This window comes from Pan troglodytes, chromosome 19 (assembly GCF_028858775.2).
Source record: "Pan troglodytes isolate AG18354 chromosome 19, NHGRI_mPanTro3-v2.0_pri, whole genome shotgun sequence".
Classification (NCBI taxonomy): domain Eukaryota; kingdom Metazoa; phylum Chordata; class Mammalia; order Primates; family Hominidae; genus Pan; species Pan troglodytes.
Genome location: NC_072417.2, coordinates 50,878,992 through 51,020,384, shown reverse-complemented (window position 1 = coordinate 51,020,384; position 141,393 = coordinate 50,878,992). Strand labels below are relative to the sequence as shown.

General features: G+C 50.0%; 4 protein-coding genes and 4 pseudogenes across 6 annotated transcripts; 1 reads left to right on the top strand and 7 right to left on the bottom strand.

The window, feature by feature from the left end:
* Positions 1 to 21,313: 21,313 nt before the first annotated feature.
* Positions 21,314 to 31,830, bottom strand: LOC112206089 (transportin-1-like). Its single transcript, XM_054671135.2, is given in 5 exon segments — positions 21,314 to 23,185; positions 23,187 to 23,618; positions 24,057 to 24,255; positions 31,055 to 31,161; positions 31,786 to 31,830. Coding segments are annotated over 5 exon segments (2,319 nt in total). The 3' UTR covers positions 21,314 to 21,649.
* A 1,557-nt stretch (positions 31,831 to 33,387) lies between these two features.
* On the bottom strand, positions 33,388 to 41,142 carry LOC129135394 (keratin, type I cytoskeletal 16-like; annotated as a pseudogene).
* A 189-nt stretch (positions 41,143 to 41,331) lies between these two features.
* On the bottom strand, positions 41,332 to 51,652 carry LOC100613312 (keratin, type I cytoskeletal 16-like; annotated as a pseudogene).
* Positions 51,653 to 52,180: 528 nt separating this feature from the next.
* LOC454470 (keratin, type I cytoskeletal 17-like) lies at positions 52,181 to 57,609 on the bottom strand. 2 transcript variants are annotated; one of them, XM_016932354.3, is made up of 9 exons: positions 56,822 to 57,368; positions 55,691 to 55,773; positions 55,106 to 55,259; positions 54,819 to 54,821; positions 54,337 to 54,498; positions 53,708 to 53,833; positions 53,401 to 53,621; positions 53,275 to 53,297; positions 52,181 to 52,427 (listed from the first exon to the last, which is right to left on the bottom strand). In XM_016932354.3, the coding sequence occupies exons 1-9, from the start codon at positions 57,251 to 57,253 to the stop codon at positions 52,333 to 52,335; spliced, it is 1,299 nt and encodes a 432-aa protein (XP_016787843.1). In that variant the 5' UTR covers positions 57,254 to 57,368; the 3' UTR covers positions 52,181 to 52,332. The 2 variants fall into 2 exon arrangements, with proteins under 2 accessions (XP_016787843.1, XP_016787842.1); XM_016932353.3 differs by lacking the exon at positions 54,819 to 54,821 and having other exon boundaries at positions 52,181 to 53,297; positions 56,822 to 57,609.
* Positions 57,610 to 59,083: 1,474 nt separating this feature from the next.
* LOC744756 (uncharacterized) lies at positions 59,084 to 74,954 on the bottom strand. Of its 2 annotated transcripts, none has more exons than XR_008540447.1 (6): positions 74,857 to 74,954; positions 63,191 to 63,877; positions 61,117 to 62,569; positions 60,634 to 60,870; positions 59,546 to 59,694; positions 59,084 to 59,387 (listed from the first exon to the last, which is right to left on the bottom strand). XR_008540447.1 is itself a non-coding variant. In XM_063799722.1 (6 exons), exons 2-3 carry the CDS (start codon positions 63,350 to 63,352, stop codon positions 62,488 to 62,490), a joined length of 354 nt encoding a protein of 117 aa, XP_063655792.1. In that variant the 5' UTR covers positions 63,353 to 63,877; positions 74,857 to 74,954; the 3' UTR covers positions 59,084 to 59,387; positions 59,546 to 59,694; positions 60,634 to 60,870; positions 61,117 to 62,487. The 2 variants fall into 2 exon arrangements, 1 of the variants encoding a protein (XP_063655792.1); XM_063799722.1 differs by having other exon boundaries at positions 61,117 to 62,679.
* LOC468179 (coactosin-like protein) lies at positions 65,408 to 65,782 on the top strand. The gene has a single exon (XM_054671029.1). It carries the CDS (start codon positions 65,408 to 65,410, stop codon positions 65,780 to 65,782), a length of 375 nt encoding a protein of 124 aa, XP_054527004.1.
* Positions 74,955 to 79,058: 4,104 nt separating the features above from the next.
* TBC1D27P (TBC1 domain family member 27, pseudogene) lies at positions 79,059 to 139,542 on the bottom strand (annotated as a pseudogene).
* Positions 92,353 to 105,138, bottom strand: LOC134808927 (uncharacterized; annotated as a pseudogene).
* Positions 139,543 to 141,393: the final 1,851 nt, after the last annotated feature.

The following is a 141,393-nucleotide window of genomic DNA, read 5'->3' as shown; positions in this document are numbered from 1 at the left end:
TCTGCCCACCTTGGCATCCCAAAATGCTGGGATTTACAGGCATGAACCACTGCACCTGCCTGCAATTAAAATTTTTAAAAATGTGGCCGGGCACGGTGGCTCATGCCTGTAATTCCAGCACTTTGGGAGGCCAAGGTGGGAGGATCACCTGAGGTCAGGAGTTCGAGACCAGCCTGGCCAACATGGTGAAACCCAGTCTCTACTAAAAGAACAAAAATTAGCCAGGCGTGGTAGTAGGTGCCTGTAATCCCAGCTACTCGGGAGGCTGAGGCAGGAGAATCGTTTGAACCCAGGAGGCAGAGGTTGCAGTGAGCTGAGATCACGCCATTGCACTCCAGCCTGGGCAACAAGAGTGAGACTTTGTCTCAAAAAAAAAAAATTTTTTTTTAATGTAAGTATGATGGTCTCTAGACTGAGAATCTACCACTGCCAGGTTTATTCTGCTCCCTGTCCCCCCACAGGGCCTTACCCTAGGCACTTCCTTCAGGGTGTTCAGGACAGGCTGGTCTCTCTGCTTGACAGGTGCTATGATTTGAATGTGGTTTGTGCCAACCAAAACTCATGTTGAAATTTACTTGCCAACATGATGGTGTTTGGAGGCAGGGTCTTTAAGAGGTGACTGGGTTATCAGGATGGATGAATGACTTCCTCTGGGTGAGTTATCGAGAGAATGGATTAGCTCTCCTGAGAGTAGGTGGTTATAAAGCAGGTCAGCCTATTTTGTTCTCTCTCTCTGGCACACGCTTGCTTGCCCTTCTGCTTCTCTGCCATGTTAGGACACAGGTCAAAGGCCCTCACCAGAAGCTGACCAGATGAGCTGCCCAATCTTGGACTTCCCAGCCTCTAGAACTGTGAACCAAAGTAAATCTCTTTTCTTTGTAAATTACCCAGCCTCAGGGTGCATTCCTAAGGTATATCAGATAACTCTGGGTGACAGGACTTAGGCAGAACCTCATTATCAGCCTCTCAAGCCTGAGTGAAATGTTTTCATTTTAGACATTCTAATAGTTGTGTAGTGGTGTCTCATGAATGGTTTTAATTTGCATTTCCTTAAAGAGTGATGATGTTGAACATCTATTCAGTTGGTTATTTATGCCTGTGTCTCTTCTTTTTTTGCATTGTCTGTTTCAACATGTTGCCCATTTATAAACTTAGATGGTTTTCTCATTATTTAGTTTTGAGAGTAATTTACATATTTTGGATGAGAGTACTTTTCTTTTTTTCTTTTTTTGTTAGTATTTAACAAGACTTGACAGATGCAAGCACTTTATCAGAAATCTGATTTTCAAAAATTTTCTCTCAGCCTGTGACTATCTTTTCATTTTTTCAACAGTGTCTTTCAAAAGCAGTCCTTAAATTTTTTTGAATGTGCCAAACACATTCATATTTATTTTCTTTTTTTAAAAGTAAATAATAAACAGCAGTTTATCAGTTTGTTAAACAAAACAAATGACAGATTGAGGTAAGTCTCCATCAGCCCAAAGTTTATTGAGTCCAAGGTTGAGGAAGTGCCCAGGAAATACACAAGGCACAGAAAGAGCCTGTGGCATGGATTCTCTGAAGAGGTTTTATAGAGATTTAGTGTTTATACATATCCTTAAAAAGGGGAAGGCATGGCCAGGCACGGTGGCTCAAGCCTGTAATCCCAGCATTTTGGGAGGCCGAGGCAGGCAGATCACCTGAGGTCTGGAGTTGGAGACCAGCCTGACCAACATGAAGAAACCCCGTCTCCACTAAAAATACAAAATTAGACGGGCGTCGTGGTGCATACCTATAATCCCAGCTACTTGGGAGGCTGAGGCAGGAGAATCGCTTGAACCCAGGAGGCGGAAGTTGCGGTAAGGCAAGATCACGGCATGGCACTCCAGCCTGGCCAACAAGAGCGAAACTCTATCTCAAAAAAAAAAGGGGGGGTGGGGAAGGCATGTAGGATGAGGGGCAGGTAGGTAGTGAGACAGGGAATAGTTATATTCTTGTGAGACTTTAGTTAGTGCCCAGTAGATCTGCATTTTACATAAGATGAGGTGAACTTCTGAAGGAAAAAAAGGGAGTAAAGGAAGAATTAATTGTGCAGGTGTCTCCGGGTAGGTGGAAGAATGATTAATCTCATCTTCGCTTTGTTCTGCACCTGGAAAGATAAGCTTGGAATCAACATTATCTGTGTAGAAAGGAACAGCATTGGTTTTAGGAGCTAGATTTAGATTGCAGACCTAAAGTTACAATCAACATGCCCTCATTTTATGGGCGGATATACATCTTGAAAGTTTCTGAGGCAGCAAAATATTTAAGCGTGACTGATTTGTGGGGCAAACATCTGGAGCTGCCTGAGGCCTTTTGCATCCTGTGGAGGTCTGGCTAATGCTTCATGCTTTCACACAAGGTTGTGAAGTAGCAGCTTTGCACTTGGCAAAAGCATGGCAGTGTTGTGTGGCACAAGCTCCAGGCTTAACTTTCTCTTTGGCATAAGGAGTTTGGGGATCCTGAGATTCTTTTTATTTTCCTTTATAAGTTTTACTTTTTTAAAACCTAAGCTTAACATTACATATTTAAACAACTGTCAAAACTTACTAAGTTGCCAGCCAGCATTCATGCACAACTAGAAAACATGCTTAATTTGTATTAAGCCACCAATAGATTACCATTAATATCTTTCAGTATTAAATACTGGGGAAAAAAGCAATTATTTCTGTGGAAGATTCATCCTGACAGTGTTATCTTACCAGCAGGCTGACACCACTTGCATCACATCTCAAGCAAAACTGAAAATCAGATACATTGGTAGTGTACAATGTTGTACACTACCAAAGAATCATAGCTGGATGGGTGCAGTGGCTTCCACCTGTATTCCAAGCACTTTGGGAGGCTGAGGCGGGAGGCTTCCGTGACAATTAAACTCTGCCTGTTGAAAAAAATAAACCGGGGATGGTGGCAAAGTCACGCCTGTAATCCCAACACTGTGAGAGGCCGATGCAGGAGGACTGATTGAGTCCAGGAGTTTGAGACCAGCCTGGGCAACATGGAGAAAACCATGTCTCTACAAAAAATACAAAAATTAGCTAGGCCCGGTGGTACATGCCTATAGTCCCAGCTACTCAGAAGGCCTAGGTGTGTGGGAAGATTGCTTGAGCCTGGGAGGTTGAGGCTGCAGTAAGCCAAGATCAAGCCACAGCCTGGGTGACGAAGCGAGACCCTGTCTCAAATAAATAAATAAATAAATAAATAAGTCACAGCTTACTTTGGATTATGTTTAATTAAGAAAAGCAAAGTGCATACAGAGATTTATTAAAGACAAAAAAAAGTCTTATTATGTGATCCAAAGAATAAATGCAAAAGTCCATGATAAATAGAAGTTCTAAACAATTGCTTACAAACAAATTTAGGTATAATTACAGTAAAAGTCAAGTTCATCTGAAATCACCAAAAAAAAGTTTCTGGTTGGGCACAGTGGCTCACCACCTGTAATCCCAGCATTTGGGGATTTCTTACAATAAAAGGCATACAGGTTGATTATTATCAAACTGTTCCTATTTTAAATGACATGATTGCCCCTATATAAAATTTTAAGGAATCTAAAAACAAAAAACAGCTTCTGAAACTAGTGAGTTTAGAAGCGCACAGCATGCAACATAAATATATGAAAACCGATTGTATTTCTATATAGTAATAAAAAACAAGTAGACACTAAAATTAAAACTGCTATGCTGTTTATAATCACTCAAAAAATTAAATACTTAGCTATAAATCTCACAAAACATGGACAGAACTCATAAGCTGAAACCTACACAGTGCTGAGGAGAACAAGTTGCTGCATCATCCTGCAGCCTGGAGGGGACAGCCTTGGCGGCCTGGCTGACTCTCAGGGCCCTGGGGCTTTCAGGGTGGAGCGTGAACAGGCCTCCGGGAAACATCTTCCATCAGCCAAACCCTCCTGCTGCCTTATTGAAGAAGTCCCTCTTCCAGCTCTTCTGCTCACGTCTCTGAATCTCTCCTTGGCAAAGGCTCACGTGGGCTCCAGCACCGGCGTCATGCAGAGGACAATGAAAGGCAGCCTGCATCTGGGGGTGACTCCCAGAGTCCGCCTGCACCCAGACCCACCCTTCCTGCATTGTGGCCCTGCCTGAGGCTGCTTTCCACCAGCGGGAATCAAAACTGATCTAGATGAGAACACGTATGTGGAGGGAGGAGGCTTGGCTAGAGAGGAGAAAGAGCAAGAACACTTTTATGAGGCAGAGAAGGGGCAGTGATGAGGATTAGGGTTGAGGGCTGCAGGCGGCCCCCCAGCTGGTCCCCAAGCCCAGGCCCCTCCCCACCCCTCCCTCTAGCCGAACTCTCATCAGCAGGACCAGGCAGCACAGGGCTTGGCCCAAAAAGAACAAATTGAAGTTATTCAGAGGGCTCAGGAAACCCCTCTTACAGGCATCAGCTGGTTTCCAGGAAAAGAGAGAGGTTAATAGCTGACCCCACCACTGCAGTGACTCTCTTTTGAGCCCTAAAGCAAATAGAAAAATGACTGGGGTAGGGAAGAAACATTTAGCATAGTGGTGCGCAGACTTTGGTAAGACAAGAATCTTCCAAGATTTGGGTGCTTGGGAGTAGGGCTAGAAATGTGCATTCTCTTTTTCTTTCTTTGAGACAGGGTCTCGGTCTGTTGCCCAGGCTGGAGTGCGGTGGCTCAATCATGGCTCACTGCAGCCTCGACCTCCCAGGCTCAAGTGATCCTCCCACCTCGGCCTCCCAAGTAGCTTGGACCAGTGACATGCACCACGCCCGGCTAATTTTTTACTTTTTTGTAGAGACAGAGTCTTGCTATGTTGCTCAGGCTGGTCTTAAACTCCTGGGATCAAGTGATCCTCCTACCTTGGCCTCTCAAAGTGCTGGGATTATAAGCGTGAGCCACCATGCCCAGCTGAAATCTGCATTTTCAACAACTTCTCACACAGATGTTGGTTTTGTGGGCCCTAAAGATTACAAATATAGGTGGCATCTTCAAGAAAAATAATTTTTCTTTTTTGTGTTTTTGTTTTTGTTTTTGAAACAGAGTCTCGCTCTGTCACCCAGGCTGGAGAGCAGTGGCATGATCTCTGCTTACTGCAGCCTCCACCTCCAGGACTCCCACCTCAGCCTCCTGAATAGCTGGTACTACAGGTGCATACCACCATGCCCAACTAATTTTTATATTTTTCGTAGAGACAGGGTTTCCTCTTGTTGTCCAGGCTGGTCTCGAACTTCTGGGCTCAAACGATCCTCCCACTTTGGCCTGCCAAAGGCTTGGATTACAGGCGGGAGCCACCGTGCCTGGCCAAAAAATACTATCTTACTTTACAAAACTAGATGAGCATCTGTGCGCATTGCTAGAGGGGCCCCACACAAGGGAAGGACCCTGCGGCCCAAGCCTCGTAGCCCTTCCCATGAGTCCACTTCTGAGCCAAGAGGATTTTAATTCAAGAAGAAAGAGCTTCCTTGAAGAAACACAGACCAGTGCTTTAGTCACAGCATTTACCGAGCACCTGCTGGGTGCCAGGCCCTGAGCTTGGCTGTGGGGACCACAGACCAAGAGGGCATTGACCTTTCCCACCGTACATCATTAGAGTTGGTGGTTATGAAAATTATTATATGCACTAACACGCTATGAAGGAAATGTAGTCAGTGTTCTGAGGGGAGAAAAGGGGGATGGCAGCTGAGTGAAACCAGGCAAGTTACTTTAGATCTCCAAGCCTCAGTTTCCTCATCTGTAAAATGGAGCTAATCACAGAACCTATTTCATAAGGTTGTTGTGAAGATTAAAAGAGCTAATGCTTGTGAGGCACGTAAGTCTATGCCCGGCACAGAGTGAGCACTTTACAAGTTATATCTGTGTTTTTGCATATCGGACCTGTGATTGGTGAGGCCAGGGTGGACTTCAGAGAGGGGGTGGGCCTTTGGTTTAGGACAGATGGTGCATTCCAAGGACCGCAGGGAGAAGGAGCAGAAGAGCACGCTCCTCTGTGTGTGTGCAGTTGTGTGTGCATGTGTGTGTGGTGTGTGTGTGTGTTTGTGCACATGTGTCCTCAGGGAGAGATGAGCAGCTCCTTGTGACTGAAGAGCAGACATCAAGAAGGAGGCACTTAGACACCAGGTGCTGGAGAAGCAGCAGGGTCCCAGTCTGGAGGCCTCGTGTTCCAGGCCAAAGAGCTTAGACACCGGGTGCTGGAGAAGCAGCAGGGGCCTGGTCTGGAGAAGCGGGCAGGGGACTGATCTGGAGGACCTCGTGTTCCAGCAAAGGAGCTCAGACTTTCCCCTGAGCAGCGCGAAGTGTCACTGAAGGGCTGTAAGCAGAGGAATAAGAAAGCAGGTTTTGTGTGTCATAAAAATACTCAGGTGGTAAAGAGGAGGAGGAATTGGAGGAGGTAAGCCAAACCACAGGAGGCCGTCTGGGAGGCAGTGCAGACACCCAGCTGAGACTCGCACTCAGCTCTGAGCCTGGGCAGTGGCAGTGGGACAGACAGGCCAAGTAACTGGCCATTTGTGTTATGAAAAGTGCTGTTTCACATCTTCCTATTACCCACAGTAAAGAACTGCAGCAGGGCTGGATAAGGCCATGGTACAATATTAACTTCACAGAGATAGCAGGTCATCTAATGTGAAACCACTCGCTGGCAGACACCTGGCCTCTCTGGCAACCATGTGTGCACCGTAATCCCATTTCGTTTTTTTTTAAGACAGAGTTTCACTCTTGTTGCCCAGGCTGGGGTGCAATGGCCCAGTCTCAGCTCACTGCAATCTCTGCCTCCCGGGTTCAAGTAATTCTCCTGCCTTAGCCTCCCAAGTAACTGGGATTGCAGGTGCCTGCCACCGCAGCCAGCTAATTTTTGTGTTGTTAGTAGAGGCAAGGTTTCACCATGTTGGTCAGGCTGGTCTTGAACTCCTGTCCTCAGGCAATCCACTCGCCTTGGGCTCCCAGAGTGCTGGGATTACAGGTGTGAGCCACCGCACCCGGCCCATGATCCCATATTCTGAGCACATACAATCAATTCTCATAGTGTGGTCCCATCTGCCCATTTCTCTGTGGGCAAGAGGTTCTGAAATACCCAATATAAAACACTGTGATGGGGCCAGGCACAGTGGCTCATGCCTGTAATCCCAGCATTTTGGGAAGCCGAGGTGGGCGGATCAGTTGAGCTCAGGAGTTTGAGGCCAGCCTGGGCAACATGGCAAAACCCCATCTCTACAAAAAATACAAAAATAAAAAATAAAACACTGTGATGGGAGTGGGAGTGAGTGTGGGACAGTCTAGTTGGCACCCATGTGGAGTTAATCAGACCCCATGGAGCTACTCAGATCAAAGTGATTTAAGCATTTTTTGTCTTCATGAACAAAGACAAATTCCAGAGGTACAGCCTAAACTTCAGACCCTCAAGTTTTGGCTGGAGTGAGTGAACCAGAACAGTGAGTCCCAATCTTTTGAGGGAAGCATAATTTATATAAAGTAAGGCCCGTGACAAGGTCAACATTAGAATGGGCTCATAGTGAAATAAGAGCGCTGTGAAACTTCCTGTGGAGTTACACAAATTACAAATCCACCAGGACTTTCCCCAGTGTCCAACTTCCAAAAATACTGTGTATAAAACAGTAACATAATTCAGAGAAAGTCATCCAAATTGCTCATGTCAACATGTTGCTTACTGAAATGACCATAAAAAAACAAATCCCACTGGGCGCTTTGACTCACACCTGCGATCCCAGCACTTTAGGAGGCAAGAGGATCATTTGAGCCCAGGAGTTCGAGACCAGCCTGGGCAACATGGTGAAACCCTGTCTCTATAAAAAATAAAAAATAAGCTGGGCGTGGTAGTGCATGCCTACAGGCCCAGCGAATCGGGAGCCTGAGGTGGGAGGATTGCTTGAACGTGGAAAGTCGAGACTGCAGTGAGCTGAGATTGTGTAGCTTGGGCAGCAAGCAAGACCCTGTTTCAAACAAACAAACAAACAAACAAAGAACAAATCCCATGCCTCTTTGAAAAATAAATGTTATTTTTTAAAATCAAGATTTGAAGACATATCTTTGCAGAAATGTTAGAACAGCAATCTAGGGTTAGTCAAAAGTATTAACAAAAAATTTGAAGTACAGATCAATTTAAAGAAGAATATTAAATAAATAGTTAGTGTTGATGGCACATGGACACAGGAATATCCAGAAATGTGGCATGTGGTTGGCTGAAATATTAGAAGCACCAGTTTAGTCATTCAGCCTCATTTCAGTTTTTAGATGGCGATTCTGAGGCACAGAGAGGGGAAGTGACTTTCTCAAGGGATCATTGTACAGTTGAGGATTACTTTTGGGAGCATTGAACAGAAAACCCCCAAATGTAGAGGCTTGAACAAGATAGAAGGGTTTGTTTTTCTCTCATATGAAAAAGGCTGGTGGTCAGCCATTCAGGCCTGGGGTGGCAGCCCCACTGTTCCTGGAGACTCAGCTCCTTGTATTTTCTCCTGAATCACCCTTAGTTTGTTACTTCATGAGCTAAAATGGCTGCTGGAGCATCAGCCATTGCATCCGTATTCCAGGCAACATGAAGGAGAACAAGGGGAAGGGGCAAAGGGCACTCCTCCTCTCAGACAAGTTAGCTGGCTCCCTCTAAGAAGGCTTCCTGGAGGTCCCACGCAATTCAACTTCACCCCATTTCCAGATCTTATTCACGTGGCTACTCATAACTGCAAGGGAAACTGAAAAGCAGTCTTATTAGGGATATTGTCACCCTAAACAAAATTGGGGTTCTGTTAGGGGCATATCCAGGTTTCATGGGTCCGGAAGCCTTTGCAATTTCTCCTTAAGAAAATGTACAAAATTGGCCCGGCATGGTGGCTCACACCTGTAATCCCAGCACTTTGGGAGGCTGAGGCCGGCAGATCATGAGGTCAGGAGGTCGAGACCATCCTGGCCAACACCGTGAAACCCCGTCTCTACTAAAAAAAAATACAAAAAATTAGCTGGGCATGGTGGCGGGCACCTGTAGTCCCAGCTACTTGGGAGGCTGAGGCAGGAGAATGGCGTGAACCTGGGAGGCGGAGCTTGTAGTGAGCCGAGATCACGCCACTGCACTCCAGCCTGGGCGACAGAGCAAGACAATGTCTCAAAAAAAAAAAAAAGAAAAAGAAAATGTACAAACTTGTGAATATAAAGCCAGGTACTGAAAAGTAAATATTTGTTTAGAAGAAACAAAGAAATCAAAACAGATTACAGATTTTTAAAAACTTGACAAATACCTCAAACATCTTAAAATCCAGAAAGGTGGCCAGGCGTGCTGGCTCATGCCTGTAATCTCAGCACTTTGGGAGGCCAAGGCGGGTGGGTCACCTGAGGTCAGGAGTTTGAGACCAGCCTGGCCAACATGGTGAACCCCGTCTCTACTAAAAATACAAAAATTAGCCGGGGGTGGTGGCAGGTGCCTGTAATCCCAGCTACTTGGGAGGCTGAGGCAGGAGAATCACTTGAACCTGGGAGGCGGAGGTTGCAGTGAGCCAAGATTGCATCATTGCACTCCAGCCTGGGCAACAAGAGCAAAACTCCATCTCAAAAAAAAAATTGCCTGATATTTCAATACTGTCCTACTTCTTCAGCATACTCTTTGATTGCTCCTTCAAATGATGAAGATTTAACTTTTTTTTTTTTTTGACAGAGTCTCACTTTGTCACCCAGGCAGTGGGCATGCAGTGGCATGATCTCGGCTCACTGCAACATCCGCCTCCCAGATTCAAGCAATTCACCTGCCTCAGCCTCCCAAATAGCTGGGGTTACAGGCACACACCACCATGCCTGGCTAATTTTTTTATTTTAATTTTATTAATTAATTTATTTATTTTGAGATGGAGTCTTGCTCTGTCCTGTCACCCAGACCAGAGTGCAGTGGTATGATCTTGGCTCACTGCAACATCTGCCTCCTGGGTGCAAGCAATTCTTCTGCCTCAGCCTCCCAAGTAGCTGGGACTACATGTGCCCACCATCATGGCCCGCTAATTTTTGTATTTTTAGTAGAGACGGGGTTTCACCATGTTGACCAGGCTGGTCTCAATCTCCTGACCTCAGGTGATCTGCTCCCCTCAGCCTCCCAAAGTGCTGGGATTACAGGAGTGAGCCACCGCACCTGGCCCTAGTTTTTGTATTTTTAATAGAGACAGGCTTTTACCATGTTGGCCAGGGTGGTATTGAACTCCTGGCCTCAAGTGATCTGTGTGCCTCGGCCTCCCAAAGTGCTGGGATTACAGGCATGAGCCACCGCACCTGGCCAGGGTTTAACATATTTTCTATAAAGAAAATAGAATGACCATTCTGTCTTTCCATTGATCTGTTTATTCTCCATTGCCCACGTACTTTGGGTGCCAGGCACCACGGGACACGTTCCTTCATGATGCTCCTTGGACCCTCCGGCCCTGCATCTTTGCATCTGGATCCAGGTGGGTTGGCGCAATTGGCAGAGGAGTGTTCTAGAAGCCATTCCTAACAGCTGGGAATAACTGAGTCATTCATGGAAGTGGCTGTGAACCACATAGACATGTCCTGCTAAACCTACAATAAATGTTGCCCAACTCAACTCCTTAGCAAGATCCCCAAAATGTACATGGCCTCTCCACCACCACCTGACTCAAGAGGAAGTGCGCTGGAGGGGAATTTGGAGTGGAAGAAGACGGTAGCATCAGTCCATTTAAAACATTTTAACTTTTGCAAATAATAAAGAACTCTGTGAGCATGTGAACACATTGCCCACGCAGAGAAGGGCCCTGAAGCTCAAGCTGTATTATCTCCTCGATGAACCTGCCTCTGGGTTCAGCTCCTAGACCAGCTGGGAAGGACAAATGATGAGCTGGCGGGTAGCGATGTTTGCCTCATGCAGGTCGCACCTGGTCTGGTTGCAGCTTCTGGCCCCAGCCCACGTTATTCTTGTCGCTGGCCCACCCTGGTGCTCTTCTTTCATCCTTCACACTGTGCGTTCAGAGAACAAAGCCCCCTTCATTCACTGTAAACCCTCCCCAGGAAAGAAACCAGTGTTTACCAGACACCAGATCGCTCTCTGCCTGGCACCTCTGATCAAGCTCCCAACAGCCCTTGCTGGGTTGTATAATGGACACATCTAAGAATCAGAGACATGCTCAGGGCCATGCATGTGTGGAGCAGTGGAACCAGGCTAAGGGCGATAATAGCAGCCTGGCTCCCAAATTTGTCGGCTCCCCCATACCCAGCAGCCCCTCCCTCTGTTTTGGACTTACCCAAAGTGATAGCTGAGGCAGTTGCCAGAGCAACCAGCCACCACAGTTAATCTGCTGAGCTGACACTCCCAGGGCTGATTATCTAGTTGGCGTTCTGGTTATTTACTGCTGCATAAACATTATTCTACAACTTAGTAGCTTAAAACAATGACAGGGTTTATTTGGCTTACAAATCTGCCAGTTGGGCAGGGCTAGGTGAAGAGAGCTCATCTCTGCTCCACTTGGCATGAGGTCAGGTGGCCCAGAGGCTGGGGCTGGAATATCCGAAGGCTTCTTAACTCACAGGTCTACCACTTAATATTGGCTCTTGGCTAAGATTTTAGCTGAGGCCATTGACTAGAACACCTGCAAGTGGCTTTTCCACATGGCTTGGGCTTCCCCACAATATGGTGGCTGGAGTCCCCGGGTGAGCATTCCCAGCGAGAGCCAGGTGGAACTTACATCCCTTTTATAACCTAGCCTCAGAAGCCATCCAGTGCCATTTCCACCACATTCTATTTGTTGAGGCAATCACATGAGCACCACCCAGGCTCAAGGGGAGGGGAAAGAGACCTCACCTCTAGACAGGAGGCAGCAAGAGGTTGAAAGAGCACCTGGGACCAGGAATATTTGGAAAATTCAATGCCTGCCACAGACAATAAGTAAGTGCTGGACTCCTCTGGGCACTGGGGTACAGAGAGAATTGGACATAGTCCCAGCCTTAAGCATCTCATATTCCAAAGGGTAAGATGGATATACAGCTGGGCTACATGGCTTCAAGGAGGAAGTGCACAGAGATTTTTTTTTTTTTTTTTTTTGAGACAGAGTCTGTCTCTGTCACCCAGGCTGGAGTGCAATGGCGCCATCTCAGCTCACTGCAAGATCCCCCTCCAGGGTTCAAGGATTCTCCTGCCTCAGCCTCCTGAGTAGCTGGGATTACAGGCACCCACCACCACACCCGGCTAATTTTTTGTATTTTTAGTACAGACAAGCTTTCACCATATTGGCCAGGTTGATCTCGAACTTCTGACCTCAGGTGATCCACCCACCTCGGCCTCCCAAAATGCTGGGATTACAGGTGTGAACCACCGTGCCCGGCCAAGATTTTTTGTTAAAGTTAGTATAGTTGGTTATGTGCTGGACATCATTCTAGGTGCCTTACAATTAACTTTATGTCAGTTTTATGAAGCAGGTACAAATAATAATCCCCATTCTACCTGGAAAGAAACAAAGGCACAGAGAGGTGAAGCAACTTGCCCACAGTCACACAGCGGCAAAGTGCCAGAGCCAGGACTCAGCCCGGGCAGTCCCGCAATGGATTCTGTGCTGCTCGCCATGGCACCACCCCACCTCTCTTCTCAGATGCCCCCTCATGGGATGGACCTACTTTCACGGACCTCAACGTCTTTGCAGGGAACATGGGCCTGAGTGACTGCACTCTGTCCCTAGGGAGTGAGGAGGGTTCTGCCAAGTGGTTTCATTTTGATCACTGTTTTCTGTGCCTCGGCGGTGGGAAGCCCAGAATGGCACAGCTCGGCTCCTAGTCCTATCAAGTCGCTCTCATCCAGGGCTGATTCCAGAGGGGTGGCAGGGAATGAGGGGTGGGGGTTGCTCTGCTGAACAGGAAGGAACACTGAGTCCATTCTCTTTTGTATCTGGGGATCCCCAGAGAAGAATGCAACATGGTATGAAAGAGTGGAATGCCAGCTTCTAGGGGAGCCCCAGTGTCCAACAAGGGCACACACTTTGGGAGTCAGCCAGGCCTGGCCCCAATTCCAAGCTCCTTCACTTCCAGGCGGGATGATCCTGTGCAGGCTACTTCACTGCAGTAACCCCCAGTTTTCCCTTCTGTACATGGGGGTGATATTTTCTCACATGACTTCCCTGATGTGAAATGAGAGAACACATGTAAAGCACCTAGCATGATCCTGCCACGTGGTAGGCAGTCAGTGACCATCTCTCCCTTTGGCCAGGCTTCCTGGCATGTGCCCAGACCTAGACCCTGTCCCCCAAGGAATCTGACCAACACACTGCAGTGTGGGCTTTCACCTCCCTTGTTTCTACACACTCTACCACTAGTGATGTCACCTAAGATTATTTTATTATTTTGGCAGCCATATCCCTCAGTGGTTCTCATCAACTAAAATCCTACAGTTCTTTCCACAGGTAGCAGCTGCTTCTCAGTGTCCTCCCAGCGGCCATCATAAATGACCTGGCTGCAGTGATAGTTGTGCTGTTACAGAAATATGGAAAATCCCAGGCCACCTCCTCCACACCTCAGGACCTGTTTCCTTCCACACTAAAGGCTTGCTCAATACCCCAACGAAGGAGAGATGGGTAAGATTCAGAACCCAGGCCTCCCGCACCCTCCCTCTGATGAGCCCTATTCCTGAGGCATATTGTCCAGCCATTTGCTCAAGGGAGAAAGATAGTAGATGCTCAGTTCCTACTTGGTGATGAGAAGGTGACTGAGAAGGATGTGTCTACTTCTTCAGTGCGGCTCTGCCTCCCAGCCTAGAAACTGACTGAAATAACAACCAACAATTTTAAAGGTGGGATGTGGGCGGGAAGTGGAAATCTACATTCACACTGGAAACTAGAGTGTTGTCACGGGCTGTCCACATGCTGCGAGCATTGAACGTGATGCATTGCCAGAGCTCACGTGGGCTGGAAAGAAGGCATCACCGGGTCACTGCAATCAATGCACAGCTTCCCTTCTGGGAATGGACTTAGTGATCCTGGAAGGGAGGTGCAGATCCTGGCTGGATGAGGGCAGCCATCAGGCTTTGAACATTCACTTTATGTGCTAAGTGCTTCACACACTTCATTGATTTGGTCATCACCACAAGCCTGCCAAGTAGCAAGATCCCACTTCCCTTATCAACAAGGAGACGGAGGTTCCAGGAGGTGCAGGAACCCGTAGCGGGGCTGAGGGCTGACTTGGTGTCCCCCATGGACTCAGGGGACTGGGGAAAGGGGAGTTAGTGTTTAATGGGAGTTCCATTTGGAGATGAAAAGGTTCTGGAGATGGATGGTGGTGATGGTTGCATAACAGCGTGAATGTACTTAATGCTAGTAATTTGTACATTTCCAAATGGTTTAAATGATAACTTTTGTATTCTGTACACTTTACCACATAAAAAAGGTGGGGGGAGGAAGGCAATCACTGCTAGGTTGCTGTGGTAACTCTGCAGGTGTATATAAAGGTATCAGGAAGAAAAAGCTAAAATACTCACTTACAGTCTCCCATTGTTTTGCTCCAGAATCCACACACCTGCTCTGTCTCTGCAATGTACATAATTAAAAGAATGCAGGTGCTCGGCCTGATTGAATTGAGCCTGCTTCCCCCTCAACTGCTATTATATTCCAGATGGGATAATGTGGTCAACCCAAAGTTCTGAGTCTGAAGCCTGCCCTCTTTGTGTTAAAAGTGAGATCAGACCCAGGCGTGGTGGTGTGCACTTGTAGTCCCAGCTGCTTGGGAGGCTGGGGCAGGAGGATCGCTTGAGCTTAGGAGTTCCACACAGTAGCATGCTATGATTATGTCTGTGAATAGCCACTGCAGTCCAGTCTGGGTGACAGAAACAGACCCGCATCTCTTAAAAAAAAAAAATGTGGCCAGACATGGTGGTTCACACCTGTAATCCCAGCACTTTGGGAGGCCGAGGTGGGTGGATCATGAGGTCGGGAGTTCAAGACCGACCTGGCCAACATAGTGAAACCCCGTCTCTACTAAAAATACAAAAATTAGCCAGACATGGTGGCAGGCACCTGTAATCCCATCTACTTGGGAGGCTGAGGTAGGAGAATCACTTGAACCCAGGAGGTGGAGGTCGCAGTGAGCCATTGCACTCCAGCCAGGGCAACAATGCGAGACTCTGTCTCAAAAAAAAAAAAAAAAACAATGCAATCAACACCGGTGGAGAGGAGGTACTGGCACCAACCTGAGCCTTTCTCTTTTAAAAAAATTATTTATTTATTTATTTATTTATTTCTTTAATTTATTTTACAGACAGGGTCACACTATGTTGCGCAGGCTGGTCTCAAACTCCTGGGCTCAAGCGATCCTCCAACCTCAGTGTCCCAAAATGCTGAGATTACAGGCTTGAGTCACCGCACCTGACCTAGCCTTTCTTCTTGAGGTCATCAGAAGGGTTGAAAGACACTTGAAAATAACATCCTCACTGTGTGTTGCCAGGGTATTTAATCCAGCATCTGTGAAGGTAAAGTGTTCTAGCAGACTAGCAGACAGGGTCCGGTTCTCACTGGGCAGCCCTGTTGAGGAGAGCAGGAACTGCAGGGGCTGGGGCTGTCCAATGACCAAGAGAAGAACAATTAGGCAGAGCGGACAGAGCTCAGAGCCCTGCCTGTGAGCATGTTGTTCCCCAAGTCCCCACCCCAACTCTTGTTGCTTTTCGCTGCACTGTTGGGGGAGACCCCCTTTCTACTGAAGCTCACTGACACCATGTCACACTCCCATCATGGACTCTGGGCCTTGGGGAGAGCCACCGTGGTCTGTGGCGGGTCAGAGCATGTAACTAGAGCACACAGCGTGTGGCAGCCGAAAGCTGGAGGGTGAACATACAGTTGACACTTCCTGATGCTGGGCGTAGCAGCTTGGAATCAGCTCCAGATGCCTCCCAGTGACAGTGGAGCTGTCAGAACCTGCAACTTGGTGGCCTGCAGCCAATTCCAGTCTGCAAACTTGTTTTGTTTGTAGATGACCTCAAGACATCAAGACCCTTCTGATGACCTCAAGAAGAAAGGCTAGGTCAGGTGCGGTGACTCAAGCCTGTAATCTCAGCATTTTGGGACACTGAGGTTGGAGGATCGCTTGAGCCCAGGAGTTTGAGACCAGCCTGCGCAACATAGTGTGACCCTGTCTGTAAAATAAATTAAAGAAATAAATAAATAAACTTATAAAGAATTTTTTTAGAGAACCTCCCTTTTATTAATTTATTTCTGAGATGGGGTTTCACTGTGTTGCCAAGGCTGGAGTGCAGTGGCGTGATCTCGGCTCACTGCAACCTATGCCTCCTGGATTCAAGTGATTCTCTTGCCTCAGCCTCCCAAGTAGCTGGGATTACAGCCACCCACCACCATGCCTGGCTAATTATTTTTGTATTTTTAGTAGAGACGGGTTTTCACCATGTTGGCCAGGCTGGTCTCGAACTCCTGATCTCAGGTGATCTGCCCGCCTGGACCTCCCAAAGGGCTGGGATTACAGGCGTGAGCCACCGCACCTGGCCTACTTTTTCTGTCTTTGAATGTCATAGACATTCAAAGGTTGCCAGTGAGAGGCTGGTGTGAAGTGACTCAACAGGACATCTCAAGCCACAGTTCCCGAAGGGATAGCAATGGTGCCGTGAGGGAGGGGTTGTGGTGTCTTCGTTTCTGTCAATGGGGGGGAATCTGCTCTCAGCCCCACACCAGTGGGGGAGCTTCCATCTCTACAAAAGGGAGTGGAATAAAAGAATATGCACATCCCAGAATGGCAGTCCCAGGAAAATTCCTGAGGAGAAGGCAGAAAAGGCCCAATGAGCAGGAAACAGGGAGAAACAGGAAGCTGCAGGGCAACCTCCCCAGAGAGAGGGTCCCACTCCTCTCCTGTCCCCTCCCCACCCATCTGGGCAGACCTCATCCCATCTCAGCATAAAGCTCCAACAGCTCTGACCACTCCTGCTCACCGTGACCCATTCTCCACACTGTAGCCACAGCGGTCTCTCCACCCACGAATGTCTAGTGCCTCCCTCTTCAACCTTCCAGACTCTGTCCTCCTTCACCATTGTGGATGGAAACCAGGCAGGGCCAGACAGGGCCAGCTGCATGGGCCTACGACCTGTGCAGTCACAGAGGGCCCCGGTGCTAAGGGCCCCACACTTGGTTTAATGCTCTGCTATAACTGCCTTGACATCCCTCATGACACATGACCAAGAGATCCACATTTCCATTTTCAGTGGGCTCTGCAAATTATGTAGCCACTTCTGGTACCCAGCCTCACCCACTGGGGATTCATCTTTAAGTCCAGGCTTCGAGGCTCAGGAATGTAAATGAAGTCACATTTCTGTTTACTAGCAAAATTACCAGACTTGAAACTCTCACCTCCTTAATCACAGTCTTCAGCCAGGCCGTATTCCTGAGGGTGTCTGGGCCTTCTGGGCCTCCCTTTTGGGAGCCAAGTCTGTTGCACAAACCTGCTGGCTTGGCAGTGTGCCTCAGCCATCCCAATGGTGCCAGGCTCTGGGCAGCAGACTCAGTGCAGTGCCCAGTCCTCCCCTTGAGCAGCTGGCATCCTACTGTGCCCAGGCCACCTGGCTGAGGTGGGCTCCAAGTTTCTCTGTAGATTTTCTCTCCTGATAGCTAAGGCCATCAGGCAAGGTCTGACAATTCTTTAGAAGGTTTAGAGAGAAGATTCTCATGTTTAGCTAACATGCGCTGAGCAGCTCCTACATGCAAGGCGCTGCTCTAAGCACTTTTAGCGCACATTCCAGGAACCTCACCATCACGCTATGAGGGAAGTACTGTTCATGACTGCTGCCTAGTTATTACAAGGAAACTGACGTTCAGGAAGATTAACTGCACCTCACTGGCCACTCCTTCTCATCTTCCTGCTGGGTTTACCTCACTGTCTAACCTCTAAGTGCAGAGGCCCTGGGCAGGCCTCGATTCTCTCCTCCTTTCAGTCCACCCTCTCACCCCTGTTGGTCTTCTGCAACCTCACTCAGCCACCTAATCTATCAAATGACTCTGAACTCCAGATTCCACCTGCCTCTCAGCATCTCTGCGTGGATTTCTAACAGACAAGCTCAAACTCCGTGCATCCAGAACAGAGCTCCTGATCCCCCATCCCCAACTTCCTGCTTCTGTAGGCTTCCCCCATCTTAGACACTTGCTTGACCAAAACCACTGGAATCATTCTTAATTCTTCTCTACCCGAAATCTAATTCATTACCAAATACTGTCAGCTAGACTTTAAAAATACATGCACACACACAAAATTATATGCAGATGCTCCTTGACTTATGATGGGGTTACATCCCAACAAACCCATCGTAGGCTGAAAATATCAGGTTAAAAATGCATCTAATACACAACCTATGAAACATCATAGCTTAGCCTAGCCTACTTTACACGTGTTCGGAACACATACATTAGCCTACAGTTGAGCAACATCATCTAACACGAAGCTTATTTTATAATAAAGTGGTGACTATCTTACATAATTTATGGAATAGTGTACTGAAAGTGAAAAACAGAATGGTTTTATGGGTACTTGGCATGATTTCTGCTGCATGTATATGGCTTTCATACCACAGTAAAGTCAAAAATTGTAGGTTGAACCATCGTAAATCAGGAAATGTCTGTATGTATAGCTCTATAGATAGATAGATCACAATAAAGTTGATAAATTAGACTTCTTCAAAATTCAAAACTTTTGCACTTCCAAAGACATCATTAAGAGAGTGAAAATAGGCTGGGTGTGGTGGCTCACACCTGTAATCCCAGCACTTTGGGAGCCTGAGGTGGGCAGATCTCTTAAGGCCAGGAATTTGAGACCAGCCATGGCCAACATGGCAAAACCCCATCTATACTAAAAATTCAAAAATTAGCCAGGCGTAGTGGCACACGCCTATAATCCCAGTTACTCCAGAGGGTGAGGCATGAGAATTGCTTGAACCCAGGAGGCTGAGGTTGCAGTGAGATGAGATCGTGCTACTGCACTCCAGCCTGGACGACAGAGCAATACTTTGTCTCAAATAAATTAATTTAAAAAAGAAGACTCCTAGGTGTCTGGCCTGGGCAGCAGGGTGGATGGTAGCACTGTTTACTGAGATGAAGATTAAAACAGGAGCAGATTGGCGGGTGGCTATAAGCCAGAGTTGAGTTTTTGATGTGAGATGCCTATCAGATGAAAGTGCCAAGGAGGCAGTTATATTCCCAAGTCTGTGCTTAGAGGGAGACCAAGCAGGAGAGAGGACGTGGGAGGGGCACATGAAGATGCTTTATACAGCCAGGAACATGGATGGTGTCACAGGAGACAGTGTAGACAGAGAAGAGATGAGGAAGCAGGACCACCCTCATCAGGACTGAGCCTGTGGGATTCCAGTTTCTCTTTATGAATATTTTCTTTCTCCTCTCCTCTCCTTTCTCTTTCTTTCTCTTTCTTTCTTTCTTTCCTTCCTTCCTTCCTTCCTTCCTTCCTTCCTTCTCTCTCTCTCTCTTTCTTTCTTTCTTCTTTCCTTCCTTCTTTTTTTTTGACAAGGTCTTGCTTGTTGCCCAAATTGGAGTGCAGTGGCAAGATCTCGGCTCACTGAAGCCTTGACTTCCCAGGCTCAAGCGATCCTCCCACCTCAGCCTCCCAAGTAGCTGGGACCACGGGTGCGTGGCACCAGGCCTGACTAATTTCTTATTTTTCGTAGAGATGGGGTCTTGCTATGTTGCCCAGGCTGCTCTCCAACTCCTAGATCCAAGTGATCTTCCCACCTTGGCCTCCAAAGTGCTAGGATTACAGGCGTGAGCCACTGTGCTGGGGCTTGTAAATGTTTATTGAGTGAATGAGACATTCTTCAGCCCTAAGTAAAGTTGATGGCCTCCTAAGGGATTAGATTAGAAGCTCCCACAGTCAGATGTGGGCAGAAGACAAGGAGGCAGCCTCATAGACTGAGAGGAGCTGCCAGTGAGGACAAAGAAAGCCTGCTGCACTGGGATGAACCCCACACTCCTTGGCAGAGCGTAGGCTACCCTGGGCCATCTGCCTGCCGCCTTCCTCTCCACTCTCATCTCTTCCTGCCATCCTTTTTTCCTTTTTGGGCCAATTTTAGTATTTTCCCTAATGCATTCTATTGCTTCAGACCTTCACACATGCTGTCCCCTCTCTAGGATTACAAAAGTCACATGAACTCATTATCAGTAAGTCTAACACAATGGAAACACACAACAGAGTAGAAGCTGGCCAGCACCCCTGCTCTCCATTAGTAAGCATTTGTGCTATGCGTTCGCAGATGTGTTTTCTGCGCATATTCTAATGCACTGTCTCTCACACACATGCATGCCAGATTTTCCTCCCTGCCTCCAAAATGGGAAATACCTCCTTTAATGCACGCTTTCTCCTCTTAATGCATTACGGACTCTTTCCACATATGTATGTGGACAGCACATACTTGCTTATGCTTATATTTCAGTACAAATGTACATACAGTACATTTCAGTACACAGAGAGGTGCCTTGTTCTTTAAGATACATCTTTAGAGTTTGGTTGTATGGATTAATCACAATATATTTAAACAACTGCATTAATGAAGCATCCCCCCCATCGCTTATTTTCTTTCTTTCTTTCTTTTTTTTAAAACAGGAGTCTTGCTCTGTTGCCCAGGCTGGAGTGCCATGGCATGATATCAACTCACTGTAACCTTCACCTCCCAGGTTCAAGTGATCCTCCCACCTAAGCCTCCCAAGTAGCTGGGATTACAGGTGCCCTCCACCATGCCTAGATTTTGTGTGTGTGTGCGTGTATTTTTTTAATAGAGATGTATTTTTTTCACCATGTTGGTCAGGCTGGTCTCAAACTCCTGACCTGAACTGATCCACCTGCCTTAGCCTCCCAAAGTGCTAGGATTACAGGTATGAGCCACTGTGCCCGGCCACACTTTCTTTCTTTTTCTTCTTTTTTTTCCCCCCTCTTCACATCCACTGTGGAGTTGTAACTGGAGACATATTTCCACCCACAAAGCCTCCAGATGTTAAAACGTTTCCCAACGTCAACTTAATACAGTGATGGCAACACCTCCCTCCCGCCCCTCCCAGTAGGGTTGAGATTATACTGTATTCCCTACTGGTTTACCCTTCCCCCCATGAAGGGTAGCATTTTCCCTGGGTGCAGAGGCTCCCTCATAGTCTCCAAGACTGAAGGACCCCTAATTTTGGGACTGCAGCTTAAGTGTATTACATTAAACACCATAAAAAGCTACAAGATGCTCTTTTAAGGGAAGAGGAAACTGGTCAGAGAAATGCCTCCCATTTTCATTGCCAATTTGATTTTTAAATCCATGAAGGATCTTACAGAACATGTCTCTGAGATAATCTTTTGGGTTAATCCATGATGCAACAGCATCACAAAAAAATATAAAATCTTGGATTATGCCATTGGGATTCACACTGATCATGGTGCAGATTCCACGGAATGCTGAATCCTTTTCTCATTGTGTCTTATGTTTCTCAGAGAGGTGCACCAGGGTCTCGTAAACTGCTGTAGCATGGGGGCCACCTCTTGAGGACAAACATAACCAAGACAACCAATTGTTACTGCTGTATTCTTTAACAACGTCTTTGGTGTGTTGGGTCTGTTAATGATTTCTACAAGCTGGTGCAACACCATAGGGATATAAGGCTGCATCTCTATACCCATTTGAATGGGGATTTCTCCAATTGCTCATGTGTCATTGTTGCAGACTGAAATGAATTCTGGAGTTAGGTTGGTTCCCAATATTGGCATGAAATCAGCTACACAAGGCTTAACATGCTGCAAGCAAGCTTTTGTGAGGTCACTTAACAGGGCAAAAGAACTCTGTTGAACTTCCGGCATTTTATCCTGCATGCACTGATATGTTAGTGTTAGGATGTTACTTCGGGCTACCAGTTGTTCAATATTGCCTCCAAGTCCTTCAGCCAGGCCACTCAGTAAATCAAGAGCCACTATCATAAAATCTTTATCTGGAGCTTCATATTGATCTGGTTGAGCATTGCTTAGCATGGCTTGTGCAAGAGTCTTCTGTACTAGGTTTACCCAATGCTGACACATAGGTTCACAGTATGGAAGGAAGCCAGACTGCAGCACTGTGGTAGCTGAAAATGGACACTCAGGTAAAGGGAAAAGATCTTTATCTTCATCCTTTAACATGTTCCGTTTCTGGATCAGTGGAGGCATTAGCATTTGAATATATTCTGGTTTGTTTAAATGATGTCCTACTGAATCTGCTAATGTCCCTCTGGCATTGTAAAGAATGAGCAGGTTCTTATGCTGGTATTTACTAAATGCAAAGACCAGGGTATCAAGTATATAAGCAAGGTAAGCAACAAGTTCTGTACAAGCCTCCTCTTCTAGGGTAGCAAAGGCACTGCAGGCAGCTTCTGGTACTCTCTTGTTGCTATCCAGGATGCGTTTTAGCAACTCTGTCATTAATGACTTCAGGTACGTGTCTGGTGGCTGGCTGACTACCCAGTGTGCATAGCGGCTAAGAGTCCAGCATGTTATGGAACGGACAAGAGCCTTTTTATCAGAGAGGCACTGAATAAGGTGAGGAATAAGCTCAGGCAAGCAAGGAATCATGCCCTGCATGCAACCTTCAGCAACTGTTCCTAAACCCAAGATGGCTAATTCTTTAACAACCCATTCATGATGAAAAAGTAATTCTTTCAAAAGGGGCAATATATATGGCAGCAGTTCATCATGATGCACATTTGCAAGAACATCTAGGGCGGCAACAGAACATTTCCTTAGATTCCAGTCAGAAATTGTATCATCATCATCAATTTCATTATCATCATCATCATCATCTTCCTCTTCAATTCCATCTTTATCATGCTGCTGAGCCACTGTCCTTGATCGGTGAAAACGTGGCCATATATCCTGTTCACTATCAGGAGTCATTTCATCTTCTTCAATGTCACCCTTAGGTAGGATAATATCTATATCTGAGTACTTCATGCCATTCACTAACACAGGAATCAACCTGGGAAGATGCCTTACGAATACATCTTTGCATACTTGCTGTTCAGCTAAAGTTAGCCAAAATTCACAGGCTTCTAAAGCCACATTTTCATCTTGATCTTGAGTCCTCTGTAGCATCTACTCAACTATATTACGCATGTGAGGGAGCAGGCGATCCACTCAAACTTCAAACAACATCACAAGTGCTCGGCACACATTTTTCCCTACCTCTGGCTCACCAGCCAATGCAAAGAGATTTCTCAATAAAAGAATCAATGTGCAACATCAGAGCTTGAGTCCTGATGATAAACTGATTGACACATACAACAGCGTGAGACCTTATTTTTGGACTACTGTGCTTGAAGAACTGTAAAAATTTGGGAATCCTGATGTTGAGAGGACAATCTAAAACATCACTATCTAAAATCTCAACAGAATCTTCACAAATCTTCTGAAGGGTGCCAAATGCTCCCTCACAGGTGGTGTAATCTTCAGAATCCAACAGGCTACAGAGTTTTGGTAAGAGGTCAGGCCAATTCTGCAATTCTCTCTTGGAGGCTATAGTTGTGATCAAAATACCAACAGTGGCTCTAATCAGAAGAGAGGAGTCACCAATATTATTTAAACATTCACTTTTAATGAAGTTTATTGCACCATTTGGGAAGTTCTGAAAGTGTGCTTTCACATTATTCTTTTTTTTTTTTTTTTTTTTTTTGAGATGGAGTCTCGCTCTGTCGCCCAGGCTGGAGTGCAGTGGCGCGATCTCGGCTCACTGCAAGCTCCGCCTCCCGGGTTCACGCCATTCTCCTGCCTCAGCCTCCCGAGTAGCTGGGACTACAGGCGCCCGCCACCACGCCCGGCTAATTTTTTGTATTTTTAGTAGAGACGGGGTTTCACCGTGTTAGCCAGGATGGTCTCGATCTCCTGACCTCGTGATCCGCCCGCCTCGGCCTCCCAAAGTGCTGGGATTACAGGCGTGAGCCACCGCGCCCGGCCTCACATTATTCTTCAAGATGAGACCACGCAATGATCTTGTGGGTTCAGATTTTAATTTTGTAAGAACAAAAATCAAGTAGTTGCTAAAGCCTGGATATTTATTAAGTTGTTCCAGTTTCTAGAATTGTTGCACAGTTCTCTGGATGGTGGTGTCTGGGGACTGGGACTCCTTCAATAGCTGCAGGATTTGCTGAAGCCCTTGCTTATCAGGTTTCCATTCATACTCCACCTTGGTTTGCTGGAGTGCCCCAAAGGAAGTCTCGGACAGTGAAACCCAGTGGAACTGCTCCTGGCAGCCCAGCCGCCGACGTCTGCTGCTGCTGCCACCACGGCTACAGAGCGCAAGGAGCCAGCCAGACTGAGTCCGATTTGATGTGTATCCTTGTTTGATGCCCAGGTTGGAAGCATGTCACAATGAGTCAACTAAGCAATAACTAGAATATTATTGATTCCAGAAAGCTTTCTCTTATTTTAACTCTGTATTTCAGAACTTCAAGGTCTATGAATAGTTACCCATCTATAAAATGAATTAAATTTAACTAAATCCTAGTATTGTGAAGAATTAGTTTTTCGCCATTTCTGTTTACTCTTATACTAACTGAAAGACTGTCTCACCACAATGCTTGATGTAAATGGTCTGATTGGTTAGTGACAACCTCATTAATTATTGCAGCTTGCAAAGGGATTGATTTTTAAATTTTTACTTATTAATTATATACGTGCTTATTTGTTTTCTCATTTACTTGCTTTCTTATTTATTTGCTTATTACTTACTTTCCTGTTGTTTTAAAAGAGGATTCTAATTAGATATTATCTAAGTGATTTTGCCAAGTTCTTACATTTTGTTGGTTTAAATTGCTTTAAGATATATGCTTGAAATCACGTTTATTCTCGAAATGTGTGCCACTTGCAGTGTGTGTGTGAAGGGAAATGAGTTATTTTTTAAAAAGAGAATTATTTAGATATGGTTTTAGTGATTCCTCAGCATGATAACTGGTGATGAAATGTAGCTTATTGTTTTCAGCTAGTTTACATTGGTCTTGAGACAAACAGAATTTTGTTTCTTAATTACAGGCTCTAGATGACTTTATAGAACACCTCAGGGCTGTTATCAAGTACTTACATACGAAGGATAACTCCATTTGATTATATATTTTATACCCCAAAGGAAAATAAGTTTAAATTTAATTTTAACCAGATGATGCCATCGGTACGGAGTCACTCTGTCGTTGTGTCCACACTGGCCAGGATGCATTTTAATGAATGGTGTTTGTTTATTCAGTCTTAGCCAAATGAGCAAGGACCTGGAGACTGGGCAATTTGAGAAGACGTTTAGGAACCACTGGCTTTTCTCTGTTGATGCCACTATGTAAACTAAGGCTGACAGTGGGTAGGGAATGTGTGTGGAATTCCTGTGTGATTCACTGTAACTGTGGTGTGCTGAATGCGTGCTTAAGCTAGTGTCAGCATTGTCTTCCTGTAAGTTAAAGATCCCTTCTGTGAGCAGGACTCCTGAGGACTCAGGAATGTTGTATTTTGAAATCTGCTTTAGAGGATATTTTAAGACTTTTAATAAAAGAAAGATGACTAATGTATAAGGGGACTTAAGGGGAAGAAAAACCCTTTCCTCTATAGGGTAGCATATTTGGGATTATAATTTTTGTTTTCTTTAGGTTGGTTTCATTTCAAGTGAATCCAGTAAACACTGTTTTCTTTGACAATATTGCTATAAAATTACCATAATATGAGGATATGTTATCAATCTCAAATATATAAAATGACCAATTTCAGTGAGCATTTATTTATCCTTTTAAGAAAACCTATTCTATTAAAATCCAATTTTGTGCAAAAAGTGGGAAATAAATGGAGGCATAAGTGTTTGCTTTATGAGACTATTTGATTCATGTAAATAGAAAATAGTTTTATTACATGTAAAATATGATTTAAATTGGTCAAAATGTCATTTCCAGAAAGCATACCTTTTAAGCCAGCACTCATTACACAGAACAAGGATTCTATCCGTGTGCCACAAACCACTTCAAATAATTTTCTTTATATGTAATGACATATAAAGAAATATATGTAATGACATGTTCCTTAGAGTCCATCTCAACTCCAATTCCTCAGGAACATTGTCTTTGAGTACAAATTATAATGAGTTTATTTTCTAACTAAAGTATAGTAGTTAGACTAGTTTATTAGCTAGTTTGGTTCTGACCTCTGTGGTTGAGAACAGATACAAGACAAATGCTATTATATCTTCAGATCTTATAGAAAGCAGATAGTGGAAATGATGAAGTGTACCTGGCTGGCTTTCTGACGATTTGTGTGAAATGCTTGGCTTTGTAATTTTACATTTCTTTCTAGTCTGATGGCTTGAGTTTATTTAGATAGAAATGTATTTCTACATGGCTATCTGATTTTTAAAATGCTGCTTCACAGTTGTATACTACTTAAGGTATGTAGCTTTATATTTAATCTAAGTTGGAATTGGGTTTTTGTTATTGTCATTTGGTACATTGGTCAACAGTTAATAAATGTTTAACTTTTTGTTTTGAGTTAATTATAGATTTGCATGCAGTTGTAAGAAATAATACAGAGAGGCCGGGTGTGGTGGCTTATGCATGTGATTCCAGTTACCTGGGAGGCTGAGGCGGGAGGATCCCTTGAAGCCCAGGAGTTCAAAGATGTAGTGAGCTGTGATGGTGCCACTGCACTCCAGCCTGGGTGACAGTGAGACCCCATCTCTACAAAGAAAAACAAAAAGAAATAATACAAAGAAATCTCACGTACGGGCCTACCAAATTTTATTGTGTTTGCTTTATTGCACTTTGCAGATATTATTTTTTTACAAACTGAAGGTTGGTGGCAACCCTGTGTCAAGCAAGTCTTGCGGTGCTGTTTTTCTAACAGTATATGCTCACTTTGTGTCTCTGTGTTCCATTTCGGTAACAGTTATTTTAGATGTTTTCATTATCTGTTATAGCGATCAGCGATCTTTGATGTTGCTATTGTAATTGTTTACAACCTCAGTGATATAAGAGGGTGAACTTATTAATCAATGTTGTGTATGTGTCTTTTTTTTTTTTTTTAAGACAGGGTCTGTCTCTGTCATCCAGGCTGGAGTGCAGTGGCATAGTCACAGCTCACTGCAACCTCCACCTTCCGGTGGAAGGTGCCATTTAAGACTTTCCTCCTAGAAACGAGAAGTCAGTGCCTGGCTTCAAAGCTTCAAAGGACAGCTGACTGTCTTCTTAGGGGCCAACATAGCTGGTGACTTTAAATTGAAGCCATTGTTTGTTTACCATCCCAGAAATGCTAGAGCCCTTAAGAATTATGTTCAATCTACTCTGCCTGTGCTCTGTACACTTAACAGCAAAGCCTGGAAGACATCTGTTTACAGCATGATTTGCTGAATATTTGAAGCCCACTGTGGAGACCTACTGCTCAGAAAAAAAAGAATTCTTTCAAAATATTATTTCTTTTTGACAACACACCTGGTTACTCAAGAGCTCTGATGGAGATGTACAAGGAGAGGAATGTTGTTTTCACGCCTGCCAACACAGCATGCATTGTGAAGCCCGTGGTTCAAGGAGTGATTTTGACTTTCAAGTCTTATTAGTTAAGAAATACATTTTGTAAGGCTAAAGCTGTCATAGATAGTGATTCTTCTGATGCATCTGTGCAAAGTAAATGGAAAGCGTTGTGGAAAGGAGTTACCATTCTAGATACCATTAAGAACATTCATGAGGAGGTCAGAATATCAACATTAACAGGAGTTTGGAAGAAATTGATTCCAACCACCCTGGATGACTTTGAGGGGTTCAAGCCTTCAGTGGAGAAAGTAACGGCAGATGTGGCAGAACTCGCAAGAAAACTAGAATTAGAAGTGCAGCCTGAAGATGTGACCGAATTGCAATAAGCTCATGAGAAAACGCGAACAGGTGAAGAGTTGATTTTAACAGATGAGCAAAGAAAGTGGTTTCTTGAGATGGATTCTACTGGTGAGGATGCTGTAAACATTGTTGAAATGACAACAAAGGATTCAGAAGAGGGTATAAACTTAGTTGATAAAGCAGCAAAGGGGTTTGAGAGGACTGACCCCAATTTTGAAAGAAACTACTGGAGGCAAAATGCTACCAAACAGCATCATATGGCACAGAGAAATCTCCTCTCTAGGCCCCAGTTGTTTCTAAGTGAAGAGAGTTTTAGAATCCATCTCATATATTTGTTGCGAGGATGAAGTTAAAACAAGTAGGATATTTAGGATAGGACATGGCTCATAACAAGCTCTCCATGAATATTAGCTATCATTATTCTTAACAAAATTACCAAATTAATAGATTGTCTGCTCTGCCCCTTTGCACTAAATTTAGTAGTTTATTTCATTTATTTTATCTTCATTAAGGCAGTTGGCACAAAATTAGTTTGTTAATCTGGGCAATAGAATTCTTTTTCTTTTCTTTTCTTTTCTTTTTTTTTCTTTTCTTTTTTGAGATGGAGTGTCTCTCTGTTGCCCATGCTGGAGTGCAGTGGCACCATCTCACCTTACTGCAACCTCCACCTCCTGGGTTCGAGAGATTCTCCTGCCTCAGCCTCCTGAGTAGCTGGGACTACAGGCACCCACCACCATGCCCAGCTAATTTTTCTATTTTTAGTAGAGAAGTGGTTTCACCGTGTTGGCCAGGATGGTCTTGATCACTTGAACTCAGGTGATCCACCTGCCTCGGCCTCCCAAAGTGCTGGGATTACAAGGCAAGAGCCACCACACCAGGCCAATGGGCATGTTTTTAACAGTTATTCTTCTAGCACTCATCATTTTATGTTTTCTCTCTTAGCATAAACAAGTTTCAGTCTTACTGATGTGTGTTAAACTATTCCCCCATTTATACTTCAGTTGGTTTATGGTTTTTAATAATGTAGATACACATGTAAGGAATATTTATATGTACATCACTTTTCACTTTTAAAACGTTGTGATAGGCCAGGCGCAGTGGCTCATGCCTATAATCCTAGCACTTTGGGAGACTGAGGCGGGCGCATTGCCTGAGCTAAGGAGTTCAAGACCAGCCTGGGCAACACAGTGAAACCCCGTCTCTACTAAAATATAAAAAAAATTAGCCACGCGTGGCGGCGTGCTCATGTAGTCCAGCTACTCAGGAGGCTGAGGCAAAAGAATTGCTTGAACCCAGGAGGCGGAGGTTGCAGTGAGCCAAGATCGCACCACCGTACTTCAGCCGGGGAGACAGAGTGAGACTCCGTTTTTGTTTTTGTTTTTTTTGAGAGGGAGTCTTGCTCTGTGGCCCCCGCTGGAGTGCAGTGGCGTGATCTCGGCTCACTGCAAGCTCTGCCTCTCTAGTTCACGCCATTCTCCTGCCTCAGCCTCCCGAGTAGCTGGGACTACAGGCGCCCGCCACCACACCCGGCTAATTTTTTGTATTTTTAGTAGAGATGGGGTTTCACCGTGTTAGCCAGGATGGTCTCGATCTCCTGACCTCGTGATCCACCCGCCTCACCTGCCAAAGTGCTGGGATTACAAGCGTGAGCCACCGCGCCCGGCCAACTCCTTCTCTTAAAAAAAAAAGCAAACAAAAAAAAACTGTGATAAGGTCAGGTGTGGTGGCTCACGCCTGTAATCCTAGCACTTTGGGAGGCTGAGGCAGCCGGATCACCTGAGTTCAGGAGTTTGAAACCAGCCTGGCCAACCGGTGAAACTGTCTCTACTAAGAAAAATACAAAAATCAGGGGCTGGGCTGATTTTTGAGACTCAGTCTCAAAAAAAAAAAAAAAAAAAAAAAGAAAGAAAGAAAGAAAAGAAAAAAAAGGAAGCAAGCTGGGTATGTGCGTTTAGCGGTGCTGTACCTTTTCAGCATTACAAATGAATAGAGATGAGTGGCAATAGTTACTTTGGTCCACAGATTTTTGGCATCTTAGCTAGTTTTGGATCTCTTCCACTAAAGGGATTGCCTGTTGAACGTTGTTAGGAATATAAGTACAGAAGGCAAACTGCCTGGGTTTGAATTTTGTTCTGTCCCTTGCACCCTGCCTGGGTTCAAATACTAGCTCTGCTTATTAAGTTCTTTTATGGTGATGATCTTTGAGCAAATGTCTTAGCTTCTGTTTTCCCAAGTAAATGGACACAATAGTTGCCACCTTGTGAAAGATTCATGTAATTGACCAGTGTTTACCAAGCAGCATCAGTATTCAGTTTCAGTTATTGGTGATTCTGCAGTTGGACTGTGAGGGGGTGTTGGGGTGGGGGTGGTGTGTGTGTGCAGCACTTAATTGCATGCGGAAAGGAAAAGATACTTTTTATAACCGAGAGGCAGCTTTTCTCTGCTTTTGTGTCAAAAGGGAAGAAGGGAGTTTGGAGAGGGAAACCAATTATCTTTAATACTAAGCTCTCTTCTTCAAAATCAGAGGTAGATAGAAGGTGTAATAATTTACAGAATTTCTAGACTGAAACAATCTGATTTTTTAAAATGTATTTTTATTTTTTCAGGTTGAGACTGAGCTACAGTTAATCTGTGGCGACGTGCTGGATGCACTGGACAAACACCTCATTCCAGTAGCTGACACTGGCAAGTCCAAGGTTTTCTATTAGGAAATGTAGGTTCTATACTAGAAAGGAAAATGTAAGATTAAAAGTTGGCCTTTTTAGAATCATGACTTTCTTCTATGTAGGTTTCCAACTTTTATTTAAAAATAATTGTTTAATGTTAGAAGGATAGTCAATGTTGGAATAAAAAGATGGTCAGGCTATTATAAAAATGCATTAGCTTTTGCTTTACCTATTTATATTCTTTTGCTTTCATGGGACCTATCTCATTCCCCTCCCCTAAACAGCCACACATTTCACAGTGCTGGCTGAATGTTTCATGTAGAAATTTTATTTTATGATTAATACACTTGTGCCATTTCTTGGAACCACTTGCTTGTTTAATTCTAGTCTATCAAGTGATAATTTTGTTGATATTAAAAGCTCCTCAGTTAATTTCTGTGGGATTTTTCGTTATATTTAATAAGGAAAATAATAGGAAATAGCTAAGAAAAAAAGAAACAAAGCCAATTATTCCTGAGCATGTTTAAAATTATTGAAGTACACTTGTTAATTTTTAGTATAGAACCTACATTTCATAATAGAAAACCTTGGACTTGCCAGTGTTAGCTGCTGGAATAAGGTGTTTGTCCAGTACATTCAGAATGTCGCCACAGATTAACTTTAGCTCAGTCTCAACCTGAAAAAATAAAAATGAATTTTAAAAAATTCAGATTGTTGAAGTCTAGCAATTCTGTAAGTTATTACACATTCTATGTACCTCTGATTTTGAGGAAGAGAGCTTAGTATTGAACAGAATTCCTTTCCCTCTCCAAACTCCCTTCCTCCCTTTTGACACAAAAGCAGAGAAAAGCTGCCTCTCGGTCATCAAAAGTATCTTTTCCTTTCTGCGTGCAATTAAGTGCTACACACACACACCACCCCCACCCCAACACCCCATCACAGTCCAACTGCAGAATCACCAATGACTGAAACTGAACACTGATGCTACTTGGTAAACACTGGTCAATTACATGAATCTTTCACAAGGTAGCAACTATTGTGTCCATTTACTTGGGAAAACAGAAGCTAAGACATTTGCTCAAAGATCATCACCATAAAAGAACTTAATAAGCAGAGCTAGGATTTGAACCCAGGCAGGGTGCAAGGGACAGAACAAAATTCAAACCCAGGCAGTTTGCCTTCAGTACTTATATTCCCCAAATGCAGGCCCTCCATTTGGGGAGTGGATGGAGTAGGAGAGAAGGGCTGCAAGGACCCAGATAGGCAGACAGAGGGACAGAGAGGGAACCAAAGACCCTACTTGCAAGGTGTCCCCAGAGGCAAAGGTATCGTCCACTGGGGACATGGGGACCTGGAGGCAGCACAAGGACAGCTTTGCTCTGGTCGTGGGAGCCCTCTTGCTTCCCACACCCTCAACTTACTCCCCATTGCTGTCTGTCATTGATCCCCAGGTGGGGCAAGTGAGGGACCTGAGTCAGCATGTGGCTGGCTGCTGGGAGAGGGAGCACCCGCTGAGTCACGGCTCCTCCCCTGGAGCCTCCATGAGCCATCTAGGCAGGTGTGCACTGCCCACTGGTGCAGGGCTGTGGGTACCTGCACCTGTCTGTCAACACTCTTTCTTTCTCATACAACGGGCACTTGCCACCACTCTGCCCAGCCAGACCCTATCAGACCACAGTGAGGGGATGGAGTGGGCCCGCATAGGTGCCTCCACCTGAGTCTAGGCACCCCAGGCTTGTGTCTGCTGGGACACACCTAGCAGGGAGGCTGAGAGCACCGGCTTCGGAGCCAGGCAGGTCATAGTGTAAAGCCGGATTCTTCCACTTATTTGGGGAAAGTTGCTTCCCCTCTCTGAACCTGTTTCCTCACTGTAAATTCAGATTCATCCTTTATTGAGCACCTACTATGTGCCAGGCATTGGGTTGAGTGCTGGGGATAAAGTAATGAGCAAGCCCTTATTTTGATGAGGTTGAGTGCTGGGGATAAGGTAATGAGCAAGCCCTTATTTTGATGAGGTTGAGTGCTGGGGATAAAGTAATGAGCAAGCCCTTATCTTGATGAACAGTTATGGGATAAAATAGACCTGCAAAAATAAACATGCAATTCACAACTGAGGTGAGCATGGTTGGTGGGGGAATGGAGAGCACATAATAAAGGGTGTGGCATGGTTGGGGGCATCAGTGACCTTCTCCCTGAGAAAGAGACACTTGAGTGAAGGGGGAGGAGAAGTGAGCCAGGAGAAGGAAAAAGGGGAGGGGCATACAGCATGTGCAAATGTCCTGAGGTGGAAACAAGCAAAGTGACTGCCAGGGCAGGAGTCCTGTGTGGCTAAAGGGCAGTGGGTTAAGTCAAGCAAAGGATTTTCGGTGGGAGCAGGGAGGAGGGGGCTGGAGTCAGGGCACAAGCCTGCCAGGCTCCCTTTGTGCAGGGCACGTCAAGGGGCCACACTGATTGTCTCTGCAGGCTCTCCATGCCTGCCTGGCTGTGGGGAGGGACCAGACTGTACCAAGGCTTATGGGCGGCGGCAGCCACAGCCCAGACTAGTGAGCTAATGAGTGGTTTGGATGTCTTGCCTGGTCCCGTTAGAGCCTCGCTCCTCCCCTGTGCTGGAAGGTAGGACACAAGGGCCCCAGCCTTGGATCTGCCATTAATTTGCTATGTGACCTGCAGCTGGTCACAGCACCTCTCAAAGCTTCAACTGCTTCCTCTGTAAAATGTAAGGACAGGAATCACTGATCTCACTTGATCTGAGGATTTGACATCAGAAGGGGATGAGCAGGCTGGGGAAGAGAGAGCATCCTCTCACTGATCAGCTCTTAGGGCACCCAAGACCTCGAAAGAAGGGATCTGGGGTGGGCTCTGTCCTATGGAGAAATCTTAAGGTGTCAGTGTCCTGGGGCATCTATTGTTCCCAGAAGGAGCTAGCTGGAATGGCACCTTCTGCTGCCCATTCACCCACCTTGTTCCTCAGATCCTCGATGGTCTTGAAGTAGGGACTGTAGTCTTTGATCTCAGCAGGCCGCTGCCACTGGTACCAGTCATGGATCTTCACCTCCAGGTCAGCGTTGGCCTCCTCCAGGGCACACACCTTGTCCAGATAGGAGACCAGGCTGTCGTTGAGGTTCTGCATGGTCACCTTCTCACTGCCCACCAGAAGCCCATCACCACCAGCAAAGCCACCACCCAAGCCACCACCGAAGCCAGCACCAAGGCCACCACCATATCCTCCCCCAAAGCCACTACCGAAGCTGCTGCTGCTGCTGAAGCCACCGCCATAGCCGCCCCCCAGCCTGTAGGCTCCCCCAGAGGAGAAGCAGGAGGAGGAGACAGACAGGCCACCCCTGTAGGTGCTGGGGGCGCGGCAGGACCCTCTGGCCAGGACGGAGGAGATGCGGCTGGAGCCGCCCCCGATGCCGCCCCCGATGCCGCAGGAGCCCTTCATGGAGCTGGAGGAGGTGAACTGGCGGCTGCAGGTGCTCATGGTGCCGAGGAGGGAGGTGAGTGAGCGAGCAGTTGGCTGAGTGAAGAGAAGGTGCTCAGGTAAATTGGAAAGGGATGCGAGTGCTTTATACTCATGGGTAGGGGGCGGGCCTGGCACTTTCCATTCCCCTTGGCTTTCATCACCCACAGGCTAGCGCCAACTCCCAGCCAGGTCCCTCCTCTCCTCCACCTCATCATGTCTGTCATATTTTACTGGAAACTCATTGTTTGGGGTGTTTTGGGCTTTCTTGTCCCACCAGGCGTGATTCACAGGGGGAGGTATGGGCCTGCAGGCTACACTTTCCCATGGGGCCCCGGGAGTCCCAGCCCTCAGGAACCCGCACACTGGGCTCAGCCAGGGTGACAGAGAGCAGGGCCTCTGCACCTTAAACCTGGTGACCTGCTAGCTCTCCATGAACTGGATGGGCCTTTAACATCCACTTAGAGGAAGCCCACCACTGCAGGGGACAGATACCCAGCTGGAGAGCACCGGCATGGCAAGGTCACCTTGGGCACAGAGAGGCCTCCCTCACCATGACCCGCTGTTAGAGACAAGGAGGTCTGGGGGGCTCTCCCGGGCCTGACCTGCCATGCTGTGCTGAGAAGCCTGTCCCATCCCTGAAATACACTCAGCCAGTCAGGTGTATGGTGATTCCCAACCCAACACCCCCATCAAAGAGAAATCCAGGCAGCTCTCCCCAGCCCTGGGCACAGACCCTAATTTCCTCCCTACGGTGAGGATCTGACATCCACCACACCATAGGGCCGGTGGCCTCATGGAGGCCAGGAAACAGCCTGGAGTCAGGTGGGTCCTGGCTCTGCCATTTACGCCCCCGTGACCCAGGGCTTGGCGCTTCTCTGAGCCTCAGTGTTCTCATCTGCAAAGTGGGAGTCATACCATCTACTCTGCCTACTGCAGTCAGCTGTGAGAAGCCAATGCGACAGCGTACGTGAAAGGCTTTTGTAAACCGAGTATGGCAAGAAGCCTGGTTGGCATTGTTGTAGCCCAGGCTTAGCCCCAAAGTGGATGGAGCTGCATCCAGGAACAGGCCTAGGGGGGCCTTTTTTTCTTCCAGCCCCAGATATCCTCTCAGACCCCCAGAACGTCCCTAGTATAGGCAGAAGTCTGGCTCAGGTGCCCTCGTTTGAGCCCCTTGTGGAACTAGCCCAGGAGATGTTCTGGGGAGGAGTAGAGGCTGGAGTGGTGCCAGGCTGTGCCAAGGGCAAGGCTGAAGTGGACACGAAGGTCCCTGACTCCTGAAGCCCCAAGGGTCAGGGGACATTTCTAGGAGTCCACTTGGTCCTGCTTTGGAGGTGTGTATATCAAAACTTCAGCAATCTCCCAGACAACCTCCCAAAGCAAACCCTTCCAGCCCCACCCCACCCTCCCGTCAGCCCCTGGGCTCCACAGACCCCGGCAGGCATGTTGGGAGGAATGTGGTCGTGTCTGCGGCTGCCTGACGCGTCCTATCTCCTCAGACAGGCCCCAACAGCCCCTGCTGGAGGCTCCACTGCTCTTCCTGGGATCAACTGTTCCTAGAAGAGAAGCAGGACCCTCTCTCACCCCACCCCCAACCTTGACTGTCACCAAAGAAGAAGCCAGAGAGGGGAGCCCCCCACTACTGTGGCCTAGGAGCTTGGAAGACAATACTGAGACAGACACCTGTGCTGTGGGCTCCCCAAATCTGCCAGCAAAGGACTCTGGAGGATGTGAGTAAGCCAGGGCCCCACCCCGCTCCACCCACCCCTGACAGATACTCCTAATCTCCCTGCAGAGAATGGTCCCCCCACCCTGACCCAGTCCTACAATTTCCCCAGAGAGAGGCAACAGGGGTTTTGGCTGAGGGGCAGATGCTTTTGTTGGGAGGCATGTTGCTGTTGGCTGTGGGGCAAGGGAAGGCTGTGCTCACTGGAGAAAAATGCTGTGTCCAGAGGGATCTGGGAGTGGGAATGGGGTGCAGGGCCCGGTACCCGCTTCCTCTGTGCCCCGCCACCCCCACCCACCACCACCACCGTCTCCTTCTTCTGCAGGGATCAGGAATAGAAGCTCCAGAGCCCAGGACGTAGGAACAGCTTTACTTTCCCTTTCATTTGATTCAATGGAACCCAAAAGAAACTCCTTCCTCCCCCTGCTCCGAGGGGAATCCAAAAGATAAAGATGGCAGGGAACCAGTGACAGATCAGTCCATGCACATAATCTTAAAAGGCACTTCTGCAGCCCCATCCCAACCCCACGCATCGACTCCAGAGCTCTAGCATGGAATATAAGCCTGATCCCCCACACCCGTTCTCAGAACCGTGGCCTAACCTGGAGCCTGAGGCCAACCTCTCTTCCCCTGCAGTCAAGGACTCAGTGACCAAGGAGCTGCAAACAGCCCGGCCAAGCAGGGAGCAGACTTAGAGGACACCACACTTCCGTCCCCTCCCTGATGCCAAAGAAGCATGGTACTCAGACATTTTAAGGGAGGGCATTTTCTGGGTCATCAGGGGTTAAAGGGTTGCCAGTCTTGACAGCTGAGGCCCAGAGTACCCCCCACCTCTGGACTTCTAGGCAGGCTTTGTGTGAGCAGCATTACCTGACCCTTCCTCCAGCCTGCCCCAAAAGGAGGGGGGTAAAGGAGGAGCCCCGGGCAGGACCTCCTGTGGTTAGTGAGTCTCCCTGCACCACCCTACATGGGGGAGCCCCGTGCCAATACTAAAATTATTGTAAATGGATAAAATCCATGGGGTCAAAGAGATCAGGAAAGTAGATTATAGCAATCAAATTTTGGAATCTGGAAAACAAAGACAAAGAAAGCCCAGCGCTTGCCCAGAGAGAAGCCAAGAGGCAAAGCATATTTACACTCTGGAACTTTTTAACTCTGAATTTTTAAGAACTCTGGAAAGTCTCTGGAATAGGGGGCACCAGGTACCTCTGACAGTGAGGAACAAGTGAACTAGAAATGGGAGGGTGAGCTACAGATCTATATAAAAAGCAGAGAGGCGGTCGGGCACGGTGGCTCATGCCTGTAATCCCAGCACTTTGGGAGACCCAGGCAGGTGGATCATGAGGTCAGGAGATCGAGACCGTCTTGGCTAACACGGTGAAACCCCGTCTCTACTAAAAATACAAAATAATTAGCCAGGCGTGGTGGCGGGCGCCTGTAGTCCCAGCTATTCAGGAGGCTGAGGCAGGAGAATGGTGTGAACCCGGGAGACAGAGCTTGCAGTGAGCCGAGATGGTGCTACTGCACTCCAGCCTGGGCAACAGAGCGAGACGCCATCTCGGGAAAAGAAAAAAAAAAAAGCAGAGAGGCCCCTATAGCTCCTCTCTCCCTTCCTTGTCTGAACCCAACCACTCCACGATTACTCCAGGAGAAACTAGATGTTTATGCTTGAGAATTTCCCCCAGAGGGACTCTGAATCCTGAGACACCAAGCAGGGCCAATAAACTGCAATCAACTAGTAGCAGAGTAGCTGAGACTGAGACCTTCTCTGCCCCCTTCCCGCACTCAGCTTCCAGAAAGCTGGTAGCTTTTACAATCCAGACAGGGAATTAGAGGTATTCCTTCTGAGGAAGACCCTCCCCAAGAAAAGTCCTGCAGATAACTGTCCCCCAACGAAACAGCTTATTCTTCACCAGATTACTCTATACTGAGACCTACCAGTGGCAAGCTCCCATGGTATCCACACACATATACACATATTCCAATCAGTTTCTCAGTGACTTACTCTTAAATATGAACGACTCCCAAGGACCACCAGACATCTGAGAAAAGCCTCTGGCATGAAAGATGGAGGCAAGACAAACAGCAAGAAAGGAACTGAGGAAACTGAGCTGATGACAGAAATAGAAGCACTGCTGGAGCCAGGACTAATAGGCTCAAGGAGATCAGAGAAACCATTGCATCTTGAAACAAGAACAAGAGACTGTTGAAAAAACATGCAGAGCTATGAGAGATGAAAAATATAAAAGATTATTGTTGTTTTTAAGACAGGATCTCACTCTGTTGCCCAGGCTAGAATGCGATGGTGTGATCTCAGCTCACTGCAGCCTTGACTTCCCAGGCTCAAGTGATTGTCCCACCTCAGCCTCCCTAGCAGCTGGGACTACAGGCCCAGGCCACCACATCCAGCTAATTTTTATATATTTTGTAGAGGCAGGGTCTCACCATTTTGCCCAGGCTGGTCTCGAACTCCTGGGCTCAAGCAATCCACCCACCTTGGCCTCCCAAAGTGCTGGGATTACAGGCATGAGATGCTGTGCCCGGCCAAATACAGCAGATTTTTTAAAACTCTGAATAATGGAGTTAGAGGTCAAAGTTAAAGAAATTTCTCAGAAAACAGCAACAAAGAAAAAAAGACAAGACGGAAAATAAAACAATACATAGGAAAAAGAACCATTTCAGAAAGAGAGAAAATGGAGGGAGGAAATCATGAAACACAAAAATTTGCCAGAATTGAACAACATGAGCTCCCACATTGGAAGTTTCTGCTAGTGTCCAGCCAGTGGATGAAGTCACAGCTGCATCAATTCAACACATGGTATTTCAGCCTGCTGGAGAGAAAGAGAAGAACTGAAAAGCTTCTAGGGAGGAGTGTGGGAATAGGATAATAAGACGTGATCTAGAATCAATATGGCATAAGACTTCTCAACAGCAACACCAGAAGCCAAGAAACAGTGAAACTGTACCTTCAAATGCTGAGTGCAAAGGATTTCCAAGCTAGAATTCCATACCCAGCCAAACTATCAGTCAAGAGTGAGGATCAACTAAAGATCTTTTTGACACAAACGGTCTAAAAAAATTTAACCCTGATAACTCCCTTCCCAGGAAACTACTTGAGGATGTGCTTCACTAAAACAAAGGGAAAAATAAAAACAGGAAGGAGGAAGACATTGGATCCAGAAAACAAGGAAAGCAACACAGGAAAAAGAAGGATTTCAGGATGATGGTGAAGAGAGATTCCAGGATCACAGCTGAGCAGGAGACCCAAACAGCACCCAGAACAGACAAGAGCAGGACAGAAGGCCCTAGGAGACACATCTTCATGAGGATGAAATTGAAGGAACACCCAGGGTTCTAAAATACTGAGGAGATTTATGCTTCCAGCAGTGAATCAGGAAACAAATTAATGATCAATACATAGAAAGTTTAGGCAAATTGAAAAAGAGATATTTATTCCAAGGAAATTTAATATAGTATAAAATGTAATATAGTATAATATATGATTTGACTAAGAATAACATTTAAATAGTCATGATAATGTAAACATTTATTTAACAAAAATATGAATATATTGAGAAGGTGGGAAGAAGATATTTAAAAAAGAAGTGGGGAGGGGCAATGCTGTATAACAGATCTACATCCTCATCCTTCACAGCCAGAAGTCAAGCCATTAAAAACTGAAACAGAAAAACCAAACAGTAACAAGGTAAATCCTGTTATTTAGAAGTAAGGAGACAAATCCCAAAAGAAACAGCTGAAGTTGAAAAGGGGAGGCAGGAACAGAGCTGTGGTATCCAGTCTGGGGATGGCTTTTTCATTAAAAAAAAAAAAAAAGTCTTATTCACAATAGCAAAGACTTGGAACCAACCCAAATGTCCATCAATGATAGACTGGATTAAGAAAATGTGGCACATGTGCAACTTGGAATACTATGCAGCCATAAAAAAGGATGAGTTCATGTCCTTTGCAAGGACATGGATGAAGCTGGAAACCATCATTCTAAGCAAACTATCACAAGGACAGAAAACCAAACACCACATGTTCTCACTCATAGGTGGGAGTTGAACAATGAGAACACATGGGCACAGGGCGGGGAACATCACACATCGGGGCCTGTCAGGGGGTGGGGGACTGTGGGAGGGATAGCATTTGGAGAAATACCTAATGTAAATGATGAGTTGATGGGTGCAGCAAACAACTTGGCACATGTATACCTATGTAACAAACATGCACGTTGTGCAAGTGTACCCTATAACTTTAAGCATAATAAAAAAAAAAAAAAGTCTTGGCCAGGTGCCATGGCTCACGCCTATAATCCCGGCACTTGGGAGGCCAAGACAGGCAGAACACGAGGTCAGAAGATCAAGACCATCCTGGCTAATACGGTGAAACCCTGTCTCTACTAAAAATACAAAAAAAAATTAGCCGGGCATGGTGGTGGGTGACTGTAGTCCCAGCTACTTGGGAGGCTGAGGCAGGAGAATGGTGTGAACTCGGGAGGTGGAGCTTGCAGTGAACTGATATCGTGCCACTGCACTCCAGGCTGGGCGACAGAGCAAGACTCTGTCTCCAAAAAAAAAAAGGCTTATGCTGTTGTACATACATAACTTTTTTAAATTTAAATATTTCAAATATGGAAGGCATCCAGGAAGAAGGAACAGCAACTGAGAGGTATGGGTCATATCTCAGTCAGGTAGGGGTGACTCAGGGGTTTGGAGCTGGGAGGGACAGGAGGACACCAAGCTGGGTTGAGACTGAAGGCTGAGCGCTGGAGGGGAATGGGATCCATCGCCAGCTGTTAAGCAGGGGAGTCCTGATCTCACCCTTGTTCTTGATCCTGACCACATTCTGGTGGAAATCATTCAGTGGAAATTGAATGTGGATGAGATTGACTCTCAAGGGGACCCAGTTAGGCTGTGCCCAGGTCTAGGGAGAGAGGAAGAAGATCTGAACATGGCAATGGCCATGGGGCAGCAGGTGTTTCCTAGGGTGCTCATCCACACGCAATTCACCAGCTGAGGGGCATGAGGAAGGAGGAGTTGATGGGGTGTGAGGAGAAGCAGGCTGGGAGAAGGAGGATTTCAGGTCTGACGAGGACATCGTTCTCAGGGCAGAAAGCACTCCCTTCCACCCTCCAATGTAGAAACTGTGTGCAGATGTGGGGGAGCCCATGGGTAGAGTTAAGATTCAAGCGTGGGAGTCTTCGGGTTAAAATACCTGAAAAGGTAGAGTGGTGTTAAAAGAAAGGCATGGACTTTGCAGACAGACAGAACTGAGTTTGAGCTCCAGCTGTGCCACTTACTATCTGCATGATTTTACGCAAGTTACTGAAACTCTGAATTCTGGGGGTTGTCAAATTCCAAAATGGGCCTGACCACACCCACCTCACAGGGTTGCAAGGGCAATATCGTAAAATAACCTCTGTAGAATGCCTCCATGGTGTCAGTCAGCACGTGTGGACACTCCCCCATCCTGTGTCCCACCTCCCACTTCCATAGAGCGTGGAGGTCTTCCAGGAAGAGCCTTCAAGATCTTCTGAGATTTGTCCCATTTCCCACATCTCTCAGGCTGTGAGGCTCCAGGAGGTTTCTGGAAAGCACCTGCAACTCCCCTCCCATCAGTTCAAGAACAGAGATCACACAGGTTTGCATCAACCAGAAAGTCAGCTTTATTAGCCCATCACCAGTAGAGGAGCAGGGAGACAGCTGGGAACTGCGCTGGGAGAGCAGGGTCCTGACCCAGGCCTTCAGGAGGTGAGGCCAGCTGGTGGGCAGGAGGCTGTGGTAGAGGCAGCTCAGTTCTAGGAGCACTGGCCCTGGCTGAAGCTGGATGAGCCCTGCTCCTTGAGGATGGGCCAGGTCTGACAGCTCGAAGAGGACGAAGAGGAGGTGAAGACTGTGGGAGAGAGAAGAGGAGGTGAGAAGGAGTCTGAGAGCTAAGCCAACTCCAGGGCAGGGAGAAGGGAGGGCTGGGAGCTCTGAGGAGAAGGGACTGGCAGAGGGGTTGCAGTGCCGGGGAGCCTCAGGAGCCTTACCCACTCGGGAAGAACAGGATTGGCCAGATGCATGTGGGGAGGAAAGGCTGTGGGTGAGAAAAGGCAGGGCAGTCAGTTGTGCTGAGAGCAGCAGGGGGGCTAAAGGGTCTGGGAGGCAGAACTGAGGGGCCTGGGACTCACTGGGCGTCCTCGCCCTCCAGCAGGCGGCGGTAGGTGGCGATCTCCTGCTCCAGCCGCGTCTTCATGTCCAGCAAGATCTGGTACTCCTGGCTCTGCTGCTCCATCTCACAGCGTAGCTGGGCCAGCTGCTCCTCCACACTGCCAATCAGTCCCTGGATCTGGGACAGCTGCATGCAGTAGCAGCCTTTGGTCTCCTCCAGGCTGTTCTCCAGGGACGCTTTCTGCAAGTGAGAGAGAGAAAAAGAGTCAATGGAGGTGGTCACTCCTGTCCCTCCAGGTCTCTGGGCATGTTTTTTGAGAGGTGCCTGGATTTTGATCCCAGTTGGGGTACTGATGGGCCAGACAATATAGAGAAATGCTAGCCCACTATTCTAGGGCTAGTTTCTCTATCTATATAACAGGTCCCATGAGTCCTCTGGTCCCACCCTGAGAAAAGAAAGGTGGAACTAAATTGTGGCTTGTTGAGGGGGTGGTGGCCATTACTGGTGACCTGGGGGCTGCTGCTGTGCCGGGTCCTTCATACTACGCTGAGCTGGAACTGCAGCTCCATCTCCAGGCCCTGGAACACCCTCTGGAGCTCCGTCACCTCACTGCGGCTGCTCTGTACCAGTTCACTGCTGGAGGCCACTTTTTTGTTCAGCTCCTTGGTCTGAGGCAGGAAAGCAGAGTGAAAGGTGAGGCTCTCCCAAAGCCCCCAGCTGGGAAGTGCTGCAGGCCCACTGAGGGCCCAAGCCCCACCTTGCTCAGGAACCAGGCCCAGCATCTCTGTGGTTCTGCTTTGCCATCTGCTCGTACTGGTTGCACATCTCATTCAGGATGCAGCTCAGGTCCACGCCAGGTGCGGCATCCGTCTCCACGTTCACTTTTCCACCGGTCTGACCTCGCAGAGCAAGCATCTCCTGGGAAGGGATGGCAGGAGGCGGTCAGCTCAGCAGACTCCTCTCCTGGCCCTGGGTGCATCTGGCAACCCCACCAAACCAGCCTCCCCTCCCGGAAGCCAGCAGCAACCGCATCTCCTCGTGGTTCTTCCTCAGGCAGGCCAGCTCCTCCTTCAGGCCTTCCATCTGCATCTCCAGGTCAGTCCTGGCAAGGGTCAGCTCGTCCAACACCCGGCACAGGCCATTGACGCCAGCCTCCACAGTCTGCCGCAGGGCCAGCTCGTGCTCGTAACTGGCAGGACAGAGGTCAGGTCCTTAGGCTGCAGCCCTGAGGATTCTGAGGCTCGGGGTCTGCTGGCCCTGCTGGGTGGACAGCCCCACTCTTTGTCCCTTGCCCTCTGCCCCCAGCCCACGATGCTGGCTGCTCACTTGGTCCTGAAGTCATCAGCTGCCAGCCTGGCATTGTCAATCTGCAAAATGGGCTGCGCATTCTCAATGGTGGCCGCAATGATCTGGAGTGGGGATGGAGGACAGGAGCCTGGTCGGGCAAGGACCTTACTACTTGAGCGTGAAAGGCAGAAAGGGGCAAAAGGAACCTCCCCAAATCTGGAAGTCTTCTGGCTGGCAGGGCTGGCATGCCTTCTCCACCAGCTCAGGGTATGCAGGGATGCACTCCATCCCGATCACCCCCTTCCTGGGCCCAAGGCAGGGAAGCGGAACTTGCAGCTGAACCCTTGCAGGAAATAAGAGATTCAGGGTAACAGCCCCAGTCCGGGCACAGAGATGCTGAAAAGGGACCCTCTGCCACCACTTCCCTGGGTGATCCTGGCCACTCCTCAAAGGTGCCCAGTCTCCCTGTTTGTAAAGTGTAATTGCTAAAAAGAGGTATCCCAAGGGCCACTATAGCCCCAGCCTCTCTCAGTGCTCCATACACCAAAGTCACCCACCTTGTGCCTCAGATCCTCGATGGTCTTGAAGTAGGGACTGTAGTCTTTGATCTCACTGGGCCACTGCCTCTGGTACCAGTCACGGATCTTCACTTCCAGGTCGGCGTTGGCCTCCTCCAAAGCACGCACCTTGTCCAGGTAGGAGGCCAGGCGGTCATTGAGGTGCTGCATGGTCACCTTCTCACTGCCCACCAGAAGCCCATCACCACCAGCAAAGCCACCACCCAAGCCACCACTGACGCACCAAGGCCACCACCATATCCTCCCCCGAAGCCACTAGCAAAGCTGCTGCTGCTGCCGAAGCCACCGCCATAGCCTCCCCCCAGCCCACAGGCTCCCCCAAAGGAGAAGCGAGAGAAGGAGACACACAGGCCCCCCCGTAGGTGCTGGGGGCATGGCAGGACCCTCCGGCCAGGACAGAGGAGATGCGGCTGGAGCCGCCCCCGATGCTGCCCCCGATGCTGCAGGAGCCCTTCATGGATCTGGAGGAGGTGAACTGGTGACTGCAGGTGCTCATGGTGCCAAGGAGGGAGATGAGCGAGCGAGCGAGCAGTTGGCTGAAAAAAGGGACGGTGCTCAGGAAGGCTAAGAGCATGCTGTGGCTGCCTCCAACCCCAGAGACCTTTATATGCACCTGGGGAAGGCGGGGCCCTCCTAACTGCTGACTCCAGGTTCCCCTCTGGATTTCATCACTCCCAGTCCCATCCAACTCCTCACTCTGGATTATTCAGCCCAGGATCAACTCCGCTGTGTGCTGGCTCAGAGTTCCCACCCAGCTTTGAGAGTGTGGAGCTGAGAGAAAAACACACAAATCCGAGTCGGTGGTGACTCAGGCTAGGTGGCCGGGAATCAGGCTCCCATTCCTGGAGCCCTTGGGGCCAGTGGGGCCTTGGCACAGGTGGCTTTGTGGCAACTGCATCCCCAGGCAGTGAGTCAGCCCTTCAGAACTCCCTGCCCCACAGTGACAGCCTTGGCTGAAAGAGACCTCAGTGATGCCATCCTGGGCTGTCTTGGGGAGCAGTTGCAGGGATCCTACATGTCCCACTCTGGGCAGGGGCAGAGTTCGTGTCTTCACTCTGCTTGCTGTGTGGCCTGAGGCTCCCCACCTCCCACCTCTGGGCCTGTTTCCCCTCAGTGGTGACCAGGCTGGACTGGGTGATTGCAGAGTCCCTTCTGGTTCTAAAAATCCTATGACTCTCTTTCCCCTCTTGGATCTAATTCCAGTTCCGGAGGCTGCCTTGAGCCCCCGGGATCTCCAGAAGTGTGTGCACCATACAAACAGCACTGGCCATGGAGCCAGATAGGCGGCACTGAGTCCCTGCTCTGCCCTTACCAGCTGTACGGCACAGGCTGGTCTTACAGCCCCTTGGTCCTCAGTTTTCTCACCTGTAAAAGGGGATGACACACCACTAGCCACAAAGAAACATGTGTGAAGCACCCCACCGGCCCTTCCCCAAGGGCCAGCCCTGCCCCTCATCCTCCTCATCCTCCCCCTCCAGCCACCTGCTCCTCACACTCACCTCTACACACTGGCACCCACCCGAACCGCTACATGGGGCCCTGCGTCCCCCACACTCCCAGCTGAAGAACACCACAGCCCCACACCTAGCTCCTCCACTCCTCTACCGCCCTCTCCTAATCACAGGCACCCCACCTGCAGACCGGTGGGAGGGAGCCCCGTCCTGCCACTGCAGCCAGGTGTGACCCCTGACCCTGCCGTGGGCCTCAGAGTTCCCCCCTACCCTGTAGAAACAGGACTGGCTGGGGATCCGTTCCCAGCAGTTCTCTCTCCTGTGTCCACAGGTCCCACGCTGGGCCTGGCAGCTCCATTCATCCAGCTGAGCTGGGGGAGAGCACTGGTCATGGGCCCACTCAGGCACACATGGAGAGCCTGGTGTGTGTTGTACGGTTCTGTGAGCAGGGATGATGGGGGCGTTATTCCTGCCACCAGTCCTCAGGTGAGGGAGCTGGGATTCAGGGAGGATAAGTGGGCTTCCCAAGACACCAGGCACTGGAAGCTGAGATGTGAACCTGCCTGCCTGTTCTCCTTGCCTAAGCCTATTCTGTCATCCTGAGCCCTCTCTCTGTGCATCTCAAATTTATATCATTTTCTTGATCAGAGGGGACAGAGGGGTAACCAGAGACAGGTGGAGATTCACTCAAAGTCACTCTGCTTTAAGCTGCAGAGCTGCAACTAGAACCCAGACCTCAGCCCTCTCCAGGCTCCCACCATGCCTGCAGGCGGGGCCAGTATACCCAACTCTCACCCACCTCCCCACGATCACTGGCATGAGGTCTGCCCAGGGTGGGCGTGGCCTTGGCCTGAGAGACTGGTGCAGCACCGAGGACTGGAGGGAGGAGGAGGGGTCTGGGCACCAAGACGGGGCCTCCTCAGGGTGCTGTGGGGCGTCCCTTGGTGCTGGCCACTGGCCTTGCTCTGCAGTGCCTGTTGAGGTGAGGAGCCCAGAGACAGCCTGCCTCTGCCTGGGCTCCACTGGGGCAGGCAATTCCTTGTCTCAGCAGAACCAGGGTTTTGTCGCTGCTACATCTCCCCTGGTCACTCTGGGATCAAAGGTAAGAGCAGAATGGATGCATATGCCTTCAGAGCCAAACCTGGGAGAGGGAACCCGACACTCCCCACCTGAAGGGGTGGCCTGCCCCTCCACACCTGTGGGTGTTTCTTGTCGGGTGGGATGAGAGACTGAGAAAAGAAAGAGACACAGAGACAAAGTATAGAGAAAGAAAAATGGGCCCAGGGGACTGGCGCTCAGCATACAGAGGACCCACGCTGGCCCCAGTCTCTGAGTTCCCTCAGTATTTATTGATCATTATCTCTACCATCTCTACCATCTCCCAGAGGGGGATGTGGCAGGACAATAGGGTAATAGTGGGGAGAGGGCCAGCAGGAAAATGTGAACAAATGTCTCTGTGTCATAAACAAGGTTAAGGAAAAGGTGCTGTGCTTTGATGTGCACATACATAAACATCTCGGTGCATTAAAGAGCAGTGTTACCGCCAGCATGTCTCACCTCCAGCCCTAAGGCGGTTTTCTCCTATCTCAGTAGATGGAATATACAATCGGGTTTTACACCGAGACGTTCCATTGCCCAGGGATGAGCAGGAGACAGATGCCTTCCTCTTATCTCAACTGCATAGAGGCCTTCCTCTTTTACTAATCCTCCTCAGCACAGACCCTTTACGGGTGTCGGGCTGGGGGACGGTCAGGTCTTTTCCCTTCCCATGAGGCCATATTTCAGACTATCACATGGGGAGAAACCTGGCTTTCCTAGGCAGAGGTCCCTGCGGCCTTCCTTCCGCAGTGTTTTGTGTCCCTGGGTACTTGAGATTAGGGAGTGGTGATGACTTTTAACAAGCTAGCTACCTTCAAGCATTTGTTTAACAAAGCACATCCTGCATAGCCCTAAATCCATTAAACCTTGAGTCGACACAGGGCATGTTTCTGCGAGCACAGGGTTAGGGGTAGGGTTACAGATTAACAGCATCTCAAGGCAGAAGAATTTTTCTTAGTACAGAACAAAATGGAGTCTCTTATGTCTACTTCTTTCTATATAGACACAGTCCGTATAGAAAGAGACACTGATCTCTCTTTCTTTTCCCCACACCCACCCCCACCCCAAAGAGGGACAAAGGGGACCCCGGAATCTTGGACAAAAACCTCAGCGTTCAGGTGTCAGGGTGGGCCTGGAGTTCCAGTCCAACCACAGACCCATCACCCTCAGAACTGAAAATGGTCTTCAAGGTCACCAAAGCCTATCAATACCCCAACCGGAGAGGGCGAAAGCCTTATCCAGGTTAAGCAGCACAATAGTGAGAGAGCACAGACCGGAGCCAGCTCCAACTCCCAAGCCAGGATTCACACCGACTCTCGCAGTGGAGTCTCCGAGAACTCTTCACTCTCTGCCCCCACCGTGTGTGCGTGCACACACACCCCTTTCTCATTGGCTCACTGCCCCCCGCCAAGTTCCCCATTCCAGGAGGTGTCAGGGTGGGATTATACACAAGCCCAGCACTGCAGACCTGAGGATCTGCGTGGGCTGAGAAGCTGCAGGAAGTTGCTGACCAACGCGCCAAACTGCTCAGCCAACTCCATAGATCACGCACCTGCCGTGTGCACAGCTCTCGGGGGCTGGGGGTGAAGAGGGAAATGATGACGTAGTCTCTGACCTTAGAAGAACTTATCATTTGACCCTGGAGGGAAAACTAACGCTGGAAAATGCAGAACCTGGCTAGAAACCCTAGGGTGCTGGGCTTGCCTGCCACGCCCACACCACAGGAGGCAGCTGGGGTAAGCATTACCCCGCTGAGCCTCAGCAGTAGAGGAGGGGGCTGCCCTCCTGGCCTTGATCCCTGAAAGGGTCCCAGCAGAGGGAGGCACCAGCAGGGCCTCAGAGGATCTGAGTTGACAGAGGAGGAGGAGGCGTTTCCTCTGCATCAGTGATGCACACCTGCCCCAAGGTGGCCAAGAGCCAGGACCACTAAGCCTGGTGAGCATAGAGAAGCCCAATGGGCATCCTCCAGGCAGAGGATTCCTCCCCGCACCCTGCCTCCTTCCTCCCTCCTTCGTCCTGTCCATGTCAAGCATGAGGCAGGAGATCATAGCATACCTGAGGAGGCCGGGAATCACCATTGGCCAATGCCACGCCTTGGCTTGCAGTGATTCTCCAACCAGACAGATCATCAGAGTCCCCAAGAAGATTCGCAGGCCTGCTCCAACTCCTGCATCAGCACCACTCAGGACAAGCCTGCTGGTGGGGCTGTTTTACAAGCTCCCCAGCCAACTCAGACTGGGAAGGCAGGAGGCAGCTTAGGGGGCTGAGGAGGGGGGCAGAGAAGCTGAGGGGAGAGAGGGGGCTGCTGCAGGGCCCCCAGCCCTGGGTGGACAAGCCAGAGCCACAGGCTTCAGGGCAGGAGGAAGGAAAAGTAGAGCCCCACTGAGCCAGGACAGAGCAGCCTGGAATTGGGGCAAGCAGGGGCGAAACCTTGGGCAGGATATTCAGCCTCTCTGAGCCTCAGTTTTCTTGTCTGGGAAATGGGAATAACAGCCCTGCGTCACAGGCATATTAGGGGATTTGAGGCCAAATAAATAAAGCACCTGGCAAAGGCTGGTGGCTAGCGTTATGTTTATGAGCAGGTGTTTATAAAGCACCTACTGTGTGCCTGGCACTGTGCTGGGCACTCAGACTCAAAGAACAAGACAGAGAAGCCCTGGAGACATAGTCTTCTGGGGGAGAAGGTGGTAAAGACAATCCCAATACACTAAAGTCAGGCCACGATGGGGTGCTGGGGCCCTGCAGAGAAACAGAGGGAGCAGGGTTCCTGGGGGAGAACGAATGTCCAGCCCCAGGCTCTGCCCCTGTGACAGCTCCAGGGATCTGGGGAAATCTGTGAGTGCCAGGCCCACCTTCGGGGGTCCTCTCCCCTCCTGCATGTTTGACGCCCCCCTTCTGAAGGTGGGGCTGTCATAGCCCTTCACGATCCAACCACAGATCTGCAGCTTCTACCTTGATGACGGGGTGAAACATTCTGTGCAGTGGGCAGGGTGGCTGTGGACGAACTGTGAGTCCCTCCATGAGTCCCATAGCTGGGTCCCCAGTCCAGCCCAGGCACATGTCCTCAGCAGCCTGGACCCACTTGGGGTGCCTGTTCTGCACAAACAAGGGGCCCGGACTCCTGTATGAGTCTCAGGAAACCCCTAAGAGGGGCTCCCATTGCCCCCACCCCAGGAGTGTGAGCGGGAAGCTGGTGCCTCCAGGGAAGGCTGTGGACCCCAGGGGGTTGTGGGAGAAAGAGTGGGCCTCTCTCAGGGATGTTTCTTCAAATGGTCACTACAGCTCAGGGTGAGGACGGGTCTCTGTCAAGCTCAGTTATCCCCTCGGCTCTGTGCATGTGGGGAGACCTGCCTGGCTCTGCTCCCTCTGTTCCCCTCATCTCCCCAAAACCTTGGTTGCCACAATAGACCCACACTGCATAAGGGCTGAGGGACTGTTGTCAGTCCCTCAGGTCCCCTTGGGGCAGGCACTGTCTCTTGGGGTCAGGACCGGTGTCTCCTCCTTCCCCTGGACTCAGTGCAAACCAGACGCAGAGCGATGTCATGCCATGGATGAGTGTCCCCCACCACATCCGTCTCCCTACAAGACATACTGCCAGGTCAACCCCTGCAAGGGGGGTCCGAAGGCAGCTACCACTGGCATGGGCCTGGCCTGAGAGTCCTATATGTGTGTCCCTCACACGAGACCAGGTGTGGCAGCTCTACAGGGCAACCACAGATCCGCAGCTTCTGCCTTGATGACATTCTGTGCAGTGGGCAGGGAGTGTGTGGACGAACTGTGAGTCCCTCCTTGAGTCCCATAGCTGGGTCCCTAATCCAGCCCAGGCACATGTCCCCAGCATCCTGGGCCCACTTGGGGTCCTTGGACAAAGTCACTCAAGTCTCCCCACCAGCCCCTGGCAACCACTGCCTCTACTGGCTCAGCTCTCTGGGCACACCGGGGGGCTCCCCCATTCTGGCCTCCTGAGCCTCCCACCCACTCACTTTGTGGAGAAGGGCTTCTTCCCCAGCAGAGGGGCACAGTCTGGGGGCTGTCTCTGGTCCTTCCTACACTCTGACCCCTCCTCACTCACGCCATCAGTAATTGTGGACCCCAGGCTCTACAGGAGGGAGAGATAGCCCTGCCTGGAGCCTGAGGTTGGGGAGGAGCTGGGGCTTGGCTCCTCTTCCCAGCACGGAAGCGGGGCCCACTCCCCTCCCGTGCCCGTCTCCACTACTGACCCCCTCAGGCTGTGGGACAAGGGCTGAGTCACTGCTCCTTGGAGCCTCAGTGTCCCCATCCACACAACAAGGCGCCTTCCCCTAGACCCTCCCTGCTTCCGGGGACTATTCAGACAAATGAAGTCACCCTCCAGAATGAGCCATCTGCAGCCCAGGGCTGGTTCTTCTGGTTGTGGCAGGATGTATGGTGAGGGCCTGGTGCAAACAGTGCCTCCCTCCTGCCCTCCATGGCCCCACATTTGCTGCCAGAGAGCAGGGAGACGTCAGCCTCCAACGGAGCAGAGCTTGCCCTTGCTTTGAGTCGTGCAGATGCCGCTGCAGGTGCAAGTCCCCGACTCCACGCAGCCATCTACCCTGCAGAGAGAAACACTCTCCCGGGATGTCATAGCTCCAAGGTCCAGGGAGGGCTTGTGACCAGCCCAAGTCACCCATACCCCAGTGGTCAGTACCCACCCCCATCCCTGGCCTCTGCCAGTCCCAAACCCCCACCAACCCAGGCTCAGAGGGCTCTGGTCACTCCCATTCTCCTAGGACCTGGGCCCCACCCCCAGCCTCCAGGCACCAGGAGAGAGAGCGTGTTTGGGGGCCTTGGTCTGATTCTGCAGCAGCAGAGACACCACAGGTCCAGCAGTGATGACGTGGAGGCACCCTCCTCCCACTACGCCCCTGCTTGAAGAAAACCAGGAAAGCAGGCCAACCCACCTGGCAGTTTCCAGATTTACTAGAAGGAAGATTTCCAGGTGTCAGGCTCACCTCCCACAGACTGCTCCCCACAGCCACGTTTGCTGCCACCAGCAAGAGCTGGGGTTGGTCAGCTCAGAGGGTGCCGGGAGTGGCTGGAGCAGGACTGTTCCTTCTCATTTTCCTAGGAGGCAGTTTCTACCCTCCCTCACACCACCCCTGTCCCTAGTGGGGAACCAAAGAGGATCCAGACCGCCAGGGAGAGTGGCACTGCTCCCTGGGCACAGCCACCCCATCTGCAGTGCCCCCCACTCTGCCCTGTCCGCATCCTGAGCAACAGCTGACCATGTGAGGAAACATCCTTGAGAGAGGCCCCACCCTTTCTCCCATACCTGCCTGGGGTCCCCAGCCTTGCCTGAAAACACCACCCTCCCACTCACATTCCCAGGGCAGAGGCAATGGGAGCCCCTCTTGGGGATTTCCTGAGACTCACACAGGAGTCGGGGCCCCAATCACCCAGCCTGCCTCCCCCACCCACCCTCCCTTTGTGCTTATCCCAGCCCTTGCCCACCTCCTGCCCCATCTAGGGGGAGGGCACAGCCCACAGGACAGGAAGGAGCAACTGATTGAGTGAGTCATCTCTGAGGATTCGGGCTCCCACACCTGAGATCTTCCCATCCATTTACGGATGGAAAAGCAAGGCTCAGTGAGGGGAAGTGACTGCCTAAATTCCCGAGGTCACAGAGCTACTCACAGGGCAAGCAGTGGCGACCTAGGACCACACCTGATACACCGACTCCACCCCGGGTCTAGCGCAGCCTGGACCACCCCCTGAAAATCTCCAGCCCTTGGGAGATGCGAGCACCCCCCTCCAAACTCTCCCCAGACTTACTCTTTATGCTGGTCTAAGCTGACCTCTGACCTGCCAGTCAACAACAGGGGGTATCCAAGCACCATCTCCCCTCACCGTCACTCCTTCCCATTTCACCCTTTTGTCCCTAGTGCCCACTTCAGCGGCCAGAACAAGGACACATTTCATAGCTGAGTCAACGAGCTTTATTGTCATCAGGCAGGGAAGCATGGGGAAGGGACTGAAGCAGGGGGCTGAGGGTGGAGAGGCCGGAGACTGCGGGGCAGATGGGACAGCTGCCTCCCTGCCTCCTGGGGGGCTGGCCGGGAAAGCTGAGTCCTCAGCGGGTGGTCTGGTGGACCTGCTCGCGGGAGGAGATGACCTTGCCATCCTGGACCTCTTCCACAATGGTAGGCACCTGACAGGTGGTCACCGCTGCAGGAGAAGCAGGCGCTTTAAAGTAGGGGCCAGGAGACCCTCGCTTGCCCCCTAGCCCTCATGGACAGGAGCCGGCTCTCTCCCTCGTCCTCCCCCAGGTGCTGTGAGTGCCTCCACTGGCACCTCAACATCACACTGCACACACATCCCTCCTGTCCCTGCCCCCGCCTCCCTTCCATCCCATCCCTCTGCCGGTGGCCCTGTGTGAGTCTTGCCTCCGCAGATGGGTTATTTGATTCTGACCCAGTGTGTCCTGCCAGGGAGGAGCCATGTAGACTCCATGAAATCCATCTCCATTTCTCTGCAGTCTCCAGGGCATAGATTTGCTCCCATCTCCCCCATCAGACTGGGATCGCCAAGACAAAAACCAGGCCCCTATCTCCTCCATTAGACTAGGAACCCTGGGGCTAGGATCATATCTTCTCCATCAGACTGGAATTTGGAGGACAAGGACCATGTCCCTATTTCCCATCAGGCTAGAGTCCCCAGAGACAGGACTGCTTTCGCTCATCCGAAAGTTGTCAAGAGCAAAGATCATGAGACCATGTTCCTATCTTCCCATCAGATGACAATCTCCAGAGCTGGGACCTGTCTCCTCCATCAGACTAGGATCTCCAAGGTAAGGACCAGTTCCCTGGCCCACCCCATCAGACCAGACAGCATCTCTCTCATTTGATCTTTTCCTGAGTATCAATCCTCAGTGCTAATGGGTCACTTCTCCCACCCCTGCTGAGGGACAGCCATCAACTCCTAGAACTCCTGGGGACCCAACCCCAGCAACGTGCAGGTGGGCTGCCTGTCCCATGCACCCAATCCCCAAGGCCTCAGCCACCAAGATGCTTATGTTCTTTCTTGTACTGAGTCAGGCTGAAAGAAAAAAAAAAAAAACAGAGAGGAAATTAGATGTGAGTCTGAGAGCCCCACCCCTGCCAAGAGGCCCCCAGCCCTGACCCCAGGCACCCCCACTCACTGGGCATCCTCGCCCTCCAGCAGGCGGTGGTAGGTGGTGATCTCCAGCTCCAGCCACATCTTCATGTCCAGGAGGATCTTGTACTCCTTGTTCTGCTGCTCCATCTCGCAGAGAAACTGGGCCAGCTGCTCCTCCACACTGCCTATCAGCCCCTGGATCTGGGACAGCTGCATGCAGTAGCGGTTCTCTGTCTCTGCCAGGTTGCCCTCCAGGGATGCTTTCTGCAGGAGGGCAGGAAGACCAGGGGTCAGTGAGGGTTGTCAGTGTCCTCTTCTGGGCCCATCCCCATGCACAGGACTGTTCCTACCATGCTGAGCTGGGACTGCAGCTCGATCTCCAAGGCCTGCATGGTGCGCCGGAGCTCCGAAATCTCACTCTTGCCGCTCTGGACCAGCTCGCTGTTGGTAGCCACCTCGCGGTTCAGCTCCTCTGTCTGCAGACAGAACACAGGACAGGGTGGTGTGAGCCTGGATCCCTCTCCTCAGTCAGGCCTCCTCCCAAATCTAACTGTGGACAGAGTGATGCGTTCTCACCAGCTTCCCACGTCCCAAAGCCCAGAAACATGCCATTTGAAATGTTAACTTTTTATGGTTAATCCCTGCGTGTGGGAGGCACAGACCAGAAACTTGAGAACCAGCCAGAACATGTAGCCTGGCTCTTGGTGCTAGTTTCTGACTTCTTGAGAGAGAGGTGGGGACTCCCAAGGTCTTTACCCTCTGCCTTTATTCTGTGGGGGCTCCCTACCTCCCCACCCACCCCCCAGATCCCAGCTTGAGCTCAGTTCCAGGTCTCTTGATGCAGTGGGTGACCCTGTGGTCCATGCAGCTTGCTGAGGAGGGAGCATCTCCAAGACACCTGGCTGTGGGCTTACTGTCAGTGCTAAGGCCCCTGAGCCCCAGCCCCAAAGAGAGACCTCTGGCCTGCAGCAGCCCCCACCTTGCTGAAGAACCAATCCTCAGCATCCTTGCGGTTCTTCTCTGCCATCTTCTCATACTGCTCACGCATCTCATTCAGGATGCGGCTCAGGTCCACACCTGGGGCAGCGCCCATCTCCACATTGATCTCACCGCCCACCTGGCCTCGCGGGGCGTTCATCTCCTATGGAAAAAGGGGATGTGGATGTGCACATCTGGACCCATCCTGACCTCTCACTCCCAAGCCTTCCCCCACGAGGTGACCCCACTCCCCACAAGGACCCCTCCTTTGTTCTCCCTCTGCTCTATCTGACCCTCTAAATGATTTTTATTCATCTGCTCAGTATTGCCTCCACCATCAGACTCTATCTCCCCCATTAGACCAACGGCTCTCCAAAATAAAATCTAATTATTAGGCCTATGCCCCCAAAATTTCCCCTCTAATTTCCAAGCTTCTATGTAGATGTTCAGCTTTGAGAGTTTGAAATGGGACAAGAAGGAGACTTCCTTACTTATCCCCTGCCCTCGTGAGGGAGGCCAGGGCAGGTAGAGGGAGCCTCTGCGGGCCCCTGGGAGGTTTCTTGGGTACAGAGAAGCAGTGTGGTACAAAGAGGAGTCTGCCCTGCACGCTGGACCCCAAGGATCAGGGCTCCGCAGATAGGGAAGCCCTCTAAGGTGACTAATCCCAGTGCGCCTGCTCTGCTCTCTCCCACGGCCTCAGCCATGGCCCAGCCCCAGGGCTCTGCCACCCACTCCTCAGCATCTTTGACCTTCTGCCCCAGCCACCTCACCTCGTGGTTCTTCTTCAGGTAGGCCAGCTCCTCCTTGAGGTTCTCAATGTGCATCTCCAGGTCGGCTCTGGCCAGGGTCAGCTCATCCAGCACCCTGCACGGGCCATTGATGCCGGCCTCCACACTCAGGCACAGGGCCTGCTCTGTCTCAAACCTGCCATGGGAATCAGGGACTTCAGCCCAGGCTGCTTGGAATTGCAGGTCCAGGTCCTGGCTGCTCACCTGCCTTCATTTTGCCAGGACTCTAAGGGGTTGGAAGGGCTGATGAGAGGGTCGAGTGGAAACGAATTCCAGCCCCGGGGCCTTGGGACCATCACAGGGCCAGATCCTACGCCCACCAGCTTCCTTACTTCTCTCTGCCTCCCGCCTCCCCTCCCTCTCTTCTATTCCCTGCCTAAGACCAGCAACCTTCAGAACTGGCTGCCTTCACTGCATCCTGGACTAAGTAGTGGGGCTCCTAGGACTGCCCCACCCTGAGCTCCTGGGCCTTGCCACAAGCAACCAAGGAGTCCTGGGGTCAGGAGGGGTACCCTGAGATCCTCCCCCAGCTGACCCAGGCTGCCCAAGCCCACAGCTAGGACTCACTTGGTGCGGAAGTCAGCAGCAGCCAGATGGGCATTGTCAATCTGTAGCAGGATGTTGGCATTGTCCACGGTGGCTGTGAGGATCTGCGGAGATGGGAGAGTAGTCAGGTCATCGGATGGGGGTGGCTGAGCCCACACCAGAGTTCTGAACAGATCTTCCTGCCTGGGGGCCTCTCGTCCCGCCCAGCCCCTCCCTTGCCCCGTGCTGTATTATTGGCAGAGGAGGGGCAAGCAGGAGTCTGAAGGGCTCAAAGGTGCCTCTTCTTCCCCTGCTACTCAGTACCCCACCAGACGCCCATGCCAGGCTCAGCCTTAAAGGAGAAGAGGCAGCTGGCTCGGAGTATGAGACAACCAGAAAAGAAAGGGAAAATGTCTCCAGGGCAGAAACTGTCCCAGAATTCTAGAACAAGGGAGGGGATGTGGGCAACCCCCTCGTTTTACAGTCAGCTAGAGGGTGCCCCTGACAGGCTCCCCCAAAAGGAGGCTAAAGGAGCCCTCACCAAAGAGTGGTCCCAAATCAGAAGTCAGGACCCTTCCTAATCCCTAACCCTGGGCTCCAGCCAGCAGCCCCGCCCCCTGCGGTTTGCTGAGCCTGTCTTAAGGGACAGCAGGAGGAAAGGAGAAGCCAGAAAAATCCCCAAATAAGGCACATCAGAGGCCTTCCCCACCCTGAGGTCCCACCCCCTCCTTTCTGCCTCCCCCCCCCGCAGCAGGTGCTATCAGGAGCTCACTCAGACACCCCCACTCCACACCTCCCAAAACCCCTTCCTGCTGACCCCTGCTCCAAAGGAGCAAGACACCACGCATCCAGTGGCCCATGGGCCCAGCCCTCCATCTGCATCCTCCTGCCTCATCCTACAACCTCTCCAGGTGGAGGAGCTCCACGAGGGAGAAACTGAGTCTCCAAGGGGCTCCACGAGGCCTGTTTGTTCCTGACTCAGCCTACTGCCCCCAGAAAAGGGGGATGTGGGCCACACAGGGGCCCCAAGGCAGGTTCCCAGAAGCTAAGCTGCAGCCAAACCACCCTTGGCTCCCTGAGACCCTATGGCTGGACTCCAGGCCTTTGGCCAGGGCAGGAGTTGGGGGGAAGAAGTCATGCCCCCTGGAGACCCCTCCCACCAGCAGGCCCTACCTTGTTCTGCAGCTCCTCAATTATCCTGTAGTACTGGCTGTAGTCACGGGCGGGCCCCGGGGCCTGCCTCTGGTACCAGTCATGGATCTTCACCTCCAGCTCAGTGTCGGCCTCCTCCAGGGCACGCACCTTGTCCAGGTAGGAGGCCAGGCGGTCATTGAGGTTCTGCATGGTGGCCTTCTCACCTCCGGCCAGCAGCCCATCAACGCCCCCAAAGCTGCTGCCATAGCCACCGCCAGAGCCAAAGCTGTAGCAGCTGGAGTAGCTGCTACCTCCGAGGGCGCTGCCCAGGCCACCAGCAGATCCCAGCCTGCAGGAGCCGGCACCCAGGCTGCCAGACAGCTGGCAGGAGATGCGGGACGAGCTGCCCCCCAGGCCAGAGGAGCCCTTGATGGAGCTGGAGGAGGTGAACTGGCGGATGGAGGTGGTCATGGTGGCGGCGGCAGGAGGCAGGCACACAGGAGAAGGGCTGGAAAGGAGAGGGGCCCCAAGTAGTGTAGGGCTGCCAGGGTTCACAGGCTTCCTTTATAGGCCACCAAGTGGGCGTAGCGATTACAACAGGCTCCTCTGTTTCCGTTCCCCTGGGCTTTCATCACCACGGGCCACCTGCCAGCTCCCAGGTGGCTGGGGACCCCCTCCCCACCCATCATCAGGAATTTGCCTCATTTCTCCAAATCCTCGTGCTGGGTGCCATGCGTGTGCGTGCCACTGCTCTGAGGCCCGTCACCTGTGATTTGGGTGGGCCCTCCAGCTATGCTTTCCCATGACCTAATATGGAGAAGAGGAGAATACGGGACTTCACCGTCCCCAGGCCCTCCCAGGCAGCCACCACCCCAGCCCGGCCCACCTCAACCCTGTCTGGTGGGGAAATGGGTTGCAGTGTCAGGTGACCACCCCCCTGAAGTTGCTGTCTTTCACCCCACACTGCTCCACCCACGGTGCTGGCCCAGGGCTGGGTGCTAAAGAGAAAGAGGGGACCGAGAGCCTATCCTGCCTTGGAAACTGAGCCCAAACCCACCAGGCCCACCTCACAGCGTAGAAATGCCATCAAGGCTTGGAAACCAACCCACATCGCAGATAAAGAAATTGGGGCTCCAGAGGGGTGCAGTGTCCACACTGGCCCCTTCTGCAGAGTCTGACACCCAGGAATGCACTCTAGGGGCTACAGTTCCATCCAGTCAGCTTCTGACCCTGCCCCATCCCTAGAAGCCCTTGCTAACCCAGTCTCCTCGTGTAAACCTTTCCCCAGGTTTACACTCCAGGCTGGGGTGGGCAAACAGGGGCTCAGCTATAGGATGGGGGAAAGGTGGGCCGTGCTAAGAGAGGATCTAAACCAACTGAGAGGGGGATGCCCCCTTCCACTCCTCTCACCCTTCTGTACCCCAAGAGACCTCAGGGTCAGGTGAGGGGCATTTCTCTCAGGTCTCAGCCCACAGGAAACCTAAAGGACATTGCCCAAGAAGAGGCTCTTACAGAGACCCCAGCCAGCCAGCCCCCTCCCCACTCCAGGCTCCCCAAGATGTGGCTCCTCAGGCGGACCAAGTGCCCCACTCCACAGCCCCACCCTGCCCTGCCCACCACCCCAAGCCCCGCCCTGGGTCCCAGGGTCCCACCAGGCCCTCTGGGTGGAAGGTGGTCATGTTTCAGACTGCCAATGGCTTCCACTTCCCAGACAGGCCCAGGTAGCCCCACCAGCAGAGGAGAGAGATTCCTCAATAGCCCAGTGGCTGCCAAGCCACCAAAGCGGCCAGGACACCCCCCATGCATACACGCACAGCGGCCACCCTGCCCCACACACACCCCGAGCTGGGCAGAGCCGGTCTGCTTTCCTGGGCTAGCTGCGTCGCTCTCACCCCCTCACTCATCAGTGCCCTGGACCACTCCTTCAGAAGCCCCTCCCCACCGAGCCCCTCTCCTTCTGCTCTTGAACCCGCCCTGGGCTGAGGCAGGGAGTGCTCCCCAACAGGTGTGGTCCTTGGAAAGTCTGTGTGGCCCTCCCAGGGACCAGCCACAGGTGACAGGGACTCAGAGGCTGATTCTTAGAAACTTTTCCCAATACAAGGGGCTGTCCCTTCCCTCCACCCTTAATCCTTCCTCCTCCTCCCCTCTGGTCTTTCCAGGAGCCCCAGGCCTGGATGGAGAGGGCAGAACAGATTGGCAGGTGACAAGCCGATACCCAAACACTCAATAAACTCTCCACCTATCCCAGTCCCTCAGCCCACACTGCCCCAAACCAATGAACAGACCAGATCACACGAGGCATTGAACTTGGAGCAAAGCTTTAATAGCAGGCACTGGACAAACCCAGGAGGCCTCCTCAGTGAGGGGCTGCAGAAAGTAGATACAGAAAGACAACAGGTCATGGACCGGTGCCCAGACAGACACTCGGGGCGTGGCAGTAGCATGCTGGGAGCTGGAGCTGATGGCTGTGCCGTGACCCTCGAGGTGGGGCTGTCACAGGCAGAAAGGGGCCTCAGTGGGTGGAGAGATGGACCTGCTCACAGAAGACCACCTCTCCAACCTGGACTTCCTCCACGATGGCACACCTGGTGGCTGGTCACTGTGGCTGCAGGCGATGGAGGAGGGAGGCACAGGGAACATCAGGCAGGAGCTCTTCCCCCCACCTGCCCCTGAGTCTGTGGTCCCCCCAGTCTCCCACACAGAAGGGTCCTCAGCCTCTCCCCCACCTTGGGGTCCACACAGCAGGACAGGGCAGCTTCTTACCTTCCTGGGTGGGCTGCGAGGCCAGGGACAAGGAGTACTGAGTGGCCAGCCTGCAGGGAGAGGAGCACCCATCGACCCAGGGATGCCAGCCAGCCCAGGCCCCGGCAAGCACTGCTGGGGAGAGGCAGGCCCTGGCAGAGGAGGTTCCCCTAAATTGGTGAAAAATCACAGTTGGGAATGCACAGAAATTAGCACAGGCCCAAGAATGAAAGGGCAGGGGTTCAGCGCAGCAGGAAGAAGAAAAAGAAACAGCACAGCAGTAGGCCTGGAGGCACTCACCAGGAATTTACAAGGAGAAGCTGAGCAAGTGGTTTTTCCATATCCCAGAGGACCCAACAAATAGACCCAATTAAAGCAGGAGAGACTGTCGTTAGACTATAGATGGACTTCACCATTTTCGGGGAGCAAAAAGCTGCAACGTGTGACTAAGCATGGAGACTCCAGGACACTCTCAGCTGAAGGCCTGATCACCCTTCCCAACTGCAAACCTGACCACCACCCACCATGCTCTTCACCCTGTGGCTGATGGACTCACACAGTCATCGGAACCAGAAACCCAGGGCCATCAATGCCCACTCCTTCATATGTGTTCACCCAACACTTACTGAGTCCTGACTGTGAGCCATGCTTACCCTGAGATCCAGGCATCCAATCCTGCTGTTTTGAGCTATAACCTCTCTTCTGCGTACACCACCTTCCTTCCCCTGCCCCCCCACCCCCCCTCCACCCCGCAAGACTTCTCTGGCCAGACTCCCTGCTCTAGCCCCCTGACGCGTCTCTCTGGCCCCACCCTGACCCCTCTGATCCATTTCTCCCTCTGCAGCCAGAGTGAATGTTCTAAAATATCTTGATGTTCATTCCCCTCTTCTGCTCCAAATCCCTCCATGGCTCCCCATTGCCTACGTGATCTAGTCCAGACGCTTTAACTTGGCAGTCAAGGCTCCTCAGTCAGACTCCAGCCTGCATCGTCAGTTTCACCTCTTGCAAACCCCACAGGTTCCCACATTCACACCTCCTGAACTTTGCTGGTGCTCAGACACCAACTTCTCCCTGGGTGAAGTGGGCCCCCAGCCCGCCCCAGCAGGTACCTGGGTGCACACTCACTGGGCGTCCTCAACCTCTAGCAAGCGGCTATAGGTGGCGATCTCCTGCTCCAGCCGCGTCTTCACGTCCAGAAGGACCTGGTGCTCGTGGTCCCGGTGCTCTGCATCACAGCAGAGCTCGCACAGCTGCTGTTCCATGCTTCTGCTGAGCCCCTGCAGCTGGGCCAGCTGGGTCCTGTAACACACCTCCGTCTCCACCAGGCTGCCCTCCAGCGATGCTTTCTATGGGCCAAGAGATAGGTGGTGCGATGAGATGGACGTGGGACCCTTCCCCATGGCAGAGCACTAGAGGAGCCCCTCCTGTATGGAGCTGTGGGTGCTGCCGGCACAGTTGGGTGGTAGTGCACCCAGCCACTGAGTGTGAAGGGACAGGCTGGGTGGGGACTCTGGTTCTCCAAGCAGGGGTCTATAAGGCTGCGCTCACCCTGGGGTGACAGGTACAGGGTGGGGAGGGGACAGAGGCCCTACCTTGCTGAGCTGGGACGGCTCAGGTTCTGCACAGAGATGTAGAGCTCCATATCTCCGTCCTGCCGCTCTGCAGGGCCTCTGTGTTGGTGGCCACCTCGCAGTTCAGCCCCTCTCTCTGGAAGGCAGAGTGGGCCACAGGGGTTTATGGAGACTTTCAGAAGTGGGGCACAGGAAAGAGGCTGTTCCTGAGCCCTCGCCTCCCAGAACCATCCCCCTAAACCCTCCCTGGCCTTTATGGGGCCCCAAAGGCACCTGCACACAAAGACCCTCTGCACCCACGTTGGACCTTGGAGGAATTCAGCCTGCTCTGCGGTCGTTTGCATTTCTTACTCCTACCGAACTACAGCACCTCAAAGACAGGCACTGGGTGTTATTCTTTTGCACCTGTTGCTGTCCCTAGGACACCGGACACACTCAGCCTGTGCTTGCCAAGGGTATGCGTATGTACTCAAATACACACGTCCTGTAAACAGCTGTGGTGGAAACCCAAGACCAGACTTGCAGAGAACTGGAGCTATTTTGCAGGCCACAGTGAAGGGCTGTGTGAGCTTGAGTCCTCTCTGAGCCTCACATTTTACATCGAAGACATGAAGGGCTGGTCCGACTGGTTTCCAAAAGTCCTTCCAACTGGGACAGCCTGTGAATCTGCCAGTGTTCCAACTGCACCAGCACACAGCATATGTGCCCACACGTGTGCACACCTGCTTACACACGGCCACCCACCACGCTGAAGAACCAGCCCTGGGCATCCTTGCAGCTCTTCTCCACCAGTTTCTTGTCCTGGTCACACATCTCATTCAGGATGCAGCTCAGGTTCAACTCCAGGCACAGTGTCCATCTTCACACTGACATCCTCGTCCACCTGACCTCAAAGGGCGTTCATTTCCTGGGCAGAGAGGACAGCAGGAACTCACCCAAGGCCATCCTGGGGAAAGACCCTGGGGCCTGCCTTCTCTCCCTCGGAGAGACAGGTACGGATGACAGACAGACAGACAGACAGACAGACAGACACAGATAGGCCAACAGCTCCTCACCCTGAAGGTGGAGATGGATGTTGTCATTACTCAAACATACAGGGCTATGAACATCAGCAACCTCCCCCAACACACACTGTGACTCGGGACTGGACTTCACCCATCCCCAGCAAGTGCTAAGCCCCGAGAGATGACAACCCCCCAGCACGGTGGAGGATGACCATGGGCGACCTCACTCACTGCCCTGGCCTCGCCCCTACCACCGCCTTGCCCCCACCACCAACCCCACCAACCCCACAGCACAGGCATGCAAAAAGCAACCTTACGCTGGTGTCACCGCGCCAGGCCCCGTTAGCAAATGTTAATCTGCTGGAGGAAAGCAATTGTATAACCAGCCTCAACGCCAGGGGGAAACACCTTCCGGGTGTCCTGCTTCTCGGGGAGTAGGCTCCCCCAGCTTAGAGCAGCACAGAGCTCGGCTGAGAAGGAAGCCACAGGACAGGGCATGTAAGACCTCCTGACCGCCCCGGCAGGACCTTGGATCTCTATCCTTGGGTTGAGCCTTGGATTCCCTGGGACCTAGAACCTTCTGGAAAGGAGAGGCAGGAGAGGGGCAGAAAGGTGGGGTGGATACGAGTCCGACAGACCTGAAGGAGGGTCCCTGTGCAGCCGTAAATATATCCCTTAACCTCTCTGAGCCTCAGTTTCTTCACAGGTCAAAAGGAAGAAAGAGTATCTTTCTCCCAGTTTTTGTATCAGTTGAGATAATGGCTGTGAGTCACTTGTAGTGCTGGGCAGAAGCTCCTTGTTTTAATGACTATCACTATTATAATTAATTATAATAATTAGCATTGTGTGTTCTTACACTGAGTTACTCATTAGTTAGTTAACTGCAGTGAGCTGAGCCTCAAGGGACAAATGAAGTCTATTTGAGAAGAGGGCTCCTCCAGGCCTCACCCAGGGTCCTCTGAGGGTCAGAGCTAGGCATCCATAAAGGATGGGAACTGGACTGGAAGCATGGCCCAACCCAGGGAGGTTCTGGGCCCCAGCCTTGCTTGCTTCCAGGTGAATTTCTGCTGCATTCCCTGAGCTGAACTCACCTCCTCGTGGTTCTTCTTCAGGTAGACCAGGTCCTCCTTGAGGTTCTCAGGCTGCATCTCCAGGTTGGCTCCAGGCAGGGTCAGCTTGTCCAGCCCCTGGGGCAGCTCCAGAGACCCAGCCTCACTTGGTGCAGAAGTCATCAGCAGCCAGGTGGGCATCATCCACCTGTAGCCAGTATGAACCTGGAATTACCGATCACAGCCACCACGATCGGGGAGAGACGTGGGCTCCATGAGAAAATGCCCTTGGCAGCCTCCAGGAGACCCTCCAACACCCTTCTTGCAGCCTTTTTGGAAGTGAGCCAGGGTGGGGGTGATGAGAGTCCCCGTGGTCTTCTCTGAGCACCCTCCTGGGAATTTCTGGGACCCAGCCAAGGCCCTCGGGGGTTAAAGGGTGATGGGGGTAGGATGTCCAGGCATGGGTAAAGATGGATGCCAGGAGAGAGACCCTTATGCAGCCGTCTCCCACCATGGGGGTCATGGCCTAAGCTGCCTAGGCCTCACTCCCTCTTCCCCAACGAAATTCACCTCTAGGCTCAGCTGCCACCTCCTCCAGAAAGCCCTCTTGGATTACCTTTCTGTGTCTCTTTTCTGGGCCATACCTCCTCCCTTCTCCAGCCCGGGTGCACACTCACTGGGCGTCCTCAACCTCCAGCAAGCGGTGGTAGGTGTCAATTAGTTCAACTTCTATGGAAAAAGTAGGGAGGTATCTCAAAGAACTAAAAGTACAACTACCTTTCGACCCAGCAATCCCACTACTGGGTATCTACCCAAAGGGAAAGAAATCATTATATAAAAAGGCACTGCACTCCCATGTTTATCGCAGCATAACTTACAACAGCAAGGTCATGGAAACAAGGTAAGTATCCACCATCGGTTCATTAAATAAAGAAAATGTGGTGCATATACACCACAAAGTACTAGGCAGTCATAAAAAAGAACAAAATCATGTCCTTTGCAGCAACACAGATGCAGCTGAAGGTCATTATTCTACGTGAATTAACGCAGAAACAGCCAAATATTGCATGTTCTCATGTATTAAGTGAGAACAATGGGTACACAGGGAGCCCAGGCTATTTACTGGTGCTCAAACAAAGAAACAGGTGGTGAGGATGTGGGGGTTTAAAGGAAGCAATGTATCAAGTGAGTGAGCTACAGCTGTGATGGTGTAACATTTTCTTTGAAACATGTAGCTACTTGAGATAATGGGAGTGCTAGAAGCAAGGAGCCAGCAAGTCTAGCAGACATGCAAGCCCTGCCTCAGCTTCTCTCCCAACACTCAGCTTTTCTCCCAACAGGACAGAGTAAGCAGCAGTAAGTCTCAGAGCCTTAGGACCAGAGGGGCCCCAGTGCCCCTTGGTCAGGATGCTGAGCCCAGAGAGGGCAAGATCCTGACTTGAGGTCACACAGCAGCAAGCCCTGGCAGAACTAGCATTCCTTTTGGAGAAATTCAGAGTTCATGGTCCCCAGGAGTCATTCATTTACTCATGCATTCATTCGGCAATTACATATTGAGCATCTACTATATGCCAGGCCCACTTCTAGCCCCAGCATACAGCAGTGGACAAGACAAACCAATTCCCACCTCAAGGAGCTGATGCTCTGGTCACAGAGACAGAAAACAAGTGAAGAAGATCACATTACATGATGCTAAAGGCTAGCAAATAAAATTACACCATATGGAATGTTGGAGTCACTCTGTCCAAATGGTGGCCACTAGCCCCATATGGCTATTTGAGTTTCAAGCAATTGGAGTAATTGAAAATTAAAGAGTTTAGCGGCCGGGCAATGGTGGCTTACGCCTGTAATCCTAGCACTTTGGGAGGCCGAGGCGGGCGGATCACGAGATCAGGAGATCGAGACCATCCTGGCTAACACGATGAAACTCCATCTCTACTAAAAATACAAAAAAATTAGCTGGGGGTGGTGGCGGGCACCTGTAATCCCAGCTACTCAGGAGGCCGAGGCAAGAGAATGGCGTGAACCCGGGAGGCGGAGCTTGCAGTGAGACGAGATCACGCCACTGCACTCCAGCCTGGGGAACAGAGTGAGACTCCATTTCAAGAAAAAAAAAAAAAAAGACTTTAGCAGAGCTGCAGCCGTGCTTGGAGCTTGCAGACGCCACATCACTGTCACCACTACCTCGCTCCCATCCCCGCCGCAGCCAGGGGCATGCTCAATCACCCCGGGCAGTGTCCCCGCTGTGGCCCTGTTGCGATGGCCACCAAGGTTGACAAAGAGGCTTGCCGGGAGGCCTACAACCTGGCGCGAGGTGATGGCTTGGCCATCATCTGGGTGACTTTTAAATATGACGGCTCCATCATCGTCCCTGTTGGGCAAGGAGCAGAATACCAGCACTTCATCCCCCAGTGCACAGACGAGATCTGGTTGCTTGCCTTCGTGTGTGTCACCACGAGGGATGCCACCCTCATCAGGTGGCTCGGCAAGAACGTCAATACCTTGGTGAAGGAGGTCATACAGGATTTCGCTAAGGAGTTTGTGATCAGTGATCAGAAGGAGCTGGAGGGAGATGTAATGAAAAGCGAACTGAAGAAGACTGGGGGAATCAATTACAACGCCCAGATGGAGTAACCCCAGCTTCCCCACTGCCCCTTGCCAAAGTCATCTGTCTGCTCCCCGGGGAAGGGGCCCTCCGGCCTCAGCTACCAACCCACCAGCCCACCAGGGAGAAAAGAATCCATGAGAGGCAGCACCCGCCACCCTGTGTCCACAGCCCCCACCTTCCTGCTTCCCTTAGAACACTGCTGTGTCTTATCTCATGAAGCTCGTGGAACCCCTTTCTTTGATTTTTTTCTTTTCTCCCCCTCTTTTGTTCTAAAGAAAAATCATTTTGATGCAAGATCCTGCCTGTCATCAGATCCGAGGTGCCTCCTGCGGTAACTCCTTTTCCTGGCATTTCTCTTATATATAATGAGGCTGCCTAGTGGGATCTGCACGACCTCATGTTGCTTCTGGAGCCTAGATTTGTTTTGCCATCTCAGTTTTCTTGGGTCCCCCTTCCTGTTTACCACTGAGGGGCAGCTGGGCCAGGAGCAGCACCTGGTGACTGCAGCCTTCATAAGCACACAAGTCCATTCCTGTAGTCAAGCCCAGACGTCCTGGAATCTGCCCCGGGCTCCCTCATCCCACCTTCATCCAGAGTTGCCTAAGTTGCATCTCCGGCAAACGCAGGATTGCTCAGTGGTGAGAAGGTTAGGTCTGGCTCTGACCGAATAAGGGATAAAATTTGCCTTAAAACTTGCCTGGCCGGGTGGATCGCCTGAGGTCAGGAGTTCGAGACCAGCCTGACCAACATGGTGAAACCCCGTCTCTACTAAAAATACAAAAATTAGCCGGATGTGGTGGCGGGTGCCTGTAATCCCAGCTACTCAGGAGGCTGAGGCAGGAGAATGGCTAGAACCCAGGAGGCGGAGGTTGCACTGAGCTGAGATTGTGCCATTGCACTCCAGCCTGGGGGACAGGGAAAGATTCTGTCTGAAAAAAAAAAAAAAAACCAACCTCGCCTGGCAGTGGCTTTGCGACAGAGTCTGAAACCACCCATTCCCACCCTCTTGACCGAAATGTCCTAGTGACACAGAGAAGGGCAAAGGTCTGAGCCCAGAGTTGACAGAGGGACTATCTCAGGGTTCACTTCAGGGGCTCCCAAAGCAATGAGGGTGTTAGGGAGAGAGGCCCAGGGTGGGGACTGGGAATTCAAGGAGAGCTGGGAACTGATCACTTAGGTTCAGGAAGCTTCTGTACAAGCAGTAAGGATGGCTTGGGCCATAGGGCTACTCCCCCTGTGGTGCTAGCGGTGAGCAAAGCCCTGGGCTCACGGCACCGCTAAAGCCCATGGCTTCAATCCTACACCTGCACCACACATTCAAAAGGATCATTTTTTGTTGTTTGTTTTTGTTTTGTTTTGTTTTTGTTTTTGTTTTTTGAGGCACAGTTTCACTCTTGTTGCCCTGGCTGGAGTGCAGTGGTACTATCTCGGCTCACCGGTACCTCCGCCTCCCAGGTTCAGGCCATTCTCCTGCCTCAGCCTCCTGAGCAGCTGGGATTACAGGTGCCCACCACCATGTCTGGCTAATTTTTGTATTTTTAATAGAGACGGGGTTTCTCCATGTTGGTCAGGCTAGCCTCAAACTCCTGACCTCGTGATCCGTCCACCTCAGCCTCCCAAAGTGCTGGGATTACAGGCGTGAACCACCGTGCCCAGCCTGTTTTGTTTTTAAAGAAAGATAAGATTGTCTTGGTTCTTCATGAGAAAATTTTATATAGCTCTTTTTCTTTTTTTCCTTGCTCATTTCATTTTGGAAAAGAAATCTGTACTGTATTGGGATTGCGAAGAACATCTCTGCACTCAAACAGTTTACAGAAAGAAATTTTGTTTTTCAAAAAAAAATAAAAAGAAGAAAATTAAGAGTTCAGTTCTTCCATCGCAATAGCCACATTTCAGGGGCTTGTTAGCCGCACGGGGTGGCTGCTGTGTTTGACAGCGAACGGGGAGCATTTCCATTACTGAAGGAACTACCGGACAGGGCTGGTGTGGGGAGTGCACAGAGGGCTGGGGGCTGGATGGCCGAGGACAGCGACATCTGGGTTGTCCTGCTGAGAAGGGGTGGCCACATGGTGACACACCAGGAGGAGGGGACAGCAGGTGCAATGTTGGCCAGACGGGGATGTGCTTGATGTGTTCAAAGGACAGAAAAGACAGACGGAGCAAGGGGAGAGGAGAGCAAGGTGGGGCTGGGGAGGTCAGCGGGGGGGCCTCTGGGGCCTGGGTAAACAGTTTTCTGCTTTACGTGGAAGGCGTCAGGAAGCCATGGGGAGAGGGGTTAAGCAGGGGAGTTGCATAGTTTGAACAATATATGAAGAATGGATTTGTGGGGGCAAGAGTGGAAGGAAGGAGCCCTAGGGAGGAGGCTATTGTGTCACAGAGAGGAAGGTGACTGAGACCCGGGTGATACGGGGTGGGGAACAGCCATAGCCGAAGCCTCAGAGTTCTGGATCCAGCTGTGCCTGAAGTTGATCCCCCCTCTCCTCCCTTTCTCCTCTTGGTTACTGGGCACTGACTGGAACACCCCTCATTACTACCACCCACCTATCCCCTCCCTCACAAAACACCTGACTGTCTCTTCTCCTGTCTCTGTGCAGAGCACTCAGAAGGGACCTAGGCTTCCCTCAGTGCCCTGGGTCCAATTTCTTTTCAGAACTTTCCCCCCTGACTGCATCCCAGGGCTGATAAGATAGCCCTGTCTAGTCACCTTGGAGTCCTGGGAAGATACCTTAGGCCACCTGGTGTTTCACTGACTTTCCCCACCAGGATGCTTTCCTGGAGCTGTGAGCAGGAGGCAGGAGGAACCAGCTGGCTCTGGGTCTGGGGGTGGAGGCAACTAAAAGAGAAGGCTCAGCTTCAGTTGCAACTGGAGGGACTTTGGTTTTCTCTTAGGAAGAACTTCCCCTCTATAAAAGGGCCGATGCCATCCTCATGCATTCGCAGCGGAGGGGATCTCCTAGGGGCCTAAGAATAAGGTGGAAAACCTGCTCCCTAGGGTGGGTACCGAGAGGCCAGCTCTGCTCCTCCAAATCTGGGTACTCTTTCTCCCTCAGGACCTTTGCAGCTGCAGTTCCCTCTGCCAAGACCCCAGGTGGCTCCTCCATCTCTCTCCAAAGTCTCCTCCTGAGTGGCGTTGTGGATTGCCTGATGAGCACGGCTCCCTCCTCGGAAGCACCTTGTCTGTCTCCTGTACTAGAATGCCAGCTCCACGAGGGCAGGGCGGTTGTTGATCTTGTTTCTCTCTGTCCCCTCCTGTCTGACACTGTGCCTGGCACATGGTGGATGTTCCCAGGAGGTTTCTGGAATGAGCAGATGTCTGGGGTGAGTGTGGGCAGGTGGCTGCCATGCATACAGAGCCTGCCAGGCCCTAGTGGGCTCAGACGCACCCTCTCACTGCACCTTCCCAGTGGGGATCAGGACTTTGAGGCTTAGAGAGGTGAGGTCACTCACCCAAATGGCACAGCCAGTATGTGGTGGCCCTGGTCTGGAGAGGCCTGGAGGGGACTTGGGGGGGTTGGAGGCTGGGCCAGGGCCTGGGGACACACTGCCTTTCCGCATGACAGCTCTCCATCCGTCCACAGGCCCTGCTTCCCCTGCCAAGTCCCACCTGGGGCTTCCCTGGCCACCTTAGGTCCTCAGGTACAATTGCACTGCAGGGCACTGGCCTGTGGCACACAGAAGAGGGCCCTGCAGCCCAGATTCACACAGCAAGTGAATGAGGCATAGCTGAAAACCGTGCGTATGGTGGCCTCAGCCGGGCCACACTGGGTAGACCCAGACTTGGGCAGGCATGTGGCTCCACCCATCACTGGGCCGGCAGCCCTGCCTCCTGAGTGCACCTGCTACACCCAGGGCTTGCACCAGCTTTGGGGACAGGGGCCGCCTCTCCAAAAAATGCAGCTCATTGTCAGTGATGGGGCAGGATTCCTTCCCGATGGCCACACCCAGGGGGGGATCTGTCCAGATGGACAAGTGCAGCTGAGTGAGGTGCCTGAGGAAGGCTGACCCCCTCTATCCTGTGATGGATTCTACCTGTGTCTACCCCATCCTGTCTGACTGCTTCAGCTCACTCTGTCTGTCCCAGCCAGTCTGGAGCCATACTTCCTTGTAGCTCTGTGGCTCCTTCCAACTGCACTGCCTTCCCTGGGCCACTTCCCCTGCCTAGAAGGCTCTTTGCCCGTTGTTTCAGTTTCTGCTAGGTCTTGGTTACGTGGTCTTGGTTGGAGGACGGTCTCTCTGATCGACACCCCTACCCGTGGGACCCTCTCCCTGTGGCCTCCATGCTCAAAATGCTCATTCTCACCTGCCTCAGGGCCTTTGCACTTGCCATGCCCCAACCCAAGCTAGTCTTTCCAGGCCACCCTCTCTGAGCCACCTCCCCACTTCCCCAAACAGGCTCCTCTGCCCTTGGCCTGCAGGGCAGTTATGGTTGCCTTTGCCTGTGGAGTCGGTGCTCACTATGGCACAGCCCTGCCTGTAAGCTGGGGAATCCAGCCATTGAGGAGTGCTTGCCAAAAGAATGAATGAGCACTATGATTCAGAAAGGGTCCTGGACCCACATGTGTCCCCCAACACAGTGTGTGACCTGGGACGACAGCTCCCCCTCTGCACTGCATCTTCTCTGTCCACTGTGGTGGTTGGTCCCCAAGATCCCCAAGGGTCCTGCTGGCCCTCACCTTTGAAGCTCTGGGACACAATTATCAAGGGAGACCACTGCCTACACTCCCAGAGCTGAGAGCACAAACAAGCTCTTAAATCAATCAGCGACATCACCTTCCAAGTGAAGAAAACAGGACCTCTGGCCTAGACACAAGGACAGGGGAGAGGAGGCTGCAAACATCCCTGAGCGAGCTGGCTAGGAAGGGTCACTAGTTGCCTGGACCTGGAAGTTGAGGGACCCACAGAGAAAAGCAGGGAATCTCAGCTGGAAGATGGGGGCGATATCAACTCAGACCCTCAGACTCAACCTGGTGAGGGAGAGTGGATATATCAAGACTCCTTACACCACCAAAATCAACTCTGGCTAAGTCCAGCCAAGGCAAAGCAAGCAAGGAATGTGCCGGGAGATTATAGGTTAGCTCATAGAACCAAAAGAAGAAAAGAAGTAAAAAAACCACATACTGGAAAGGACTGGTTTGGATATGAAATTTAGGTAGCCGAACAAATGGGAAGCCCTTGGATGAATGAATTCCCTCTGATTCCATCCTCAAGTCACTCTACTCAAGATCCAAATTTCCTTAATATATAAAGAGTTCCTACAGTCAATAAGACAAATGAAACTGTAATAGAAAATATGAAATAGAAAAAATGTCCACGAGTATAGACATGAACAGATAGTTCACAGAGCAGGAAGTAGAAATGGCCCTTGAGCTGATAAACAATGTTTAGCCTAATATATAACCAGAGAAGTGCAAATGGAAACTACAGTTCAAGCCCATTTTTCACTTATCACATTGGCAATTATCCAAAACTGTGATAACACTGTGTCACCATGGGTGTGGAAGACAAGCTCTCTCCTACATTGCTGGTGGGAGTATAAACTGGTAAGGTCACTATCAACATTTTTTTTAATGCACATGCCTTTTGATCTGAAAACTTACTCCTAGAAATGTACAGGGACACTTGCAAATGTGCTGATGGCCCTAGTACAAGGATATTTATTGTGGTATGTTTTTCTTGTAATAGCAAGATTGGAAACAATCTAAATACCCATCAATAGAGGTTGGTGAGCTCCATAATAATGTAGCCACTCAGTGAACTCTGCAACTGTGAAAAAGAAGAATGAGGTAGCTTTACATACTGCAGCCTGGAATGATCTTCCAGATAGACTATCCCATGAAAAAGCATGGTGCATGCATATTCGTGAAAGCCTCCATTTTCGGTCTCTGAATTCAGAATGCTCACCTTTGTCTTGTGTGGCTACTGTCCACTCTCCACCTGTAGGTCACAGAAGCGTGACCCCTCGTACCTTTCTATGTGCCCCTTTTCTGGCCTGAATGGCCTTGGTTTCCAACTGTCCACACCTATGACTCTTTGCAGCAAGACTGTCATCAGGCTATTGGAGCCTCTTGGTCCTTTCTGCAGAGAGCTGGAAGTGTCCCGCTGCCTCAGGATGGCCCTTCACTAATGATTGACACGTGTATCCTTAGCTCAGGCTGGGAAACAGAGATGTGACCTCCACTCCACAGTCCCCTGAGGGACCTGCTTCTGTAGGATTTTGCCTGGGGCCACAGCCTTGCATGGCTTCTCCCCTCTCTGTCTGCTACCCCCTTTCCCTTACTGCGCTCCGTGGGTGCCTGTCCTTCATCAGTCACTGCCATACAAATCAGGATCTACTTCTGGGGAATGTGACCCAGATAGCTTCCCCCTTACCCTGCTCCTTGCTTTTTGCAGGTAGGGTGTGCCTGCATATGCAAGTGTATGATGCAACCTGGGCACCGTGGTTCTTCCCGTTTCACAGGTGAGGGACCTAGAGCTCCACGGCTCGCCTTAGGTTCCAGGTAGGAAGTGGCAAGCGACTTTGAAGCCACGTAGTCTGGCTCCAAGAACAAACTCACATCCACTGAAAATATTGAAAATAGCCTAGAGAAGGTAAGCTCCAAGTACAAGGAAAATCTGCATTGTCAAAGCAGGCCAAGCATGGAAGAACTCTCATTTATTTTCCCAAAAGATTCTATTCTGTGGTCTTCCCTTCATAAACACACATCCCACTGTCAGATGCAAATCCTAGAGCTAGAAATGGGGCATTCAAGAAAGACAGAGCTCCTGGGAACAGCATGTTTGCAAAGATGGGAAGGGACCCTCCCACTGGTTTTGGTTTCTCCATGGCTATGGGCAAAGCCTGCCTGCTCTGCATCCGGGGATCTTGGTCAGGTGTTGGAATCGGTGGGTGGATTGCCGGTACATTTGCACTGTGTCCTAGAGAGCCTGTATGCATTTCAACTCTGATTCTCCTTCACCATCTACGTGCAGCCCACAACTGCAGGACCCCGCCCCTGGCCCTGAATCTCCCATGTCCTGGCGCCAAGCAGGTGAGTCAGCCTAGGAGGAGGCAGGGCTCCCGGAAGCCAAGCCCATGCTGGGGTGGTGAGAAACAACTTTCCTATGCAAGGAGGTGCCTGAGCACCCCCTGATGGTCAAGCCTGAGCCCCCTCACCTCCCCGAAGTGTGATGGAGGAAAGGCCGGAAAGAGGCAGCAGTCTTCACCCACTGAGGCTGAGTTTCTCACTCATGCCAAGTTTTACATAAGCTGGGGACCATGTGCTTCAAGGCTAGAGGTCTTGGCGGGCCCAGGGCCTTGGAGGGGCCTGGATGACCAAGGGGTCCGTGGCTTAGGCCCTGGCTCTGCATGGGGAATCTTGGGAAGGTTGGAAGCCCACAGCCCCTACCGAGAAAGGAGCCACGGGCCAGATCTTTTGCACAAATCCTGCCTGTGCTCCTTGACTGTCTCTCCCCACCGGGGCCACGGTGACCAGGCAGGCAGGAGCCTCCATCCATCCACAGGACCAGCATCCTGGGAGGGCCCTGGCCTGAGCGAGCTGCTGCAGGGGACCCTCATGCTGGATGGTTGGCCACTCAGCACCCTTTTCTCTGTGGAGCAGGGATGACATTTGAGAGCCACCAAAGATGGGCAGGAAAAACAAAGGCCACCACAGAGGAAGCTGAAGGCAGAAAGAGATGCAGAGAAAGTGGGAGAAACTCGGCTGTGCTTTGTGGGGGCCCTACAGGGACATCAGCTCCTGAAGGGATGAAAGAAAGGGTCCCCTGAACTTTGACACTGTTCTTCTCGAGGCCTGGCCAGCCCTGTGGCTCCTCAGAGGAATCTGGGTGCCTTCTGTCCCTAGTACCTGACAAGCCCCAGGTGAGAAGACCTGAGTTCACCTGCGCTGCCACGTGTAACCTGATGGCCCCGGCACCCTCGCAGGGTCCGAATAGCTGCCCTTTCCACCTGTTTCCCGGATTTTCCACACCACCCAGAGGCTCCTATTCAACCCCACAGCCTACAAGTCAGCCAGGGGCCTTTGGCCACATGTACTGATGATGAGAATCACTGGATTGTAAGCTGCAAAAGTGCAAGGATGGTGTTTTGTTCCCCGCTACCCCCTGCACCTGAGGCCCAGGGAGGATTGCTGCTCGGATGAAGGAGAGCGAGTGTTCGTGGAGCTCTTTGCAGAAGCCACGGGAAGCCCTTCCTGTACCTTCTCAGGCTTAGTTCTCAGACAGCCCCACTTTCCAGATGAGGAAACGGAGGCTAAGAAAGGAGAATAAACTTGTCCAGAATCAGTGGTGAGGCTGGGATTTGAACCCCATCCTGTTGGACTCAACACTTCCTCTCAAAAGACAGGATAAGGGAGCTGCCTACTTCTGGCTTTGGGAACCGGCAGAGAGGAGCAGAGCTGGGCCAGACGCGTCAATTCCCGAGCTCTGCTGCACCCAAGGGTTCCCAGGGTCCTCTTCCTCCATTTGGCTCTTTTCTTCTCTGGACTCTCCCACCTTCGAGGATTGGACTCCTTGCAGGGAGAGCAAAGCAGAGAACAGAGGAGGCCCATCTGAGGAGAGTGTGCTGGAGCAGATGGGGCACAGAGAGAGCCCCCAAACCTAAGCCTCACCTGGAGAGCGGCTCCCTGCAAGCTCAGCCCCTGTGTGACCAGAAGTGACATAGGCATTCAGGAAAGGGACTGAGGGAGGAAAGAAGGAGCCATTCCTCTTCCCAGGGGCGCCTGCCCTGGGTTCCTGAGGGAGGCTCCATGTTTACATCTGCAAAGCCCAGTCCCAAACACGCCAGAGTGCAATGCCCTCCCTCAGACCCAGGGCCATCCTCAGAGCAGCCAGGAGGCAGCCTGTCCACTCTTACCTCAGGCAGGTCGCCCAGGCAGCCTCCTCTTAGAGCTCCTGAATTCTGGAGCATCAAATAGAAATGTGAAAAACAGGCTGGGTGTGGTGGCTCACACCTGTAATCCCAGCACTTTGGGAGGCTGAGGTGGGCAGATCATTTGAGATCAGGAGTTTGAGACCAACCTGGCCAACACAGTGAGACCCTGTCTCTACTAAAATACAAGTAAATAAGCCAGGCATGGTGGTCCACACCTGCAGTCCCAGTTACCTGGGAGGCTGAGGCAGGAGAATCATTTGCATCCAGGAGATGGAAGTTGCTGTGAGCTGAGATCGCACCGCTGCACTCCAGCCTGGGCAACAGAGTGAGACTCTGTCAAAAAAAAAAGAATGAGAGAGAAAATAAATGCGACAAAATGTTAACAATGGGTGAATGTAGGTAAGAGTATGTGGCAGGGTGTTTTTTATTCTCGCAAATTTTGTGTAGGTTTGAAGTTACCACAGAATAGCAAATATAAGAATGATTCCTGCAGACACACGAGTGATTTCAGCTGTTCACAGGGCTCAGGCAGGAAGCAGATCTCTTGCCCTCCCTCTGATCCAGGTCACTTAGTCCAGTCCCTGAAAGCAGTGGATGGACAACCATGCCACCCTCTTTCTTCAAATACACCTTATTTTTTATCCTGCCCTTTTTGTGTAGCATTAGATCATGAGCATTTTCCTCTGCTATAAATGTCCCCTCAAATATGTTGTTTCTTGTGACTCCCTAGTGTTCTACCCATGATTTCCTCGGCTGCTCCACCTTGGTGGAATTCAGTGATTCTTATGCCTTTTCACCATTGTAAGTGATGCTTTGATGAAAAGCTTTGTAGGTGCTGCACCTCTGACCAGTCTTTTCTTGAAGACTCTAAGGAAGGAGACAGGGGCATGGACCACTGGCTTTTGAAGGCATTCGGTGGGTCCTGCCATGCCGCCTTCCCACATTCCAGAAGGGGCGTCCCAGTGAACAACCCACCAGCGCGGGGCCCCGCTCCGTGGCGCCCCAGCAAGGCCAGCGTCCCTATACAGCAAAATTAAACCATTTCCCAATTCAAGGCACTCCAGATGGATCTCTCTGTTTTCTTTGATGACTGATGTGTCCATTTTTGTTTCCTTCAGAGCACTAAGACTGTGCATTTTCCCAGGACTGTCAGGGTGGTTTTCTTACCAATGTGTGGTGGTTGCGAGGGTTCAATTGAGTCGATGCCTGAAAAGTGCTGGCCCAGCACAGGAAAAGCACCCAGTGCTTGCTGGCTGTTTGCTGTGCCACAGCCCAGGTCACAGGCTGGGTCAGCTGCTCCCTGGCAGTGCCACTGTAGCCAGGCTGCTCACCTCACTGAGCCTCAGTTTCCTTCTCTGTGAAAGGGGAGCACCTTCCTCACAGGGCTGTGGTGGAGTGAAGGCAGGTAAAGCACTTAGGAGGGCGCCCTCCCATGCTTGGCGCTCTGCAAATGCTACTAGGATTTGCACAGGAAGGAAATTGACCCTTTGTCCTATTTATTACCCATAATTTCCTTCCGGAATCCGAAAGTGGAGTGTGGTGTGGCTGGCAGAGCAGGCTGCCCAAGGGAGCCAGGAGAGGGGAGGAGGGGAGGGGTGGGAGCCGTCTTCTCCAAGGCTGCTGTAATGCTGACCTAGAGAAGACCCCCAGAGTGGGGCATGTCCCACACTCAGCTGGCCCTGCTCCTGCCACCAGGCCTGGCACACATCCGATGCTCCCTGAGTCATGTCGAGGAAGGAATGTCTAACACTTGAAAATATTCTAGAGCCATAAAGATAGTCCTGGTTGGACCCAGACCAAACCTCAAATTGGTCCCAAGGAAGATTTCACAACTTCCTTTGAGAGATGCCTCTCAGTGTCGCCTGGCGCGATTCAGGAAGTCCTTCTTGAGAGCTAACCTAAATCCTTCCTGCTCGCCCTCCTCATGCTTGGGAGAGGAGGCAGCAAGGAGGGGGGGACAGGTGGGCCTCTCGCCTCAGAGCCCATATGAGGTCCTGAGAAGGTGAGGCTGGGCCCTGATTCAGCTTCAGCACACACTATTTCCATTCCCTTCCCGTGACTCAACAGGGGAGGGGCCCGGGAGCCACTCACCTCTGTCTTCTCAACCTGCAACTCCCCCCGCCCCTTCCTGGATTCCTGTGACGCAGGAATCCCTCTGGTCTGTGTGGAGGAACCCAGAGCAACTTGAGCCAGAAGTGGATGTCCAAGCCGGCATGAGTCACCCCTCAAAATCAGGACCAGTGAGGGCCTGAAGAGGCCACACCGCCTCCGGCAGCCTGGCCGCTCACTTCTCTGGGAAAGTGGCCTGGAGCTCGCATGGCATCTGGGCCCAGCCTCTGCCTCTGACCTGCACTGCCCCCTGTGTCACCCGCCTCCAGGGTGACCCTCTTCCTGGCATTCAGACAGCTCCACTCACTGCTTCGCACAAACCTGTGCCACCCTGGTTCAAACATTAACCAGCTGTGTGACTTTTTAGAAGCCCTTCCCATGTTTAAAAACCAAGCTGGGAGGATGCTGCACCACTGCCATCATGGTTCTCACTGAACCGTCGCAGGAAAAAGCATTTCTTGCGCCATGGCTGTGTGCAGAACAGGCTTCCCATGGCTGAGTCCCCCAGCCCCCCACAGACGCTGCCAATGAAATGCCGTCAGCCTCAAGCATAGTTCTTGGTACCCAGCCCTGGTAAAACCACGTGTCTCAGGCCTTCTGAACCACAGTGCCCAGAACTCTGGCTGGGCTTTGTCCCAGAGGACAAGACTGGCCAACCCCTGGCTGAGCTGGAAGAATAGCTCCCTCAGCTGGCAGGGACCTGCCCCTGTTGCAATTTGGACTGAGTAAATGCTGACAGGAGGAGCCTGCGTGACAGGCCAGGATAGACAGAGGCAAACTCTGTACCCTCAGAGAGCTTAGAAGCTAGGGTTGGAAAGCATGGGAAAGGGTCAGACACCCAAGAGAAACAAGTGCTGATGTCCACCAAAAGAAAACTTACTGCATTCCATAAACTAAAATCAAACAAATGTTCTCCCGCATTGCATAGCAGAGGAAAAGACCAAATGACTCTTCCATGCAACAAGTTAGATGAATCTCGCAGATAAAGTCAGACAAAAGAATCCAGACGCAAAAGAGCATGCACAGTATGGAGTTCAAAAACAGGCAAAAGTCATCTATGGAGACAGAAGTCCTGGTGGTGGTTTCTTGGTGGGGCTGGTGGGGGATGGGGTTATTGACAGGAAGGAGGCACCAGGGAGCTTTCTGGGGTCCTGGTAATGTTCCATGTCTTCATCTGGGGTGTGATGATGGGGTGGACACATTTGTTAAAACGCATCGATTTGCACACCAACATTTGTGTATTTTGCTGTAAATTTGCCCACACTTTAAGAAGAAGAGGAGGGAAGAAGAACCCTTGGGGAGACCAGCTGGGACCCCCTGCTGCTGACTCGCGGGCGTTGCCTTCATGCCCCATGATTGTCGGGCCATTGAGGCCTCCTGGCAGCCTGGTAGACCTAGAACTATCTAAGCCAATAAGACACAGATTGTTGGCTCCACCCCCAATTTCTGAGTCAGGAAGTCTAGGGGGGCCTTGGAATTCACATTTCTGGCAGCCTGCAGGCCATGCTGGGGCTCTGGCCCAGGAACTGTGCTTTAGAAGAGATGGTAGAACGTAGTACTGGCTACAGCATGTGCTGTGAGATCCCTCCAAGCTGGGAAGGACCCAGGTAAGTTCACAGAGGAGGTGCCCTTGAAAGATCAGTAAGATCTGAAAATGCCCAAATAAGCAGGAACTGCTGGTTCCAGGGAGGGAAGTCAGTGTGAGGCAAAGTAGAGAGGCTGGGAAGTGCGGCGAATGGCATTCCAGCCCTCAGGAGGGCAGGGCTGGCAGACAGATGTCTGAGTCCATTTCGTGCTGCTATAACAGAATACCTGAGACTGGGTCATTTATAATAATCAGACATTTATGTGGCTCATAATTCTGGAGGCTGGGAAGCCCAAGGGTATGGTGCCGGCCTGAGCCCAGCATTTGGTGAGGGCCTTCTTGCTGCCTCATCCCATGGTGGAAATCAGGAGGGTAAGAGACCAAACTCACAGTCTCAAGGCCTTTTATAATCAGCATTAACCCATGTGTGACAGTGGGCACCTCATAACCTAAACACCTCCTATTAGGCCCCAGCTCCCAATACCATTGCACTGGGGATTAAGTGTTGAATACACGCCTTTTGGGGGACACATTCAACCCACAGAAAAAGGACATTGAGGCTTCTGCTTAGAAGGTTTTGTTCTGCATGATAAAGCTTGAAAATAGGAGGAAGCTCCAGAAAAATGGCCCTCCCCCACCCCTACCAGGGGATTATGTTCCAAAGTCAGAAAGTGAGGCACAAACCACATGTGGTCATTTACCTGTGACAACCTGTGATTGGCCTATGAAGGTAGATAGCCTAGCTCAGTGCTAAAGGGCCGGAGCAGACGCTGAGTTCACTGGCTGAGTGCCAGGTAAAGCCATCCGTGTGCACTGAGCGCTCATATTGGATGACAAACCTGGATAAAGAGCCCTCCAGCCCTTCCCTGTAACAAGCAGGAGCTGGGGCAGAAGGGCAGAGGTGCAGCAAAGCTGAGTCTAATGTGGGGAGCAATGTGGGGCAGGGGCAGGGCCAGGGCCAGGAAAGGGCCTGCAGCTGTTGGTAGGCTAGCGGGTAAACAAACCCCTTACAGTGGAGGTGTGCTGCTGACCGCCTTTCCTACAAGCTCATGGGCCGCCTTCACAGCACTTCCCCTGCTGCTTTTTCAGTGTAATCTTACAGCTATTCTCTCAAGACACCATGTTAAACACTAGTGGAAAAGTCACTGTGCAGAATTACCATATAATCTAGTAATTCCGCTTTCGGGTATATACCCAAAAATACCCAAAAAATAATTGAGATCAGGGTCTCCAACAGATGTCTGTTCACCCATGTTTATAGCAGCATTCTTTTTTTTTGAGACGGAGTCTCACTCTGTTGCCTAGGCTGGAGCGCAGTGGCGGGATCTCGGCTCACTATAGCAGCATTCTTTACAACAACCAGAAGGTGGAAGCCACCCAAATGGCCATCAATATACAAAATGTGGTCTGTGCTTACAATGAAATATTCAGTCTTACAAAGGAAGGAAATTCTGGCACGTGCTACAATATGGAAGAACGTGAGGACGTAATATTCCGTGAAAAGACAAACTCTATATGATTCCACTTACGTGAGCTAAGGGAAGGGGAATGGGGAGTTACTGTTTACTGCTCATTGGAGACAGAGTTTCAATTTGAGGAAGACAAAAAGTTCTTGGATGGATGGTGGTAATGGTTGCACAACAATGTGAATGTGCTTAATGCCACTGAACTGTGCACTTCACGATGGTCAAGACGGTAAGTTTAATGTGGACAAAAAGAACACACTATGTTTGGCCAGGAGCGGTGGCTCGTGCCTGTAATCCCAGCACTTTGGGAGGCTGAGATGGATGGATCACTTGAGGTCAGGAGTTCGAGAGCAGTCTGGCCAACGTGGTGAAACCCCGTCTCTACTAAAAATACAAAAATTAGCTGGACATGGTGGCGGGCACCTGTAGTCCCAGCTACTCAGGAGGCTGAGGTAGGAGAATTGCTTCAACCCGGGAGGCGGAGGTGGCAGTAAGCCGAGATTGCGCCATTGCACTCCAGCCTGGGCGAAGAGTGAGACTCTGCCTCAGGAAAAGAAAAAAAAAGAACATGCTATGCTATGTTTGTATTTAGGATCTAGTTTAGCTACGTCTAACAATAGTGGCTTTAACAAGACAGACGTTCGTTTCTCCAGGACACTGTCTAGGGGTGGCAGGGCAGGGCAGGGCTGCAGTGGCAACTTTGCTCCATGCAGTCATTCAGGGATCCACCCTCCTCTCTCCCATCCCTAGGGTGTTTCTCTCATCCATGTAGCTCAAGACAGTGCGCCATCATGTCCACATCCTAAACAGCAGGGTTAAGAAAAGATGGAAAAGGGCTTGCCCTCCTGCTTAATAATTTTTTTTTTTTTAAGACTTGGTCTCATAGCTCACTGCAGCCTAGCCTGGGCTCTAGCAATCCTCCCACCTCAGCTTCCTGAGTAGCTGGAACTATAGCCACATGCCACCATGTCCCCATGTCCAGCTGAACTTTTTTTTTTTTTTTTTTTGGTATTTTTTGTAGAGGTGGGGTCTCGTTATGTTGCCCAGGCAGGCCTTGGCCTCAAGTGATCCTCCCATCTCGGCCTCCCATAGCTCTGGGATTACAGGCATGAGCCACCGTGCACAGCCAGCTCCCACCTCCCTTGAAGCACTGTCATTTGGGGCCTCTGTTCTAGAAGGGGGTGCAGTTGCTGCTTGGTGTGCTGTCCATCCCCTCCACAGGATGGCAGCTGCATTTAATCTCCCGTGGCCACCATGGAGGTGCTCTTCTCAGGTTGGCCTTCAAGAGAGAAGCCTCTGCAAGAAGTGCAGTCAGCTGACAGCCTCCAGCTACTTGAGGGTCCTCCACCATATTCAAATCATCCTGCCCAACCTGGGACCCCACTACTGGCCATCTTTGCTCCAGAGACCTCCTGGGGCCGGCTGAGGCTCCCCCGCCCAGCTCTCCAGTGGCCCCTCTCCTTCACAAGCATTGTGCTTGGTGCGCTCCAGGCTCTCCCTGACTGCTCTGCCCCTCGCCCCTTTCTCCTTTACAGCTCCTTCTCCTAACAGTTCTTGCATTTCTAACTCCCACCTGTTGTCTACTTCCCAGGGGAGCTGAACTGACACCTTTGCCCCAGGCCATATCCCCAGCACACAGACGAGGGCCTAGCACATAGTAGGCGCTCAGCAGAATTTCCAAGTGAGCACAAAAAACATGGTGGGCAGTCAATACATGTGTGTTGAACTCAGCAAATTGCAAAGCAGCTGGGAAACAGCCATCGCCGGCTCCCCTGAGCGTGGTGCTCCCGTAGCCTGTGTCAACCGCGGTGCTTTGCCAATGCAAACAGGAGTGAAGAGTTAGACCCAGGCCCACTCCAGCTGCTGGGCCCCTTGCTCAACACAGCCCCTTCCTGCCACCTGCAGGGTGGGGTCTTCCTGAGCCCGCAGAGGGCACAGAAGGAAATACCTGCTCCCGGCCATGCAGGCCTCCCTGGCATGGGCACCCTGAGAGTCCTGGTCCCGGGAGCCAGGAATAACAAAGAGGCTGCCAGGGCCGGGCCCCTGGGATGCTGGCTAAGGGCAGAGCATGCCTCCTGGTTTGCTGGGCAGGAGGCTGATTGGACTAAATGGGCTTTGTTGATGATGACCCTTTGTTCCTCCATGGAGGCTCCGTCTGAGGAGAAGTTTTGGAGGCTGTTCATTCTCCCTGCTTCCCCTGCTGCCGCCCCAGAGGCAAGGAGAGCAGCCTCCCAGTGGCCTGCTGGTTGTAAGAGTCAGGTGTGGGAGGTTGCATCACGTGCTTCTCTGGACTCGTGGTCTGCAAGGACGTGTGACAAGTGTGGCTGTAGGTTGATGAGCTGTGTGCGGCTTGGTAATGGGCAGTGGATGAGCCAGGGGGAGCAGCAGATGGCCCAGCCCCAGCGATGAACATGGGGGAACTGGGTCCGTTGTAGGCAGGAAGGAGACGTCAGCAGCAGCAGCCCTGGGGCATGGTGGGGGGTTGCAGGGGTGCCAGAGACAAGCCAGAGATGCCTGGATGATCCATTCCGCAGAGATAACAATCTCGAATCCAGGGCTGGGCCTGGCTGTGACTTGGTCTGGCCAGGGGTTGTGAGCAGCAGGTGTGCTGATTGTAGTTAAGAAGCCATCGGTGTCAGACCAGAGTCCTCGGGCTCTGCACCTGAGTCTGCTGCGAGAGGAAAGTGATAGGGGCTCAGGCATGTCAAGGAGGTAAGTGGGCACGTGAAGATGGGGCTCCAGGAAGGGGACATGAACACAGCAGTTCTTGGGGCTTTCTCCTTCAGGGACAGGGGCAGGAGGACGGCCACCTGGCTTCACCATGAAGGGCCCAAGAGCATGGCATGGAGGGAGAGGCAGATCTAGAGAGAACACCGGCTGGTCTGCGGAGGGAGGCGGAGGAACGGGTTGAAGAGGGAAGAATTACTGACACAAACTCTGAAATGACAAAGGAAAAGAATGACAAATCCGATTACACTAACATGAGCAACTTCCAAAGACCAATCACAAGAAACAAAACAATCACAAAGTCCCCACCAACATGGCTGAAAGTAAAACAATTAGCTGAGAAGAAATATTTGTCACCTACAGACCATGGCAGACAGAGGATTTTATTTTAAAGCACCCTACAAATCACTAAGAAAAAAGCCCCAAAGAAATAGCAATCTGGAAAAGGATACAAAGAGGGAATGTGCAGAAGAAGTGCCAGCAGCTGCCAAACCCACGGTCCACAAAATCCTGGATCAAACAGGCAGGAGACAGCATGACAAGGTGCCACTCTCTGCCCATCGGGTCGGCACAGATTTAAAAACAAGGACCCGGTATTGCCAAGGATGTGGGGAAAGAGCCCTGTGGGTGAGGGTGTCAATTGGACAATGCCTGTCAACTTCTAGAATAATCATGTGTGCTTCCCTTTGATCCAAGAATCCCGCTGGGGGGAATTACTCCTGTAGAAATGTTTGCTCAGGTGTGCGAAGACACCTGCGTAAGACTTTTCATCTCAGCATTGTGTGTGATGCTGATGCCACAGCGTGGTGCCAGGACACCTCCTGGAGAGGACCCAGAAGGCCCAGCCACAGGTGGGGGTCATGGTGCCATGGTCCCTGCCCAGAGGATGCCTGGCTGGTGTGGGGGCAAGAGGGAGGTGGTCCTGGAGGCAGCGCTGCCTTTATCTACCCACAGGAGCGCACTGGACAGGGGTCCTGTGCGTGTGGGATCGGTGTCCCCCAGGCCCCATCTGCCCTCTGGTGCCCAGTGGCATTGAGCAATTGTCTTAGCCACTCTGACCTCCACATCCTCCTCTGTGAAACGGGGTGCGACAGGACTACCGCTTGGGCTCCTGAGATCCTGGCATGCATAGTGCTGTGTCAGGCGCAGTTCTAGGCCCTCTACCTTCACTGGGCCTAGGCAGCCTCCTACCAAAGGAGGATGAGAAGACACAGAGAGGCTGAGCAATTGCCTGAGGTCACACAGCTGCCCAGTGACCACAGAGGACACAGCTGGTGTCCCATCCATCAGTCACCCACCCTCCCCATGCAGGACTCGCCTCTTCACGTCTAAGCCTGGGACGCCCGAGCAGGATCCTTGGGCTGCTTCTCCCAGCTGCAAGGATGGGCAGGCTCCACCACTGGAGGCCTGGAGAGTCCCTGCCCCAGGAGAGGGTCTCAGCCAACAGTGGCTATGGGGGTGGCGGACAACTACTCCAACCCCTTGCTCCTCAGCAGGGCAACTTCTGGGGCCTGCTCCACACTGTCTCCCAGGGCTCCCCACAGCACAGAGCCTGGTGCTTCCCTGGTAACTGCCTTGATAACACATACTTTACTGGCTTCTTCCCTTCCCTCCCTCTCGTGCCCTCCCCTGGGCCTTCCTGCATCTCCCAAGCCAAGCACTTGCTCTGGAATCCTTGTCCTGGGGTCTGACTCTGAGCCCCTGCCTGAGACAGTGGCAAAGCTGGAGTTGGGCCAGAAAGTCGGGCTCCAGAACCTACTTTTTAAAAGTTTTTTTGTTTGTTTGTTTTTTAAACAAAGAGGCAACAGGGTCTTGGTTCGCACTGTCATTCAGGCTGGGGTGCAAGGGGCAGGCAGCCTGGAACTCCTGGGCTCAAGCCATCCTCCTGCCTCAGCCTCTCCAAGCGCTGGGATTGCAGGTGTGACCCACTGCAGAATCTGTTCAGTGGGGCGGCTGGACTGGTTTTGACCCACTGTACTGGTTTGCAAAACTTCCCACCCGGCAGTCTCTGGACATTTTCCTAGATTGTGACAAGGGGCCGCTGCCAGGGGAGAGTGAGGGACCCTTTACCCTCTGTGCCCCTCTGTTCCTGGATCAGAGCCCTGAAATTTATTGCACCCACCCACCCCAGGGACAAAGTCCTCTGCACAGGGCAGGCAGCCAGCCCCTCGACCAAGGCCTCAGGAAGGTAAAGAAGCCGGGTGCTCACCACCTGACTTTGGTCCAGAGCAAGTGGTCCAGGGCTCCATCCCGCCTAAACTGGCTTCTCCCAGCCCCATCCGGAACCCGGGGTGCAGAGGAGCCCAGTGGCGCCACCTGCTGGGGACCATCAAGAGGTGCTGGCACCTGGTTCTCTGCTGGATGCCAGGCAGCCACTCTGGAGCATCGAGGGCTGTCACCCAGGAGGGCTGTCACCCAGGAGGGCTGTTACTCAGAAGGGCTCTCACCTAGGGGGCTGTTACTCAGGAAGGCTGTCATCCTGCAGGGCTTTCACCCAGGGCTGTCATCCAGGGGGGCTGTTACCCAGGGCTGTCACACAGGAGGCCTGTCACCCAAGAGGGCTGTCTCCCAGGAGGGTTGTCACCCAGCAAGGGCAGTCACCCAGGAGGACTGTTAACCAGGAGGGTTGTCACCCAAGGCTATCACCTATGGCTGTCACCCAGGACGGCTGTCACCCAGGAGGAGCGTCTGCCCACCCACAGGTGCCGAGGGGCCTTTAGATAAGGCCTGCTTCAAGCTGCTGGGGTGTCCTGTGGCAGCCATCACACAGTGTCACAAATGGGGTTTAACACAACAGAAGTTTATCCTGTCAGGCCACAGTCCAGGATCGAGGGGTTGGCAGGTTCCGCCCCTCCTGGCCCCTTCCCTGGCTTCTGCTGGTGGCCGGCAGCCCTCGGTGTTCCTGGGCTCTGGATGCAACCTCTGCCTCCGTCTTCACGTGGCCTTCCTTCCTGTGTCTCTGTCCAATATCCCCTGCCTTATGAAGATACCAGTCGCCGGGTTAGGGCCCTCCCTCATCCAGCAAGAGCTCATCTTCCCTTGATCACAGCTGCGAAGACTCTATTTCCAAATCACGTCACCTTCACAGGTGCTGGGTGGACGTGACTTTTAGGGAGGTCGCTACTGAACTCAGCACAGAGGCTCAGCTCAAACAGGGCCCCCTCCACGCAGCCCTGCCCCACCCCTTGCAGCGTCCCCTGTCCTCTGAGCCCAGCAGGGCGCTGTGGGCGGCTGGATGGGCCTGCACCACACCGCACCCGGCTTGCTGGTTCTGAAGCATTTTCTCTCTACATCTACCTCACAGCACGCAGCTGAGCGGCAACTCCTCGGGGAGGCTGAGCTGGGTTAGGGGCCCCTTTTCAGTGCCCCACCGCCCGGTACTGTCCCAATCTTAGTGCCGTTCATACATTTAGTAGGGGTGTGACAGCCCCCAACCTGGTGTGGACACTACAGCGGAACTTTGTTCTGTTTTCAAGGCACTGTCATTGATGTGTGGGCCTGGAATACTCAGAGTGGAGTCGGGTTTTACGGGTTGAAGCCTGGAAAGAACTGTTGGGTTTCTGTGTGTAGCATCTGCTCCATGACATGATATACAAGAAGGAAGAATAGAAGAGGCTGTGATCCCAGCTGCTTAGAGAAAGGGTTGCGGTTGCAACGGTCAAAAATGGCAGCCCAGTGAATCCCGTTGTCCATGGTGTTGAATTCTTGGAGACAGGTGCCTCCCTGCCAGCCAGCAATTTGAAAAACGATGTTCAAGATTGTTTTGATTCAAGTGTTTTGATTCAAGACAGGGATGGGTGGGACAGGGGGTGGATTTCTGCCCAAAGCACTTCTATGTGGGACCAGCAGGGCAAATGGCTATGGACCAGCACGCAGCCAGCTAAAGGGAAATTGGTGTGTGGAGATGTGCTCCTGAGAGTCAAGTGCTTAAAATGTGAATCAAATGTGGGAAGTGCCAAGAAATGTTATATCAGGACATCATTCCAAATTTGGAAATAGAGGAAAGGTGGGCAGTGGGGAGACGACCTATTGTTGAGCCACACTACCCCAGCCAGGAGAGAAGGTCTTGGGGAACCCCTCTTCTTTTTGTCACAAGAAAAAAGTGTATGTTCATAGTAGGGGACAATTATGATGATATTGAACAATCATCATTAAAATGATATCACCTATATTTATTGATGACACTTCATAGTCTTCATGTAAGCCATTCTAAATGGCTGCAAAATGTTCATTTTATGGGGCTGACCATGACATTCTTAAGTTTCCCCTATTGCTGAGTATTCAGAGACTTTCCAGCTTTGGGTTTAAAAGTGATACTCGCCAGGTGTGGTGGCTCACGCCTGTAATCCCAGCACTTTGGGAGGCCGAGGCAGGTGGATCACTTGAGGTCAGGAGTTCCAGACCAGCCTGGCCAACATGGTGAAACCCTGTCTCTACTAAAAATACAAAAATTAGCTGGGCGTGGTGGCGGGCACCTGTACTCCCAGCTACTCGGGAGGCTGAGGCAGGGGTATCACTTGAACTCGGGAGGTGTACGTCGCAGTGAGCCGCGGTCACACTCCAGCCTTTGCAACAAGAGTGAAACTGTCTCACAAAAAACAGATAAATAAAAATAAAAGTGATACTCAAGTGCATGTGTTAAATTTTGCCCACTTTTCGGATTATTTCTTCTGGAAGGATTCCTAGAAGTGGAATTCCTGAGAAAAAGGAAGGCAGGGCCTTTGAGTTCCTTGATCAGTGATTTCACACTGTTGGGCCAGGGCCAATTTGGCTTTTAGCTGAATTTGATTTGGCCCATGCAAGCCCATGCCACTTTTGAATGCACATGAACTTTGTTTTTTTTTTTAAGAGATGGATTCTCACTCTGTTGCTCAGGCTGGAGTGCAGTGGCAGGATAACAGCTCAATGCAGCCTGGTCCTCCTATGCTGAAGTGATCCTTTCCCCTCAGTCTTCAGAACAGCTGGGATTACAGGCATGCATCACCATGTACCGCTGATTTTTTTTTGGTAGAGACAGGGTCATGTTATGTTGCCCTCACTGATCTCAAACTCCTGACCTCAAATGATCTCCAGCTTCATTCTCCCAAAGTGTTGGGATTATAGGCATGAGCAACAATGGTTGGCCTGTACCTAAATTTTTTCCCCGCAAATCAGAATTTCCACAAAATCATGTGTTTTGTACCTACATTTTTAAAAGTAAGACTTCTGGCCAGGCGTGGTGGCTCACACCTGTAATCCCAGCACTTTGGGAGGCTGAGGTGGGTGGGTCACTTGAGTTCAGGAGTTTGAGACTAGCCTGGGCAACATGGCAAAACCCTCTATTCTCTAAAAAAAAAATACAAAAATGAGCTGGGTGTGGTGGCATGTGCCTGTAGTCCCAGCTATTTGGGAGGCTGAGGCATAAGAATCGCCTGAACCCGGGAGGCAGAGGTTTCAGTGAGCTGAGATCATGCTACTGCACTCCAGCCTGGGCGACACAGAGAGATCCCGTCTCAAAAACAAAAAAAGGAAAGTTTCCCACCAGAATGAAGATTTACAGCTTATCCTGGAAAATCAGAGCTGCCTAATCAATCAGTGTAATCCACTGCATTACAAGAATGAAGGAGAAACATGATCTTTTTTTTTTTTTTTTTGGATACAGGGTCTCTTTCTGTCACCCAGGCTGGAGTGCAGTGGCGTGATCTCAGCTTGCTGCCACCTCCACCTCCTGAGCTCAAGATCCTCCCAGCTCAGCCTCCTGAGTAGCTGGGACTACAGGCACACGCCACCATGCCTGGCTAATTTTTGTATTTTTTTGTAGAGACAGGGCCTCACCATGTAGCCCAGGCTGGTCTCTAACTCCTGGGCTCGAGCTACCTGCCTACCTTGGCCTCCCAAAGTGCTAGGATTACAGGTGTGAGCCACCACACCCAATTGATAAAGCACATTTATTAGTTTATAGTTTATACTTTAAAACAAAGATGATAACAGCCCTTTCCCAAAACAAACCTCCTCGCCTGGGGACTAAACTGCCTTTGTAAGACTAACAAATTAGCCACAAGATTAGAAATTATGGTTTAGGAGTCATGCAGCTGGAGGCTACAAGATTCTGACCCTCCCCAAATTGCTCCTGGTAATTACATCCCTATTAAAAAGCTTAAGATCAGTGCTTGAGAGATTTTGCCAACTCAGCACTTGATGGATCAACTGGCACCACCCAGATTGATAAACTGGCTCATCTGATTTTGTGGCTCCTATCCAGGAACTGATTCAGCTCAAGAAGACAGCTTCGACTCCCTGTGATTTCATCCCCAACCCAAGCAATCAGCACTCCCAACTCACTGGCCTCCCCCACCACCTACCAAATTATCCTTCCAAACTCTGATCCCCGAATGCTGATGGATCATGCAAATGGAGACTGATTGGAGTAATAACTCTGGTCTCTCCTACAGCTGGCTCTGCATGAATTACTCTTTCTCTATTGCAATTCCCCTGTCTTGATAAATTGGCTCTTTCTAGGCTGCAGGCAAGATGAACCTGTTTGGCAGTTACATCTTTCCTGGGGTGTCCACCACAGAGTGTGGAAGGCAGGTGTGTGGGCCTTTCTGGCAGCTGCCTGTGGTTTGGCCAAGCCCTGCCTCCCCCATGTCCCCCTGGGCTCCATCCTGTCTCCACTTGCATTTAGGGGTGGCTGCTGCTCTGGGAACATTAGAATCCAGAAGAGAGATGGAGCCACATCAGTTTTTTTCAGGCATCTTTCTAAATGTTTGTATCCAAGTTAATCGCCCTTATTCACTGTGGCATTGCCTTTCTAAGCAATTACCTCTGTGCCTGCTGCTAAAGAACTTCTCACCCAAGGGGGGCAGCCTGGGCACTACCCTGGGCATTAAATCTTGTGTTTGATGTGCTCTTGTAATTTTACTTTGTTAGAACCAAATATTTACATGATGGGTTTGGGAATCTCTTCTTTTAGCTCCCGATCCAATATGAAATTCAGGAAACCAGTTTGTGATAAACTGCATCTGGCCATTAAGGGGGCCCCTGGGTGACCCCAACAGATTCACACCAGTGTATGAAAATTTGCCTGCATTTCGGAGAAGATAAATGGGCTTTCCCTCTTCAGATGCCTGAAGGGAGCACTTTGAGCTGAGTGGTACGTGACCTTCCTCTAGCCCCGGGGCCCTCGGTGGACCTGGGCTGCCTGGCAGGCACTGGAACTTCCCTGGATGTTCCCTCCTGCACCAGCACCATTGCAACATATAGACCCAAGTGTGACTTATTCTGGCTTGGTGTGTATGCTTTTCCTTGTGTCAAACTGCTGTTCTTTTGACAATTCAGGAAACTGTTTTGTTTACTATAACTTTGAAAACAAAAATGGTAACAAAAACATTCCCATGACTGTGCTGTAGTTGGAGAATTTATTACAACATATTTACACCTTCCTTTTCCCTCTCATTTTCAGGAGCTGTTTCAGGACTCCTCTTCTTCCCCTAATAACTTCAGCCTTTCCTATGTCATAATAAAGCTACATTTTCTTCTGAAAACTGGCAGGTTCTCCCTTCCTGACACAAGCAGCCAAAGGGAGGGTGGCAGGAGGAAGAAGGGCAGCCAGGGGACACTGGCCTGCATGGGGGCGTCCCTGGTCCGAGTCAGTGGCCACAGCTGCAGCCTGGCTTTGTGCCCAAAGTCTTGTCTGGGTGTCAGGAAGGCCACGCACTCACATTTCATCCCTTTCCATGACCGGCTCGCTGTTTGTTGACCCTTGTTCCTTCTTTTTGGAGCAGGAAGGTGTCATCAAGGACTCTGTCCTTGGATGTGCACGAAAGTCACCTGAGGCCCTTGACGTGCAGGAATTCTTGCCAGCCTTGGATTGCAAGCCCCAGGCTATGGTACAGCAATGTGCATTTTGTAGCAAGCTCTCTGTGTGATCGGAGAGTCACAAATGGAAAGAAATAATATAATCAGTGGAGAGAAGATGTGCACAGCTATTCAAGTGCACAGTTCTGTGACATACCACAAGGTGGGGGTGGACCTGTATGACGTCTTCTCCTAGCAGCCCCCACATACTTCCCCTGCCCTCAGTGGGCCAGGAGTCTCCTGCTTGGCCTCATCTTTGATTCTGAAGCCTCCGAGATCTGAATACTTGTGCCCCATCCTTTTTCAGATGCCTCTGTGGCAAACTTTTGTTATTTGACTTTCTTTGCATGAAAACACCGAGAACACCAGAGAATGCCCCAGGGTTTCAGACTTAGTCCTGTCTCTTCATATTAAATAGAACCATTATTGTGTTCCCCTGGGGGAAGCTTCACTCTGCCTGGGTCCCAAGACCTTCCAACCAGCAAAGCTCCATTTCTCCAGGACAGGCGTAGGAAAACTTTGTGACTGAGACATTCGGTGCAATACTGAACATCGTCCACTTTCACACCTCCACTCTCAGAACTACACCTTCTGGCTATTGGGGAGTCAGCACCGTATATTGGTTTCCAGTAGAAAGCATAACATTTATCTTGTAAGACAAACCATCACTTCAGCATAACTGAGCGATCGTAAGCTCAGTTGCTTCCAGGTGGCGGCTGACATAGTGAGAACAGTTAGTTCCCTGGTCAGGGGCTACTGCTGCATGCCCCTCACTGTGAATGGGGTACCTTGGTCACAAGCAATGCCGTGTGGTCTGCTGTGATGGCAACAGGCAGGGCTGGCGAGTCTATGTCCAGGTAGGGGCTCCCTGCATTGAAGGCCGATCTCAGCCTTCTCCACAGTGTGGGCAGCCTGTCCACAGGTGGCCAACCGGTCCTCGTAGGAAACAGTGCCAGGCCAGGGATCGACACCAAGTCTCTCATCGGCAGATGGGGCACTCGGCAGTGGTGTTGGCCTGGTCAGCCTGGTCAGGGCATGAGCAGGATGCTGAGACTCTTGTGTCTCATTCCTGTCTGATGGCCATTTTGTCCGTGGGTCTATCCGGCAGGCAGGGTGGCCAGGGAAAGGAGCTGACTCCATCCACCCGGCGTGCCGTTTTCCCCACCTCAGGATCAAGAGCATCCTCTGCAGGGATTCTCTTTGGTGGGAACATGGGAATGTGGATGAAACTATCTTCACAGTCAGAGCTGCTGAGGCAATGACTGCAGGGCGCCTCTGTCCTCTGGGAAGCCCAGCTGGAAGGCTCTTGGCAGTGGTGCCTGCTGTGGCTGAGACAGGGGCTAGGCTGTAGGACAAGGCTTCCGGGAGAGGGGTCGTGCGGCAGGCAGGGACGCGAAGCCTCCAGGTGCCATGTTAGCATAGTGGACTAGGACACTCAGGGCGCTGTTGGGCCAGGCTCCGGGGTGCAGACTGCCTGCACTGCAACAATGAGGCTGGGAAGAGGCAGCAGTGTTCACAGCTGTTGACCCCCTTGAGCCAGCCCTCTACATCCTCATCAGGGCACGGGCTCAGCGTCTCTGGCCTGGCTTCCCCAGGTTCTCTGATGTGAATCCTTATAGCATCAGGGCTTTCAGTGCCCTGGTCCCCTGCGTGGTCACCTGGAGGCCTGCAGTGCCCCTCTCCTCCTCGGACTCAGGTTGAAGCCAGGTCCATCTGGGCTTGGGACTTGGGCCCTGGAGGAGGGGCTCTGACCCACGGGTGGGGTCACGGGCCCCAGGGCATGCTGCTGGTTGGCTGGGGCTGTGGGAACTCCATGCTCAGCCTTCCCTCCAGAGGCCTTGATGGGACCAAGTCCCCCCATTGAATGGGATTTCTCAAGGCCCACAAGCCAAAAATATAAAATAAAAATAAAATAGCAGTAAAAACTAAGGTCCAGCAGCCATCTGGGGCTGCAAGGCAGCTGGGCAGGTGCTGCCTGGGCTCCTTCCACTCCAAGTTCTTCTTCTACCAAGGGGAGTCACAGGCGGGTGCCACCTTGCTGCTGGGGTGTCTCTTGACCTGCCTCTTCTCTGTTATAAGCCCGGGCAGGGCCTGGTGTCGGGGTCCCAGTGGGCTTGCTGGGCAGGGTCTGTCGTTTTGTTCCAGGGCTGTCCATGGAAGATGTCGAAGTGACAGAGTCCCAGGAGCCATGTTCAAAAGGGCAGCACAGGAAACATGGACCCCCGACATGCAGGTCTGTGTGGAGCTGTGGCATAGAGTTCCCGGACAAGTGTTTCCATGTAATACAAAGCCTGACCTCACCGGGGGACAGGCTGACCTCATCTTGAGCTTCTGGGGCCCTCAAAGAGTGGCTTGCTGCCCTGGGTTCTCAGGAAGCCCCCTTGTGCTGCTGGGCCTCAGCCTCGGCCTTCGGGACAGCCCTGTCAGGCCAGGCTGGGGGAGAACAAGGCTTTTGTCCCAGGGGGACTGATGGCATGAGCTCCTGGAGCTGAGCTGGTGGGGTGGGGAGGGCCAGTCTGTCCCCCTCACAGAGGGGCCCAATGCCAGGGGTCACCCTCGAGGACTCTCACTGCATCTTGGCTGAAAAAAAGAAACATCTTCACCGAGCCCATAGGGTCCCTTCAGGGCGGGCCCCACAGACCTGGGCCTCTGGAGTCCTCGGGGTCCCTGTGTGGCCCCCTGGCCTGACACTGAGGATGCCCGAGAAGCCTTGCAGGCTGCTGATCCCAGGGTGAGGGCTGTGTGCAGCTTGGGGTGGGGGAGCTTTCAGGGAACCTCAGGTCACTCCTAGAATGGCACCCTGGGTTCAGGCTGGCTCAGGGCTTCCTGCCTCCTGCCCTCACCTCAGGGCTGTTCGGCAGCCCCGATTCAGGACTCAGGTGGAAGAAACCTTCACTGTCACCCAGCACCTCGCATGGGGGCCTGTCTCCACAGCAGGTGAGAAGTGAATGGGCACGGGTTCCCCTCTGTCCTCCAGGCCGTCCACCCCATGGCAGGGCTACAGCAATCCCACACCCTGCTGAACTCTTGCTTCTGGCTCTGGGTCAGGGCTTTCCCCGTCCCCTCTGCCCAAATCCTCTCTGGGTCAGGGACACTGATTCTCTTGTCTCCCTGGCTTGTCGTCTTGACACCCTTGGAGGGGCACTCAGGAATGAGGGGTTCCTGCTGCTCTCTGAGGCTACTTGAAGGTGGGGGTGGGGGCTTCCACAGCTGGGTCTGACTGCCCCAGTGTCCCTCAGGGCCCTTCAAGGAGGAGAGGGGGACAATGTGGAAAGTGGGGGAGGGGTGTTGGGGGTTCCTGCCCATGGTCCCTGCCTGTCCACACAGCATGTCCAGCACACACACACACATGTGCTCAGCGCCTGCCCTGAGGAGCGGCAGACCCATTTGACTTTCTTAGAGTAGAGGAGGAAGAGGAGGAAGAAGAGGTGCAGGAGGAAGGCCAGGTAGGAGGGCTGGTGGGGCCAGGGCACTCCCCACCATTGACTGCCCCAGAGGGAGACTCGGGAGGGGACCTGGTGCTGGAGCCCACCTCGGGGTGGCAGGCCCCAGTGTTTCCCTGTGAGTTCCTTCATGGAGGTTTGAAGGTTCCTGAGGACAGTGTTGTCCTCCAGGACCCGGCTCTGAGAGAGTTGCTCCTGAAACTCCCAGACGGTGCTCCAGGAAAGCTTCATGAGGTGCCCTAGGGACAGGGTGGCCATCAGGCCAGGAGGGTTCCCTGGTGGGGGAGATCTGTGCCTGTACCCCATTTCTACCAGGCCCACCTCCCACTGGGTGGTGCCTGGTCCTTCTTGGCCACCCCGGGGTCCAGCTGTGCACAGGAGGCAACAGCTGGGGAAGGCCAGGCAGAGAAATGCTCACCACACTCCTGACTTTCATCTGGGTCATGTGGGGAGTGGTCTCAGTGTCATCACGTCTTGCCCAGCCCACCAGGCCAGACCCCCCATCAGGACAGAGCAGAGAGTCATAGGGACAGTGTGAGGATGCTTCCGCATCTGACCAAGTATACAGTGTTTGTATGTGATTAAAGTTAAGTGGTTATCCACTGAAAACTGATGACTATGAAGTGTAAGAACTTTTATGCAAGCCTCATGGTAACCATAAAGAAAAACTTTCGGCCAGGCGTGGTGGCTCATGCCTGTAATCCCAGCACGTTGGGAGGCCAAGGCAGGTGGATCACGAGGTCAGGAGTTCAAGACCAGCCTGGCCAAGATGGTTAAACCCTGTCTCTACTAAAAATACAAAAATTAACTGGGCGTGGTGGTGGGCACCTGTAATCCCAGCTACTCAGGAGGCTGAGGCAGAGAATTGCTTGAACCCACAAGGCAGATGTTGCAGTGAGCCGAGATTGTACCACTCCACTTCAGCCTGGGTGACAGAGCGAGACTTTGCCTCAAAAAAAAAAAAACAAAAACCTTTCACTAGATACAAAAAAGAAAGAGAAATCATTCTATATATATCACTAAAAACAAAAAATCAAATCACAAAGGAAGATAGAAAGCAGGAAGTGAGGGAAAAAAATTGCTGAACAGAACATCATTAACCAAGTGGCAATAGTAAGTCTTAAGTATAAATAATTACTTTACATGCAAATAGATCAAATGCATCAACAGATTGTCCAAAAAGATAGAAAACGAAGGTCCAATGATATGCTGTCAACAACACTCACCTTAGACTTAGTAGAAGGAAATAAATAAAAAGATTAGAGCAAAAATAAAGCAAAAATAAAGTTGTATACTTTAAATACACACAAGGTTTGTCAACTATACCTCAATAAAGCTGTAAAAAGAAAAAGAAAAAATGGTGCAAAATTTTATTCGTGCAAGAAGAATAAGTTCTAGATACCTATTATACAACATAGGTCCTACAGTACATTTTACAGTACTTTATACTTAAAAAACTTGCAACTGGGTGCGGTGGCTCACGCCTGTAATCCCAGCACTTTGGGAGGCTGAGGCAGGCAGATCATGAGGTCAAGAGATTGAGATCATCCTCGCCAACATGGTGAAACCCCGTCTCTACTAAAGATACAAAAAATTAGCTGGGCGTGGTGGCGCATGCCTGTAGTCCCAGCTACTCAGGAGGCAAAGGCAGGAGAATCATTTGAACCGAGGAGGCGGAGGCTGCAGTGAGCCAAGATGGCACCACTGCACTCTAGCCTGGTGACAGAGCAAGACTCTGTCTCAAAAAAAAAAAAAAAAAAAAACAAAACTTGCCTAGAGGGTGTATTTTATGTTGTGTTTTTATCACATAAAATAATAATAAATAAGAGCACCAGGGAAAATTTTGGAGTTATTGGATATGTTTACAGAATAGACTGTGTTGATGGTTTTACAGATACATACTTATCTCTAAAACTATCCAACTTACATATTAAATATTTACTGCTTTTTGTAAGTCAATCCTTCCATAAACTCATTTTGTAAAAGGCAGATAAGTAACAGAAGGAAAAATAGAAACAAAGAACAGGTGCATGAATAGAACACGGTTAACAAATATGGTTTATTATTAATCCAATTATGCCAATAACTAATCAATGGTCTAAATTCATCTCTTAAAAGACAGATGTAGAGTGAATCAAAGAACAAAATGCAACTGTATGGCATCTTCAAGAAACACTCTTTAAATATAAATACACATATAGTTTAAAAGTCAAGGTATACAGAAAGATACACTATACTAAGACTAATAAAAATAAAAGCTTGTTTTGAGACAGAGGGGACTTTAGAACAAGGGAATTCATCAGGGATAAACAGGAACATTTGTTAATTTTAAAAGGGTCAATTTTTCAATCACAGATATCAATGTACACATATATGCCTCAATGTATATGCCCAATGACAGAGCATCAAAACACAAGGCAAAAACTGATAGAACTGCAAAGAGAACTAGATACATCCAGTATTTTAGTTGAAGATTTTAATACCCTCGATCAGTAACAGACAGACATGGCAGACAGAAAAATCAGGACTATCCTAGTTGAACTCCCCCAGCATGATTAATCAACTGAATATAATAGATATCTATAGAATACTTCCACCCAGCAACAGAATAAGGGAACGTCTACCAGGATACACCACATTCTAGGCCATAAAATATACATTGAACAATGCAAAAAAATTAGAAATCACAAAACACATGTTCTATGTTTTCATACCCAATGGAATCAAACTAGAAATCAGTTAACAGAAAGATCTGGAAAATCCCAAGATACATGGAGATTTGAAACATATGCTTGTAAGTAAAGTATGGGTCAAAGAAGACAACACAAGATAAATTAAAATTAGAAATAGTGTGAGGGTCTCTCATGGGGGGCATATTGTGATGGTAAGACAGAAATCAGTGGCATCCTTGAAACGGTTGCTGGGAACTGGACTGCACCATCAGCAGAGAGGGCATAGTAGGTCCATTGGCGGCTGAACTATTAGAGGAGATACTGCGAGTGAGGTGCAGCTGCAGATTTGAGGCAGACTCATCAATGGTGAGGGAAGAGCAGCAAATGAGTCATAACCAGGGTCTGACTGCAAGGTGGCAGGATGTCAGCAAAGGCATGACTGGTGAGCTAAAAGGCTGGCTACTGGTTGGTGTCTGAAATGACCCTATGATACAAACTGTCCATGACCTGAGTGCCGAGTAATTGGTGAATAGGCCTGCAGAAGACACAATTATGTGAGGAACTTTGGGAAACCTGGGACAGCAAAAGCCACGGCACACTGAGGCTTGGAAAAATGGTTCCATGGGGATGTAAAAGGAGTTGAAAGGTCTGGGTGGTAGTAGGCTTGGAGTTGCTGCATTGTGAGCAATGGCAGGCTAGAATGGGACAGGACCAAGAGGACTCAGAACTAAGCAGTAAGGTCTAAACACACTGTGTGTGCTGGAGGTGATGTCATAGGCACAAAAGCTTGATCCTGGAGGTGGCCCAATCAACCCTAAGTTTTGGATCCTTTCCATCCTGAATGGCTGCGAAGCACAACTGAGATGCCAAGTGTTTCTAGGAGGCACAGGCTGTAGAAACAGTGATAAGGGTGGCCTAAGAGTTAAACTCAATGGGGCCTGAGGCTGCCTCCATACCTTGAGTCTCTACGTATGGAGCTGCAACATAACTTAGCATGGAAAGAAACCTGAAGCCTAACTTAAGAGTGTATTTTTGTAACAAATAGCTGAATCCCAACCAACAAAAGCAGCTGAGATTCAGCCAATCATAGGCTGCCAACATATCAAATCATGCCTAATAAATGCAAATGCAAAGCCATAACTGGTCCAGCTGTTTGTGGACCTCACTTATATTTTCCGTCTATAAATGCTCCCTCCTGCACACGCTTTGGAGCAGAGCACTGACCTCTTCTGGTCCTGAAGGCTGCCTGATTTGTGAATAATTCTCTACTCAATTAAAATCTGTGAAATTTAATTTGTCTAAAGTTTTAAATACATCAGTAAAGGTCTTGCTGGATAGGAATGTAGTCATGGTTGGTGGGTCAGTGTGTGGCCATCCTGGGTGCACGACAGGGATGGTTACAATGAGAGAGTCTTCCAGCAGGTGGAAAAATCAGTATGTGATCTGGAAAGGCATGAACTAGTCTCCAGGGGGTACAAGGCATAGAAGCTTCATGGGCATGAGGTAGTTCCTGGAAGATTGGAAAGATCTGAGTGGGCTCAAGGACCAGATGAGTGTCACAAAAGCGCTAGCCTGTGAAGTTGTCACAGCAATAGAGGGGTCCAAAGAAAAGCTAAGAAAAAAAGGTGAGGAGGTGTTTATGGAAGCTGATCCAGAAGGGAAGCTTGCTATGTGTTAGAAAAAAGCAGACTTCTTAAAAGAGAAAGTGGCCTGTGACACAGAAGGCTGCCTGTGGTCAATCAGGCAGTGATATTAGTCAGTAGCATTGTCACATAGCAAGATGGCAGAGTCCACGGGATAGGAGTCAATTAGCAGTGAAGTCCAAGCTTCCACTTCTCATGAGGAAAGATGTGAGTGCCAGAGAGAAGGTGTCATGAGGCCGATGTTGCAACTAATTGCTGGAATTCTGGCAATCCAGCAGTGGAGGCACTGCATGGTGAAAAATCAAAGTGAGAAAAGGGGGTCAAATCTGGAGTGACTCTTGTAGGCAGCACAGTCAGAATCAGTCAGTGTAATGACAATGGGACCCTGAGTCAGCCCAGTCCAGAAGCACCATAAGAAGTTGGGTCCCCAGGAGGTGAACTGGGTCCAGTGGATGGCCTCTGCCTGAGGCACCATTCGAGAGTTCCTAGTTGGGGCCGTAAGTGGAAGCACAGCTCACAGGCTTGCTGACAGTAGTAGTAGTAGCAGTGGTAGGAACAGAAGTCAGGGCACTCCTTCCAACACTGGAGATGCTAATCAAATGGCATTTTAACAGTATGAGCAGGGTCCTGTCCTCACTATCAGGTGTATTTTTGGTACAAATGACCCCGGGGGTGCTTATTGGCACTGGAGGGGCAGTTTCAGGTCTGAGGTTTGTGGTAGACAACGTGGAGTTAGTAGTAAGCAGGCCATACAGTAGAGGACATCAACAAGGAGGCTCCCAGTCCAGAGCATTGCATGGCAGTCATCCTCTGGAGGTTTGCCCAGGATATAGAGATGAGGCCCTGAATGAGAAGCACTAACATAAAGCAAAAGCAGCAGTGGCAATAACCAGGATGGGGTATGTCTGTCTGTAGGCCAGAAATGTGATTCAGCCCAAGTTACCTTATCGCTAGAAACCTAAAGGGGGTGATGTGCTTCCCAGGGCATCTGCCAGGATATTTTTCTAGTCTGCCAGCTGTCAGCTCACTCTCATGCAGGGTTGATTCTGCAGTCGGGTTCCAGAACCCCCAGTGGGACAGCGAGGTGGTGGTGGCTGCCATGTCTCAAAGTGGGATCAAATATAGGGTGGTTGGTGGCACACCCATCCCTATAACAGTAACTGGACAGGGAGAGGTGAGGAGACCCTGAGATGCCAATGCCCATGGTGGGTGGCCCTGAGGTATGGATAGCATCCCTGAGAAGACAGGTAAGTGGAAAACATGATTCAAGGATTCCTTTCCTAGGGCCAGGACAAGGGCTGTGGTAGCATCAAAGTCCAGTTAACCCACAATGGGGTGGCAGGTTGGCCTAAAGAACCATGCAGAAAGACTGAAAGGCGGGTTTGCCTCCTGGGTGTGGAGATGAGTAGTGGCAGCAGTGGGCAGCTGTTAATATGGGCCAGCACCAGGGGCAGACATTAGTGCCAAGAAGGAGTCAAGTGGCCAATGTGTTTACAAAGAAGGGATGTTTTTCCAACAGCCTACACATTCTCTCCATTAGCCCACTGCAGTCTGCTGGTATGGAAGGTGAAATGCCCAGGTGAATGCCATTCCCCAGTGCCCACTGTTGGGTGACCTCAATTGTAGAATGGGTACCTTGGTTGGACTGAATGACATGGGGGTTCCACAAAGGGGTCAGGACTGAGGTAGGAAGAAGACCTTCTGGGCTGTCAACATCAACAGAAAAGCAAGGAGCAGGCTAGAGTAAGTGTCAACAATAGTGAGCATAGCTGGTGAGGCCTGCTCCTTGCTGGAGTAGGCCAATAAAATCGACTTGCCACTTGGCATGTGGGTAGTCACCTCTCCAAATGTGACTAAGGGAGAAAAAAGAGTGATGTCTTATCAGCAGAGCAGCCAGTCTTGGACGGCCCAAGCAAATGAGCTGGATGGGACAAGGAAGCCCCATATGTAAATCTAAGTTAACAGTCAGGCCTAGCTTAGATGTCCCAAAGTCAGGTGTGCCCAGGAGGTCCAGCCGGTCCAAGTACCACAGTCTCAGCTATAAGGGTAGAGTTGTGGGTAAGGCAGTCTGCCTTTTGGTTATATTGAGAGGCAGCATCTTGGTGACTGCTGTGAGCTGACACATGGTGAACAAGTGGCACAATTATTAAGTATCAGCAATGTACCCCCAAAGGGAAGCAACCCCACCCCAGTGCCTGATCATGGTCATCCAGTGTGATGCCACCCACAGCCATCAGCAAAGGCCCCAGAATTGGTGAAGATGTGGATTTCAGGATGGCCTTGGATGGTAGAATCAGGACAATGGCTGTAGTTTCTGCCCACTGAGCTGAATGACCCTTCCTCTGCAGCTGGAAGGGGGTGTCTGAAGCAGAAGGATGGCTAGTAGCTACCCAGATGGCACCTCTGCATGCCCCATCAGTGAAGCAGGCATACCCCTGCTGCAACAATGTGATGGCCCCCCAGCTGGTGGAAGGGCCCCAACTAACCAAAGGCTGAGTGGTAGCTGTTTATTGGAGATCTTCCTCAGGCACACTGGAGGAGCAGAGACTGAAATCCTCATGAGGCACTGAAACTCCTAAGCGTTCAGGCTTGGCTCAGTCCCGTGACTACCATTTCCACTTGGCAAGAAATGGTCGGTGGTGGTGCCCTGTTTGCAAAGATGAGGATCCCAAATCCAAGGCACAATGGGGATCTATTTTTAACGTGATGGGCTTGGATCCTGTCAGTGTCCATCTCAGAGAGGGCTAGGTAAGCTGCAGCCAGCTGTCTCAAGAGAGTCAAACACATTAAACACAGGATTTATGCCAAAAGCCCACTGGAAGAAGAGAGCTGGATTGGGTAATCTAAAGCCTCTATGTGTCAAAAAGCGATGTTCTTGAAACCTAAAGCCTACATCTGCAAATCCTTCCTCCAGAGGACCAATAGAAGAGCCTCCTGGACCGCCTGCTGGTCAACCCTTAAAGCTTCTTCTGGAGAAGGGCCTGAGTGAAGGTGGATGTCTCATAGGTGACCTGAAGAATTGAACTTACTGGAGGTTTGGCATATGTTTTCTCCAGAAGCCAAAAATACCAACGATGCCCTGGGTCTTCTTGGTGGAGATGGGAAACCCTGAGGGTGACAAGCCTGAGGCTGACTGGTTGTAGATTTTGTCTGCCTTCCTTACTCTAAATACAGCCTCACAATTTGGACTCGGTGGGGAAAGGATGGGAGCAGGGTGAGGGATAAGAGACTACTACACGTTGGGTACAGTATAGACTCTTCGGGCGATGGGTGCACCAAAATCTCAGAAATCACCACTAAAGAACTTATTCATGTAACCAAACACCACCTGTTCCCCAAAAACCTACTAAAATTTTAAAAAAGTAACAATAGCTTAACGATGTTGAAAAGAATATAAGAATATAATTTCTTTCCTGATATAATTACATTTTCAATTTTATTAATTTAAGGGAGTATATTTGGCAATTCAGAAAGATCAAGGGATGAGTACTCTTTGGATTTTTAAAAGGAAACATCAATTAGAATCATTTTGTTTTGCCATAAATAATGTCATATGCTATTTAGTATGCTGGAAATTTTTCTTCTATTATTTGACAAAAATCAAAGATTTATTCCAAAAACTAATTTTCTCAACATCAAAATTTATAATATGAGTAAATTATAATTTTAAAATTTTCCCTTAGAAATTCATGCATTCACAATGTTGATCTCCAGAACAAGGATTGAATACATTAGTCAGACGTCAGTTTCTTGATGTTTTGAATAATATAGCCTGGCAATTTCTTCTGTTTCTTAGCCTTCTGTATATAATACATGGATATTGTCCATATTATTGAAATGCAAATTTATTGAAAGGATACTAGCATGACCACTGAGATTTACAGTGTATTAGTTTTGGAAAAATCCCATCTCATTATATGAAACTGTACTGAAATAAGAGCAAAACATTTGCAAACCATATAGCTTCAAGTAATTAGTGACTTGTTCAGGCCTGCCCCTTAAATTTTTGTTTTTGGAAGAAATCAATGAGTACAGACTGTTGAACTTGGATACTCCACACTTAAACAATGCCAGTTTAAATTCCATTCTTCCTGTAAAACTAACATTTTACATCCAAAAAAATAAGTAAATATAGCCCCACAATTTGATGGAAATGGCAGGCTGTTGTATCATGTGGGACGATGGCTCATCCCCATTGAGTTGTGTGGTTAGTTGTCAATATGAGGGCCCATTGAACCTCTCCCTCTTTGCTGTCGGGCAGAAGGACATTATCCATATAGTGCCACAAATGGACATCAGACGGCAGTCAGAGGGTAGCTAGATTTAGTCAATGCAACCTTGAGCCAGCAGAGGATTGTTGAGGTAGTCCATCAGATGCCTCCTAATGGTGTACTGTCAGCCTTCAAATCTGAAGGTGAACTGCACCTGATCTTCTTCACAAATAGACACAATAGAACATGTTTGCCAGGTCAGTAACAAAACCAAGAGGGAGAAGCATTCTGAACTTCTTCCAAGACAATGACAATGCTGGGTAAGGGGACTCTAAAAGGAAGTACAGCCTTGTTGAGGTTGCGGTTTTTAGCAATGAGCCTTCATTCCTTTCCTTGGCCTTGAGAAAGGGCCATTGGTGAGTTAAAAGGTGAGATGGTGGGTTTCAGAACACAAGCTCTATTAACTGGGCAGATCCCCTCTGTGCCTTCCTTGGGTGATATTATGAGGTACTGACCACCTGGAGGAGTCTGGGGAGCTGTAAAAATTCCCAGTAGGCATGACCTACTTCCGTGGAAAGAACTTGGTGGGGTGAGACCTTCAGTTAGGGAACTGAAGTGCCAGAACGTCCAGGCCAATGATAGGAAATGGTCACTGAGAGACGGGCAGGAGAAACACTGGTGCTCATGGGAGAAGGATGAGTCCTACCTTAACAGTGAGCATGGCAGGCATCCTAAGGGCTCATCTTCCTCTCAGTCCATCAACAGGCACAGGAAGGCTGGTGCACTGCATGAGCAAAGCAGAGATAAGAATGACCCATTATCCAGTGTGTAATAAGACTATACACGTCTACAGGTTTGACCACCAGACTTGGATGTGATAATCTGATTGACACAGGAAAAAAAGCATTTGACTAAATCCATCATATGATTAAAACCCTAACCAAACTAGAAATTGAAGAGTACTTCCACAATCTGGTCAAGGGCATCTAAGAAAACCTACAATAAACATCCTAAACTAAGTTAGTGGGTAAAGAATGTTTACTCCCTAAGATTGGGAACAATACATGAGTAATCACTTTGACCACTTCCATCAACATTCTACTGAAGGATTTTGCTCAAGAAATAATGCTAGGAAAAAAATCAGCCAATGGCTCTTCAAAACACTTAACGTGGAAAGGACACCCTATTCACTAAGTGGTTCTGGGAATAGTGGCTGACCATATGCTTAAGAATGAAACTGGACCCCCTCACTCACCTGTACAAAAATTAACTCAAGATGGATTAAAGGCCTAAATGTAAGACCTAAAACTATAAAGATCCTAGGAGAAAACCTAGGAAAACTCTTCCAGACATGGGAATGCTCATACATTGTTGGTGGGAATATCAATTAGTTCAACTTCTATGGAAAAAGTAGGGAGGTATCTCAAAGAACTAAAAGTACAACTACCTTTCGACCCAGCAATCCCACTACTGGGTATCTACCCAAAGGGAAAGAAATCATTATATAAAAAGGCACTGCACTCCCATGTTTATCGCAGCATAACTTACAACAGCAAGGTCATGGAACCAAGGTAAGTATCCACCAATGGTTCATTAAATAAAGAAAATGTGGTGCATATACACCACAAAGTACTAGGCAGTCATAAAAAAGAACAAAATCATGTCCTTTGCAGTAACACAGATGCAGCTGAAGGTCATTATCCTACGTGAATTAATGCAGAAACAGCCAAATATTGCATGTTCTCGTGTATTAAGTGAGAACAATGGGTACACATGGACATGAAGATGGAGAGAATATACTCTGGGGACTCAAAAAGTTGGGGGGAAGAGTTGAAAACGTACCTACTGGGTACAACCTCCAATATTTTTGGGTGATGGGTATGCTAGAAGTTCAACCCCCCCCCATTGTGCATGTGATATACATATAACAAACAAGCACGTGTACCTTCTGAATCTAAAATAAAATAGAAAAAGAAAAAAGCCAAAGAAAAACATCCCGGGAATCCAGGGAGCAGCGGCTACTGCCTCCACTGCTCACTGCAGCCCGCAGGTTCCACGCCGGCAGCTCCTGCCTGCGGGCAGTGGAGCTGCGGAGAATGGCGGGATGCGTCTAGGTGCCAGGGCCAGAGCCCAGGAGGGGCGCTGGGTGGGGGCCTGGTCAGCCTCTGCCTTGCACCGGAGCAGGGGTGCCTGGCGAAACAGGCAACCTGATGCTCTCTGGGCCCTGCCCACGTTCCCCTTCCATCCACCCTCCTTTGCAGATTCTGTGCCTGGGGCCCCCATAGAAAGCGGTCACATCCAGACTCACCAGGCCTGAGATGCTGGAGGATGGAGAAGCGCTTGCCACCGGAAAAATCCTCCAGGAACACATGAACAAAACTTCGCCTGCACTTGGGACATCCTTCTGTACGGCTGGCCTACGAGGCAAGTGTTCTGCACATGCTCCTTAGCTAACTCCAATGCAGAGGAGCACATGAGCCCAACCTCCACGGCAGGTGCAGATCTTTGCCTCCCTTTTATAATGTCTGTATTCAAACGACATATCCTGGAAGCCTCTTTCTGATAGGATGAGAGCAGACTCTGTACTACAACACAGATTGGATAAGTCTCCAACTCTGATTAGTTAAGATTATCCAGTCAGAGCAGGAGACTATTATCCAATAAGAGTTGTCAAAAAAAGTTCCTTCTCACCCAATCAGAACCAAGCTTCCAAGATACAGCAGTTGAGTACAGCCACTGTAAAAGCGAGGCGAAGGCCCATTCTGCCATTTTCTCTTCGTGGAGGCTGGGCTCGCGTGCTGGTCTGCGCTGTGGTCGTCATGGACCGGAAGCGTGTGTGGCGCGCCTGCCTTGAGGCCAGCATCAGGGAAGGGTGTCCCAGGTGCAGGCGAAGCTTCCTTCACGTGTTCCTGGAGGACTTTCGGCTCGCAAGCGCTTCTCCATTCTCCCAATGTCTCGGGCCTGGTGAGTCTGGATGTGAGCGCATCCCACGGGGCCCAAGGCAGAGAGAGAGAGAGAGGAACGGGGTGGAGGGAGGGAAGCGTGTGCAGGGGCCAGGAGCACCAGGGTTCGGGCTTCCCGGCCCGCCCTCCTGCTGCTGGCGCTGTCACCTCCCTGTGGTCCTGCCTTCTGGGTCCCTGAGGGCCTCCCGTCATCTGGAACTGGAAATAAGTTAGTGAAGCCACGGTTTGTGAATATTTATTGGCCTTTGCGTCTTTGTCTTCATTTTCAGTGCTGGCTTTTCTGTTGGGTTATTTGTGTTCTTACGTTGATTTGAAGAATTTAAAAAGGTATTCTATAAATTAATCCTTTATGGGGTCATTTCTAGTGCAGATAGTTGTTTCTTGTTTTAGTCTGGTCGTTGTACCTTAATTTTATTTCACATTTGTTTCTTGCTAAAATCAATAAGAATCTAATTGATTTTATAGATTGATTTTGTATCGTGTTACCTGGCTTAATTCACATATTCATAGCCATCATTTTTGGATTGTGGTGGGTTTTTCATGTACTTATGTACCTGTAGTTGTGTACTTATGTATTTAAATACTTACGTACTTAAATACTTATGTACTTAGTGTCAGCCACATATAATAACAGCTATATTGCTTAAACGTTGGTTCTTACACCTTTATTTTTCTTTATTTTCTTCTTTTATTGTCCCGATCACACCTCCTGAACACGGTGTGTCTGGTTCTGATTCCAGGGAAAAGGTTTCAGTGATCCTGTATTCCTTATGTAGTTTGCTATAATTTCATTTTAGACAAACTTAATCAGATTAAGGAAGCTGCCTTCTTTTACATACGCTAAGAGTTATTTATGACTAATTGTTGAATTTGAATAAATGTTTTTTTTACATAAACTGTAAATCATATGTTTTTCTCCTATTTTTCTGAAAATAGGATATTTTACATGAACTATTTTTGGGTGTTAACCAATCCTGCATTTTTTAGTATATCCCACTTGGTAACCATGTGTTACATTTCCATATGTGGTTTAATTCATATGATTTTTTTTTTAGAATATTTGTATTTCTGTTAATGAAAGAGAGGGCCTATATATTTTTTTCTAATGTCGTCTTCAGATTGTGGTGTCAATGTAATGCTGGCTTCACAAAAAAAAAACCAACTGAAAAATATTTCCTGTATTTCTTCTCTTTGGAAGAGTCTGAGAAATTTAGGTGTTTTCTGCCTTAAATATTTGGAATATTTCTTTAGGTATGGAATTTTCCATGTGGAACAGTATTTTTGTTGGCTGGTTTGACTTCTAATAATTCAAATCCTTTAGTATATGTAGGAGTTTTCTTGTTTTATGTTATTTCTGTGTCCATTTTAGTAAGTTTATTTTTATTTTTATTTTTATTTCTTGGGGGACAGAGTCTCGCTCTGTCTCCCAGGCTAGAGTGCAGTGGCGCGATCTCAGCTCACTGCAACTTCCGCCTCCCGGAATCAAGCAATTCTCCAGCCTCAGCCTCCTGAGTAGCTGGAATTACAGGTGCGTGCCACCATGCCCGGCTAATTTTTGTGTTTCTAGTAGACACGGGGTTTCACTATGTTGGCCAGGCTGGTCTCGAACTCCTGACCTCGTGATCCACCTGCCTCAGCTTCCCAAAGTGCTGGGATTACAGGTGTGAGCCACAGTGCCCAGCTGTATTTTTCAGTAGAGACGGGTTTTCAGCATGTTGGCCAGGCTGGTCTCGAACTCCTGGCCTCAGGTGATCCACCTTCCTCGACCTCCCAAAGTGCTGGGATTACGGGCGTGAGCCACCATGTCCGGCCTAGGAAGTTTATTTTTCAATGTGATGTTATTTGAATTTCTGTTGTCAAACTTGTAGTCCTAAGTATTTCACAGAACCCTCCTAGTGTCTTAATATACTGCTCTGTAGAGCAGGCTTCTCTTTTGATTCCTGATACTGGTTTTTTGTGTCTTTTCTCTTTGCCTTAGTTAGTTTCACTAGTGGTTTCTTAAGTGTATTAATATTTATAAACCAACTTTTTTTTTTTTTTGAGACGGAGTCTCACTCTGTCACCCATGATGGAATGCAGTGGTGCGATCTCGGCTCACTGCAAGCTCCGCTTCCCAGGTTCAGGCCATTCTCCTGCCTCAGCCTCCAGAGTAGCTGGGACTACAGGCGCCCGCCACCCTGCCCCACTAATTTTTTGTATTTTTTAGTAGAGACGGGGTTTCACTGTGTTAGCCAGGATGGTCTTGATCTCCTGACCTCGTGATCCGCCCACCTCGGCCTCTCAAAGTGCTGGGATTACAGGCATGAGCTACCGCGCCCGACCCCGTAAACCAACTTTTATCCTTGATTTGTTTCTGTTGCATTTTTTTCCTATTTCATTGATGTCTGCTCTTTATTACTTTAATGCTGCATTCTTTCATTTTGATCGTTTTTAATTCTTGAGAAGGGAGTTTATGTGATTGATTGTCAATCTTGTTTTCTATTCTAACAATTTCCTTTAAGGCGTAAATTTCTCTCTAAGCAGGGATTTATCTGACAGCCCACATTTTCTGTCAGGTGTTTCCAAACCCTGTGTCTGCAGCCGCGTTGACCTCCCAGTGTCTCCACCCTGTATCGCCTACAGCCATGTCAGGCCTTGTGTGTCTCCATCCTTGTGCCTGAAGCCTGTATCTTCTTGCCAGTATCACCATCCCGTAATGACTGAAGCCCACGTCTGCCCTTGTGTATTGTCACCTGGTCTGTCCTCTGCCTGCACTTTATGCCCCCTGTCAGAAGTCTCCATTTCTTGCTCCTGCAGCCCGTGCCAGCTGTGTGAGTCTCCATCCTGTGTGCTTGCAGCACATTGCTTGCCTTGAATGTTGCCATCTCCTTAGCCTTCAGGCAGTAGCAGTCCTCCAGTGCCTCAATCCCTGTGTTTGCAGCCCATTCTGATGTTTTTGTCTGTCTGTCCCCTGAGCTTCTGCCCATGCCAGCTTATGTTTGCTACATTCTCTATCCCCCTAATCCATGTCCACAGTCAGTGTTTTCATCCATGCTTTTTGGGCCATGTCTGCACTCGTGTGTCTCCTTCCCCTGTGCCTTCAGCCCATTTCTGTCCTTTTTCTGGATCATTTCTCCCAGGAGACTATGCCCAAAACTCCTATCCCCAGTGTTTGTACCTGCAGCCAGTCTCATTCGTTGAGTACCTCCGTCTGTTGTTACTGCAGCAGAGGCCTGTCACTGAGTGTGCCTGCTTCCCATGCCTGTCTTCCTGTGTCTCCAGCCCTTGTCCATGCAGCCCACATTAGGACTCTTGTGACTCCACCCTTCAGCCTACAGCCACATCTACCTTCGGGTGTCCTTATCTCTGTGCCCCCTGCCCACGCCAACCTTCACCTACTCCTCTGTCCTGCACCTGTACCTATGTCTGTCCCTGGTGTGCCTCTCTGCCATGCAGCTGTAGCCAGTGAGCTCCCTTTTTGTCTGGATCCCCTGTGACTATAGCCCAGGTCTTCTCTCCTGTGACTGCAGCCCATGTCTGCCCTTGAATGTCCCCATCCTCTGTGCTTGTCACCCGTCGGCCAGGCCTAGCATGTTTCCACTCTGTGCCTACACCCATGTCTGCCTCCAGGGTCTCCACTCATGGTGCCACAGTTTGGTTCCCGGTCCCTATCCTCCTGGGGTGGATTCTGGCATTGTGTTGGGAGGGAGAAGGTGACCCATGAAAGGGAAGCCTGGAATGATGTAATGGGCAAGGAGGCTGCCATTCAGCAGGCTGCACAGTGGCAGAGAAGACATGGCCAGTCAGAATCCTCCCTGCATCGGGGCACTCACGTGGGTCTGTGCCTGGTGTGGGGAGTAAGGGGAAGCTGGAGCAGGAGGTTTGGAGCCACCTGGCCCTCTTGGGCCTGAGACCTCCCCACTGCAGGGGCTCCATCACTTCCCTGGTGGTCCTGCCTCCTGGGATCCTGCCCTGCAGTGTTTCTGCAGGAATCCTGTCACCTGGAACTTGCAGTGGCGGGTTTCATGTGAGGTAGAGTTTAGCAAACGTTTATCGGCTTCTATGCCTTACTTTTCTTCATATGCTTTGCTCATTTTGTGCGTGTTTTTGTACGGTCCTTTTTTAAATATTGATTTGAAGGATTTATCTTAAATCTGCAAATTGATCCTTTATTGGCTCATTTTTGTCATAGATACTTGTTCTCTAGTTTGATCATTATTTTCTACTGGTTTCATACTAGTATATAGTAATCTGGTTGATAACAATAATGTATCCAGTAAGTTATTAATTGTAACAGTTTTGGGGTTTTCAGGGATTGTCTAGGCATGTAATAGTGTCATATGCACATAATGACAATTTTTTTGGTTTAAAAATTAATCCTAATACCTTTTTATTTCTTACTGTATTGTTTCTCCACTACAATGCTGATTAAAGAGTGATAGCAGGCATCTTTATCTGGTCCTGCACTGGTGGAAAAAGCTTCCCATAATTCTCTGTTAATTATGTTATATGTTATTGGCTAGTATTAGACTTTATCAGATTTCATCAAATTAAGGAAGTTGCTTTTTTTTTTTTCTTTGAGATGGAATCTCGCTCTTGTCACCCAGGCTGGAGTACAATGGCTCGATCTTAGCTCACTGCAACTTCCACCTCCCAGGTTCAAGCTATTCTCCTGCCTCAGCTTCCTGAGTAGCTGGGATTACAGGCACCCACCGCCATGCCTGGCTAATTTTTGTATTTTTAGTAGAGATGGGGTCTCACCATGTTGGCCAGGCTGGTCTTGAATTCCTGACCTCAGGTGATCCCCCTGCCTCTCCTCCCAAAATGCTGGGATTACAGGCATGAGCCACCATGCCCGGCTGGAAGTTGCCTTCTTTTTTTTATTATTTTTAATTTTTTTGAGACAGAGTTTTGCTCTTGTTACCCAGGCTGGAGTGCAATGGCGCAGCCTCGGCTCACCGCAACCTCCGCCTCCCGGGTTCAAGCAATTCTCCTGCCTCAACCTCCCGAGTAGCTGGGATTACAGGCATGTGCCACAACACCCAGCTAATTTTGTATTTTTAGTAGAGACGGGGTTCCTCCATGTTGGTCAGGCTGATCTCTAACTCCCAACCTCAGGTGATCTGCCCGCCTCGGCCTCCCAAAGTGCTGGGATTACAGGTGTGAGCCACTGTGCCTGGCCGATCCTCTTTTTATGTTTTACTCAAGTTTTTTTGTGTGTGTTTGTGGCTCAGTTTTAAATTTTATTAAATGCTTTAAAAAACTTTTCAGCTAAATGATCTTACTATTTTCTCCTGTATTTTTCTGCTAATGGGATGACTTACATGATTTATTTTGAATGGTAAGGACCTTGCATTTTGGTGTATATTCCATTTAGTATTGATCTAGTATGTTTTCATAGGTGGCTTCATTCATATAATATTTTGCTTAGAATATTTGTAGCTCTGTTTATTTATTTATTTATTTTTATTTATTTATTTTTTTTGAGATGGACTCTTGCTCTGTTGCCCAGGCTGGAGTGCAGTGGCGAGATCTTGGCTCACTGCAAGCTCCGCCTCCCGGGTTCACGCCATTCTCCTGCCTCAGCCTCCCAAGTAGCTGGGACTACAGGCGCCCACCACCATGCCCGGGTAATTTTTTTTTTTTGTATTTTTAGTAGAGATGAGGTTTCACGTGTTAGCCAATATGGTCTCGATTTCCTGACCTCGTGATCCGCCCACCTCAGCCTCCCAAAGTGTTGGAATTACAGGCGTGAGCCACTGCGCCCGGCCCCAGCTCTGTTTATTAAAAAGGAGATACATACTGTTTATGAAAGAGGTGACATAATTTTATTCATTTGTGTTCCATAACGTGTCCTGGTCCAAATGTGTCCTCAATGTAATGCCAGCTACACAAAAAATTTTTTAAATATTATCTTTATTTTCATTTTAGTGTTTTTCTTTGTATGGACTATTCCATAATTATGAGCTGGGAGTTTTACTTCTGGAACATTTTTGTTTGTTGGTTTGATTTTTTTTTCCAAGAATTTATTCAATTTGTTTAGTAGACTAGGAGTTTTTCTATTTCATGTTATGTTTGGGTCAGTTTGGGTAAGTTGGTTTTTAAATGTGGTGCATTTTGTTCTCTGTTGAATTTTTAGACCCTCATATTTCACAAAGTCCTCTTAAGTTCTTGTTAAGGTCCACAGGCTCAGTGAAGAATGTGTCTGTGTTGATTTCTGATATTGATGGTTTGTGTTAACTTCTCTTTTTCCTAATCACATTGACTAATGGTTTATTGATGTTATTTGTTGATTTGTTTTTGTTGTGCTTTATTTTTTATTTATTGATGTCTGCTGTTATGTTTTTTATTGCCTTTATTCGGTATACTTCCAGTTTGATTGTTCCTTAGCTTTGATCCCTGAGAAGGGAGCTGAGATGATTGATTTTCAGTCTGTCTTTTCTGACATCCTCACTTAGGGTGTACGTTTCCACTAAGCTCTGATCTAAGCATCTCCTGTATGCACTCAGCTGTTTCCAACCCCTGTGCCTGCAGCACTGTCTGTCTCCCAATGTCTTCACCCCTGTGTCCCTGCACACATGCCATGCTTTGTGCATCTCCATCCCAGTGCCTGATCTGCAGGTTCTCTCCATGTCTGCCCTTGTGTGTTGTCAGGTTTTGCCGTCCTCTCAGCCTACAGTACAGATCTTGCCTAGATTGTCTCCTTCCCCTGCGCCTGCCTCCCATGCCAGTCTTCATTTGTCTTTGGTCCCTCTGCATGTAGCCCATGTCTTCCCTCATTTGTATCCATTCCTTGTCCATGTGGCCCATGTCAGGATACCTGGGTCTTCATTCATCACCTAGAGGTCCATATCTATCCTCAAGTGTCTTCATTCCCCAGCTGCCCTGTGCCTGCAGGCATATCTGTCCTCAAGTGCTGCCATACCATGTGCCTGTGGTCAGTGTCTTCCTTTTGTATCTGAAATCCTTGTGGCTGCAGTGCTGCCTTCTCATGTGTCTGTCCCCATTTCTTCTGCTGCACCCTAAAGGTCTCATGTGTCTCCATCACCTCTTCTGCCTCGGGTTACAAGTGACATAGTTTGGTTATGTGTTCACTGAAGGACGATTTGATTCCTTCCAGGTTTTCGTCATTGTGAATAAAGCTGCTGTGTGTATTTTCTTGTTGGTTTGTATGTGGATGTGTTTTCACACCAGTTGGGTAGATGTGTAGGCCCACGGTTGCTGCATACTATGTGATGCTGCAGTTTCCTTTGCAATAACATGCCGTGCTATCTTGTGAAGTGGCTATGCCATTATGCAGTCTCCCCAGTAATGAAGGAGAGTTCCTGTTCTATATCCTCGCCAAGGATTGGTAGTGCTGGCTTTTGCTTGTTTGTTGTTTATGTAACTGTCCTAATTGATGTATAGGCTGTCTATCTCATTGCTGTTTTAATTTGCTTTCCTTAGCGTACAGTGCATTACTTTTTTCTTCTAATTCCCTAGTGTTCACCATGTCTTTATATGCTGATTTTCCATCAGAATATCTACTATTGGGAGGTATTGCTACATATATTTGTCCATTTGTTAAATGTAGTTTATTTTCTTACTTTCGAATTTTGCAAGTTCTTGGTATATTTTTCATGCAAGTTCTTCTTCAGATATGTGTTTTGTAAATACTTTCTTAAAAGATAAGTCTGGCAAGGATGCCCTCTCTCACTACTCCTATTTAACGTAGTATTGGAAGTACTGGCCAGGGCAATCAGGCAAAACAAAGAAATAAAGGGTATTCAAATAGGAAGAGAGGAAGTCAGATTGTCTCTGTTTGCAGATGACATGATTCTGTATTTAGAAAACCCCATCATCTCAGCCCCAAAACTCCTTAAGCTGATAAGCAACTTCAGCAAAGTCTCAGGATACAAAATCAATGTGCAGCAATCACAGGCATTCCTATACACCAGTAATAGACAAGCGGAGAGCTAAATCATGAATGAACTCCCATTCACAATTGCTACAAAGAGAATAAAATACCCAGGAATACAACTTACAAGGGACTTGAAGGACCTCCTCAATGAGAACTACAAACCACTGCTCGAGGAAATAAGAGAAGACACAAGCAAATGGAAAAACATTCCATCCTCATAGATACGAAGAATCAATATCGTGAAACTGGTCATACTTTGGTCATAAATTCAAAGTAATTTATGGATTCAATGCTATGCCCATCAAACTACCATTGACATTCTTCATGGTATTAGAAAAAACTACTTTAAATTTCATATGGAACCAAAAAAGAGCCTGTATAGCCAAGACAATCCTAAGCAAAAACAACAAAGCCAGAGGCATCACGCTACCTGACTTCAAACTATACTACGAGGCTACAGTAGCCAAAACAGCATGATACTGGTACCAAAACAGATAGATAGACCAATGGAGCAGAACAGAGACCTCAGAAATAACAAGACACATCTACAACCATCTGATCTTCAACAAACCTGGCAAAAACAAGCAGTGGGAAAGGATTCCCTCTTTAATAAATGGTGCTGGGAAAACTGACTAGCCGTATGCAGAAAACTGAAACTGGACCCCTTCCTTACACCTTATAAAAAAATAAACTCAAGATGGATTAAAGATTTAAATGTAAAACCCCAAACCACAAAAACCCTAGAACAAAACCTAGGCAATACCATTCAGGACATAGGCATGGGCAAAGACTTCATGACTAAAACACCAAAAGCAATTTCCACAAAAGCCAAAATTGACAAATGGGATCCAATTAAACTAAAGAGCTTCTGCACAGCAAAAGAAACTACCATCAGAGTGAACAGGCAACCTACAGAATGGGAGAAAATTTTTGCAATCCATTCATCTGACAAAGGTCTAATTTCCAGACTCTACAAGGAACTTAAACAAATTTACAAGACAAAACAATGCCATCAAAAAGTGGGCAAAGGATATGAACAGACACTTCTCAAAAGAAGACATTTATGTGGTCAAAAAACATATGAGAAAAAGCTCAACATCACTGATCATTAGAGAAATGCACATCAAAACCACAGTGAGATAACATCTCACACCAGTCAGAATGACAATTATTAAAAAGTCAAGAAACAATAGATGCTGATGAGGCTGTGGAGAAATAGGAATGCTTTTACACTGTTGGTGGGAATGTAAATTAGTTCAACCATTGTGGAAGACAGTGTGGTGATTCCTCAAGGTTCTAGAACCAGAAACACCATTTGACCCAACAATCTCAATACTGGGTAATACCCAAAGGAATATAAATCATTCTACTATAAAGACACATGTACACATATGTTTATTACAGCACTATTTACAACAGCAAAGACATAGAACTAACCCAAATGCCCATCAATGATAGACTGGATAAAGAAAATGTGGTACATATACACCATGGAATACTATGCAGCCATAAAAAAGGATGAGTTCATGTCCTTTGCAGGGACATGGATGAAGCTGGAAACCATCATCCTTGTTTGGGGGGTGAGATTTATTGGCTCTGTAAGCAGAACATGAACTTTTGCCCATTTATAAAATCAGACTGTCGGCTGGAAGCAGTGGTTCATACCTATAATCCCAGCATTTTGGGAAGCCGAGGTGGGCAGATAGCCTGAGGTCAGGAGTTCGAGACCAGGCTGGCCAACATGATGAACCCCTGTCTCTACTAAAAATACAAAAATTAGCCAGGCGTGGTGGTGGGCGCCTGTGATCCCACCTACTTGGGAGGCTGAGGCAGGAGAATCACTTGAACCTGGGAGGTGGAGGTTGCAGTGAGCCGAGATTGTGCCACTGCACTCCAGCCTGGGCAACAGAGAGAGACTCTGTCTCAAAAAAAAAAAAAATCAGATCGTCATTATCTTCCTTATTGCTTTTAAGAGTTCTTTATGTATTCTTGATATAAGTCCCTTGTCAAATAATTGTGTGGCAAATACCTTCATCCAGTGTGCCTTAAATGTTCTTCTTTTGATGAACAAAGTTCTTAAGTCTAATTCATCAATCTTTTCTCTAACGGTTGATGCTTTTTGTATTCTGTGTAAGACGTTGTTTATTCCAAGATCATGAAGATACTGTCCTATGTTTTCCTGCAGAAGCTTTATTGTTGTATCTTTCACACTAAATAGAAACCCTCTTTAAAATCACCAACTCCTACTGCATTCTTAAAATATTTTGCTAAACTTTTCAAAGATTCTGGCACCACAACACTCGCTTCCCAGCCTCAAACCTTTTGGGGAGGTGGGGACAGAGAAAGAAAGAAGCTGGCAGGGAAAACCCAGCCTCAGCCAAGACCTAGCCCAGATAGTAAATTAGCAGGGCTGGGAGTCTCCATCATATCAGCAGTCACGTGTCTTAAAACCAGAATCTACCCATATTATATATATATCTTGTATCTGCCACTGCCATTACCTTCTTTTCACTTTATGTCAAAAAAAAAAAAGAATCCCAGCACTGAGGCAGGAGGATTGCTTGAGCCCAGGAGTTTAAGTCTGCAGTGAGCTGTGATAGCACCACTCCACTCCAGCCTGGGTGACAGAGGGAGACCCTGTCTGAAAAGAAGAAAAGAAAAGAAAACCTGTCGTGTTACTGACCAGTAATAGGGGCTCCCAAAGTATAAACTCACCTCAGACCCCTGTTTGTTCTTCCTGCTACCTGTCCATTCTGCCTCCGCCCCGTTCCGAGGCTGGACCATACCATGAAGGAAGGCCCCTTGGTTACAGCCTCCCCAGCCCGTCAGCCATGCTGCCAAGAATACTGGAAAGAATAAAAAGCTAGAGGGAGGCGGCTGCCTGCAGGAGGTTTAGCATAAAGGAAATAGGAATGGTAACAGGAAATTGAAGAAAACAGTTAAAAAGAGCAGTCATTCAAGAATGACCCCACTGATGCCACCTGTGCTGTCCCCCACCTGACAGAAATGGACCGAGGCAGCTGCCAGAGTGGATATGCAAAGGCAATTCACATGTTCATTAGTGCCCTTTTATGATGTAACCTAGTCATAATGAGATTGCAGGGAAGAGATAGAAAATAAGATGTTTCCAATCTTGATCATAAGAATAGTATTTCCTGCTGGCGTGATTGTGTGTGTGTGTGTGTGTGTGAATATTTTGGATTAGCTTTAAAAACATTTTACATTTGATGAAACCCAAAACTCATTTTGCCTGGAGTAATTTTTATTCATTGTTAAATCTCTGTAAAATTAGAAATATAAATATGTGTCTGGTTTATTTACTCTTCACAAAATATGGTGTCTAGACCTGTTTGTTTATGATGCCTCTTAGGCTCGTTCTCTCTGAATTAGGAAGCCAAAAAAAAGTGGTAAAAGTCAGATGGTTCATAGTCTTTTTGAAAACCAGTAGCCATGTGCATTTTACTTAAAATGACTTTCTTTTTACCTCACCAAAGTACTGCATGATAGGTTATGTTCAATCCCTGTCGCTCTCCGTGTGTGTGTACATATGTATGTATTTTATTTTAGATTGAGGGGGTACATGTGCAGGTTTGTTACATTGGTATATTGTGTGATGCTGAGGTTTGGGGTACAGTTGATCCCATCACTCAAGTAGTGAGCATAGTATACGATGGTTAGCTTTTCAGGCCTTGTCCCCGACCCTGCCTCACCCCTTTCAGAGTCCCTAGTGTCTGTTGTTCCCATCTTTGTGTCTCTATGTACTCTATATTTAGCTCCCATTTATAAGTGAGAACATACAGTATTTGGTTTTTTGTTCCTGCCTTAGTTTGCTTAAGATAATGGTCTCCAGCTGCATCTGTCTTGCTGCCAAGGACATGGTTTCCTTCTTTTTTTATGGCTGTGTAGTATTTCATCATGTATATGTACCGTATTTTCTTTATCCTGTCTATCATTGATGGGTATTTAGGTTCATTCCATGTCTTTGCTATTGTGACTAGTGTTGGAATGAACATATGAGTGCACATGTCTTTTTGGTACAATTATTTGTTTTCTTTTGGGTACATATCCAATGAGATTGCTGGGTCAAATGGTAGCTCTGTTTGAAGATCTTTGAGCAATCTCCAAACTGCTTTCTACACTGGCTAAACTAATTTACATTTCCACCAACAGTGTATAAGTGCTCCCTTTTCTCTACAGTCTCATCAGCATCTGTTATTTGTTTGACTTTTTAGTAGCCATTCTGACTAACGTGAGAAGGCATCTGATTGTGGTTTTGATTTGCATTTCTCTGGTGATGAGTGATGATCAGCGTTTTTTCATGTTTGTTGGCCACTTGTATGTCTTCTTTTGAGAAATGTCTATTCATGTCTTTTGCCCATTTTTTAATGGGGTTATTTGTTTTTTGCTTGTTGATTTAAGTTTTTCTTATAGATTCTGGATATTAGATACATCGTTTGTGAATATTTCTCCCATTCTGTAAGTTGTCTATTTACTCTGTTGGTAGTTTTCTTTGCTGTGCAGAAGCTCTTTAGTTTAATTAGATTCCACCTCTTTTGGTTGTTATTGCAATTGCTTTTGGGGACTTAACCAAAAATTCTTTGCCAAGGCCAGTGTCAAGAAGGGTATTTCCTAGGTTTTCTTCTGTAATTTTAATTGTTTGAGGTCTTGCATTTTTATTTTTTATTTTTTATTTTTTTTGAGATGGAGTCTCACTCTGTCCCCCAAGCTGGAGTGCAGTGGCGCCATCTCGGCTCACTGCAAGCTCCGGCTCCTGGGTTCACGCCATTCTTCTGCCTCAGCCTCCTGAGTAGCTGGGACTACAGGCGCCCGCCACCATGCCTGGCTAATTTTTTTTGTGTTTTTAGTAGAGTTGGGGTTTCACCGTGTTAGCCAGGATGGTTTCAATCTCCTGACGTCGTGATCCACTCGCTTCGGCCTCCCAAAGGTCTTACATTTAAATCTTTAATCCATCTTCAGTTAGTTTTTTTATGTGGTGAAAGGTAGGTGTCTAGTTTCATTCTTGTGCATATGGCTAACCAGTTATCTCAGTATCAGTTTCTGAATAGGAAGTCCTTTCCCCATTGCTTGTTTTTGTTGAAGATCAGATAACTGTAGGTATGCAGCTTTATCTCAGTTCTCTATTCTATTCCAAAGATCTATGTGTCTGGGTTTTATACTAGCAACATGCTGTTGTGGTTTCTGCAGAGTTATAGTATAGTTTGAATTCCAGTAGTATGATGCCTCCAGCTTTTTTGTTCTTGCTTAGGACTGCTTTGGCTATTCAGGGTCCTTTTTAGTTCCATATGAATTTCAAAATAGTTTTTTCTAAATCTGTGAAAAGTAGTTTGATGGGAATAGCATTGAATCTGTAAAGTGCTTTGGGCAATATGGCCACTTTAATGATATTGATGCTTCAGATTCATGATCATGGAATGTTTTTCCACTTATTTGTGTCATCTCTGGTTTCTTTCAGCTTCCTTCCATATATTAATCCAATAATGAACTTGTGTTCAGGGACCTGTTCAGCTCCAGTTAATATTGTAGGTGCTGGGGATTCCACAGTGAATGAAACAGGCAACAGTCCCTGCTCTCGTGGAACTTACATTGTCATGGGGTCTGGCAGCTAACTGAAACAGAAGGTAACATATGTACCATATTTGAAGGGGATATTACTGTGGAGACAAATAAAGCAGGGAAGGAGGATTGGGAGTGTTGGGTGAATGGTGCAATGTATATACAGTAGTCAGGGAGGTGACATTCAAGCACTTGCACCTCTTCCCTGAAGGGCTTTGGTGTCTGCATGAAGGTTTATTTCCCACCAAGGACTAGGTGTGGAAGGTCAAAGTAAGGAGGTCATCACTGCCGTGACTGTGCCAATAGGAGCTGAAGTGACACAATGGTGGTCGCCTCAGGTCAGCAGCACTGGGAAGTGAGCATCGCAGCCAGACCCACCTGCAGAGCCCTGGGCCAGCTGCCTGACGTCTTGAGTGGCCCAGAATTGAGACCCAGTAAAAGGACATGAGTCTGCTCTCACTATCAAGTGAGGCCCACACTGAGCTCAAAATGGTGCTCCTAGGAGACCCTTCCACACATTCTGCTCAACTCAGACATCCTGGGGTCTTTTTGGAATAAGTCACTCCCAAGAAGGCCCTGCAAATTACTCTCAGTCCTCAAATTTCATGCTCCTGATGCGTGTTAGCTCTTTTCCAAGCCAAGGGCAGCCCTGACCCATGGAACCCCTATACCTCCTTTTCTTTCATCTAAGAGTCTACTCTGAGCTCCTGGTTTTGTGTTACGATGGGGAAATCTCCATCTCTAATGTACTTTCCAGTAAGAATTCTGGAGGGACAGAAAGCCAAGAGGGTGAATGTGACAGATGAATTCTAAGGATAATCTCCATGACTCTCCCCGGAATAATGTCCTGCCCTTTATATGACACAGGGAGGTGGTCTGGATGTGCCCCACCTAATCACAGAGCCCTGTAAAAGCCAAGAGGTATAAAGCATGAGAAGGACTCTGCATGTTCTTGGTGGCTTGAAGAGGGAGGGGCACATGAGAAGGAGCTGAGAAGGGCCCGGGCCCCTGGCTGACAGTCACCAATGCTTTAGTGCTAGAAAATCCCTAGCCATGCCCAGAAATTGTCATGTGGGTGCTCTGCAGTTCTGAGGTTGACACCTGCAAATGTGGTGCCACCAGGTCCTTTGTCTCCGTCTCTGTCCTGATGCCCTCAGACCTCAGCCAGGCCAAGGATGCTGTTTGCTTTGCCTTCTGCCTTCCTTCAGCCGGGGGATCTTGGCCTGGAAGTCACTCTGATGAATGTGTGGAATTCAGCTCTAAGTCTCTCCTGCATCCTCTGTCACCTCCCAAGAAGCATGATGAGGCACAGCCACCCCACACCTTCATGGGTGGCACCTTGGCTGTGGTCCTTGGGTCCTGCCATGCCATGGACCCTTGGACACTGGTGAATCAGGCAAGGGCATGGGTAGAGAGTCCCTGCATCTCACCTGCATCTCAAAAGCTGGAATCCGTAACCCTTAGCAAGTTGTGATGGGACGAGTTTAAGAGTTTTAAAGGCTGATGTTTTCATGTTTGAAACTACAATATTAGAGCAGTATTGTAGTATTAGAGTCAGCAGCTCTGTGAGGTGGTGAGAACCCCAGCCCTGGGGGTGTGCAACCAGGAGGGGAGGTGGGGCACAACAAGAGCATCCTGTAGTGACTGTAGGCTTGCTTGTTTCTACAGACAGAAAGTTCCTAGCAGTGGGATTTGTTTGTTACCTCTTTCTTAGAAATCCACTTGCCAGAGCCCAGCTGTTGTTTTGCTACTGTTCATTGACACAAGCAATGAAATTTAAAAGTTACAAATAGCACTAAAGTCCCCTTTGACGGTCACCCCCAGTTCTGTCCCACCCAGTGGTAGCCAGTGTCATCATGCATGTCCTTGCAGGCTTCTTATGCTTCACAGTCACGTGTGCATGATCACGAACGACACAGCACTGTAGTGTATGTGTGTGCGAGTGTGTGTGTGTGAGTGTTTGTGTGTATGTGTGATGTTTGGTTTATCATACTGAGGCAGGAGAATAGGGTCTGGAGGCAGAGAACTTAAAGCCAACTCATGCTGAATTCCTAAAGGTGAATCAAGGGAAACCACCAAGGTCTGGGGGCAGGGAACCTGGGGTCAATTCATGCTGACTCCCTAAAGAGAGAACAGCTGGATCTGGGGGCAAGGAACCTAAGGCCAATTAATGCGACCTTCCTAAAGCTACCACCCCCCCACACAAACCATTCTCCCCACACCCAAGTGGCAAAGGATCAAAGGCTCCTCTCCTATAGCCCTCCCCTTCCACCACGTCTCAGATGGAAAGGGAGAGTGCGTTGGATTGGCCAGGGCCAAGCACGAGCCATCCCTTCCTCTGCATAGGGCACCAGTTTGCCCCAGCCTTTAATTAGCCACGACCAAATCCTTCATCCAGGTAAGGGGTAGCCTATAGGGTCCTCAAAAGGAGTACTTAAAACCCAGAAAACTTTGTAACCAGGCCCTTGAGCCCATTGCTCGGGCCCACTCCCACCCTGTGGAGTGCTTTCTGGCTTTAATAAATCCCTGCTTTCCTGCTTCCTTCCTGTGTTTAATTTCTTTGTTACTTTGTGTGTTTCGTTCAATTCTTTGTTCAAAACGGCAAGGACCTGGACAACTTACGCTCCCTTCCTTCCAGTAACAGTACTGTAAGACTCACGCTATAAACTACTTTTATTCACTCAATATCTGTCCCGAGAGCTTCCACATCTGTCTCACGCTCTTAATTGTAGCATAGATTCCTGGCTCTGCCCCGTGCACCCTGCTTATTCAGGCATCCTCTGCTGCATGAACATTTACATTGTTTCCTGTTTCTCTCTGTCATCAGGAGGCTCACGGAGGAGGAGAATTTCTTGGGGGTGGGTTAGATCTGTGTTGTACATTTAACTGACCCTGGCTGGTTACTCTCCAGAACGCTGCTGCCAGCTCCCTCCCTCCAGTGGGCCCTGAGTTCATGCTTCTGTAGATCACCCCCCTGCCCTTGATGTTACCAACTTTAAAACTTTGCAACCTGATGGCTGAAAGTTAGTTTTTCATTGTTCAGTTGTGTTTTTCTGATTTTTGGGAGACTGGACATTTCCTGTGTTTGCTGACCATCTGCTTCTTCTCTCCTGCTCTGTGCACCATCACCCTGCTCCAGCTGCTTCCTGGAGCCTCCCTCCTTCCTCTCCACCTGCTCACATCCTCCTCGTCCTTCAGTTTCTTCCCAAGGGCCCATGGGCTTTCTTTGGCTTTTACGTTCCTCTCACTCTGCCTTTGGCTGTTGCTGGGCTTCCCATCCCCTGGGAAGTTTCAGAGGATCGGGAAGACACAGGAGTGCAGTCACCATGCAGTGCAATACGGGCCGTAGTATTCATCCTCCACGGCCTTTATTGAGGACTTACTGTGTGCCAAGAACCTGCTCTAAGAACGTAACTGTGCTCCCTCCCTTCATGCTCATAACCACCTGTGAGATGGGCAATGTTCTCATCCCCTTTTATGCAGAGGGACAGAGGAGTAGAGGCACAGAGGAGTTCCATAAATTGTCACCAAGGCCTTCCACTGGTGTGCGGCAGGGTCAAGATTGAAACCCAGGCTGTCCAGGCCTAGGGTTCAGCCTTTCCAGTGCTCTGCTAGGTGTTGGACAGGGCCAACGAGACACAGAGAAAGAGCATCACCTGACTTGGGCTGGGTCAGGGATGGCTTCCTGGAGGAGGTGACAGCTCAACAGAGCCTTGAAGGAGGATCAGGAGGAGCTGACTAGGCAATGAATAGAATAAGTATGTTCAGGAAAAGGAAAGGGCCTTCTCAGTGATGCTGGGAGGCTGGAGAGCTGTCCTGGCCCAGGATGTGTGCCGGGGGGCAGGAGATTAGGCCCAAGGGGTGGCCAGGGCCAGATCTAGAAGACTTGGGCCATCCCACAGTCGATACCTGATCCCAAGGCCAGGCAGGCCTTCCACTGCTCTGTGCGCATTGGTGGGCAGTGCCCCATGGGACCCCAGGAGCCTGGACCCCAGCCACTCACCTGGGCTCCTGAGACCCAAGACGCAGGCACGGGGGTGGGAGGGGGTGCGGCTAATTTACATCTAACAGGTCAAGGGGGAAACTGCACATCTCACTGTGCAGATGGAACCCACCGCTGGATGGACCTAGGACACAGCCTGGATTCACAGCCTTTCCCTGCTGCTGTGTCCCCACACCCCAGGCAGGGAGCGAATCTGTTCTCTGATCTTCTTTTGTGTCCAGTTAACCATGTCCCCAGATACGTACCTGATCAGGAGCTCAAGTACATAAACGTTCTGAGAATTGAACAAAGCAGTGACCAAAGGCTGCCTCGACACAGGATGATGTTGCTTAGAGCCCTGGGACCACGAGTCAGGACCAGCCGGAATTGTGACCTGGTGCTGGCAGAGGCTGTCTGGTGCTGCAGAATCAGCCCTGGCCAGTTGTTCCCTGACGCACACTGGGACTTTGGCTGAGACACTTCCCGTCAGCTGTAAAACAAAGAAGACTGTCTTTCTTATTAGATATGCCTCAAAAACACAAAAGTGCTTTGAACCTGCCAGACTTCCTCTTGAAGAGTCACAAGCACACAAGGAAAGGCTCTGAGAAAGAAGGCCTGCAGTTAAAAAAAAAAATACTTTGGCTTTCTTTTCTTTTCTTTTTTTTTTTTTGAGACGGAGTTTTGTTCTTGTTGCCCAGGCTGGAGTGCAATGGGCGATCTTGGTTCACTGCAACCTCCACCTCTCGGGTTCAAGCGATTCTCGTGCCTCAGCCTCCCAAGTAGCTGGGATTACAGGCATGCGCCACCACGCCTGGCTAATTTTGTGTTTTTAGTAGAGATGGGGTTTCACCATGTTGGTCAGGCTGGTCTCAAACTCCTGACCTCAGGTGATCCGCCTGCCTTAGCATCCCAAAGTGCTCAGATTACAGGCGTGAGCCACCACACCTGGCCGCTTTGACTTTGTTTAACCCAGCATTTTTCAAGCTAATTTGACCACAGAGATCTAGCAGCATCTGTTAACCGGACAAGCACATGAGGCACAAGCAGAGGGCTCTAAGAATCACCCTCCTTGGCTGCTGTCTGGTCTCAGGGTGCAGGGGAGAGTCTTTCCTGCATCCAAGTCTGCGCTGCCCAGAGTGTGAGCCCAGCCCACAGAGCTAGTGCCTGAGAGGAGTTTTTCCTTTCTTTTTCTGTCAACGGAGCTTCTCTCTCAAGCTTCTACTCCGCCTGGCTGTGTCAGTCTTAGGATTTTCCTGTTTCTCTTTGGGGCTTCATGGGGGTTCTGAGATTTTATGTGGGTTGAGATGGTGGTAGAAGAGGAAGGGCATGGACAGCTCCTCTGGTCAGTTGGGCAACTGCCATCTGGTCAATAGGGCACTGTCTCCCCTCAGGTCCAGTGGCTTTGGTGGCTTCCAGTCCGTGAATGGGTCCTGGAAACTCCCCAAAGCCGCCCTTGTCCAATAGAACCCGCTACCGGCCTTCCACTCAGCCACTGCTTCACACTATGGCAGGGTGTGCGGTAGCTCCCTCCCTCTCCACTCCCCAGCCCAAACTGGGGGAGAATCAGGGGTCTGTCTTTAATTTTTTTTGTATCCTTTGATTTCAGACTTGCTTTTGAATAGATAGTATTAGTCAGGTGGCTTGAAACCCAGAAAGTATTGAAAGATATGATAGAAAGTCTTTTTTTCCTTCTTTTTCTCCAGCTGCCCAGTTCTTGCCTCCCCTTGAGTAAATAGTTTTATCGAAATATAATTCCCGTGCCATAAAGTTCACCTGTTTAAAGTGTACGGGTCTATGTTTTTTAGTATTAATGTATTTACAGAGTTATGCAACTGTCACCATAATCTAATTTTAGAACATTTTGATCACTCTAAAAGAAAACTTTGTCAGTCTTCATTCCTCCCTAGCCACAGGCTACTACTAATGTATTCTCTGTCTTTATAGATTTACCTGTTTTGGACATTTCACATGAATGGAATCACACAGTATATGGTGTATTGTGACTAGTTTCTTCTACTTGGCATAATGTTTCCAAAGGTCATCTGTGTTATAGCATGTATCTGTAGTTCATTTTTATGGCCAAATAATATTCCATTTTATGGATATATCATATGTGGTTTATCCATTCATCAGTGGGTGGACATTTGGGTTGTTTCTGCATTTTGGCCATTATTATTAATAATGGTTCCATGAAGGCCAGGTGCAGTGGCTCACACCTGTAATCCCAGCACTTTGGGAGACTGAGGCAGGCAAGTCACTTGAGGCCAGGAGTTCAAGACCAGCCTGGCCAACATGCAAAACCCTTTCTCTACTAAACACACAAAAATTAGCTGGGTGTGGTGACACATGCCTGCATTACAGGCATGCACCAGCACGCCTGGCTGATTTTTGTATTTTTGTAGAGACAAGGTTCACCATGTTGCCCTGGCTGGTCTCAAACTCCTGGGCTCCAGCTGTCCACTTTCCTTGGCCTCCCAAAGTGCTGGGACTACAGGCATGAACCACCATTGCCAGCTGATAAACCACATTTATGAAAAACCCATAGCCAACCTCACATTCACTGGTGAAAGACTGAAAACATTTCACCTAACATAGGAGGAACAGGTCAGAACGCCCCCTTTTACCACTTATGTTTAACATAGTATTGGAATTCTAGCCAGATAAATTAGGCAAGCAAAATAAATAAAAAGCATCATATTGGAAGGGAAGAAATAAAACTATTTATTCACAGATGAAATTACCTTACATAAAGACAGTTCTTAAAATCCAGTAGAAAGCTACTAGCACTAATAAAGGAATTCAGCAAAGTTGCAGAGTACAAGGTCAACACACAGAAATCAGTTTTATTTCTATACACTAGCAATGAAAATTAAAACAAACCCACCTACAATAGAAACCAAAAGGATAAAATTCTTTAGAATAAATTTAAGGTGAGAGACTTGTGCACAAAAACTATGAAACATTGCTGAACAGAATTAAAGGCCTATATACCTGTAAATACAGCTCAGGTTTATGGATTGGAAGACCTAATATTGTTAAAATGCTATATACCACCCAAAGCAAAATACAGACTCAATGCAATCTCTATCAAAATCTCAATGGCCTTTTTTGTAGAAATAGAAAAGCTGATCCCCAAATTGGTGTGGAATTCCAAGGGATCCCAAAGAAACAAAACAATCTTGAAAAAGAGGGACAAAAAAGCTGGGCGTAATGGTTCATGCCTGTAATACCAGGACTTTGGGAGGCTGAGATTGGAGGATTACTTGAGGCCAGGAGTCTGAGACCAGCAGAGCAACATAACGAGACTGGTTTCTACAAAAAACTAAATTAAAAAAAAAAATAGCCAGGTGTGTGTCATGTGCCTGTAGTCCCAACTAATTGGGAGGCGGAGATGGGAGGATGGTTTGACTCCAGGACTTTGAGGCTGTAGTGAGCTATGATTGCACCACTGCACTCCAGTCTTGGTGAGACTGAGACCCTGTCTCAAAAATTAAAAAATGAGTAAAGTAAGAAAAAAGAAGAAAAAGGAGGACAAAGTTGAAAGACTCACACTTCCTGGTTTCAAAACTTATTACAAGCTACAGTAATGAAAAGAGTGTGGTCATGGCATAAGGAGAGAGATGGAAATCAATGGAACAGATTGAGAGTCCAGAAATAAACCCTCACATATAAGGTTCGTTGATTTTTGACAAAAGTGCCAAGATCATTCAATGGGGAAGAGCCATGCTCTTGAAAAATGGTACCGAGGCCAGGCACACCTGTAGTCCCAGCACTTTGGGAGGCCGAGGCGGGTGGATCACCTGAGGTCAGAAGCTCAAGACCAGCCTAGCCAACATGGTGAAACCCTGTCTTTATTAAAAATACAAAAAAGCAGCTGGGCATGGTGGCGGGCCCCTGTAATCCCAGCTACTCGGGAGGCTGAGGCAGGAGAATCACTGGAACCCAGGAGGTGGAGGTTGCAGTGAGCCAAGATTGTGCCATTGCACTCCAGCCTGGGCAACAAGAGTGAAACTCCATCTCAAAATAAATAAATAAAAATAAAATGGTAATTTTGATGTGAATTTTACCTCAAAAATATTTTTTAAGAGCTGCATAGGGAGACTTTGTCTGTAGAAAACAATCAAAAACTTAGCCAGGCATGGTGGCCTGCGCGTGTGGTCCCAGCTACTTGGGAGGCTGAGGTGAGAGGATTACTTCAGCTGAGGAGGTAGAGGCTGCAGTGAGCAAAGATCATGCCACTGCACTCCAACCTTGGTGACAGAGCAAGATCCTGTCTCCAAAAAAAAAAATCAGAGCTGCCCTTGCCCTTGTGCTAATGGGCGCTCCTTCTATTACATCACCTACCTGGCTCTTAGGGGCACCTGAGTTTAAGACCCCTGCTCTAGATTCATGTTACCAAATCCCCTTCCGGAGAACGTGTAGTCAGTTACACCACCACTCAGGATCCAGGAGAGAAACATTTTCACCAAACCCTGCTCAACACATTGACTTCCTCATTTCAGTGGGTAGGAGAGTGAGGTTCAGAGACGTTAAGTGACTTGCTCCAGGTCACACAGCCAGTCAGGACAGTGTCAGGACTGGAATCCAGTTCATCTCATCCTGAATCCAGTGACCTGTCCTTGTGCCCCACAGGTTTCCTACAGCCAGGGAAGCCAAAGAATAGGGCTGGGAGCCCCATTCGAGGGCTCTGACGCTCAGAAACTCATCGCAGCCCGCTCTGAGGCCCTCAGCTGGCACAGTTCCCAGCCAGGTGAGAGAAGAGGAGGAGTTCAGGCCCCTGAGTCGGGGAGCAGTTGCCGGTGGCCGGCTTCCTCCAGCATTGGTGGAGGGGGAGCCACCAGGGGGCATCTGCGTGCATAAGAGTCTTGGTCTTGGCTGCCCAGTTAGTCATGGGGCTGCCCAAGTATCTGCTCCTCTTTTGCCAGGAGTGGAAGGAGCAGCTCAAAACCAAGCTGTGGCAGGTGCCACAGGAGATGGGCTTCCCTGAGATTAGCACCTCCCTTTCCACCAGGAGCCGAGAATACTCAGGTTGCTCATTTGAACCCATATGGTGAAGTTTCCCTCTCTCTCTCTGGATATTTATTCTGTAGTTTCGGTTTTCAAAAACAAAACCCTTCTGTAGCATGGAGTTCTCATACTGGGTGCTGTCTCCAGTGTGTTCCTTGTGAAACAAATGGATTTTGCTTGTGGTTGTGCGAAGTCTCATAATTACCCCAGGGAGGAGTGGTCCAGTTGTGAAAAGGGATAGGGTAGCACATCAGCTTTGTTTTGGGGCTGTCCTGTGCATCCTAGGATGATTGGCAGCATCCCTGGACTCTACTCATTAGATGCCAGTAGATCACCTCCCTATCCCCCCCATTGTCATTGAGACAACCCCAGTGTCCCCAGGCACGGCTACCTGTCTCTTGATGGTGAGGGCAGAAGCATCTTGGTTGAGCACTGCTGGTGTAGAGACAGCCTGGATGAGAAGAGGAGAGAGATGAGAGGCTAAAGCCTCTTTGAGGTGAAGGTGCAGACTCTGGAGCCCAGCACGTGTCGTCAGCTGGGCCTCAGTGTTTCCCTGGACAGTGTTGCCCTTGGGTTTCCAGTCGTAAACAGCAGGAATAAATCCCACGAGAGGCTCATGCCTCATTCTCCGTTTGCTTCTTTTTTCCTTTTCTTTCCTTTCCTTTTTCCTTTTCCTTTCCTCTTTGTTTTTTTGAGACAGGGTCTTGCTCTGTCACCCGGACTGCAGTGCAGTGGTGCAGTTGTAGCTCACTGCAGCCTTGACTTCCTGGGCTCGAGGAATCCTCCCACCCCAGCCTCCTGAGTAGTTGGGACCACAGGCACGCACCACCGTGCCCAGCTGATTGTATTGTTTTGGGTTTTTTTTTTTTAGTATGTTTTGTAGAGATGGGGTCTCGCTGTGTTGCCCAGGTTGGTCTTGAACTCCTGGCCTCAAATAATCCTCCTGCCTTGGCCTCCCAAAATGCTGGGATACAGGCATGAGCCACCATGCCTGGCCTAAATTTCTAGTTTTGACAGATGTGCCAGGGTTATGCAAAATGTCATTCTTTTTTTTTTTTTTTTGAGATGGAGTCTCGCTCTGTTGCCCAAGCTGGAGTGCAGTGGCGTGATCTCAGCTCACTGCAAGCTCCGCCTCCCAGGTTCCTGCCATTCTGCTGCCTTAGCCTCCTGAGTAGCTGGGACTACAGGGGCCCGCCACCCCGCCCAGCTAATTTTTTGTGTTTTTAGTAGAGACGGGGTTTGCAAAATGTCATTCTTAAGGAGAGTTGGATGGAAAGCACAGGCGAATTCTATCGTATCTGTTTAATTTTTCTGTAAATTTAAAGTCATTCAAAAAGTAAAAGTAAAAGTTCATTTTAAAAAACTGAGGAGGTTATCATTCCCTCTGTGTAAAAAGCACAGGAGGCTGGCCTACAGAGTCAGGCCGTGGTTGCAGGGGCAGTGCTGGGAGGGCCTGGGCATGTTCTGCTTCATGATCTGGGGGCTGGCGAGTTCCATCTGTAAGTCTTTGGAGCTGTGCACTCACAGCAGATGTAAGTCTTCATCTTACATCTGTAAGATGTAAGTTATATCATAATAACTTTTTGAAAGTTTAATTCATATAACAAGGTCAGGAAATGTCCATTTGGGCTGTGGCACCTCAGATGCTTATGCAGCCATGAGCCTTGGCCCGTACGCTTCTAGAAGCATCCACTCCCACATAGCATTTGTCCAGACCCAGGGCACCTGGGGAACAAGGAGCAGGATTGGGGAGATTTGAAGTTTCAAGTGGGGAGGTCAAGAAGAGTCACTGAGAAGGGGCCAATTGAGCAAGGAGCTGCAGAGGGCGTGGAGGGCCCTGAGAACATTGCAAGTGGATGGCACAGAGCCAGGCCCTGAGGTGGGAGCCTGGCCAGTTGTGGGGACAGCAAAGAAGTCAATGAGAGTGGGAAAAAATGGGGTAAGGGAGATGGGTGGGAGGAGGTCAAGATTATGGGGGGTTGGGTGCTTTTCGAGGTCCTTGGCTTTGCCACAGTAGGGTGGGTGCTGTAGGGAAGGGTTTTGAGGGGGAGGGGCATGATCTGACTCAGGGTTCACAGGGTGCCTCCCTCCAGCTGCAGTGCTGAGAGCAGCTACGGGGGCAACCACTGGGAAATTGGGAGACCCATTAGAATTGAATTGCAATGACCCCAGGGAGAGATGAGAGTGGCTTGAAGCAGGCATGAAGGTGGTGAGAAGTGGTCAGATGCCTCTGCAGAGTGAAAGGGTAAACATCATAAAAGTTCTATCGTTTGGCCTGGTCAGATGCCTCTGCAGAGTGAAAGGGTAAACACGATGAAAGTTCTATCATCTGGCTGTCTGGCCGGGGTGGTGGCTCACCTGTAATCCCAGCACTTTGGGAGGTCGAGGTGGGCGGATCGCCTGAGGTCAGAAGTTTGAGACCAGCCTGGCCAACATGGTGAAACCCTGTCTCTACTAAAAAAAAAAAAAAAAAAAGTGGCTGGGCGCGGTGGCTCACGCCTGTAATCCCAGCACTTTGGAAGGCCGAGGCGGGTGGATCACGAGGTCAGGAAATCAAGACCATCCTGGCTAACATGGTGAAACTCCATCCCTACTAAAAATACAAAAAAAATTAGCCAGGCGTGGTGGTGGGTGCCTGTAGTCCCAGGTACCCAGGAGGCTGAGGCAGGAGAATGGCGTGAACCCGGGAGGTGGAGCTTGCAGTGAGCCGAGATCGCACCATTGCACTCCAGCGTGGGCGACAGAGCGAGACTCCGTCTCAAAAAAAAAAAAAAAAGTCCTATCATCCCATAAAACCACTCACTCCTCATTGCAGCCCTAGACTTGCTCTACCCACACACTTCAAAGGGGGGCTCCGCGCTCTTCACCCTCCTGCACCCGCGCCCATCCAGGAGTCAGAGCAGGATGTTTTCCTCTAAGGGAAAGCAAAGCGAGTGTGTGTGCACTCGTGCAGAATAGAGTTTGGGCCACTCATTTGATTTCTTTGTAGATTTTATTCTCGTCTTCTTTCCAATAAGAAACACCATAACTAATGACTTCAGAGAGGCTCTTCCTAGTGTATTTTTAAGAGGAGAGGCAGTATTAATAGTTCCAGCCACATGGCAGGTGGCCCTCTGTGACCCGTCACAGTGAACAGCAAGCTCTTGGGGCCCTCTTAGGCTTGCGCTTTGAGGCTCCTGCCTGCCCTGGTGGTTCTAGAGTCCCCCAGGTTACCAGGCCTGAGGCTTCTGAACATCCCCTAAACACAGCCTAACTTCCCAACAGTCTCCTTCCCCTTGGGGAGTCTCCAAAAGGAGATTTTTTTTTTCTTTTTTGGAGACAGAATCTCGCTCTGTCACCCAGGCTGGAGTGCAGTGGTGTGATCTCAGCTCACCCAAGTAGCTGGGAATACAGGAGTATGCTACCATGCCCAGCTAATTTTTTAGTAAAAACAGGGTTTCACCATGTTGGCCAGGCTGGCCTCAAACTCCTGGCCTCAAGTGACCCACCCACATCGGCCTCCCGAAGAGCTAGGATTACAGGCATGAGCCACCCCTGCCCAGCCTGATGGTTGCTCTGAAATAGCCAGAGAGCTGGGATGCAGTATAGAGCAGTTCGTTTCCCAGTGCTGCCTTGAGCCTGGGTTAGATCTTCTCTTCATGCCAATCCAGGCCTTCTGTTTTCAAAGTTTCTCTTGGAGTCTCATGGGACCTTGGCTTCTCCTGCAGCATAGTCCCACAGCCTGGCCCCAGGGTGGCGCCCTCCTGAGGTACTCAGAGGTGTGTGGCATTGATAGTTGGTGGGGGCAGCTTTTAGGGCTGGAGGTGGTAGGCTAGGACTGAATGACTTCAGCCGAGATTGGCTCCTCCCCACTCCTCACAGTGGAGATCCCAGGGTGAGGGACCTGCAGCTGAAGTCCGTCCATACAGGCAGAGAGACTGAGGGTGATTCTCAGACGAGTGTGGGCTGGTCACTTGCAGGTCTTCCTAAAGCCCGTGCTGGCGTTTCTGATTCAGCAGGTCTGTGGGGGGCAGGGGCTTCTTCACTCTTAATCAGTTCCCAGCCGATGCTGATGAGGCTGGTTCAAATGCCATGCTCTGAGAACCCCTATACTTAGGTAACAGGGCACCTGGCTGCCCGTAGGTTACCTGTGGCCTCTGGGCTGGCACTGCTAGTTGTAGGCGATATCCTACCGGTTAATTTTAACTTGGAGTCTTTTAGAGGACAAAGACCTGTTTTGGTGGTTCACTGAGTTGAACAGCCTGGTGGGCTGGCCTTCCCAGCGCTTCTCATCAGTCTTAGGGCTGCGCCGCCAGGCCCTAGGTGTGCATTGTTCTCTCTCTTTGCTACCGGTGGAGTCTTCACCACCATAGACCTTTTCTAGGACATCAGCTTGGATCTCCCCAGCTCTTCCACTCTGTCTGGCCCCTGAGCCCAGGGAGTGTGGGCAGCGTGGTAAATGGGGACAGCCACGTGTGGGGAACCGCCATGCTCACAGACTGCTTGTGACAGTGGGAAGCCTTCCTCACCCACATGGCAGGGGCATGTCTCCTGGCCAGAAGGCTGTGCTCCGTCAGAACCAAATCAGGGCTCTTTCACACACCCAGGACTGAGCAAAGATATGGCATTAGCCTGGGTTGGCTGCGGTCTCTGGTGCTAGTTTGTCTTTTGTTTTGGCCAGATGACTCGATATTTCTGTCCCTCAGCTTTGCACTATGCTGGGTATTGGTGTCAGCAGTTGCTGTTCCAACCTCCTCATGTAAATGAACCCAGAGCCAAACTGGATGCCCCTCAGCCTTTGTGTTAATCACCTACCCCAGAGTGTGAGCTGAGAAGCGCCCGGCCCTCTCCCCATGGTCCACAGCCTTCTCCGCATGTGATTAAAACTTAGCTGTGACGTTCTGCAGTTAGGGCCATTTTTGAAATTGTGCACTTACTGCTTCAGTTGAGATAAGTAATAAGATTTCGGATGTGATTGTTTAAAATGTTTTTAAGTAGCCATAGCATACAGTTGTTCAAAAAGCAGAAAACGTTCCTAAATTTTAATTGTCTAGTGTTTTATAGTCTTATTTCCTGTTAGTTGCATTAATCAAAGGTTACTGCAGAACAGTCCTTGTTGAGTGGAAGTATTCCTTAGAAGAGGTACAAGCTTTTGGTTTCTATCTTGCTGAATAGTCTGCAGGACGAAAGCTGCATGTATAGAATTTTAAAATGCAGCAACTTTGTTACTCTTGTCAGAGGCGTTGGAACCAGTGCAACTCCATCTTGAATAGAGGCTGGGTCAAATAAGACTGAGACCTACTAGGCTGCATTCCCAGACAGTTAGGGCATTCTAAGTCACAGGATGAGATAGGAGGTCAGCACAAGATATAAGTCATAAAACCTTGCTGATAAAAACAAGTTGCAGTAAAGAAGCCAGCCAAAACCCACCAAAACCAAGATGGCGACAAGAGTGACCTCTGGTCGTCCTCACTGCTACATTCCCACCAGCACCGTGACATTACAAATGCCATGGTGACGTCAGGAAGTTACCCTGTATGGTCTAAAAAGGGGAGGCATGAATAATCGACCCTTGTATAGCATATAATCAAGAAATAACCATCAAAATACCTCCCCAGCATTAACATCAGCACAGACCTAAAGTCTGATAAGAAACATTTTATAACCTCTCTCTGAAGACTGCTACCTGGAGGCAAACCAATTTATTTCTTAAAATGTATAAAACCAAGCTGCACCACGACCACCTTGGTACATGTTCTCACGATCTCCTGAGGGCTGTGTCCCGGACCATGATCACTCATATTTGGCACAGAATAAATCTCTTCAAACATTTTATAGAGTTTGACTCTTTTTCATTGACAAGACCATGCAGAGTAACTTCTGGATGTTGCCATGGCATTTGTAAACTGTCATGGCCCTGGTGGGAGTGCCTTTTAGCATGCCAATGCATTGTAATTAGTGTATAATGAGCAAGAGGACAACCAGAGGTCACTTTCATCCCCATCTTGGTTTTGGTGGGTTTTGGCCAGCTTCTTTACTGCATCCTATTTTATCAGCAAGGTCTTTGTGACCTGTATCTTGTGCTGACCTCCTGTCTTATCCTATGACTAAGTATGGGTAACCTTCTGCAAATGCAGCCCAGTAGGTGTCAGACTTATCTTACCTAGACCTTATTCAAGATGGAGTCAGTCTGGTTCAAATGTGTGTGACACATTTAGATGGTCACAGGGGAGGTGAGGGGCCTTCAAATTTTATTTTGGTTCATGATATGGCTTGGCGTGTATGCTTTTCATTTGTAAAATTGCTGTTCTTTTGACAATTTAAGTGACTGTTTCATTGACTACAAGTTTGAAAATAAAAATTAATTAAGAAAAAAATTCCAATGACTGTGCTGTGGTTGGAGACTTTATTTACCAAGATGTTTACCCTTTCCTTTCCCCTCTCATTATGAGCAGCTGTGTCACTGCTCCTCCTCCTCCTCCCCTAATGCTTTGTAATCTCTCCTATGTCATAATAAAGCTACACTTTATTCTGAAAACTGGCCAGTTCTCCTTTTATTGACACAAGCAGTCAAAGAGAGGGTGGCAGGAGGGAAAACAGCAGCCAGGGCAGACCGACCTGGATGGGGCGCCCTGGTCACAAGTAATGCCATGTAGGCTGCCATGATGGCGATAGGTAGAGCCGGCAAGTCTGTGTCCAGGTAGGGGCTTCCTACAGTGAAGGCTGATCTCAGCCCCCTCCACAGTGTGGGCGGCCTGCCCACAGGCAGCCCGCTGGTCCTCCTGGGAAATGGTGCCGGCCCAGGAATCCACAGCAAGTCTCTCGTCATCAGATGGGGTGCTCAGCAATGGTGAGGCAGGCGTGCAGCAGGCAGGGCCTTGAAGCCTCCAGGTGGCGTATTGGCATGTGAAGCCGGGGCACTCAGGACAATTTTGGGCTGGGCTCCAGAGATCAGACTGCCTGCACTGCAGTGATGAGGCTGGGAAGAGGCAGCAGTGTTCACAGCTGTTGGCCGCATTGAGCCAGCCCTCCACATCCTCATTACTGCACGGTCTCCCGTCTTGCCCAGGTTCTCTGATGTGAATCCTTACAGCATCAGGGCTCACAGTGCCCTGGTCCCCTCTGTGGTCACCCTGGGAGCCCGTGGTGCCTCTGGTGCCTCTCTCCTCCTAGGACTCGAGTTGAAGCCAGGGACCTCTGGGCCTGGGACTCACAGGTGGGGTCAGAGGCCCCAGGGCATGCTGCTGGCTGGCTGGCTGGCTGGGGCTGCAGGAACCCTATGCTTAGCCTTCCCTCCAGAGGCCTTGATGGGACCAAGCCCCCCTGAATGGGATTTTCCAAGGCCCAGAACCAAGGTCCAGCAGCCATCTGGGGCTGCGACGCAGCTGGGCGTGTGCCACCTGGGCTCCTTCCATGCCACGTTCTTCTACTGAGGGGCATCGCAGGCAGGTGCCGCCTTGTTGCTGGGGTGTCTCCTGACCTGCCTCCTCTGTCATAAGCCTGGGCAGGGCCTGGTGTCGGGGTCCCAGTGGGCTTGCTGGGCCAGGCCTGTCCTGTGGTTGCAGGGCTGTCCAGGTAACATGTTGAAGTGACAGGGGCCCAGTAGCCCTGTTCAAAATTGTAGTAAGGAAACCATGGATCCCAGCATCCAGGTCTGTGTGGAGGTGTGGCATAGAGTCCCAGCACAGGTATTTTTATGTAATACGAGGCCTGACCTCACCGGGAAACAGGGTGGCCACATCTTGATCCTCTGGGCCACCCAGAGAGCAGCCTGCTGCCCTGGGTTCTGGGGAAGCCCCTTCATGCTGCTGGGCCTTGGCCTCCGCCATGGAGACAACCCTGTCAGGCCAGGCTGGGGGAGGACAAGGCTTTTGTCCTGGGGGGCTGATGGCATGAGCCCCTGGAGCTGAGCTGGTGGGCTGGGCAGGGCCAATCTGTCCCCCTCACAGAGGGGCCTAATGCCAGGAGACACCCTCGAGGACCCTCGCTCGAGTTCTCCTGAAAAAAAAGAAACAGACGTGGTCGGCATCTTCACCAAGCTCATCGGGTCCCTTCAGGGCTGGGCCCCACAGGCCTGGGTCTCTGGAGTCCTCGGGGTCCCTGACACTGAGTATGCCCCCGCAGGCTGCTGATCTCAGGGCGAGGACTGTGTGCAGTCTGGGGTCAGGGAGCTTTCAGGGAACCTCAGGTTGCTCCTGAAATGGCCCCCAGGGTTCAGGCTGGCTCAGGGCTTCCTGCCTCATGCCCTCACCTCAGGACTGTTCGGCAGCCCCAACTCAGAACTCAAGTGGGAGGGACCTGCACTGTCACCCAGCCCCCTTGCCACCACACATGGGGGCCTGTCTCCACAGAGCATGAGAAGGTCCCGGGCAGGGGTTCCCCTCTGCCCTCCAGGCTGTTCACTCCATGCCAGGGCTGGACCAATCCCATGTCCAGCTGAACTCTTGGTTCTGGCTCTGGGTCAGGGCTTCCCCTATCCTGTGCCTGAATCCTCTTGGGTCAGGGGCACTGATTCTCTTGTCTCCCTGGCTTGTTGTCTTGACATCCTTGGAGGGGCACTCAAGAATGAGGGGTCCCTGCTGCTCTCTGAGGCTGCTTGAAGGTGGGGGTGGGGGCTTCCACAGCTGGGTCTGACTGCCCCAGTGTCCCTCAGGGCCCTTCAAGGAGGAGAGGGGGACAATGTGGAAAGTGGGGGAGGGGTGTTGGGGGTTCCTGCCCATGGCCCCCGCCTGTCCACACAGCATGTCCAGCACACACACACACATGTGCTCAGTGCCTGCCCTGAGGAGCGGCAGACCCATTTGACTTTCTTAGAGTAGAGGAGGAAGAGGAGGAAGAAGAGGTGCAGGAGGAAGGCCAGGTAGGAGGGCTGGTGGGGCCAGGGCACTCCCCACCATTGACTGCCCCAGAGGGTGACTCGGGAGGGGACCTGGTGCTGGAGCCCACCTGGGGGTGGCAGGTCCCAGTGTTTTTTTGTGAGTTCCTTCATAGAGGTTTGAAGGTTCCTGAGGACCGTGTTGTCCTCCAGGGCCCAGCTCTGAGAGAGTCGCTCCTGAAACTCCCAGACGGTGCTCCAGGAAAGCTTCATGAGGCACTCTAGGGAGAGGGCGGGCATCAGGCCAGGAGGGTTCCCTGGGAGGGGTCAGTGCCCGCACCTCGTTTCCACCAGGGCTACCTCCCACTGGGTGGTGCCGGGTCCTTTTTGGCCACCCCGGGGTCGAGCTGTGCACAGGAGGCCACAGCTAGGGGAGGCCGGGCAGGGAAGTGCTCCCCACACTCCTTTCATCTGGGTCATGTGGGGGGGTGGACTCAGTGTCATCATGCCTTGCCCAGCCCACCAGGCCAGGCCCTCTGCTCGGATGGAGCAGAGAGTCATGGTAACAGTGTGAGGACGCTTCCCTCAGGCCAGCGGAGGTCTGTCCCACGTGTTCCCTTGGGCACCCTCAGGCACATGGGACTTACCCCTGTGTATTTTGAATGATGCATGCGCCATGGCTGTCAGTACCTGCTCGCCCTCCAAGATAAGCACATCCCACAGTCGCAGGGTGAGCCCGAAGGATTTCTTTGGGGACAGCAGGTGTGGGAGGACCTGGCCTTTCCAGGCTGGGGCTGGTGGCCTGAGCAGGACCCATTGGGGTTTCAGTCCTCTGGAGTGCTGAGGACCCCTTTCCATGGGATGAGACCCCTCCATGAGGCTGCGGTCAGACAAGGTCCTGCAGCTCCTCATGGGGGACTCATCTCAGCAGTGAGGTGGCTTCTGGAAGAAGGGGCTTCCTGAGGACTTGGGGCTTCCCTGGGCCCCTCCAAGTTGGGTCCTAGCCCAGTCTCCCCATGAGGCTGGGCCTGAGCCCTGGCCTCTGCCGTGGGATGCCCCCTCTCAGGCAGAGCCTGGTTTATGTGCCCTGTAGGGAACTGCCTGTGCCTCCTGCAGGCTGGAGGGGATCTGAGTCCTCCTGGTGGAGCTCGACCCCTGGGCTGGGGGTGCCGGGCACTGCGGGACAGGAGAGTCCCTGGGCTGGGGTCTCCCTGTGCCTCCTTACCCCATCAAGGAAACACCGGAGGAGCCTCGTCAGCATGGAACCCTCAATGCATAGCCCTTGCTTGCCCTGAAGGGAGGAGCAGAGGTGCTCAGGGTCCCTTGGGCTGCCCTGAAGTCCTCCCACTTCCAGGCCCTTCTGTAGACCCTTCCTCAAGGAGCAGAATCCAGGGCGGTGGCCAGGGCTCCAACACCTGCCCCATGCATGGATGCCCAGTGGACATACTTCCCTTAGCCCTGCTTAGCCAGAGCTTGGCCCTGGTCCCAGCCCTTCTGCCTCCGCCAGGGCAGGAAAAGGAAACCCAACTCTGAACCCCTGGAGAATCCCCATCCCAGGTCAGGCTGTGGTTGGGACTTGGCCTCTTGTCAGCTCCGTGAGAGACTAGAGCCTCCCCTGGCCTGTGGGGCCCAGGGCCTATGGGGAGGAGCAGAGGGTGTCATCCACTCACCAGCTGTCTCATGATCTTTGGGAAGTACTTGTGCAGCACCTGCTCCTGATGTGATAGGAGCTTCCGGAGCTGGGCAGTATTTGGGCTGTGGAATACTGAGAAGCCGCTGACCCATCACCCCATCAGAGCCCACGCCCAAGATGTGGAGGCATCAGCTGGAAGAGCTGGGCAAGATGGGGGACCCCGGATCCCGAGGCTTCCCTCCTTCCCATCTGGTGACCCCATCACGCGGCCTCAGCCCTGGGGAGGAGGGCCCTGGCTGGAGGCGCTGCCCGGCGGCATCCTGGATTGAGGTGCCAGGAGGGCAGCCTGCCTTTGACACCATGAGGTAGGGCCGAGGCAGGCAGGTGCTAGCGGGGAGACCGGGGTGGGAGCTGGGGGCTGTGTGGCCATCTCCTGGATGTGGGATCAGGCTGGGGGACATGGGATGGGCAGACATTGCCATCTTGGCTTCGTCGGCCCATCCATAGGAAGGGAGGGTGGCTGGGAGCACAGCCAGCTGGGAGGCAGGAGGACACTCAGGGAGGTGAGTGGCGCCTGCACAAAGTCGGGGCTGGCTTCGGGCAACAGAGGGTGGCCAGGAAAAGGTGTCAATGCTCTCTGATGTTAGGGATGAAACGTGTCTGACTTGAGGTTTGAGGGTCCATGTCCAGACCCAGGCTGCTGTGGGACCTCAGCAGGGACATCCTGGAGGCTCCAAATAAGCTGGGATACAAGGAAAGCACCTTGACTGGAAGTTGGGATCACCGGCCAGAGTGGCTGTCCCCTGGCATGACTGTGTAAGGCCCTGGGGGCAGCTGTCCACCTACCCTGCAGGGAGTGCCTCTCACCGGCCAGCAGCTGAGCCAGCACCCAGAAAGCATCTTCCTCCGGCAGATAAAGGAGGACGGCAGTGATGCGGCTCAGGTCCCTGTGGTAGCCCACCTCCTGCAAAAGCCAGAGTCACCGTGGAAGGATGTCACCTGGGAGGGCTGAGTCCACCTGGGAAGGCTCACATCACCAGAGATGGCAGAGATCCTTGGGGACACCTGCCACAGGCCCCCGGGGATTTGGGATGGGCATGAGGACTGAGCAGGTCACGTATGACTCAGCTGACAAAGAGCCTGGGGGACTCCTGCAGCTAGCGTCTAAGCTCAAATGGCCCTAAAGGGCACAGTCAGGGATTGTTTATGCTCCTTCCCCTAGGCAGGCTGGGGAGGCCACTATGCCAGGCCCGGAGCAGCACCTGTGAAGTGCACCCACCACGAGGGCAGGCGGCAGGGTGCTGACCACCACACAAAGGGTCCTGCGACGACTTAAGGGCTGCCTGCCCGGCACAGGAGGGCGGCTGGGTCCAGACCCCATGTGGCAGCCCATGGAGTCGGCTCAGCAGCTCTCCCTGCCTGGAATGGTCTGGAAAGTGGGGGCCGAGCAGGAACAGCCACCTGGGTGACCCCCTCCCTGTCTGCTGCACTCCTATGGGGTTCAGGCAAAGGGGAAATTGGATCTCTGTCTGGTTTCTGGTGAAGAAGAGGCTTCCTCAGGATGCCAACTCATTTCATGACAAGAGCCTGGCCCATCAGGCACCCCAGCTACTTGTCAAACATGTCTCCTGCCAGGACCATCTGCATGCGCCCCTGCCAAGCTCCTGGGCTTTGGGGCAACGCCAGGAGGGGAAGGTCATTTCTTCATCTGAGACATGGTGGTCGGGTCCAGGTGACACCAGGAGTCTGGGCTTCAACCCTTTTCTGTCTCAGTTTGACCCCTTGAGCCGCCCCGTTGCTTGAGTGTCCATGCCAGCAAGTGAGCTTGAGTCCTGCCTACTACGTCCTGGTGGGTCACAAACACTGAATTTTCAAGAAGTGCTGAAACCCCCGAGAGGCACCTATGCCTGTGAGTATGGGCACATGGCCCAGGAATATTGCTGCCCGGGAATACTCTAAACATCATGTGATTCTGCAGGGTGTGGCTGACATCTGCCTTGATGCGGTGAGTGATCCTGGAGGACCTCTTGCCCTTCTCCTTCATGACTTGTAGGGCAGGGCCAAGAGGAGGAAGCAGTCTCAGAACAGACAAAAGACTCCCTGCCCCTAACAGCTGTCATCCCACAGTCAGCACTTCTGGAAGGAAGGGAGGAAGATTTCCTTCTGCAGAAAGTTCCTTTTTTGTCTTCTTTCTGAAGCCAGGGAGGGTCAGCAGAGCCCAGCGCACCTGTGGTGCCTGTGTCACCGTCTGTGCCTAGTATGTGCATCTGACTACAGCCCCCACCCCCAACCCGGGCTTGACATTCCTTCCGGCTGGAGTCCTGGGCTCCTGACACAGCCTGGCCTATTTGTCCTGCCCTGGCCGAGTGTGGGAGGGCCTTACCTTGTATTTCCTGGGTTCTGGGACTTGACTTTGTCAATGTCTAGCAGGAGTGCCCATGCCTGGCCTCACACCAGGGGAATGCCTTTGTACCTGCTTCGAGACAGCTACAGACAAAAGAACACTCCGGTGAGACAGGATGTGTAGTGACTTGGGGAGGAAAGCCGGTAAACAGGCCTGCTGTCCTATGATGGGGATGGAGTGCCACCCATCTGCTGAGAGGCAGATGGTTCCAGGTCATGGCCATGGGCGCCTGTCTCCTGACTCTGCAGAGAGCAGTCATGGAGGCCACTCCCTCCCCACGTTACCTTCTTTTCCTTTTGAGATGAAGTCTCCCTCTTGTTGCCCAGGCTGGAGTTCAGTGGTGCGATCTTGGCTCACTGCAACCTCCACTGCCTGGGTTCAAGCAATTCTCGTGCCTCAGCCTCCTGAGTAGCTGGGATTACAGGTGCCCGCCACAGTGCCCAGCTAATTTTTGCATGTTTAGTGGAGACGGGGTTTCGCCATGTTGGCCAGGATGGTCTCGAACTCCTGACCTCAGGTGATCCGCCCACCTCAGCCTCCCAAAGTGCTGGGGTTACAGGCCTGAGCTACCAGGCCCAACCGCCATGTTACCTTCTTGCTGTTCTTATATTTTGGCCAGTCTCCAAGCATCTTCAGCCACTTGTCAGTACATTTTATTTCGTGACATCTTTGCTGTCAAATGAGCCATGCTGGAGTTAGCGGAGCTGCCAGGCCTCCGGCAGCGGCCCATGGATGCTGGGTCCTGGGCTTTGGGGCCCTGAAGGAGCAAGGAAAGAGCAGACCCCGGGGGCTGAGACCCTCTGAACTAACTGGAGCTGGTGGTCTGGACTGGTCATGCCA

What these genes read in the sequence shown, in the direction of transcription:
- LOC454470 (XM_016932354.3), bottom strand. Translation starts at nt 57,253, where the DNA reads ATGACCACCTCCATCCGCCAGTTCACCTCCTCCAGCTCCATCAAGGGC. An exon ending in TTGAGGAGCTGCAGAACAAG is followed by an intron (nt 55,774 to 56,821) that starts GTAGGGCCTGCT and finishes CCATCTCCGCAG; the next exon opens with ATCCTCACAGCCACCGTGGA. An exon ending in TGCAGTCCCAGCTCAGCATG is followed by an intron (nt 53,622 to 53,707) that starts GTAGGAACAGTC and finishes GCCCTCCTGCAG; the next exon opens with AAAGCATCCCTGGAGGGCAA.
- LOC744756 (XM_063799722.1), bottom strand. Translation starts at nt 63,352, where the DNA reads ATGATGCCCACCTGGCTGCTGATGACTTCTGCACCAAGTGAGGCTGGG. An exon ending in TGAAGAAGAACCACGAGGAG is followed by an intron (nt 62,680 to 63,190) that starts GTGAGTTCAGCT and finishes TCTCCTTTCCAG; the next exon opens with AAGGTTCTAGGTCCCAGGGA.
- LOC468179 (XM_054671029.1), top strand. Translation starts at nt 65,408, where the DNA reads ATGGCCACCAAGGTTGACAAAGAGGCTTGCCGGGAGGCCTACAACCTG.